At 41.4% G+C, this 143,546-nt stretch overlaps 5 protein-coding genes and 1 long non-coding RNA gene across 8 annotated transcripts; 5 read left to right on the forward strand and 1 right to left on the reverse strand.

The window, feature by feature from the left end:
* Positions 1–391: 391 nt before the first annotated feature.
* On the forward strand, positions 392–16,178 carry top1b (DNA topoisomerase Ib). The gene is made up of 21 exons (XM_004545969.3): positions 392–538; positions 851–875; positions 2,901–2,997; positions 3,547–3,679; positions 3,974–4,029; positions 4,911–5,015; positions 5,099–5,189; positions 5,293–5,378; positions 5,499–5,614; positions 5,701–5,822; positions 5,908–6,030; positions 6,105–6,292; positions 7,189–7,333; positions 7,478–7,621; positions 8,837–9,022; positions 9,578–9,646; positions 9,768–9,882; positions 11,577–11,704; positions 11,868–11,962; positions 12,206–12,355; positions 14,960–16,178. Exons 1-21 carry the CDS (start codon positions 506–508, stop codon positions 15,060–15,062), a joined length of 2,310 nt encoding a protein of 769 aa, XP_004546026.1. The 5' UTR covers positions 392–505; the 3' UTR covers positions 15,063–16,178.
* A 2,262-nt stretch (positions 16,179–18,440) lies between these two features.
* On the forward strand, positions 18,441–49,050 carry plcg1 (phospholipase C, gamma 1). Its single transcript, XM_004545970.6, has 33 exons — positions 18,441–18,709; positions 19,777–20,064; positions 28,412–28,564; positions 28,744–28,837; positions 28,936–28,983; positions 29,522–29,606; positions 29,766–29,849; positions 30,188–30,210; positions 30,299–30,368; positions 30,459–30,560; positions 32,173–32,291; positions 32,796–32,881; positions 33,297–33,417; positions 33,680–33,848; positions 33,946–34,068; positions 34,422–34,523; positions 34,697–34,884; positions 35,310–35,510; positions 35,602–35,721; positions 35,835–36,015; positions 36,167–36,244; positions 36,343–36,446; positions 36,666–36,759; positions 36,911–36,980; positions 38,165–38,328; positions 38,451–38,547; positions 38,657–38,881; positions 38,995–39,143; positions 39,773–39,887; positions 40,552–40,713; positions 44,200–44,288; positions 45,558–45,823; positions 45,932–49,050. Exons 2-33 carry the CDS (start codon positions 19,848–19,850, stop codon positions 45,966–45,968), a joined length of 3,936 nt encoding a protein of 1,311 aa, XP_004546027.1. The 5' UTR covers positions 18,441–18,709; positions 19,777–19,847; the 3' UTR covers positions 45,969–49,050.
* Positions 49,051–51,077: 2,027 nt separating this feature from the next.
* zhx3b (zinc fingers and homeoboxes 3b) lies at positions 51,078–65,248 on the reverse strand. 3 transcript variants are annotated; one of them, XM_004545973.6, is made up of 7 exons: positions 65,101–65,248; positions 58,118–59,031; positions 57,895–58,002; positions 56,251–57,819; positions 54,929–55,645; positions 52,823–53,108; positions 51,078–52,346 (listed from the first exon to the last, which is right to left on the reverse strand). In XM_004545973.6, exons 2-7 carry the CDS (start codon positions 58,856–58,858, stop codon positions 52,336–52,338), a joined length of 3,432 nt encoding a protein of 1,143 aa, XP_004546030.1. In that variant the 5' UTR covers positions 58,859–59,031; positions 65,101–65,248; the 3' UTR covers positions 51,078–52,335. The 3 variants fall into 3 exon arrangements, with proteins under 3 accessions (XP_004546030.1, XP_004546029.1, XP_076734949.1); XM_004545972.3 differs by lacking the exon at positions 65,101–65,248 and adding an exon at positions 64,802–65,091; XM_076878834.1 differs by lacking the exon at positions 65,101–65,248 and adding an exon at positions 59,185–59,398.
* A 4,538-nt stretch (positions 65,249–69,786) lies between these two features.
* On the forward strand, positions 69,787–76,265 carry rab5if (RAB5 interacting factor). Its single transcript, XM_004545971.6, has 4 exons — positions 69,787–70,106; positions 71,184–71,287; positions 71,408–71,537; positions 74,812–76,265. Exons 1-4 carry the CDS (start codon positions 69,999–70,001, stop codon positions 74,851–74,853), a joined length of 384 nt encoding a protein of 127 aa, XP_004546028.1. The 5' UTR covers positions 69,787–69,998; the 3' UTR covers positions 74,854–76,265.
* Positions 76,266–77,765: 1,500 nt separating this feature from the next.
* Positions 77,766–85,980, forward strand: dhx35 (DEAH-box helicase 35). The gene is made up of 21 exons (XM_004545974.6): positions 77,766–77,857; positions 78,255–78,382; positions 78,494–78,586; positions 78,922–78,999; positions 79,146–79,250; positions 79,653–79,714; positions 79,955–80,024; positions 80,154–80,213; positions 80,741–80,853; positions 80,960–81,056; positions 81,180–81,338; positions 81,578–81,788; positions 81,929–82,053; positions 82,289–82,343; positions 82,507–82,697; positions 82,809–82,886; positions 82,996–83,125; positions 83,261–83,342; positions 83,476–83,547; positions 83,700–83,811; positions 84,828–85,980. The coding sequence occupies exons 1-21, from the start codon at positions 77,818–77,820 to the stop codon at positions 84,864–84,866; spliced, it is 2,100 nt and encodes a 699-aa protein (XP_004546031.1). The 5' UTR covers positions 77,766–77,817; the 3' UTR covers positions 84,867–85,980.
* A 1,609-nt stretch (positions 85,981–87,589) lies between these two features.
* Positions 87,590–110,892, forward strand: LOC143414213 (uncharacterized). Its single transcript, XR_013094718.1, has 3 exons — positions 87,590–87,687; positions 88,839–88,944; positions 110,781–110,892. It is a non-coding gene; the product is annotated as an uncharacterized LOC143414213 (long non-coding RNA).
* Positions 110,893–143,546: the final 32,654 nt, after the last annotated feature.

The raw sequence follows: 143,546 nt of genomic DNA on the forward strand, positions 1-143,546 counted from the left end.
TGGCCACTGGACATGACATCAATTTTGGACTTAACATAACAAAGTGTGGGGTTTTTTGTTGTTGTTTTGGTTTGGTTTTTCCAATATGTACTATAGAAATATGCTATAAAATAACAACAAATGTTCACACTGAGCTAACATAACTTTTTTCCGTAAGTTTACACACATATTTATCAAATTGAAGCCCAACAGGAAAAGCTGTAAAAACTTGTGAAACAGCTAAAAGTTCAAAATCTTTGGGCTCCAACACAATTTCCAGTTTTCCGATCTTTTATGTCCAGTGTCCTCACCAACCCGGTAAAAATGGTGTTATGATAGCGGTTCAGGTAAGGACCATGCACAGCCTTCTTCCAGGTTGGGTTGCGCATGCGCAGTCGGTAAACATCGGGACTCCATTCCAGGCTGTCAGTGAGGGTTCCCCGAGCCTCGCATCCTGTGCGGCTGCATCCTTTAACAGCTGTCTACTCTTAACTTTACCTGCGTAACAAACAAAAACAACTTGACCATGAGCGGAGACCACGGACGCGGAGACTCCCAGGTAGCTTTTGGCCGATAATTAGTGTCTTCTGTACAGTTTTGGATCAATTCTCTCAGCAATAACAGACATAACACAAGTATTAACCATCAGGATATGAAATGAGCGCAAATTAACGTTAGCTGTCGCTGCAAGTTAGGCTGCTCTGTTTATTTTAGGAGAAAACTTTTACATTTTTGTGCTCTCTCGGGTCTTTGTGGTGCAGAAATACGCACATTCCTAGGCTCAGCGTATATTCCTATTGAAACTTGAATAAGCGAGCTTACCGGCGTTTTTAAAATTGAAATATTAAAAACATTTTTTCACAATTTTCAGGTCAATTCCGGATCTAAAGGAAGCGGTAGGACCTCTAATGAGGATTTTCTTGTTCATTCTGACTCTTGATTTCCAGCTGGAATCTGTCTACTGTTAGTTTTTTTAAAGGACAGAAATGGCGTCCCAGAGACTAAGTCCCTTCTCCTCCACTCTCTTGCGGCTATTGTTCAAAAAGAGGGTCTGAAATGCACCCTTGCCAGTCTCGTTTTTTTAATCTGACGGGGTATTCCGAAAGGGCCTGGCGTCGTGTAAATTTTGCATGCTTTAGACTGGCGATACGTGCGTGGAATCGCAGCGAATTTTGGAGCCGAAAGTGGCCGAATTGGGGCTGAGGACTTAGTCTCTGCGCCATTTTCTTTTTCTGTATGAAGCAGGCAGGGCGCCGAGCACAGAGCCAACTGTCTGCCGTGATATGGAGGCGAGAGCTGGGAGCTTATCGCCTCTCCCTGCCCCTATCTCACCACCACCTGTGCTCTGCCTCCATCCTTCCTTAAGAGATATTTATCTGCACTGTTAACGAGGAATACTCACACCAAACTTCAAGCCCTCTCACACACTGAAAAAAGTTGCACGGCATTATTAAAAACATCCACATTTTTTTTATTTTTTTGGCACAAATTATACTTAAATTACACTTAAGTTGGGAGCAGCCTTTTTTGTTTAAATGCTTTATTTGATGCAAAGCAAAGCTGTCTGAGGGAAATTAGTTTCTTATTAAAATGTGGTATATATTACAAAAGCTGATTATGTGGTTATTAAACTGCCATGACAACAGAGAGTCACAAGGTGATGATCAGACTGTTTCAGGTCTACCTTTGGGGGGATTTTACTCAGCAGGAAGCATTTTAATATTAGGAGAACATGCAGAATCATTACGGGCTAGTCGTTTGGCTGGCAGCAGGAGTGTATGAAAACAAAATTGATCTATGTGGAAAATACCCGTGGAGGAATGATGTTTTGCTGGGTGGGTATGAAACATACTTAGCCCCCCCCCCCCCCAGTCCTCACCAGCCAAGTTCTTCTTTTGGAGATTTGTGTCTCTTATTGTCTCATTGCAATTATCTCTGCATGCATTAAGAGATTTTTGTTTTGTGTGTTTGCATGTTTGTTGACAAAGTGTTTCTCCGAGATTTGGAACCAGAAGTAAGGGAACGGATGTTTGTTGCACAGTTCGTCCTTAAGATGTCACTTCTCAGTAGATTTGTTGCAGCTTTACCAAGGCATGTACATTCAGCTGCCGCTTTATTAGGTACACTTTGCGCAGGCTGTGGCCTGCCTTCAGAGCTACTTTAATTTCTAGTGGTATAGATTCAACGACGTGCTGGAAACGTTCCTCAGAGAGTTTGGCCCATGTCGACATGATGGCATCATAGATGCTGGAGATTTGTAAGTTGCATATCCATCCAGCCATGCATCCCATAGTGTGCTCTTTTGACTTGTGATCTGGTGATTGTGGTGAGCCTGTGCAAATTTTAGCCTGTTCTTAGCTGACAGGAGTGGCACCCAGTGTGGTCTTCTGCTGCTGAGAGATGCTCTTCTGCACATTTTGGTTGTAACAATTGGTTATTTGACTTACTGTTCCTTTCCTATAGGCACTTTGGCCATTCTACTCTGATCTGTGGCATCAACAAGACGATTTCTCCCAGATAACTGCCGCTCTCTGTAAATATTTTTGGACCATTCTCTGTAAACCTAGAGATGGTTGTATGGGAAGATCCCAGTAAATCAGCAGTTTCTGAAATGTCTGGGATATCTGGCACCATCAACCACACCACATCAAAAATCACTTCACCTTTCCTCACCTTTTTGATGCTGCCTGAATACATAATAAATGCTTTCATGTGAATGGCTGATTGGATATTTGCATTAACAAGCAATTGAATAAGTGTACCTAATAAAGTGTTGGTAAGTGAATGTTGCCTTGGAGGTGACACATCCTGACAAATCATGCAAATTTCAAACAGCTAATTGTGAAAGAATCATTTAAAAAGTTTTTGTTCTGATATCTTTAAATGCTTCTCAACAAGTTGATTTCTCCCTTGTACTGTAGACACACACAAACATAAAGACAAGCACAAAGACAAGGAACACAGACACAAAGATCACAAAAAAGACAAGGAGCGAGAGAAATTCAAGCACAGCAACAGGTAAGATGTCTGTTTCTTTGTCTCAGTTATTTGGTGATCTGCTAAACATCATTCACACCTGCCTTTATGTTTGGCTGTTCCCTTACTCTCTTGAAATAATCGGTTTTCAGAGTTAAGTCTTTGTAATGGTATGTATTCACTTTTGCGGTGTTATGGGAACATTTTAAATGAGGAGGATCCTGACAAAATCCAAATTTCATTTTGTCAGTATCAAACACAGTAATATGAAAGACTCAATAAGTGACTGCTGATTTAACTAAAATAAATACAGCAACGTCAAATTAAGTTTCTTAATGAAATCTTTCAATCTTGGAACCATTGTGGATTTGTTATGGTTTCTTTTTGTGTGTCATAAGTAGCTGTCATTACTTTGTCCGTTATTGTTGACAGCCCGCGTCTCTGTCTTTGTGTGATTAAAAACGATAAGCGTACGTTGCCGGTGGTTGTTTTTTTGGTTTTTTTTGTGATGGCATCTTCTGTGTCTGCACATCCAGACCTCGTCTGACCTTTTACGCTTGATCTCTGCCTTTTGTGTCTTCTGTGTTCTAGTGAGCATAAGGAGCACTCTGAGAAGAAACACAGAGACAAAGACAAAGAGCGACTGAAGCACAGCGACAGCAGCTCAGACAAACACAGACAAAAACACAAAGACAGGGACAAAGACAAGAGGAGAGAAGAGAAGGTTTGTTTATGGGTCGTCGGTATGCTTTTAAATGAAAAGCTTTATATGTGTTTGGAGTAAAGATTGTGAGTCGTTATTTTTTGTGACAAATTGTTTTTGGTCCTGTTTTTTTTAACGTTTCTAAAATCCTCCAGAGAGATTGGCCTCATTAGAAACAAACACTGACAAGCAACCAGAGCCCCTCTGGTTTTCAGTTAACTCTGACTATATGCTAAAGTTTAAAATTAGTTTTTAAAGTTGGCAAAGGTGTGGCATACGTTTTAACATGGTTTTCTATATTTTCTCATTTCTCAGATTCAATCATCTCATTTAGAGAAGCCTAAAAGGGAGAAGGAAAATGGATATGTGAGGTAAACATGATCGCTTTGTTGCAGCTACAGACTCTGCACAAGTCCTGAAGCACATTTCATTTCTTTATCTATTACTTCTAGTGGTAAAATGCTCTTGAACAACAGTTCTCCATTATATCCGAAGGTTTTTCAAAGTTTTACTTTGAACATTGGCTGATTTTTTGTTTTTGTTTTGTGTTTTTACTTATTTTCAGTCCAGTCCTTGTACCTGACCATTTTCAGAGGAATGTTTTTTTTGTTTGTTTTTTTAAGACACTTAACACTGATGTATGCATGATTCAAGCATAAAAATGGCACTTGCCAAAATTGATAAAATTATGAACACAGTAACGTGACAGATTTTGATTGAACCTGGAATATCATTTGAAAAGTGTCTGGCAAATCCTTTATTTTTCAGCTTGCTATTTATTCCAAAACACACTACTAATATAGTTGAAAGAAAAAAAATAGAAAATGCAGAAAGAAACACGGTCAGTCATGGATTAGCCAACATCCAACGAAGAGCTTTGAATGTCCTTCTAGAAGCCTGGAGAACGATTCCTGAAGATTTAAAGAAATTACAGGCTTGCCTAAGAGACTTTATAAATGTGGTCATACCAAATATTGACTTTCATTTTAGAATTGCACAAACTCTGTTTTTGACTTATAGTCTGCAGTGTCATTTGTGCCTGCACGTTTCAGTCCATCACTGCACCCATTTCCTGTTTTTCTAGCAAAATAACAAGAAATGACAGATGGCTAAAGACCTTTGCAGTTATCATGCAGTAAAAGTACTCATGAATCAGCCGTTATTTGCTTTTAAAATAATTATACTAAAGAGCAGTTATTGCTTTGTTGTCATTTACTAAAATGCTGTTCAATGTCTTTGACGTGCCAATTAGAGACAGGAGCCCTGCTGGCATTAAGAGTGAACCTGAGGAAGACAATGGCTTCTACCCCTCACCCCAACACAACAAGAGCTCCAGACAAGAGTATGATGATGAAGAGTAGGTGTCATTCAAATGAATCCAATACGCTTGTAGTTGCAGTTCAGCTTTGGTTGTTCATGTAGTGGTGTAATTTTCTACAGATATGAATACAAGCCCAAAAAAGTCAAGTTGGAACACGACAAAAAGGCCAAAAAGAGGAAACATGAGTACGACGAAGACGAGGAAGATGAGGTTTATTACATGTTAATACACTGTAATGACAAAAATATTTTCCGGGTTGGGGCATCTGCTGTGTATCTCCTTGTAGATCTATTTAATTGAATCCATTTTTTAGGGTATAAAGCACAAAAAGAAGATAAAAGACAAAAAAGGAACAGACGGGAAGAAAGTGAAAAAAGAAGAAGAAGAGAAGTGGAAATGGTGAGTTAATTATAGACACAAATTGATCTTTTCCTCAGGAAATTACAAACCACTTATTTAGATAAAGTGCAGTTTTTTCTCTCTCATCGGTTGTGTTGTGTTGTTGTTTGTCATGATTAGGTGGGAGGAGGAAAGATATACCGACGGCTCCAAATGGCGCTTCCTGGAACATAAAGGGCCAGTGTTTGCGCCTCCATACGAACCCTTGCCAGGCAAAGTTAAATTTTACTATGGTGGTGAGTCAGTTTGTATTAAAGAAAACTTATTTTTGTGTACTTATTATTATCTTTTATTAAAATAATGTAATTTCCTGTATTTGTAGGTAAGCCTATGAAGCTGAGTGCTCCTGCTGAAGAGGTTGCAACATTTTTTGCCAAAATGTTGGATCATGAGTATACCACGAAGGACATCTTTAGGAAGAACTTCTTTAAAGACTGGAGGAAGGTGAGGAAAATGGACATGGCTCTGCAGATAGTGTGAATTTCCAAGTATTTAAATGGGGCTTCACATGTCTTCTGTTTTATTTTAGGAAATGACATCAGAGGAGAAGTCTGTGATTACTGACCTGAATAAATGTGACTTCAGTGAGATGAGCGAGTACTTCAAGGCCCAGTCAGAAGCTCGGAAACAGATGTCTAAAGAGGAGAAACAGGTATTGCAGTTAGGTGCACTCTTCCAACCTCGAGAACTCTGGGATTTCTCAATATATCTTCATACATCTTGTAGAAAATCAAAGAGGAAAATGAACGGCTCCTTCAGGAGTATGGTTTCTGCATCATGGACAACCACAAGGAGAGGATCGGAAATTTCCGCATCGAGCCGCCGGGCCTTTTCCGAGGACGGGGGGACCATCCAAAGATGGGCATGCTGAAGCGGCGCATCAGACCCGAAGACATCATTATTAACTGTAGCAAGTAGGAAATCTCTTTGTCACCGTTATCGCCACCTCAGCTGCCCTGATCTTTAACCGTTCCTGTTTCAGAGGCGAAGCATAGCAGAAACATAAAATCTGGACACAAGTTGTTGTTATCGTGTTTGGTTATGAGATTTACCACAAGGTGGCCCTGTAAAACCATTTTAGGTGAGGACATGTGAAAGATGATGAGACTGTTGTTGTTAAAGGGATAAAATAAGAGGATGTGTGCATGTGAAAGGATATAATAAGCAGCAACTGATGAGGCTTTGAGTATTGATGAAGTGTTTGGTCAGGAGGTCACAGGCATTTACCCCACACCGATCACCTTGTTTTACCACCTGTCTGCCTTGTTTTCTGTTAATCTGTGCTTCTGTCTTTTGATTTTGTGATTACCGTATTTATTTACAGACTGTGGAAATGATGTTGTTTTTGCTTTGGAGGCGGGATGTGTGGGAGAGTTTATGGGAAAGCTAAATTGTAGCGGTCAGTTGCCATCAAAGAAAAAACACTGGGTAAAAGATTGTACGTGCTGCCTGTCGCATATACAGTATGGCAGATGTATCACTGACACACACATGCGCTTCTGGCACCATGTCAAAGGTGGTCTTCCTGTCAGTGTAAACTGTATCTGTGCAAACAATAACACAAGCCAGGGAGGACATGTTCACCCCCGCATACTGGAAGGTGGGATTTTATGTTCTCTTTGCACTATTGTCTCATAGCTGTGGTGTTTACACTGCAGAAAAAAGATCAGTTATTTAATTTTTGGTACCTCTGAGGAACGCTTTTAAATCAGCACAAAGCTCCACCGTGGGAACAGCTCCAAACATAGATCAGTGGAAATGTGCCAGCATGTTTTGCACCTGTTTGGTAACTCTGGCTCTTTTTATGTAGGGACTCCAAGCACCCCAAACCTCCCCCAGGGACAAAATGGAAGGAGGTTCGACATGACAACAAAGTAACCTGGTTAGCATCTTGGACAGAGAACATCCAGGGCTCCATCAAGTACATCATGTTAAACCCGAGCTCCAGGATCAAGGTACCCGCGCTCTCGCCGCCTTTTCCCCCAGTAACCTTTTTTTTCTACCATTTTCCCAATGATGGGACGTACGTGTGTGTGTGTGTGTGTGTGTGTGTGTGTGTGTGTGTGTGTGTGTGTGTGTGTGTGTGTGTGTGTGTGCAGGGGGAGAAGGACTGGCAGAAATATGAAACTGCCCGGCGTTTAAAGAAGTGTGTGGATCGCATCCGTGCTCAGTACAGAGAGGACTGGAAGTCAAAAGAGATGAGGATCAGACAGAGAGCTGTGGCGCTGTACTTCATAGACAAGGTAAATAAGAATACAATAAAATTATGGTGACTGCACCAAGTGATAAAATAGATAAAGTAGATTATAGACAAGAACGTACAGCAGCTTTGATTTAAGTAGTAGAAGTAGAACTAGTGGAAGTAGTAGGTTGAAAAGGGAAATCGCTGTAAAGTGACGTGAACTATTGTAGATAATTCAGCTGAATTTTCACATCTCGTGCATTCCCTATGCCTCCAAGCACTACGTTCTCATTTCCGTCCATCATCCCTTTAATGTGTTGTCCTCCACAGCTGTCAGTCACTCACCAGTTCCTATTCCGAGCTGAACATATTCCAGGCCACCATAAGGCCATTGCTGACTCCTCGTCTCATCTCTCACTCCAGACATCCAGGGCCGTGGGCCCACGTGCAGAGGCAGTCCTGATGTCTGTGCTTGAGATATAAACCCCACCAAATTAGAATGAATTTCCTTCCAACTTCAATCTACTTTTCACTTTTTCAACATTGCTTCTTTGGCTAGTTCCCTATCATACGTCATATCATCTCCATCTATAAAAATCCCAGCAATTAAATCTTATCTTAGACGGCTTCCCCTCTTCTTCCTCCCTCTTTGGCTGGGGTCAGTGTCACTACTGGTAGCATGAGGCAACACCTGCACCCTACAGAGGTTTCACAGGTAGTCCAGCTCCTCCAGGATGGCACATCAATACGTGTCATTACCAGAAGGTTTGCTGACCGTAGAAAGTCCTTAACCCATCAGTAGGACCAGTATCTGCTCCTTTGTGCAAGGGGCAGGGTGAGCTGGGCTCTGTGCTCACTGCATGAAACTGTGGAGCCTGATTGGCATTTGCCATAGAAGACCAGCATCTTTGTGGTTTTTGGGATGTCTTTAAATTCAGCCCTCTGTAGGCTGAAAATGTTAATTTCCATCAAACAATGTGGTATCCTTTCATTTCTAACACATTACCCAGTCTGTGTCAGCAAATGACATTTACTGTCACACAAATCATAGGTCCTTCTTTAGTTCCACTGGTAAACTAAGTCTAAGATTTCTTAACAAGTCATGCTGTTCAGAGTCACATGGGTGACATGGAGTTTATCCCAACTGTCACTGGGCCGGGGGCGGGTTACATGCCGAACAGCTCAGCAGTTCATCACAGGGCCTACATAAATCCTGACCAAATGTTCTGCTCTGAAGTTTTGCTTATGTTTGTGATGTTTGGTGTTTTTCTCATAGCTGGCTCTGAGGGCAGGTAACGAAAAGGAGGAAGGCGAGACGGCGGACACCGTTGGCTGCTGCTCGCTGCGAGTGGAACACATCAAACTGTACCCCAAGCTGGACGACCAGGAGTACGTTGTGGAGTTTGACTTTTTAGGAAAAGACTCCATCCGCTACTACAACAAAATACCCGTGGAGAAGAGGGTAAGGAAGGAAATGAGAAGGGGAGGAGTTAATGAGGGAAGAAAGAGGTGCTGTGGCAGATATTGGTTGTGTAATGACAGATGTGGAATTTAGTGTTGATGAGATAAAAATGTTCTAATCTATGGAGGATGTTTGTACAGGCAGGTGATCAGAAAGAAATAGTTTTCCGTCAGCTCTGCCTCACAGGGTGGTCTGTTTCCTGCCATTAACAGAGTGTACAAACGACACACACACACACACACACACACACACACACACACACACACACACACACACACACACACACACGCGCGCGTTTTTAATTGCAAATTCTTCAGCACGTCTGGGTCCTGTCTGTTTGGCTGCATTTCCTCTGAAGTACCGGTTAAAAAGCACTCACACAAAGCACACTAACCTGCAGTCTATAAACCACCTGCACTTGTCATCATGGGCACAAATAAACCCACACCCTCTGCTGGTAACAATGTGTCAGTGCATCCATGGCCACAGTTTTAAGAGTTAAATGTAAGTGACTGATTTGAGGCTGAGTACATCTTCGTTCTTGTTTCCTGTCAGGTCTTTAAAAACCTCCAGTTGTTCCTGGAAAACAAACAGCCTGAAGACGACCTCTTTGACAGACTGAATGTGAGAAACACACAAGAATACCTGCCTTCACGTTAACTGTTTACTTTAACTACTTTGTATAATTCTGATTCACCTGCCCTCCTTAACTGTTGTTCCCTCTTCTTTTCTGTGTTTCCTGCAGACATCTATTCTAAATAAGCACCTACAGGAGCTGATGGATGGACTTACAGCCAAAGTTTTCCGTACCTATAACGCCTCCATCACCCTGCAACAGCAGCTCAAGGAGCTGACCTGTTGTGAGTGAAAATGGTTTCATGTAGTCTTATAGCAACTCATTGTCATCATTAAATAAGTTAGTGCTAGTCTCAATTCATTAGGTACTCTTTGCTACTCGCAGGTTTGGCCTTCACAACTGCCTTAATTCTTCATGATATAGATTCAACAAGGTGCTGGAAACATTCCTCAGAGATTTTGGTCCACATTCATATGACGGCATCAGTTGTTGCAGATTTGTCAGCCACACATCCATAACTCAAATCTCCCATTCTACCTCATTCCAAAGTTTCTCTATTGGTTTGAGATCTGGTGACTGTGGAGGTTGTTTGAGTACAGTGAACTTCTTGTTATGTTCAAGAAACCAGACTGAGATGATCTGAGCTTTGTGACATGGTGTTTTATCCTGACAGGAGCGGGGTTAGATGGATTCAGCAACAATACTCAGGCAGGCTCAGCTGGTATTAAGGGGCCCGAAGTCTGCCAAGAAAGCATATCCCACAACATTACACCAGCAGCAGCAGTCTGAACTATTATAAGACAGGATGAATCAGTGTTTTCATGTACATCAAATTCTGACTCTACAGAATGAACTCAAATCTCATCAGATGAGCCAATCTTCTGTTGTGCAGTTTGGGTGAGCTCGTGCAAATTGTAGACTCATGTTCGTGTTCTTTGCTGACTGATGTGGCACCGGTGTCATCTTCTGCTGCTGTAGCCCGTCTTCTTCAGTGTTAAATGTGTTGTGCTTTTAGAGGTGCTCTTCTGCATACCTTGGGTATAACAATTGGTTCTTTAACTTTTACTGTTTCCTTCCTGTCAGCTCGAAGCATTCAGATTATTCTTCTCTGATTTCTGACATGAACAAGGCATTTTTTCCTAGAGAAGTGCTGCTCACTGGATATTTTTTCTTTTTTATACAGTTCTCTGTACCATTAGAGATAGTTGTATGGGAAAATCCCAGCAAATCAGCTGTTTCTCAGATACTCAGACCAGCCTGGCACCAACCAGCACGCCAGGTTCAAAGACATTTAAATCACTTTTCTTTCTCGTTCTGACGCTCACTTTGAACTTGACCGTATCTGCATTCCTAAATGTACTGAGCTGCTGCCATGGCTTATTAGATATTTGCAAGCAGCTGAACAAGTTTGCATAATAAAGTGACCTGGGAGTGTATGTGAAGCTGTAACTGGTGGCTTCTGTGCTGTGTTGTGACCAGTGACTGTAGAAGTGATTTTGTTTTCTACAGTCACTGTTTGTGACACCTGGACTCTGGAGTTTATATTCATGACAGTGCAGGTATTAAAGTATTGTTTCCACCATGTAAACAAAAGTACTGACTCCTGCTCCTCTCACACAGGTAACTTTAAGCCTGTACTTTTAAGCTGTATACCAGTCTACTTGTACTGTACAGACAGATGTCATTATACGCGTGTCTGTTCATTAAACCTGGGAGAGCAACAGCGCAGAGGAAAGGTGAAAAAGGAAGAAGGAATGACTAATAATAACTGTTCACATGAGCATTGTACACTTAATGCCTTTTTGGGCCTTTCCATTCAAAAATAACTACTTTATTACATTATGTGATAGAATTATAGTAACAGCAGGTTAGCAGCAATTTAGCAAATTGGCTAAACCCTTTACACAGCAAAGTTTGGGTCATTTTAAATTTAAATCATTCTAAACTTTTCCTCTTATGTTGTTTTTGGATCAACAGCTGATGACAGCATCCCAGCAAAGATCCTATCGTACAACCGAGCCAACCGGGCCGTGGCCATTCTTTGCAACCACCAGAGAGCTCCGCCCAAAACATTTGAGAAGTCCATGCAAAATCTTCAGAACAAGGTAAACGTCTGTGTTACGATTGTTTCTGGTTTTGTTATTCCTCCATTAGAATTTGTTCTCAGTAAACAGGCATTTTTTTTGTACCCATTAAAGGTAAAGCTATCCACTCTTTTGGTGGTGCAGCTTTTAGACTTCACTCTGTGTGCATTTGTTGTGATTGTAGATCGATGAGAAACAAAATCAACTATCAGCAGCCAGGAAGCAGCTGAAGGCTGCCAAAGCTGATCACAAGGCTTCCCATGATGACAAGAGCAAAAAGTAAGAAAACATTAGCACCGCTAATGAGTACAAGAGAGTTTGATCAATTACTTAATTACTTAAACATCTTTGCTCCTCAGCAACGAAGTTTAAATGGTGTCCAGGGCATTTAAAGTCTGTCGTTATAATTCCTCGTCTCTCTCTGTCTCCCCGCCTTCGTACACCCCCGTCTTTGTTTTCCTTTGCATCTTGTGTATCTGTCTTCTTCCTTCTCTCTGCCCTGTGTTTGTTTTTCTTTGTAAGGGCTGTGGAGATGAAGCGTAAAGCTGTACAGAGGATAGAGGAGCAGCTGATGAAACTCCAGGTGCAAGCCACAGACAGAGAGGAGAACAAACAAATTGCTCTGGGAACCTCCAAGCTTAATTACCTGGATCCACGCATCTCTGTGGCATGGTATTTATTGTGCACAGAAGACATTCTGTATCTGCGTTTATTAGCTGTTAATTATTATTTAATCAGAGCATCTTTTTTTTTTTTTTTGTTTGTTTGTTGTTTTATACTATGACTTTATGAGCAACCCCCCTACTGATAAATAGGCAGGCAGCCTCTGGGTGGGTGGGTATGTGCAGTCCATACCTACCCTTGGTGACAGAAAGGCAGGAAATGCTTTTGCATTGTAGGAAAAGGAGCAGCTCAAGCAAAAAAGCTAACTGCTGCAAAAGGAAAATAAGAGGAAGAAAAGCGTGTGAGCGTGAGGAACAATGGGGTTTGTTTCTGAAAGCTAGGGAGCGTCGCAAAACAGCCCTCCTTCCTCCATGTGGGAAGGCAATGAGGTGCTGTCTGTGGGTGAATGGAGGGACTTGGCCATAGAGAGGGGGAACATGGCGGTCCGCCCTCCTTAACCGATGCCCCACAGCTATTTATGGAGAACCTCCTCCTCAAGCACAATGGATACAGGAATCCTCCGTGATTTTCTTGGTTGTAGGGCGTAAGGGATGGGGATCCTAATAAAGGGTGGTGCATGGGAACATGGTGTAAACTATGGTATTTGTGAGTAATGGTATGGTGAAGGTACACTGGCTTAACGGCTAGGAAATTAAAATTTTAGCTAGTTAATCATGGTTTCTCTCATTTTATTATATCTCAGTAACAGCTTTAGCTTTTGGATGACTTAACCAGGAAAGTCTTTATTGAGTCTTTATCTACAAATTTCAAAATTAACTGTCAACAAAATGATAAATCTGAAGCAAGGACTCAGAAGTTGAGCACAAAGATCAAAAACTTTAAACATTAAAAGCAGCAGCAGCAATTAAACAGAAACTGACTTTCACTAATGTTAACTGAGGGTCCAAATAATACACAAGACCCTTGAGACCATAACATAAACAGTACCGCGCTGCAGAAGAAGTATAAATACTTAATATACATCGTAATATTTATTAAGTAATCTTTGTCAAAGCTGTCTAATCAAAAGTGTTTCATTCTGTCTTTATTCTTCTTCTACTCCATTCTTGCCACATTTTATGCTTTTAACTTTGCCCTCAACAGTCACATAAAGCTGTGTGAAGTGTGATTGTTAGTTTGTTAGAGTATTGGATCCACATGTTAAGGTTTAACCTTCAATTATAAACCGTAATTGTTTTTTATGTAAAAACTACAAAATCAGAAGCTGTGTGTTTGTTTTTATGTATTAGAAATAATATGAGAGCATAACGATTGACTGTCAAACTGTCCACTGTGTACCTTTCACCCCAACACAGCCGGGATAGACTCCAGCCTCCCTGCGACCCTGAATTGAATAAACAGATTTAAAAAAGGATGGATAAATATGTTTTATGTCCTGCCACAGGCAGCAGGCTTGTAAAATCTTGTGTGTCAATTAAGTACCTTTGTTCCAGACGTCTCAGATCACAATGATGTGAAAAAGAAAGCTTTCAAAAACTCGACCCCAACAACCGCTTTTAGCAGCAATAACTTAAAGTAATTGTTCTCTGTAAGACTCGTTCACATTGTTGTGAAGAAACTTTGTCACACATTTCTTTACAGCTTTAGTTTTGCTTTAGTTCATTGAGGTTTGTGGGCATCTGCACAGCTCTCTTAAGGGCCTACCACATTTCATTCGGCTCGAGGTCTGGACTTTGACTGGCCTGTTGCAACACCTCGACTCTTATTTTTTGTAGATTTGCTGCTGTGCTTGGAATTGCGATTGCCCATACTTGTGCTGAGCTTTAGCTGTTGGACAGATGGCCTGACATCTCCCTCAAGAATACTTGAGTTCCCAGGTCAAAACAAGCCCAAATCATCACCCCTCCACCACCGTGCTTGACAGTTGGTATAAGGTGTTTCTACTGATAAGTTTGTGGTAGAAAAAGAAGCCTACACGAGGGCCGTGTAACCAGAGTGAATCATTTTTTTACCATCACCAGTAGTTCAGTGTTCTGTGAATGTGTGCATAAAACCTTTCTTAGAAAACAGAAACTAATTTTCTGTTTGCAGCTGATTTGCTCTCTAATATTCTTCTTAGACTTTCCTGTTCAGTGAGTCACATGGACACTTTCATGCCACATTGTTTAGATTGCCTGCAAACCAAGGACAAACGGCCCAGTCAGTCTCCAAGCCAAAGACGATGTGATGTCCTACTGATATCCAACAAACTGCTGCAAATTTACCAGTACTGTAACAAAAAATAAAATCCAGTATTAGTATTGACGTGACAGCAGACTTTCACTGCATGCTTTTTGTGGCCAAGTTATAACAATATGTAGAGAATATATGAAAAATTAAGTCAAATCTCTTAATCTTGAAATCGTTCATATTGTGTTTTATTGTTTTTGTCAAATGAAACACTCAAAAAGCAAAAGAGAGAGCGAGGGGATCTGAAACCGTAATTATACAGAAGCGTAAGAAAACTGCAGTTAACGGAAGCTCGCAAGACCTGACAGCAGCCATCAGCTGAAACAAAACCACTCTTTTATCAACCTATTTGTCGAACTGCCACTGTTGCATTTCACACAGTATTTCTTTTTTCATTCTGTCTTGTCTTTCCTCCAATCCCAGGTGCAAGAAGTTCGGTATTCCCATTGAGAAAATCTACAACAAAACCCAGAGAGAGAAGTTCGCCTGGGCGATCGACATGGCCGATAAAGACTATGAGTTTTAAACCTATTTAATGTTTTACCTTTTATACCCATGCCTTTGATATGAAAATGGTTTGCAGGAGATGTCAAAATGTTTCCACTGTGTTGCTGCTGCAGGGCAGTGAAGGAGGAAGGTAAGCCTCTGCTCGAGAGCCGATCGCAGGTGAATAATTGTGCTGTACATAAGGATTAGCTATGTATAGGAAAATAACTCCTTAACCATTTGACCAAGCTGCCGAAGGGCATCTCTCTCTTACAAAACTACAGTATTGCGTATGTAGCTGCAGCTATCTGCCTGTGACCCAGCAGCGACGGACGCATTAGTATTATCTTTTGTGAGATAAAATGTATTGAAATTTGTAAGCCATCAGATTTATTGAGAAATAAATCTATATTGTCATAGAATAATGAATTAAACAAATGTTTGTATGGGAGACTGTGAGACGCAACACGAGAGAGAGGTGATGTGATGACTTTTCATTTGTGTAATTTTAGTGTGAAAGATGAAATGAAATGACAGACTGGTGACAGTGTGAAGATCAGAAAACCCCAGCACTATGCTCGCACAACTATTAGCGCACAGAATGTCGTCCTTTTTTCCATCACCTCTCTGAGTTTGCTGTTTCTTTCAGGGATGTACATATACTTTTGTCTGTTTTTTGTTTTGTTTTGTTCTTTTAGTGACTGATTCAGTATTTTTTAAAATGTGTGCTGTAAGCATTATAACAGAAGGCTTTTCATTGCTCAAATGCAACTTTTGCGTGTTCGTTTCCTCAGTTTTACGATGAACTCTGTGTAATATGGATCTTGGTTACTTGAAGCAGCTGAAAGGCAGTGTATGTACTGTATGCCAGAGCTAAAAAAAATAAAAAATAAATACAGGATAGCTCCTCCTGACAAAAGGGGGGTGGATTTTTGCCAAATAAGATCTCAAAAGTCTGTCATTGTAACGTGCTGTTTTTGTATTGCTCTGATAAAGCAGAACGTGTCTTTGAATTCATTTGCAAATGTGAATGGATATTCTAACTTTTGTCATTAATATTTCTTGCTATATGATCTTGTACCACACAATCGCAATCCTGGTTAGTTGAATGCTTGTTTTGAGCTTTGTAGGTTTCAGAATAAAACATCAGACTTGTCTTTTTCGTCTTTTTGTTGCCAGCTTTGATTAGTTTTCAAGTGGGCATTAAAAATAAGCTCATTGTCTGATTACACGTCTGTGTAATCATTGTCTGATTCCTGATGTGGAGGGAATCAACAGGAATCAGTCAACAACTTATGTTTTAAAATGTACAATTATAATGGAAAAAATAACTAAAAAAAAATAAAAGTTTATTTAAGGCTATGTTTAGGAGACACAGTAAGCTCTGTGTTCAGGAAAGGTCTGGGTCTTTAAGAGGCCGATACCATTCCGCTTCAACTGCTCGTTGTGCCGTTATTTGCAGTCAGAACAGCAGGGTCAAACCGGAAGTGCCATGATTGACTACAAATTAAGTGCATGTCTTTGTCAAAACGTTTGCCCTCAAAAAGAGTTTTGCAGATGTTGGATTTAGAACGCAAATCAGGTAACGATGCTTTACCTCGCAGCAATTAGCAGCCATATACACATATTTTAGCTGAATATTGTAATACAGGGCTACTGACTGACTTTTAGAGATGGCAAATCAGGTCAAAACAACAACCCTTAGTCCTTGGGTTTATAAAACATGGACATTAAAGGCAGCGGGAGAAATTTAATGTCACAATTCTGTTGAGCAAATACAAAAAATATCGGGGTGTTGATAATACTGTACACTGAAGAATAATTAGGGAAACAGGCGTCAGTGGTTTCTTTGAAGGACATAAATCAGTCTGATTAAGTTATCTACCTGAAATGTAAGTGACCTTAAAGTGTAGTTATTGGTTTTATTTAGTCACTTTTTCCCACTAATAAGTGTGACTATCAGAGAAACAAACTGTCTGATGTCTCTGCTTCTCCACATCTACATACAAAGAAATCCAAGGTAAACAACAAGAAGAAAGAATGTTTCAAAATGATGCAGTAAGAAAAATTACAAGCATATAATTAGATGGTATCAGTAATAAATGGCTTGGATGTAAACTTAACATACAAGTGATAAATACCTGTTTAAAACTATAGACTGTATACAAAGATGGACATAACCACTATGACATCAACCTTGGCTTTGGAATTTTGGATTTTAACTAAAAAAAAATAAATTGCCCTACTGAAGTTTGTTATGAGGGCTGAAACTGTCCAAACAGACAGAAACTGTCCAAATTGTATTTTGCAAACGTTATTTTGTAAATATACTTTTTGTGTTGTGACGCTGAACATTTTACCATAAGAGTGTATGGAATCGGACTCCATTTAGGAGCCATCTTCAAGTGACAACTACTTGTTTTTTAATTTTAATTATGTTGCACCAATTCACAACATCAGCCACCTCATGTTGTTTTGTATAGGAGAGTAAAGGCCCTACAACATTAGAAACGCTCCCCAACAATCAGAGGCTCTCCCCTATGAGCCCTGTCATATCTTGAAAATATGACAGGGTCACCATTTCCTTCAAGGAACCTCAAGGAGCGGCAGTTTTTTCTGCTTCCTCATTCAACTGTGGATGTTGCTTCCTATTTAAAACCAGTATTACAACATGCTTCACCGTCACCACAGATGATAAAGCAACTGCATAAACAGAACACCAAAAGTACACACGCTCGCCAGCATGGTGATGCCTCTGTTTATTTGAAATAAAGCACAACTACTTTGATAATAAACATTGATAATGATAATAAACATGCATATGTTAAATGTGTGAAAGATATGTGAAGTGTTATGTATCTGTTTTTCATACAGCTGTTGTGAATAGGGCGACCAGATCGCTATAAAATAAATGCAGACTAAACACAGTTTGTGCGAAATGCTAGCTCATAAGGAGGTCGAGTTATTGTTGAGGTTTTCGCTATATTAATGTAGTCATTACTTTACAATACAAAGCACCTTGAGGTAACTGTTTTTGTGATCTGGCACTATATAAATAAAAGTGGATTGAACTGGCATTAGGATAACCTTTTTCTGACTATATTAAAAAGTTTTTGCAAAAGCCAGAAATGTGCATGAACCAGTCAAAATGTGTAACATTGTCTCAAGATGTAGGACAGTGGGGCAAGGAATAAAACAAAAAACAAAAACAAAAAACGAATAAATTAAACTCGCTGTCCCACATAAAGAGGGACATCAGGTCGCCCTAATTAAGAAACGGGCGCGTTACACGAAATTAATCTTTTTTAAAACTACATTCTCAACCTCTTTACGCGACGCGATTACTTCTTTTATTGTGAAAAGCCGCGACGGAAGCCTCGTGACAGACTCCGGGTCACTTGACGTGCCAGAGAGGGCCTGCGCTGGCTTGATCCGAGAGCAGACAAACTTGCGTAGTCTTACCACGGGCTTCGGTGTCTGTCTGCCTCTCTCTCTCTATGGACGGCCAGAGGCGAGAAGAGGAAACGGGAATTGTTGTTGTCCGGACCGCAGCGCCTTATGAGAGCCCGGCGATGATTTAATCACGGAAAACCTGAGTGTGGGTGGGAAAAAAAAGAAGGAGAAAAGACGCGAGGAGAGAGGAGCAGCCAGCCGTTGGAGATGTGCGGTCGGGCCGAGATTGCGGCGGTAGGTAGTTCCAGCACGGCAGCCCCTCTCCGACGTGTTGTTTTCCCAGTTAATTTTTCTTCGCACGGAAAAGGAAAAGGAGGAGTAGGAATGAATAGAACAGCTACTGCTACCTCAGCCCCCTGTTTTTTTTTACGGGTCTAGCAGGGTATGTTTGTTGTTTTCGCCCAGCGAAATGCTAGCACACACCGGCCCCGTTTCCACGCCGTGAAAATAGCCAGACGGTTCTTGTTACAGCGTTAACCCCACTCTTCTGCCATTCGCCACCAGTTGTATTCCTAAAACTGTTTTCACAGGAAACTTTTTTTCCTGTAGGGAGTTACAGGCCTGTTGGTCTTTTTCTTTTTTTAATTGAAAAAGCAGTCTAAATAACATTAAACCCCGTTTCTCCTTTCTGTTGTATTTATCTACATCAACATGATTTCTCGTTGCACGATGGGTTTCTGATGCAGCTCTCATTTATTCACACCACTCTTAATGATACATAATGCACTCTGATGGGATTGAAAGGTTGTAGCCTAATCGTTGCTCTCAGTACTTGTACCCTTAAGTTAATAAGGTCAAAGGTATGTTTTGAAATATATTCTTTGCCCACATTTTTTGTTTAGCTTGTAAGTACGGAAGATAACGTAAAATATCTAGGAGATATATATATATATATATATATATATATATATATATATATATATATATATATATATATATATATATATATATATATATTATTTGTGTGTGTATGACATGACATGAGTCATTTGTGGTTTCGGGGCTGAACATTAAAGAAGAGTTTTTAGAAATATAATTTTATAAATGGTCATTATAAAGCATTATTACTGCCTACGTTCATATTTGACATGTATCTCAACATATGGGTAGCAGTGTCTTACAGTGTGCATTTATTTATAAAGATTGGATGATAGAAACATTTACACTTCATGCAATATCGTTTAAAGCATGGCTCTTGACAGCATCAAACTCTTTGGTGCCTGCATGCAGCACTGACACACATGAAGTCCCAGAGGAATTGTTGTTTCACGGGCTTCCCCTCCCTTCTTCTCCTCCTGTAGGTATCCCTGTCTAAGCCTGTACTGAGCAGATTGTTCTGAGAGGAAACGGATAACAAACAGGGGAAGTGAACATGGCTGGGACCTCTGGCTTCTTTTCCAATGGACCTGTGCCGTGGATGGACAACGCCACAGAGATGAACAACCTGTACCGAGACCTGGAGCTGGGGACAGTACTGACACTATTTTATTCTAAGAAGTCCCAGCGGCCAGAGAGAAGGACATTTCAAGTAAAGCTGGAGACCAGGACTATTATCTGGACTCGGGGCACGGATAAAATAGAGGGCGAGAGTGAGTATTCTGTCAGTGCAAACATGCTCATACAAATATCAGCGCTCCTGATGACTGGTAAATTTGTAAGGTATATGTGCCAGAACTGGTTGGTTGGCATACAGTCAGAAATATGATGGGTGCAGCGTTTTTTTTTAAGATGCTTGAATGCCTCACAAAAGACTTGCACGATGGGCCGACATGATGGTATTGTGAACAGTTGGATAGTGTTGTCAGTTAGGATGTGATGTCACATCTAAAAGCCCCAAATAATTGAATTCATACAGCAAAGACGCAGTGAAATCTCCACTGATTCCACTGATCAATAAGAGACTGGTAGTGCAGTGATATTGTAGATGTGGGATTTTTTTTTTTTTTTTTTATACATTACAGCTAAAAGTGCTTTAAGCGTCAAGTAACTAGTCGCTATTGGTGTAAGATATTTTAGTTGATGTCTACATTGGAACCCAAGGCAACTGATTAACCTTTAAAGATGCCAAAACCTTTGTGTTGTGAAAAATGTAAGTTGTACTGCCAGGATTAAAAATTAAAGTTACTGAGCAAATACATGAGTAGTTTAAGAGGTTGGTTGGTTTTACAAGGTTTTTACACTAAAGACAGTTTGGAGAAACTGGGATCAGTACGGTAGAAGTAAAACTGAACCGGCTGCTTTTTAAGCGCATAAATCAATCTGATAGCTAAAGTTGTATGATAGAAAGAAAACATGCAACCCCGCCTGTGTGTCGTAATATCAGTGTTTAAAGTGCTTCTTTACTGAACCACAGGTTGCTTAAATGTTCAGTTGTTTGGGATTATTTTCTTGCAATATAATATATTTATTTCTCTTGGAAAAAGCAGGTATGAATATCAGAGGAAGAAGAAATTAAATCACGTGTCAGGTACAAATAGTTGTAGGGTCGACGCAGAGAAGAAACACTGCTTCCTTGCGCTCTTTTGTTCCTTTTTAATAGGAATATTCTGTATAGTACCAGGAAGCTGGCATTCAGGTTAATCTTCAACAAAGCAGCGTGTCTAACTGAGGACGCACAGGCCTTTAGTGAGTCGTAATGTCATCTGTCTCTTGGGTAGCAGGATGCCTTGTGCACAGCTGCACTCTGCTCCGGATGCAACAAAAAGAGCACACACACACATACACACACAAAGGAGGGTAGGCTTAGTGGTGTTCTTTTCTTTTTTTGTTTTGATGTTTTTTTGTTTTGTTTTGTTTTTTTGGTAAAATCAGTATCATCTTCTTAGTGAAGGGTTTCATACGCCCATGAGCTCATAGCTGCCATTTGATACTCCTGGAGAGGTGAAATTGGCCTGAGCTGCTCATTAATGTTCAGAAATAGAATACCAGGGTTTTTACTGGAAGTGTGTAATCGTTCAGGAACGATTTGGCCCCGTGTATTTACCCCTTATCAATGGCAATGAAAGAATGATGTCCATTAACTGTGGAAACGGCAGTCTCGTATGCTTCTAAATATAAAGTGCTGAGAAGTGGACCCATTTGTTCCATCCTCTCTTAAAGTGTATTTTGTGCATTTTTTTTCACCACTCCACGTGATTTGCCTTTCAGTTTTTGCCCCGTGTTTCCAATCAGATAATTGGCTGCACTCATTTGTGGCTCGCACACTTGTATATTACTCTACAGCACACTATGATGTATGTGCGGCTTGACATAGCAGGATGTGGTCTTGCAGAATGATTGTCAGTAGACATACGTGCCTTCTGAGCGTGTCATAAATATGCAGCTTGGATACCTGGGCTTCACAGTCTGTCTTTTTAAGTGAAAAAGTTTGCTCCAGTTCTGTTAGTCACTACATGAGTGTACAGTTTGTTTTCAAAGAGACTGCTGCAACACGTCCTGCACAGCATCCTCAGTAAAACTCAGCAGTATCATGCGAATCATTTTCTAACCCCCTCGTTTAGTGTGTGACAGATACCAGGTGACATGTACATGAATCGAAATCATGTTTGAGTCATTAGGCACCATCAACTCATTTTAATATCAGAGAGCTACGGAGATGGAAAGTGAGTTCGCTGGCAAGCTTTGATGAACTCTGAGCCGCTTCTAGAGTTTTATGAATGAATACTTTTATACTCTCAACCATTTATTTGAGTTTTGTGTCCTGGTTTGAAAAACCCCCAAAACAACTTAGTTCTTGTAACCTCATAGTCATACCCTGTTATGTTTACAAGCTCTGGTTGAAGAAACTGAAATACAATTGGCAAAAAAAGGCATAAAAGCACATTATTTAACAAAAATGAAGCCAAAATGCAGAAGCAGTGTGTGAAAGACTAATGCTGCCAATCAGATGCACTTATTTGGAATAGAAGAGAGTACGTCTTTATTGTCATTGTACATGTACATCGAAACTGTGAAGGAAATATAAATAGACAATAGGACAACAGTAATAAATAACAAAGCAAGATGAAGTCACTCATTAAAAGGGCAAATTGCAAAGGACTTGGTCCGTATATATAGTCTGTATGTAAGTAGCCTGAAAGATGAGGTGCTACGTAGACAATGGCTCACATTAGTGGGGTGGTGGGCAGGTGTATGTATGGAAGACATGGTGGTGGTGGCCTTAGCTGTTTGTGAGTCTGAAATTGATCATCAGTGAGTGTGAGCATCTCTGCAAAAGCAGATGTTTCAGGAATTTACTGCTCTGGGGAATTCAGGTGTGTTAACACAGTGGCAAAGAGAAAAGACATCAGGGAAGTATATGAGGCCATTTCCAAAAAAATTAAAGTCCATCAGTCTTTAAGTGTGGATCTCCTAACAAATTCATTGCAGACCTTGCAATCCTCAGAAAACTGCAAAAAACCTAAAAGCAACATCTCGGACTGTACAGGCCTCAGTTAGCATTTTAAGTGTTAAAGTTTGTGACAGTAAAAAAAGAACAAGATGGAACAAGTATGGCTTGTTTGGAAGCCTCTTCTTAATAAAAAGAACATGACAGCACCGCTTAGGCAAAAATGCATGTGAGCAAATCACAAGACTTCCGAGGCAATGTTATTTGAACAGGTAAGACCAGACTGGAGATGTTTGGTAATAATGCAAAGCACCACCACTAGTGAAAACTAAACACAGCATGTCAGCACAAACACCCCATACCAGTTGTCAAGCATGGTGGTGGAGAGGTGATGGGTTGGGTTTGTTTTGCAGCCACAGGAGCTGGGCACCTTGCAGTCATTGAGTCAACCATGAACCATAAGTATTCTAGAGTGAAGCCATCTGTCTACAGCTAAAGCTAGGCTGAAACTGGGTCATGCAACAAAGCAGCAAATCTACAACAGAATAGTGGACAAGGCAAAGTCCAGACATCAGCCTGAGTGATATGCTGTGGTGGGACCTTAAGAGCGCTGTGCATAAATGAATGCCTGCAACGCTGTAAAGAAGCGTGGGACGAAATACCTCCACAACAATATGAGAAACTCATGAAGGCATACAGAAAATAATTACTACAAGCTATTGCTGCTATAGGCAGCTCTATATGCATTTGAATCATGTGATGTAGTTAATTTCACAGTTTCTTACTGAATTGTGGTTTATTTATTTTGTTATTCATCTGAAGTTCTATTTACCTAATTGTAAGACCTGGTAAAGACTAAATAGTAATTTATTATGTCCTGATATGAAAAATCTTTAATGTCCTTCCTTTTTGCCGTGGCGTTGGGCAACATTAATTTGCTCATCTTCAAACACAGCGTCACAGGCTAGCTGCACTGTTTAGCAGGTTATATTTAATAACATACTGTAGAAATGTTTCTGTCATCCAGTTTATCTCTGGTTGAAGAAAACCACTGTGGGTAAATTTGTTGCATCTTGATAAGCCTGGTGTGGTGTTCATTAGAAGTTCTACATCCTTTCCACTTTTGCTCAGTTGAATGTTGAGAAAATCTTCTCTAAATCTGTAAGTGTATAGTTGGACATTAAGTTTTTATGTATATTATGGACAATAATGAACAGTTTATTGCAAACATTACAGAAAAGCCCCCCCAGATTTTTGGTTTAGAATATGTAAATGTGTGTGTGTCTCTATATATATCTATCTCACATCACAGCTCAGACACTGATAAAATTAAATATAAACATTACATATTTTATTAAACACTTCTCACATGTAGTGTGAACCACGCAAGGATAAATGGTCAGCAGTAAGCATGAAATTCAACTCGTGGGCAAAGTCTTGTAGAAATGCAAGCTGCAGTGTAATATTAATTCCAGGACAAATGCATATAAACTTGCTAAGTAATGACTGACGCATCGTAAGTTTGAATATGAGACTTTTTTCCCCTTTATAAACACTACATAATGATGCCGTGCTGCAACTGCTCCTAGGTTTGGGACAAAATCGATGCTGCAGTATACCACATCCGCTTCCTCCTATGGTGTTATCAATACACTAGCAACAGAATCAATTTTTTTTATTTAACCCTGTGAGGCCTCAGTCAGTACTCTGACCCCTAAGCCTATATTATCAGAGTATGTGATTTTATTTTTTATTGTTTCATTCTTTTTAACCTTTAAAAACTGACAAGCGTCTGTCCTTTAGTTTTTCTCCAAAGCTTACAGCAACGCTAAAATGGCTATGCGAATTAAACTTCTTGCGCATCCTGCCAATCTAAATGGATTCCTTAGCTAGAGCCACAATTTCTTGACTCTTCATGTTGACATTGAGCAAATAAAAGAGGTTAAAATGAATGTTGTTAACCGGCTTGCGTTGAGGAAGAAGCAGCTCGGAAAGCGACGATGGCAGACTGCAAGAGAATCGGAGAGCTAACTGAGTGAATTTACAGACTATTCAAAAGTTGAAAAATTGTGATAATACTCACTGACAATACAGTGCACTGAATACATGGATAACTCGAGTTTTTTGGTCTTTTAGGGATATTTTTCACAGATATTTGTTTTGCACTCTACTGGATATCACTGAACTGTTGCATTGTAATGACACGAGTTACTTTCTACATCTACTGTTGCATTGATCTGCTCAATCACAGAGGGGCAGTTCACATAAATGCAGAAACGGTCAAATTCATGGCATTTGAATAAGAGCTGTAATTCTAGATGAGCACAAGAAAAGAAGCCACATCTATTTTGATAGTAATTTATGTCTTTTAACAAAAATTCCTCAAATATGTTTATAGATTTTTCTACTGTAAACATTGTTGTTTGCTTAATATGACTGCTAACTCAATATCTTTGGGCTGTGGACTCTGATCGTGACAAAATTAGATATTGAAATTTGGACTCTGGGGAAACTAGGATGGGTATTTTCCACTGCTGCCCTGAGATTTTACACTGTCATCGGGGCAATAATTGGCAGATTCATCTACAATGAAAGGATTCATTGACAACCTTTTAATTTGAATGGTGCAGGAATGTGAGGCGTGTTCAGGTGTAGACAGGATTTAGAACTGTGTTGTCGTCGTTGTTGTTATGATACGTCGGTGAGCAGTTTTGACAATAATTCAAACCACATACTGTTTTAACACGCACCACGACATTGGACGAGTTCCTTTTCAGCAGCAGTACCAATAAATGTTCTCACCTGTAGCCTGGAAATCCTTTTTTGAGAATGAAGAAGTCTTTGGGTTGTTTATGTTAAGTTACATAACCAGCGGGTGGAATTAACTTGCATACACGTGTGAAAACTGTCGTCCTTCTGATGTGCTTTTTCCATACCTCCCGCAAAGGACGTGCATACACTGTAACACCTCAGACGTGATGTCATTTCTAACTGACCCACCTTTTTTTGTGTGTGTTTGTGTTACTCGTTTAGATCTGGCCGTAGTTTATATGTAAGAACATTTTCAACAAAATACTGAGACATTAGCCCTCAGGCAGCAACGCTGTTACTTAATCAGAAACTGCTTTCAGATTGATTGTCTGTATGAAAACGTTGTAAAGAGCAGGCTGTTGCTGGAAAACAAGCAGAACTCAACAGCAGACTCGTTCCATTTAGAGATTGTTGGAAAGGGGAACTGAACCCTTTTAGCGGCTTGTCAGATGTTTGTCAGAGGAAAAGTCTTCTGCTGAAGTTGATCCCATATGCTGTCAGTGAAGCTCACATGGATCAGCTGATGTGGAAGTGTGCAGTGAAACATTGTCACAACATAGGCCGCATAGTCACTTGGAAATGTTCAGGGGTTTTTTTTCTTGCTTTAGAATGGATGGTGCATATAAACACGATTGATCTGCTTAATAGTTAAAAAGATGAATCTGGGGCTTACCTCACAGATTTATTTCTGGCTATTTAAGGTTAAAAATATAAAATATGCAGTCCAGGTAATTTGTGGATGTGCCCCATATGCAAGAAAGATCCTACAGTGTCAAGTTCATATTGCATACCCATATGTTTTTATTTATTCTATAGTCATCTTTATATTTTCTCACTTAGAATATTTAGCAAAATAATTGCTTAATGGTCCTTTGCTGACATTGTGAACATGATTATCAGTCAAAACTCTTAAGTCTGCGTGGCCGAGTGTGACGTTTTCAGTTGCCATGAAATTCTAAGCGAATTGTGAACGTATTGACTTTTGACACCACCGTGGTTCAGTTGTAAACACTGCAAGAAGGTGTGCAATTTGAACCCATGCAGAGTTGAAAAATATGGGCTACCTGGGAAAAGGACACTGTCACAGAAGCGATTCTTAATCTCAAGATTTTGAGTCGCTGGTTGAATGCAGTTCAGTAATAATCATGCTTATGTCTTTACCCATCCAATCCAATATTTTAGGCTTTATAGCAACACTAAAGCTGACAGTTACTTTTGATTTGTTTTATTTGTGATATTCTTTCTTTTAATTTTCTTAGTAAATGTATGTGAAATGTCAGAAAGTTGGGCCTTCTTCCTATATTTTATTTTTGGTTCACAGTATTTTCAGTTGTATAAAAATGGAAAAGAAGAACATCCTGACATTGTGTGTGAAACAGTAGAAGTTTGACATTTTAGATGAAAAACAGAAATGTTCTTTTTGATCGTTTGCTTTTTCACAATATCATAACATTGGCTTATTTAAAGTAAAACAACAACAACAACAAACAAAAAGGAAATTGGGGGAAGGGGATAAACTTTACATTGGCCAAAGTTTAAACATCAGGCTGTCATATTTTTACTGACAATACTTTTGCTTGGGTATGAAAAATGTTGGAAGACAGGGCACAGCACAGAAGGAAGTGTGGTAGTGTTTTGCAGGATACCTCCTCTCATCTCTTTTGGTAAGGTTACACCTCTGGCTATCTCTTTCTTTCCTGCATCTGTCTGAGGCAAGCTCCAAATATTTTGACACAAATGACTAAAAGTGTTGTCTAACAGATCAGCCTGTCAGAAGTGCTTCAGTCTAAACGGAAGTCTGCTGGCCCGTGTGGCGGGTTAAGTAAACGGAGATATGATATATGATTAGAGCACAGTTTGGTGAAATTCTGTGAGAAGACATTTTTATGCTTGAGAAAAGAACATGCACATGCTCACCTATACGCAAGCACAGATGTGGTGTGTAGGCGACAAAGGCACAGGATGTGTGGTTCAGGGGCAGGAAGAGGAGCAGGAGCTGAAAGAAGTGTGTGTCTGTGTGTGTGTGTGTGTGTGCTTAGTAAGAGAGTCCCTGCTGTAGGTCTTGAACTGCAGTTAATGTAACACTGATAGGAACCCGCTGTGCTACTTTGCAGCCCACACACTTGTAAAGTTTCTCAATGATTGTTTATGGAGTTGAGATAAAATTATATCTGGTCTTTTTTTTTTTTTTCCTCATTTGTCATGTCTACAGATAAACCGTGAAGCCGTTGTGTGAAAACGTTAGCATGATCATATATTGTTTAAATGTTTAAACACGCACACTTAACAGCCTGCACTTACGAGCACAGGTAGGTACATACTGTGATATATTTGTCATGTATATTTATATTTGAAATCTCAATCATTTAGACCTGACCAGTAGCTTCTAAAAAAAACAACCCAAACAACAACAAAAAAACTGCCCTCTCCCCATTGCTTACTAATTGGTGGTTTTTGATCTATACTTGAATGTGGTTTGGGTCACCGCCTCAGCTTCATTGTTTTATGTGGTCAGAGGGGCTGCAGGTACTTGCACAATGTTTTTATTTTTTGTATGTTAGACTGTTAGGGTTAGTACTGAAGTGTTTCATGTTTCCTACATGAAATGGAATTAGAAAACAAGGAGAGCTTGGAGCTAAGTCTGCAGTTTTGTGCCAGATACTGTTATTTTGATTATTAACATATCATTGCATATAAGTTTTGCGCACCATATTCACACCAGAATATTACCGTGTCATGTGTTGGGAACCTGCAGCTTTGTGTTTTGCTAACTATTACATATCTGTCTGTATCTACAGTTGATATTCGAGAAATCAAGGAGATCCGTTCTGGACAGAAATCTCGGGACTTTGATCGCTATGTGGAGGACTCTGCAGCACGGCTCGATCAGGCCCACTGCTTTGTTATTCTGTACGGCACAGAGTTTCGCCTTAAATCACTCAGCCTGGCAGGTATGCTCAGAGAAGGACTGCTTACACATTGACAAGAAGTAGCCTGTTACCATTGTACCTCAATAAGATCATTAGTACCATTGATAAATCAAATCTTCACATTTTGTTTGTTGATAGGCTTCTTGTATTTTTAGCCTGTGACAGAATTGAGTTATTTAGGTCAGCTGTTTTTGCTACAGCAACATCTGATGAAGAGATGACCATGTGGGTGCAAGGGTTAACCTCGCTTGTGACTGACACATTGAAGTCTCCAACACCTCTTCAGATCGAGCGGTAAATCTGAACTCAAAGTTTGTGTAAATAGACGGCATTATCTGTTTTCTGTATGCAAGAAATCGCTTAAGTCTTTCTTTCTTTTCCTTAATTTTAAGGTGGTTACGTAAGCAGTTCTACGCAGTCGATCGCAACAGAGAAGACAGGTAACTAAACTCGGTCAAAGGATATCAGCTGCAGAGTTAATCAGATCGCCCTCACAAGAAATGGATGTTATAAGATGTAACTCAATTGTTTGCTACACCAGTTGTGTGCCCTTTCATCTAAGAGCACATAGACTTGCTGCAACTGGCTGGTAGGTGTCTTTGAGAGAGCTCAGTTGAGGTGTAGTAAGGGAACTAACCCCTCAGCCGCACACCAACAACTCTTCCTGCAGCAGGAAACAGACTGCAGAGAATGGAGAGGAGATGTACAGAGATGTTTGTCTGTTACATCCCTGACAGGCCTTTGTTACTGTGTGTGCGCCGTGTATTGTCGTTTCTGGCCAAAATTCCAAGCTGTGTAGCAGAAGTGAAGCCCAAACCACTCAACAGAACATGCAGGGTGTCTGTTTACAAGGTTTCAGCCCATCTGTAAACTCAAAATGGCATTTCTGCCTCACAATAGTATCTACAAGTAGAAGTGTTTGCACATGTTGCACATGCTTATCCGTGTTTGTTTTATTTTTCAACAAAACGTGTTTAGGATATCCTGTAAGGATCTGAAGAGCATGCTGAGCCAGGTCAACTACAGGGTGCCCAACATGAGGTTCCTCCGAGAGAAACTTCCGGTAACCTCTTGCTGCTTACTTTTCTTATCACAAACCTCCTTCCCACTCCATCTCCCCGCCAACTTCCCTTTCACGATGATGTTGTTTGAGGCTAAAGATTTATGATTTGCCGTTAACAGTCATTTCAGTTTTCTTTCTGATTCTCTGCTTCTTTTATAGGACTCGGAGATGAGGAATGGAGACGTGTCCTTCAGCCAGTTTGCGCAGCTTTATCGTAGTCTCATGTTTGATGCCCAGAAAAACGTAAGTGCAGTCTTTTTATGTATCCACAGATAGTCCCTGTGCTTTCATCCCCCTAGCACCCCATCTGATGCTCTGCCAAGGCTCACTTCATCTCCCATCTGTCCGTCCTCAAATGGCTTCAAGATCAATATGCACCAGCTAAAAACCCACCAAACCTCTCTGGTGGAAGCCATTAGGACACACAAACACACACACACAGATAAGAAGGCAGGCAAGCAGGGGTCAGATAAAATGGATAACCTCAGTGCCCTCCCCCACCTCACAGGATGTCTAACACTGAAAGTGCAGCGCTTTGATTAATTACTTTAACTGTTTTTTGTCTCTTTACTATCTTTTAGATGGAAATCCCATTTCTTCAAAGGTAGGCATACAAAACGCACACACATACAGTGATGTTTTCTCTTGCATCACGGTTGTTTGCTGAAATTAACCAGTACTTTTTCTATCAGGTTCATTGATAGACCAGAACAGAGGATTTCCCTGGAGGACTTCAAGAGCTTCCTCTTGGAGTCTCAAAAGGTATTCTCTCGGTTGTTGGACATTTACATACTTTATTGCCGATTTGTTTTCTTTCCATGCTCTAATGCATGTTTGTGTTTGCTGTTGCAGGAGATGTGGGCCACAGATAACAACAAAGTGCAAGAGTTTATGTTCGGCTACCTGAAAGACCCCCTGAGGGAAGTGGAGCAGCCTTATTTCCAGCAAGACGAGGTATGCGCACCTCGATGCCTCACTCTTTCTTTTCCCCCCTTTTCTCACTTGTGTTCTTGTGTTTTTTTTCTGGGTCTTCGCTCACTAACGGAAAAATGTACCATGTTTTCATAGGTTATGTTTTCCGATTTCCCCCCTGTGTTGTTAGTGTGGGAGGGAGATGCTCAGAAATTAACATGACTGGCCATGATCTTGGCCCTGAAGCACCTCCTCCTACACAGATATAAAAGGTTATTGAGTATAGTGCGGCATGACAGTTCTGCAGAAAGCGAAGGATGATTTTTGTGGTCACCGTAAATCATGAATAAAAGAGGAAAGTGGGACAAGCGAGCCTGCAGAGGATGTTAGGTCACTGGTGCCCAGGCCTTGATTATGTGCAAAGAAAAGCCCATGAATAGTTAAAAAAAATAGATACTTTATTTTAAATATTATCACTACATGGAAATTATTATAGTTGAAGTTTAATGGGAATCTGATATGTACAAATCCTACTCTAATGTGATGTTTTTGTTTGCTGATTATGGAATCCAATGTCATTATGTGTTTAATACACAAGTTAAATCTAAGAATCTGGATTAAGCAATTATGACAATAATTATGACATTTTGAACCCCACATGTTCCCCAGATGTTCCATCTCAGTTTTTCTTAGTTTTTGTAATTTATTCATGTTGGCAGTTGTGCATGGTCAGTGATTTAACAGTGTTTTTTTTTTTTTTTTAGAAGCATTCATATTATTTTGACATGAAACATTTATCTTAGTACTTTATCTTGTAATTTCCTACTTGTTAGCATGTGTACAAGTTGACTGCCCTGTGGTTTAGAGCAGCGGTCCCCAACCCCCGGGCCTCGGACCGGTACCGGTCCGTGAGTCGTTTGGTACCGGGCCGCGAGAGTAGAGGCTCAGGTGTGAAATGTATAGTTTTCAGGGTTTTTTGTTATCGTTTTTATCGTTAACTCGGTTTTCCTGGGTCTTTTCACGTGTGTTATGAATAAATCTTCTTTGTTTTCGGTACCGGTACTACTTTTATTTTGTTGTATTTATCCGCGACACCTTAAAGGCCGGTCCGTGAAAATATTGTCGGGCATAAACCGGTCCGTGGCGCAAAAAAGGTTGGAGACCGTTGGTTTAGAGCATTTGTGTTGTTTAAGCATTAGGAAATGTGCCAGAAAAATGTATATTTGCAAGGTGTACCTGCTTACAGGATAGATGGGATCATGCAGTGAAATGTTTAGGTTTTGTATTTGTTTTGTTTTTTTACTTTATATCTTGGAATTTAGAATTATATTGAAACCAAGATAGACCTTTTCACCAGTAACATAAAAATAACAATAATTTTGGTGGAAACACAAACTCAACAGTTCTCACAGTCCAAAGGCTGGATCAGAACTTGGCAGTTCGCCTCTCCTTGGGGGCTCTAGTGCATGCCTGTGCATACAAACAGGTGTTGAGCCACTTCTTAAATGCCTTAAGCAACGGTGCCCTGATTCCTGAGTATTTAGGTCAGATGTTTTTAAGAATCTGATCATTATCATTTCAGTGCCACGTCGGTATATTGCTAGGGTCTGCAATTCTTCCCACTTTTCACTGCTCCTCATTCTCTCTTGTGTAGTTCCTCACATACCTGTTCTCCAAAGAGAACACCATCTGGGATTCCTCCCTGGACCAAGTGTGTCCTGAGAATATGAACAACCCCCTGTCTCACTACTGGATCTCCTCTTCGCACAACACGTAAGCATGAAGGGCATTTATGCATGTGTCTGGTTTGCCTGCTTTAATTGGGCCCTGGGAATGCTGGAGTTCTTGAAACCTCTGCCCAAAAAGAGGTCTTTTGAACTGGCTTCACACATCAGATAAAAGCGTATTATTTAACAATCTCTTTCCCGAATGAGATCCAGGCGTTTATTTTGCAGGAAAATGTATTTTTCCTCCCATTGAAAAGTGTGTGAAAGTCGGCGCAAGTAATTCTGTACTAAATGTGAAACAATGCTCATTGGAGCAACGGAATGAAAGTTTCCCATGTTGCTTTGATTAGGCTTGAATTGACTGACTGAATGAGTAAGAAGTATTTATCCGGTCAACAGAGGAGAACGAGCCCTTTTGATATGACTGTATTGATTTATTTATGTAATCACCATAAAAAGTGTGTTCGTGTGTTAAGACACTCCCTGACATGTTAATCCTGTGTGGCTGTGTGTTTTGTGTACGTACTTGACAATGTGTGCTTATTTTTAGCTACCTGACAGGAGACCAGTTTTCCAGTGAATCGTCCTTGGAGGCATACGCACGCTGTCTGAGGATGGGCTGTCGCTGTATTGAATGTAGGAACACACACACACACACACACACACACACACACACACACACACTGGAAGGTGTACGGTTTACCCACGAGTAGTAAATCACCACTGCTTGACTTTTAACCAACTAATTAACTTTTACCCACTTTCTTATCCTTCACAGCTCGACTTTTAAGCCCAGCTAATACACCCTTAACCAGGTCCTCACATGCAAATACTTATGCAACCGTTCCCGATATTGCTTTTCAGCAAACCCTTGTCAGGCAGGTTTCTATAAATAAGACTTGTTTGTTGTAGATCTTGTTTGCCTTGAAACATACAGATCCTGCAATTGTCTCGTCACTCACACACATCTGTTGTTTTTCTTTATCCTTAAAGGATAAAAGATAAAATGATGTTACATGCATGTGTCTATGTTTTTTTTTTTTTTCTTCAGTGGACTGCTGGGATGGCCCTGAGGGAATGCCAGTCATCTACCATGGGCACACCCTTACAACCAAAATCAAGTTTTCTGATGTCTTGACCACCATCAAAGAGCACGCCTTTGTCACATCTGAGTGAGTGTGCATGACAACGCGCTATTCTTGTTTTGTTTTGTTTTCTTCTCTTTTTATGACTGTCAGTGGGGATGTGGTGATTAACAAGCTAAGAGATGGTGACGATAAAGAGATGACGGGCACACACTAATGTAGAAACACTGTAGGCAGGCCACAGTGACATCACTGTGAGAAAATAAAAGTCACATCAGAACAAAGTTAAACAAGGGGTTTCCTTGGATTTGCCACTCCTCTGAGGTTGAATCGGTGGTCCCTTTTACAGATATCCCATCATCCTGTCCATAGAGGACCACTGTAGTATTGTGCAGCAGAGGAATATGGCCACTCACTTTAAGAAGGTGTTTGGAGACATGCTTCTAACCAAGGCAGTGGATATCGCAGCAGATGGGCTGCCCTCACCCAATCAGCTCAAGAGGAAGATCCTCATCAAGGTCAGAGCCTCTTGGAGTCATGAGAAATCTTTTGATTTTTGGGGGGTGGGGATTAGTAACCTTACTCTGTCTGTCCTTCTCCTCTTATCTGATGCAGCATAAGAAGCTCGCAGAAGGCAGTGCCTATGAGGAGGTGTCCACCACCACTCCCTACTCAGAGAATGATATCAGCAACTCCATTAAAAATGGCATCCTGTACCTGGAAGATCCCATTAACCATGTAAGCATGTTCAGTGTATAAATAGTTTTTGAATCCTGCACGAGAAAGAATTTTTGGGCAGAAATGGTCAGAAAAGAAAAACTAGCTTCTGTAGCACATATGCTTTATGTGGTGTTTATCAGTAAAAACATGAAAAATCAAGTTAAGACAAATTATGTTGCAGTCTTCCTTTATCATCTCTTACACTTACAATTATATCTCAGACATGCTTTATCAGCATTTTTTCCTTGGGATATCAAGTTCTTATTCTGTATCATCTTGTGCCACTTTGCACTGTAACACATGGATCTTGTAAATATTTGATCCAGCTATTTGAACTAACAATCTGTCTCATTTCTCTCCCTTCATCCCAGGAGTGGTACCCTCATTTTTTTGTTCTGACCAGCAGTAAGATCTACTACTCAGAAGAGACCTCCAGTAACCCGGGAAACGATGATGAGGAGGAGCACAGAGAGGTTAGTAGGTCTGACCTGCTGCTGAAGTACAGAAATTATTTTTGAGCGTGAACATTTGTTCGCATTGTTCGGAATTTGATGCAATTTTAATATTTAGAGGTCTGTGGGAGGCTCTTATTTAGAGATAAAGTATGTAGATACACATAAAGTGAACACATCTTGAATCTTCCCAGGTGTCCTATGGTATGGATCAACATGTGACAGAGAAATGGTTTCATGGAAAGCTTGGTGCTGGGCGGGATGGACGGCAGATAGCCGAGAGGCTGCTGTCTGAGTACTGCCTGGAGACTGGAGCTCCTGATGGCTCCTTCCTAGTTCGGGAGAGCGAGACTTTTGTCGGAGACTACACCTTGTCTTTCTGGTAAGTACACATATTTTGTATTTAAAAAAACATCTATTGGATTTCAGGGTGGAAACGGTAATTTAGGGGAAATCACTTTTAAGTATAGGAAACTTTAACTTGTATGTAGAAAACTAGCACGTGCCACTAAAATATAACCAAATTTAAGTGTCGCACTGGCAGATCAGTCACAGTGTGGCGTGTGATCTGTCTGATATTATGAGCTCTTTGTGAAAGGAGGGCAGGACAGATCAGTCTCTGTTATTTACCTGCAAGCTATGGGAACAATGTAGAGATGGTATCACAAGGCAGTTTGTTAAAGATGAACAAGAGTTCACGTGTTCTTAACTTGTTTATCAAACTGGAAGAAAAACTGACCTTTCATTGTATCTCTCTCTATCTCTCTCTCTCTCTCTCTCTCTCCATGCCTCCCATCTCTGCAACAGGCGCTCGGGGCGGGTGCAGCACTGTCGCATCCACTCTCGTCAGGAGGCAGGCAGCCCAAAGTTCTACCTGACTGACAACCTGGTATTTGACACGCTCTTTGCTCTGATTACCCACTACCAGCAGGTGGCGCTGCGCTGTAACGAATTTGAGATGAAGCTGACTGAGCCGGTACCTCAGACCAATGCTCACGAGAGCAAAGAGTGAGTACACATATGCATTTTCAAAGATTACTGAGAAAGTGCTGAATTTATTACGTGATGTGCATCATATTTTTGTTTTTGTTTGTCGCAGGTGGTACCACGCCAACCTCTCCAGGAGCCATGCAGAGAACATGTTGATGAGGGTTCCTCGCGATGGGGCTTTTCTAGTCAGGAAAAGGGCAGAGCCCAACTCCTTTGCCATTTCATTCAGGTAACTTAGTTGCCAGTTTAAATCTTAGATGATCAGCATATTGAGTGTACATGCACATAAATGCCTTGTATCATTGTTATTTAGCAGAGTTCTCTCTTTGGGTTTCTTCACAGAGCCGAGGGTAAAATAAAGCACTGTCGTGTGCAGCAGGAGGGTCAGACCGTGGTGCTGGGCACCTCAGAGTTTGACAGCCTTGTAGATCTTATTAGCTACTATGAGAAGCACCCTTTGTACCGTAAAATGAAACTACGCTATCCCATCAACGAGGACACACTGGAGAAGATAGGCACTGCTGTAAGTACCACATTATACAGTCTACAAAGGAAACGTCTGGCCAGTGAAAAATGCTGTATTGTTTCATGGCATTATGCTAGTTTCATTCTGTGGTGAAATCACCACCAGCCTAGCAAAAAGAAAAACAAACTCATAATGTATTGCCCAATAGGAGCCAGACTACGGGTCACTGTATGAGGGAAGGAATCCAGGCTTTTATGTGGAGGCTAATCAAATGCCAACATTTAAGGTAAGAGTGCAGGATGGAGAAATCGACAGTTAGCTGAGATCTGCAACATCAACACTTGGACATGTAAACATGACGTAACCTTGTGTGCTGTCTTTCAGTGCACGGTGCGAGCCATGTATGAGTATAAAGCCCAGAGAGACGATGAGCTTTCCTTCACTAAGAATGCTATCATCTCTAATGTGGAAAAACAGGAAGGGGGATGGTAAGTGAGTGGCATCAAATCCATTCAGGAAGTAGCTCTTAATTATTAATTTAGACTGCAAATACGTGCTTAGCATTAGAGAACTACGGTAAATTAGTGAATGACACATTTAAAATTCTCTTAGCTGTCCTGGGATCATTTTCTAAATATGAAAGGCTTCTAAATATTTACAAACCACATCCCTTGTCTCTTTACCCCTCCCGCCTCTTCTTCTTTCAGGTGGAAGGGTGACTGTGGAGGAAAGAAGCAGATGTGGTTTCCGGCAAACTACGTGGAGGAGATCAGTCCGTCAGCAGCCGAGCCTGATAGAACTGTGAGGATCAAACCCTTAAAACAAGATGCTTACTCAAGCACATTTTTTTGTATTTATTTAAAGAGAAATGAGTACACCTGCTCCCACCACAGTGAGGTCATTCATGTCTTCATTTACAAAGATACATATGTGCTCTGTTTTCTGTCAACAGGAGATGACAGAAAACAGTCCTCTTGGAGATATGCTGAGAGGAAGTCTTGATGTGTCTGCCTGTCAGATTAGTAAGTAGCACCTTCGCTTCCTGTAGCAAGTCACCTTGAGAGCAGTAAACCCCTACTAACTGCTTTTAAAAATAAATTTAATTGTAGGACACAGTCATCACTAGGGCTGGGCAAAATGATTATTTTCCTAATCGATGAATCTACCGATTAATTTTTCAATCCGATTCTGTTTTGATTTGATTTGATTATCGATTATTTCCGCATTATTTGACTTGTATAGCAATTTCACATTTACTAATTTATGTATCTCAATGAAAACACAAATTTCTTCATTTCAACACCTTTTAATAAAAAAATTGCAAAATAAAGTTGTAGTAGTACAATCTTATATTAGAGATAGCATTTAACAAGAAATGAAATGTGCAAAGTGCATAGCCGTCGTGCTTCCTTTTCTGTTAAAATATCCCCATACTGTAGAACTGCGTGTTCGGGTGGAATGATTTAAGTCGACTGCGGCTGCCTCACTCGTGTTGCCGCTACTCACTGCCGCCATGTCTGTTTTGAAAGTGACGACGCGTCGGCGTAATCGATTACGTCGACACGTCGCCCCGGCCCTAGTCATCACTCTCTTTATTGTTATTTTTCTCCATTATCAGCCTCTTAGTTTAATAAGTCTTCTCTGTTTTTATTATTACTGTTGCTTTTCTCTCCGATTTGCATTTGATATGTTATTGACATCCTGCAGCCTTGTCAGTACACCCCTATTAGGTCTGGCACATGCTGCCTTGCATTGTTAACCTGAGTCCGTTTGTCCATCTGGGTGGCTCGTTGGCACCATCTAGTGGTAGTATGAAAGATGAGCTAAAAATGCTCAGAAAGTAATTGCATTCATTTACAAAAACATGAATGTTTTAATTAAAAAAAAACCCAACTATATTCTAAAAGGGATTATTTGGTTTTATATAATCCTTTCATTCTTTAAAAATAACTCCTTGCTGAATGTTATCACTTATTGTCTAATACTGGATGATACAGATGGTTTACAATAATTGCTATGGATTTGTCATCTTGGGCTCTTCTCAGGTGGTTCTTCTCCACCATGTTTTCTTCCTTTGCTTATGGTCTGTTAGTCTAGTATGTCCATGATTTCAGCACCAGCCTCATTTATTTACTTTTTTAAAACCGTCATTACTTCCATTTATTGGTTCCCTTTTTCTAACTTTTTTCTTTTTTTTTCTCTTCAGATGTTCGTACCGAAGGGAAAGGCAGCAGGCCTTATGTTTTCACCCTGACACAGAATACCCCTGTGCGGATAGGCATACCGCTCGACATCGCTGCAAACACGCAAGAAGAGCTCAAGGAATGGGTGTTCAAGATCCGTGAGGTCACCTTGACCTCAGAGGCCAAGGTAAATATACAGAAATAATATGCTTCACATGAAATGCACTCACACTTTGGGTTTAAGCTGAGCAGTGATGTGCCTCACTGTTGGTACTACTATATTTATACTTGTGCCATGTCTGTGGCCAGATAGAAGAGGGGAAGATGATGGAAAGGAGGAAGAAGATTGCACTGGAATTATCTGACCTTGTCATCTACTGTAGGCCTGTGCCATTTGATGAAGAAAGTAAGAACTATGTGCACTCACTCACCTGCACACATAATAAAAAGAAAAACACCAAATGCAGATGGGGTCACATTTCTCTTTTGTCGTCGCTTTTTTTTTTTTTTTTTAGAGATTGGCACAGAGCGAGCCTGTTTCCGGGACATGTCATCCTTCCCTGAAACCAAGGCAGAGAAATACGTCAACAAAATCAAGGGGAAGAAGTTCCTGCAGTACAATCGGCTGCAGCTGTCCAGGATCTACCCCAGAGGCCAGAGATTGGACTCTTCTAACTATGACCCGCTCCCCATGTGGCTCTGCGGATCTCAGCTGGTAGCACTTAACTTCCAGACAGGAGGTATCTTCTCTTCCCTTCTGAGAGCAAAGCTGGAAGACAGACAGTACATTTCATTTGTTTACGTGTTTTTTACATTTTTTTCCTTCTATTCCTTCCTCTTTCCCTCCCTGCAGACAAGCCCATGCAGATGAACCAGGCCCTGTTCATGCTGAACGGAAGAAGTGGCTACGTCCTTCAGCCGCCCATCATGAGGGACGACAACTTTGATCCCTTTGACAGACAAACACTACGGGGTGTGGAGCAAGTCAGTCTAGAGATTGAGGTACAGTAGACTGAGGACTGGATTTTTCTGCTTTCGGGTGTGATGCAGTTGTGCAGAAACGAGTCTGCCCTTCATCTCTTTGGGATAAATGAAGCGGGTGGTGGTTATGGAGACAGACAAGGTGAAACTGACAGGTGGTGTTTTGTTAACAGTGTGATTGTAGTTGCCCACTGGAGCAGCAGCAGTGATTGTAACACAGCTCGGAGAGGTAACCGAGGTACTTTACAAAACCTAGCAACCAATTGCTGCAATTTACATGTAAATACATTCCCCTTTAGTTGCAGATGTAATAATATTTTTTGATTAAAGGTAACTCACTTTTCATAAATTATGAATAAACATTCATGAACTTGTTTAGAAATCAAGTCAGGAAGCTCATTGTTGTTTCTTCACTGTGAGACTCACTGACTGCTTCCAATGGTGTACTGCAAACACTGCTCATAGTCATGCTTTTAATTACACATGTTTAAAGGAGGAGTTCAACCTGTAGTTCAAACACTCAGTTAGCAATTGAGCAGAAAAACACATTATAAGATGTCACTGATGGAAAAGCATTGTGTGTTTGTGTGTAGCAACATGTTAATGTAAACAAAAATTCCAAAGACGTAATCGCTTTTTGTCCTCTGAAGGTCTTGGGCTCCCGGCATCTGCCCAAGCATGGACGTGGCATCGTTTGCCCTCTGATTGAGATCGAGGTGTGCGGAGCGGAGTACGACAGCGCCAAGCAAAAAACAGACTCTGAAGGTGAAGCTGCTCTTATTTAAACACGAGTTCCTCTGCCAGTAAAGACAGGCCCTGCCAAAACTGGGGAGGAAGAAAAAAAAAAAAGCAGTTGCTGTTTACTGGATATATTTTCCTCGTGTAATTTCCTGTATGGTCTGAGGAAAAACAGGAAGTTATACAAACAACTGTGCCATGTGTGGGAATACAAAGGGAAAACATTGAAACTCGCACAGCTCTCATCAGGTCGTTATGACAGAAGAAACACTTTTTTTTTTTTTTTTTAATGTTTTGATGGTTTAATGCATAGATTTTGTTTGCTACATACTTTGATGTGGATACTGGGAAATTTTACTGCAACCTATACTTTATTCTCTAAAATTCCCATCAGTGAGTAAGGACAGGATTTACTTTAGTACAAATTTAAGAAATGTAATCTATACTTATAACGACTTTTTTTTCAGTATATTACTAAAAAGTGGTATATCGGCATAATGACATACTCTCTTTTTTTTTTTTTTTTGTCCTGGAAAGGGTTTTATTTCCGTGTAATGTAGAGGTGCAACCTTTATCTAGCAGCTAATTACAGAAGTCTTTATACTGCTGTTACAAGGGAAATATAATTGCACAAATGTTAGAGAATTGAGAATACACCCTTTACATTTTCAATATTTCTTTTCTTCTGTAGCTGATAATGGTCTCAATCCCACTTGGCCGAGAAAGACATTCCAGTTCACCGTGTGCAACTCTGCTTTTGCCTTTCTGCGTTTTGTGGTGTATGAGATCGACATGTTCAACGACCAAAACTTCCTGGCTCAGGCTACGTTCCCCATTCATGGGCTAAAGACAGGTACGCCTTCAACATGTCTGTAAATAGTTTTTACATGTTTTGTTGCTGACTTTAAGTATCTCGGGGTCTTGTTTGAGGTGAGGGGTGAGTAGAGCGGGGGATTGAGTGTAAAAGTGAGTTTTACCAGTCGATCTACATTTATCTGCTCACTTACAGGCATGAGCTTTGGTAGTGACCAATGCAAGCACTGGAAATTAGCTTCTTCTATACAGGGAGTGCAGAATTATTAGGCAAATGAGTATTTTGTCCACATCATCCTCTTCATGCATGTTGTCTTACTCCAAGCTGTATAGGCTCGAAAGCCTACTACCAATTAAGCATATTAGGTGATGTGCATCTCTGTAATCAGAAGGGGTGTGGTCCAATGACATCAACACCCTATATCAGGTGTGCATAATCCGGGCTCTAGACTAACTTTTTGCCATGGGCGTGCCGGCACGCCTAACTTTAAAAAGTTAGGCGTGCCGGCACAAAAGTTAGGCGCACACAAATTTTATAATAATTGATATAATATAATGTGTTTTTCTGGATACACTGTGCTTTTTCAGCATTCAAAGATTGATGACACCGTGTCAGAGCACTGGCTATGAATTTCAGAAGGATCAGGCCTTAACAGAAAAGTTAGCAATAGTTCTTTTCCTATTACAGCTACATCCACTTCTGTCGTGCCTAGGCTGCTCACTAGGGCTGGGTATCATCACTGATTTCTATAATCCCTTCAATTCCGGTTTTCAAAGTCCCGATTCGATTCAACTTAGCCTCAGACAGTCAGAAATATTATAATTCTGATCATTTATCAGTACTGACTTCATCAGAATTGTGAGCATCACAGCAGATGCCTTTGTGTGAAACTGAGAATAAAACACAGAAAAACATGAAGGAGATTTTCCTGGTCTGGCTTTTTATAGCAGATAACCTTAAAAATATTCTACAATGTTCTGCATATAAAGTTTAAATTTCTTCAGTATTGAACAACAGAAAAAATAGGCTTTCTTGTCCGAGGTCATTTAAGTGAAAAAAAAGAAAAGAAAAAGACAGCAGCCGACAGCGCTGTAAACAACGGTAGACTGGTGGGCAATAAGCGAATGAATAAAACAGAAAACAGAGATTGGAGACGGGAAACTGTTCTTGAAGTACAGAGAGAGATAGAGAGAGAGCTAGCTGTGCATGAAGTGTGATTTTAATAGTCGTGGAAGCAAAACAGCAAAATTCATGATGACACTGACCAAATGTGAAGCGCAGTTTGCTGCTTCTTTTGCTGCTGGCTCGGTGAATTTTGGTTCAGCGCAAAAAGACGTAAACACAGCGCGGACCGGACGCATCAGGATCGCTAAGCTCCGACAGCGTGTCCGTCTACGGGCCGTCAGGTGAGAAAGCCGAGAAAGGCAAAGTTGATTCTGATGCGTCGGTCCATTCTGTGTTTACGTCTGTGTGTGGAGTGCGTGTACCTGCTCTCATCTGCTGTTTGGTTGTTGTTGAAATGGTTTTGTGAGCTTTAATCTGAGAATCTGGCGTTTATGACAAAACACAGTTATATTTAAAAGTCGATTCAGGATTTAATTAATTGATATCGCTTTATTCAAGCTACTCACCTCCATCTATCCACCTGCACTTTCAACTGGACCACGGCCAATCAGAGAGGTCCCGCCCCTTACTATCTCTGATTGGTTTAGTCCACGATAGGGGCATAATGTGTGTCTGTTGTTGACCACAGGGAAGGTTGCAGATTTTTTTTTTTTTTTTTTTTTTTTTTTTTTTTTTGCTACCCGAACAGTTGGTCGCACAGGTGCAACCAAATTAATTTTTTTTAGCCGCACCACTGAAAAATTTGGTCGCATTTGCGACCAAATTGGTCGCACTCTAGAGCCCTGATAATTATTAGGCAACGTCCTTTCCTTTGGCAAAATGGGTCAAAAGAAGGACTTGACAGGCTCAGAAAAGTCAAAAATAGTGAGATATCTTGCAGAGGGATGCAGCAGTCTCAAAATTGCAAAGCTTCTGAAGCGTGATCATCGAACAATCAAGCGTTTCATTCAAAATAGTCAACAGGGTCGCAAGAAGCGTGTGGAAAAACCAAGGCGCAAAATAACTGCCCATGAACTGAGAAAAGTCAAGCGTGCAGCTGCCAAGATGCCACTTGCCACCAGTTTGGCCATATTTCAGAGCTGCAACATCACTGGAGTGCCCAAAAGCACAAGGTGTGCAATACTCAGAGACATGGCCAAGGTAAGAAAGGCTGAAAGACGACCACCACTGAACAAGACACACAAGCTGAAACGTCAAGACTGGGCCAAGAAATATCTCAAGACTGGTTTTTCTAAGGTTTTATGGACTGATGAAATGAGAGTGAGTCTTGATGGGCCAGATGGATGGGCCCGTGGCTGGATTGGTAAAGGGCAGAGAGCTCCAGTCCGACTCAGACGCCAGCAAGGTGGAGGTGGAGTACTGGTTTGGGCTGGTATCATCAAAGATGAGCTTGTGGGGCCTTTTCGGGTTGAGGATGGAGTCAAGCTCAACTCCCAGTCCTACTGCCAGTTTCTGCAAGACACCTTCTTCAAGCAGTGGTACAGGAAGAAGTCTGCATCCTTCAAGAAAAACATGATTTTCATGCAGGACAATGCTCCATCACACGCGTCCAAGTACTCCACAGCGTGGCTGGCAAGAAAGGGTATAAAAGAAGAAAAACTAATGACATGGCCACCTTGTTCACCTGATCTGAACCCCATTGAGAACCTGTGGTCCATCATCAAATGTGAGATTTACAAGGAGGGAAAACAGTACACCTCTCTGAACAGTGTCTGGGAGGCTGTGGTTGCTGCTGCACACAATGTTGATGGTGAACAGATCAAAACACTGACAGAATCCATGGATGGCAGGCTTTTGAGTGTCCTTGCAAAGAAAGGTGGCTATATTGGTCGCTGATTTGTTTTTGTTTTGTTTTTGAATGTCAGAAATGTATATTTGTGAATGTGGAGATGTTATATTGGTTTCACTGGTAAAAATAAATAATTGAAATGGGTATATATTAGTTTTTTGTTAAGTTGCCTAATAATTATGCACAGTAATAGTCACCTGCACACACAGATATCCCCCTAAAATAGCTAAAACTAAAAACAAACTAAAAACTACTTCCAAAAACATTCAGCTTTGATATTAATGAGATTTTTGGGTTCATTGAGAACATGGTTGTTGTTCAATAATAAAATTATTCCTCAAAAATACAACTTGCCTAATAATTCTGCACTCCCTGTAGTGTGGCAGATATCTTCCATAGAGAAGGCCGCTACTCTTTCATATTCAAAGGAGCCAGCTGAGGAGTTTCACATATCTGACTAGTTAGGGTATCTCCCCAGAAGACCTGGAGGAGGTGGTGTGGGCCTCCCTGCTTAGACTGCCTCCCCAATTGGCAAAAAATGGATGGATGGATCTTTTTGCAGACCACTAATAAAAAATAAATAAATAAATCTTTTGCTTCTGTCTTTATAGGTTACCGGTCAGTACCTCTGACGAACAGCTACAACGAGGACCTGGAGTTAGCTTCTCTGTTAGTCCACATGGACATAACCAGAGGAAGGGTGAGCTCCACAATGTTTGTACTGTCAACAAACCACTCAAAAACATGCAGACACAACTTGAAGAAGGCCAAGCAGACATATTGCTGACAAATTAGTAATGAGTGCTGTGAAAGCCAGATCTTGATTTTTTTATTTTATTTATTTTCTGCTTTTTAAAAAATTTTAATTTTTTTTATGGAAGAACAAATAGTCAAATGAGCTTTACACAGATTTCGTTACCTTTGGATCGAGGTAAACGTACTCCTACCCTGTTTCATGACTTTATGTAAAGCTAGGTGAACATGTAGCTGTACAGTTACTGAACAAACATGAGAGTGCTTTTACTTTTTGCATCTAACCTAGGTTTTAATTTCCATCGTGTTTAATTTCCTGTATGTTAATAATACCACAGGACAGCCTCTTTTTTTGATTCTTACTTTAAAAGCAGGGGTGAGTGTACCTCATGTCTTAGTAGTGATAGTATACTGTACATGTTTCTGAATTACATGATTTGTATGAAAAACAATTAGCTACTAACTGGTGCAAAAATGTAAGGGCAGTGACATTAAAAGAAGAAGAAATGCATCACTATTTTAACACTTAAACCATGAGCCCCGACCCCATCACACCCTGTGTATACAAACATAACCCTTCGTTTAACTCAGCCCACCACCCCAGGCTGACTGAGCTTCGGGTGGGATCGCACAATTGAAATACGAGCAGCCACAAACAAAAAAACAAAAACAAACCACCAAATGTATAGTCACACATTAGCCGGCAGGTCTGCAATGAGATTCGTCAGATAGTGAATGGTGCAAAACACCCAAATGGGCCATAAAAGGCTTCCATGTATGAAAAAATATCTCCCTTGGGCCTCTCAGTACAGTGGACTGATGTTTCTGTGTACGAAAGGTGAACGCAATTATTTTTGTTTAAAGCTAATGCTTCATTAGCGGTCCCAGAATTTGCTATTAGTGGACATTGTTGCAGGGGACTCTACTGCTTTTATCTCGAGCATCAATATAAAGCACAGATTTGGAAAAATGAGTCCTTTTAAAAAACACTTCTGCTTGTCTGAGTTAAGTGCTTGTATGTTCTTTGTCTGTAGCTGCCTCCCTCAAATTATTTCTTAATCCCTCCCCAGCTTTTCTTCCCATTTACTTTTGCCTTTATAGTTCATCTTATGTTCTTGAATGACCTGACAAAATTATAAATGCAAGACTTTAAGCTCATCTTTGATTATACAGAGAACCACTAGTGTTTACTCCTTTGTTTTGTTTTTTATTTCAGGATGAAAACGGTGAGGTTCTCAGCCCATTCGCTGCAGTCGGGGCCTCATCAGTGTCGGCAACAGCTCAGTCAGTGCGGGAGCGTTTTGGGGAGCTGAGCTCAGTCTCCTCAACGTCGTCCAGCATGTCTCCTTTGCCTCAGTCTCCAGCCCAGGCCATGGCCTACAGAGGGAGGGAAGGCTCTTTTGAATCCCGCTACCAGTCCCCCATAGATGACTTCAGGGTGTCCCAGGAGACACTGCTGGACATGGACGCGCAAAACAGAAGGTGTGTGTGTGTGTGGTGTGTCTCTCTTTGTGGTGTTAGATGCCTGTCCAGAGTGTTTTGGACGTGTAGAAGATTACAGACATTATCCTGTCTTTGTCTTCACTTCAGGATCCCGCGGAGGACCAGAGTGGAGAACCGTGTCTAAGTCCAAGCCAATCAGGACGCATTTCTGTTGCAACCCCCCCTTCCTCCTCCCCATCCCCACCACCCAGTCGCCTCTCCCCCGTACCGATGATGTCACTGACTGCTGTGAACAGTTTCCATGGAAACGCCCACCACCGCTTTGGCCTACATTTCAGGCAGCTCTCTCTCCCTCCATTCGCCCAACCCCCCCCCCCCCCTCTCTCTCCCACACTGTCTTTCTGTCTCTGCCCCTCCCTGCCTGCTGCCCAGCCTCTCTTCACCACTTGCCAGACGAGAAGGTGAAGGGAGCATACTCGGACATTAGAGGGGCGAGGGGGGGTCACTAAGAGGAAGCTGACCGCTGTGGGCAAGAAGAAGAAACGACATTCACAGTAGAACAAAAAGCAAGACTGAAAAAGTTCCAGCTCTGGCCTGACTGTTTGTAATCTCTCGTGTTTTCAGTGTGCACAGCTGCTTAGTTTGAAGGCTAAGATGAAGAAAGGGGACAGTTATAGAAGGTATCAGTTTGAAACTGTTTCCAGTTAAGTTTCTTTGCTCTTCTCTATTTGGCGAATATGAATATATATATATATGTATATGTATATATACACATATATATTTATTCCTGCTGTGCTGTTGGCCAGAGAACAGCACCAGCTCACCTGCTCTCAAAGAGCTCCTGTCTCTATGTTTTTAATTATTATGATTATTTAAACCTTTAAACATTCATAATGTGATTTCTTTTTTTATGTACATGTGTAAAACATGAGGGCTCTCACTGCTTTAAAAAAAAATTCTCTTCTTTTGTTTTGGGGGGGTTTTTCGGGGTTTTTTTGCAGAGGAAATGGTGTGCCTCCAGCATATCTCCTACCCTAAACTTGGAGTGATATTAAATTTTTATTTTATGTTTTTTTTTTTTTTTCCTGTTTGTGTTTGGAGCAGTGAGAGAGCAGATCATATGTTATGCCTGCACATATACACACTTATTTCTAACCTACATTCCAGGAAAAACAAAAAGTGCACATCATTCCGTGTTTGCTGCGTTTCACACGCATTTACAAGCCAGTGTGACACATTGAGACATGTCCTGGGAATCCAACACCTCACTGTGTGATGAAGCAGGACCAGGGATAAACGTTAAGCCAAAAAAAAAAGGTCTTATTGTGAGAAATGTGCTTTTTATTTTTTTTTTCCTTCCACTTCTTACTTGTACTACCAATGTGTTACAGGCCATATTTACAGATGTCCTGTCACTCAGAGGGACGAGTCACAGGGCTGTGGGTTACAGCCAAAACATTATCCTGTTCACTCCCCTCAGCAGTGGTTATTATTTACAGTCGCAGTCAGACTTCATATGAGGGACATGAATGTGTGCCTCAAACTACTATAAAAATAATCTAATTAGATTAATTTACAGGGAACACTGTAAATGTTTTAAATTTGTCAGTGCGCCATGATTACTGTAATTATGATGATTGTAATAGTTACCCTTTTAACTATGCAGCCCTTTGTTGCCAGGATTTATGAAGCAGTGGATACTCCTTTGAACTCAGATTTCACGTCGTAAAACTATGTCTGGCCACTTTATTCTGAGCATTTTAATTTGTTCACATTATCTCTTGGCGTAATGGCCACAGATCGGGGACAGTTCATATTAAAGAAAGTGTGTTTTGATTACAACAAATATGTATTCAAATGGTTCTAAGAAAGTGTTTTACTGTAACCAAACAGTTTTAGATATTCTTTGTTTCTTGTTTTGTTTTGTTTTTTAGTTAAAAAGGAAATCTGTATTGACCAGCAGTGGTTGAGTGAGAAGGGTTGAGTTGCCAGTGTTGGGAATAAAGTAATCGTGCCATCTGGTACCCATCACTGGGCCACAGCGACATAAAGGACCGTTCGTGTTTGTGCTGTTGTGGTATTTTTGGGCAGCTTTGTCATAGCTACATGCTGCTTCCCAGAATCCAGTGAGGATTACACTGCCTAAGAGGTAATTAAATTGCCACTGCCCTTGGTTTTATTTGTAATGAAATGTGCAAACAAAACAAGAGGGAAAGAAATGGAGGCTTTGTGCAAAACACTGACTGATGGATCGAAGCGAATGCAGATGCTACATTTCATTATTGTGAACGTTTGTCCAGCTGGTGGATCAGGACCTCCCTTGTGCATTAAGTTCAGGGAGATGTTCTTTCCTGTGATTCTGGGGTAAGAGCAAGATTGACATGAACAGGCAGAGTTAAAGCTTGAATTTTTCTTTGTTTTTTTCTGTAGCTTAGTCATGGATGACAAAGGTAATCTGCGCCTTCATTGAACCCAGAAGGAGCACTTATGGTGTTATCTTTCTAGGTTTGTACTCGAAACAGTGTTTTCTTTGCTTGTACGTGGTGACTATATGATGTAAGCTCAATATTCTTGCTCAGTGTTCAGTCACTGGGGCACACCTAAGCCATATGCTATGATTAGAGGTAAAGGCAGGGTCAGGAGTGAATACTTGAGGTCTCAAAGAAAAAGACAAATGTTGCATTTGCACCCCCATACTAATCCCAAAGCTCCTCCGTGTAACATTTATTTCTCCGATGGATAAGAGCTCACCCTCCAATGCTGCATTGCTCTCATTGCTGAACTGTCTGCTAATGTCTGCTAATGTCTATGTGCCTCGATCTGTGTACACATCACATTGAAGCCACGTCTTTCACCTGCCCCGCTGGGCATAAATCACCTGCACAGCCATGGTACACCCACACAGGTGCTGTCACTTTGCTTCTCTGCACCGTGTGAGCCTCTGCAGACCACGTTTGACTGACATGCCCCCGACTGTACTGTTCACTTCTGTCGAGACAAAACGTACTCCCGCCAACCTGTAATGAGCTCTAATCTGCCAGAATAACCGAGAACACCTGTGTGGGTGCACAGAGCCCTTAACTGTAATTTGAGTTTTGCATTTTTGTTTTTCTCCAGTCTTGTCTGTTTAGTTAGTGACAGCTCCATTTACAACCGCCTTTCTGTAATGTGCCTAAATATGGAGAGGAAGAGTATTCATCTTAATTTTGCCTTTCATATGAAACATATTCAAGCCTGAAAAGTAAATAAAATACTTATTACTTATACATCTTTGTTAGCCTTTCTTTTTTTTAATGTGCTGGTGTGACTCAGTGAGGTTAATTCTTTTCAGTTCCAAGACCAAAATGTAACTGCAACAGGTGTCACTAACTACACTACGCCACAGGAAATCTGTACTTTAGTTTCAATATGAGAATGTGTGAACAGCAGCCTGAAAGTGACCAAAGTGTTGCTGTGCTGAAAGTTTATTATCAATACCTTAAACCCAACGATCTGAAGGCAATTCTACTGTAAAAGAAACATAAGTACATTATTGGAAAACAGGGCAAAAGGCCACGTTGTGGTAGATACACCAGGGGGGCGACCGTGGCTCAGGGGGTTGGGAATCGCATCTGTAACCGGAAGGTCGCCGATTCGATCCCTGGGCTCTCTGTTCTGGTCGTTGTGTCCTTGGGCAAGACACTTTACCCTACTTGCCTACTGGTGTTGGCCAGAGGGGCGATATGGCAGCCTCGCTTCTGTCAGTCTGCCCCAGGGCAGCTGTGGCTACAACTGTAGCTGCCTCCACCAGTGTGTGAATGTGAGAGTGAATGAATAGTGGTATTGTAAAGCGCTTTGGGTGCCTTGAAAAGCGCTATATAAATCCAATCCATTATTACTCGTATTGAGTTAGACTTGCGTTCTTGCTAAACTGGTGTAATTCTTTGTGGGAAAATTATTGGGTTGAGAGCTGGCGCCTGATTTCAGTACACTGAAGTCATTGTCATGTTCAAGAAGCTTTGTGATATGGCGCATTATCAGCCATCAGAAGCCATTGGAAGATCTGGGATAGACCGCAGCAATACTTGGGCTGTGGCACTGAACTTGGTAATAACGGACCCAAAGTGTGACAAGACTACATCCCTCACACCATTCATTACATCATCACTCCCAACCTGAACCTTTGATAAAAGGGAGGATGGAGTCATGTGCGTATTGTAGCCCCAGTTTCCTAATCTTAGCTCAGAGGATTGGCACCCAGTGTGGTCTTCTGCCGCCCAAAGATGCTCTTCCCCATACCCTCGTTGTAACAAGTGGTTACTTTTGTGGCTGTTGCCTCCCACTCAAAGCAGTCGAACCATTCTCCTCTGGCACCAAAAGGCATTTTCACCCAACTGCTGCTCTGGATATTCTTTTTCTGACCCTAGACATGGTTGTATGGAGAAAGAAAAAAAATCACAGTAAATCAGCAGTTTTTCATATACTCAGACTAGCCAGCGGGTGTCCACCCATATGGAAAAGATATATATAAATCTTATAAAGTTTGTATCTGTCTTGTGTGAAACTTGTATGAAAAGCATACAAGAGTGAAAACACATAAGATCCCTTGAAAAATTATATAATGAAAGTTGTATGTTTTGTATACTTACTAAAACAATGTATGAAAGTAATGAGAAAGTGGCCACTTTCAGGAGTAAATCATGTAATCCTTATATGATTTACTCCTGAAAGTGGCCACTTTCATGAGTAATCACATATAAGTTTTTACTATTTCTTTTCCATATGGGCAACTCCAGTCCTCAAGAGCTACGGTCCTGGAGCTTTTAGATGCATCCCTACTAAGACACACCTGAATCAAATAAATGGATTGTTTATCGGGCCTTTGCCAAACGTGATGGCATGCTGAAGAGGTAATCCAACCATTTGATTCAACTGTGTTGGAGTAGGGATGCATCTAAAAGCTGCAGGACAGTAGCTCTTGAGGACTGGAGTTGGACACCCCTAAACTAGCCCATACAACACACTACTTTTAAAGTCACTTAAAGTCAGTTTGAACCCAAGCATGTCATCTTGACCATGTTTACATTGACTGATTGAAGATTTGTGTTAATGAGCAATTACAACAGTACCTAAAAAAAAGTGGCTGAGTGTTTGCAACAAAGCTAGCTCGACAGGGACTTAAAATTACTTATGAGGTAAATCTTTCATCATAAGGCCTCAGTGTTCTTATTTGAGGTTTAGTCCTCTTAATTTGCCTCAGTGCTGTAAGCCATGTAGAAAACTTTACTTATGAACAGACACACTGAGCCACAGCTTTCTGACATTGCTTTTATTCTGAAATGCCATCTGTAAAAATTATACATCAAGCCTATGGAACTCTGGTAGTTCACAGTTTGTTTACAGTGTGATTTATTTCATAACAAAGTCTCATAAAAACAAATATACGTACATATCCGATAGGTAAAGAAGCACTTGATGCTACAACACAAACCGTATGTCATGTAGTCTAATATACTGTGTCACTTGTTTGTTTGTTTGTTTGTTTTAGACCCTAAAGGGTGCTTGCCCTCTTTGGATGAAACAATCCCCGATGTCGTCCCACGCTGAGCAATTTCATGTTAAATGAAAAGTATGTACAGATACAAAAAGTGTGAACAAAAACATGTTCCAAAATAACCTCGGGTTGAATGAGCGTCAGTGCTGCTTTTCACATTTGTTGCTGTGAACAGGGCAGCTAGCACATTTCTAAAATAAACTGCAAGCATGAAGTCAGAGTTTGTGATGCAGGAAAAAAAAAAGCAGCATGAAGACGGCACAATGGGAAAATAAGGTTGATTTGATTTACGATTAAGGCCTAGGCAAGCACCCTGCAGCAAAACTGCAGTTTTTCGTACCCCAAAAAAAACAAACAATGAACAGTCTCAACGCTTCACTGAATCGTGTCTCAGCTTAGTCGATAAGAGTCCAAACCCAACCCCCACCTGATCAACATCTGCCAAGTTTGCAGTCTCAAACACACTTTTTTCTCCCTCTTCTTCTGCTTCCACACATCCACCCCTCTCTTTTTTTCCTTCCCACCCCTTCCTTTACCCCCATCACAGCAGGCAGTTGGAAAAAACATGGCAGCAAAACGCTGTCAGCCTGAACGCCTACACTGCCACCTCCACTCCTGCACCTCAGTGTCTACTTTCTCCTGAAGGGAAAATGGCGGAGGGGAGAATAGTGGAGAGTTGTAGTGGAGATCTAGACAAAACTGGAGAAGGAGAGAAGGGAGTGGGCGGCTGGGTGGGTGGATTTTGGCGGGGGCGGGGGGGCTGCTATAGCGTCCATCTCATGTAGGCGGTTTGGGGGATGTGGGGTGTCATGCCCACCTCGAGGGGTGTAAGCGGTAAGGAGAGACAGAGAGAGGGAGAGATGGGTGGGGGGGGAGTAAGGAGGGGTGGGTGGAGGTGGCTCCAAGATCCATTTCCTTCCAGTGATCTTGTTACAAACGCATCTGCCGTCTTTTAGTCAGGCTCCCGGAACAAAGACCACCTGCGATGTCAACTCCATCCTCGCACAAAAAGGCCTCTTCAATCAGTTCCTGTTGCAATTAAAAAAAGAAGAAGAAAGAATTTAAAAAAAAAAGCGGAAAAAGAAATTAAAAATCTGTCACCCTGACAACACGCTCCAGAAAACACGTCTGAATTTCCTTCATTGCTACACAGTGTGCTGGAGTTACACACGCACTGGTTTGAAACACAAACCTGCCACAGCATGCCTCATTACTCATAATTATGATGAATGTGTGTGTTTGTATATTCTATCTTAGCGCTTCTGTATCACCTGAGTGACGATCATAAACATTTAGGTGTGTTTAATTATCACCTTTTAACACCTAAACCCTGCCACGAATAAAATTAATTGTTACGGAGGCGCAAATAATATTTTCATAATGAAACACCTTCTGCTTCTGCTTTTAGAAGTTCTGCAGCTTTTCTTTAGGTGTTTAATTGCTCAAATCAGGATATTTGGTCAGACCCTGCAGGGAGAGCTTACGCTCACGCTGATGAAGATTACCTTTAGTAGCATTCACAGTCTCGTCAGCGTTTGCGTCCTCTGCTTCTGATGCGACACTGCACACCGATGCCTCCGTTTTCTCCTCCATCCCACCTCCTGCCTGCGACTCCGGAGGGGAGGATCCTGTTGTAGGTGGCTCTGCAGCCACACCCGGTGCAACCGGTCGCGTTCCTGTTGTATGAGCAGCGGCACTGGCGGCGGCAGTTTGTTGCAAAGACGCCTTAGTGGTAAACCAGTGTCGCACCAAGTCTGTTGTCAAACTGCTACTCTGAGCAAGTTCCTGCAACTGTGCATACAGAAGGGGAATCAAGAGGAAGGTTCACGGTTATTTGAGGTGCAAAGTGGACACTTAGATGACACATTTCACCTTTTCATACTCATACCTGTTTGCAACCCAGTTCTTTTAGAATTTAGACAGTTTTCCTTTAATGACATGTTATTGAAAATACCCTCAATATATTGCAATAATATTACATCTTACACTAGTCTAAAACGTCTTATTTGATTTTCAATGAACTCTAAAGTTTTAATATCATTTTTATATCATAGTTGCATATACATGTACATATTTAGTTCATATTTATTTAGGAATCAATGAAAATCTGAAGACAGATGCTGATGCTAAATGGCAACAATTATATTAAGGCCAAAAAAAAAAAAAAAAAAGGATCAAATTTGAAGATTTTTTGCAATTTGAAAATGTTCATCAAAGATCCTGATGTTCACAGGAGCCTGCAGCTCAGTTTACGTGACTCGTGAACACAAGTGTAAATTTGAACAAAAATGTTATGTTGTAATAATGAAACTCTTCAAGTAGCACTGCTTGCTTCTGTTCACACAATGCCATTTTTTTCATCTCTTTCACTTTTTTGTCAAAGCTCTTTAAAGCTACTTACAGAGATGGAGAGAGCAACACGATCAAATTTTAGCCACATGTGCAAAAATAAAAAAATAAAAAATAAAAAACTGGTGCACTTGTAGCTATGACTTTGTTTTAGTTCCTCCTGACACCAAGAACGAGTTCTGAGAGAGATCGAGAGGTCTCACTCCTGTCCAGACAGGACATGAAGAATGCATTAAAAAAATGAATGAATAAATAAATTTTTATTGCAATTTAGAAACAGGCTGGATTAGTTGTTCACTAAAACGTACGTGGATTGAAATCGATTTGCAAATGCTACTAGGTGACACACTGACAGATTAATAGAAAGGAATGCATGTGTCAGAGTGGCTTCAGAGACATTTACATATATTTACTTATAAAATAAGATATAATCCACACACTGCTTTGTTGGTGAACTGTATCCAGAATTACATCACATGATACCGTTGTATCCTGCATTTCCTTTTCTTGGTTTGGAATAAATGCATTTTACTTCATGTAAAAGTAAAATGACCACGAAACAAATAAACAAAAGCATCAATTAGCCAACATGTTTTTTTCTTCTAAAAAGCACAAGCTCGAGCCCTCCTGAGGTATGACCCCAGTTCTACCAATCAAATTCCAACAGACCCTTGAATGCATCCAACATTTTCACTGTTTGCAACCCAAAACCTTCCTTATGACCTCACAACATCTCCAATCAAGCACATAATCCCATATCCACTTCCTGGATTATATACAGGAGTGTATAGAAAAATGAGTGGGGTTAATTTTGTTTGAAGTGTGTTGCCAGAAAAACATGTAAATTAAAATATATAAAGCAATACTTTTGCCTTCGCAGGTCAACACTGAAAGAATTGATGGGAAAATAACACTTTAATCATGAGTAAACCACACACACCAACCAGAGGAGATGATTTGCTAAAATAGCGAATGCCCCTAACATTGATATAACAGGAAGTGAGTCAGGGTTTTTCTATCACATATGAGGTTTCAGTTATTTACACCTAAAATCCCCAAAATATCTATCTAATGCAACAGAAGCATTTTGAAAGTGGAACTCTAAAAGCCTAGTGTGACTTTCAGGAGTGACATGCCTGTATAATTAGAGGATATGCTGTCAGCTTTTATAAAAGCAATAGTACAGAGAAATCGTTTGATTCTCAGGTTCCTGTGTTTCTCAGCTACTGAGCTATAAAAAAAATGTTTGGTGCTGTTGATACCTGTGAGTCTTCCAGCCTTCCGTGGACGTCAAGGTGAGCCTGGAGGACGTGCACATTCCCCTTCTGTAGGTCTTCCTCCAGAGCCATGTTCTGGTACGACTCCAGCCACTTCAGCTGCCCATTCTTCTGCACATAACGGCAATCTCCGAACCAGCGCACCACTTCAGGCCTGGGCAGCCCAGTGCTTGAGATGAGTTCATCGTACTGAGTGGCGCTGGGCCACTGGGTCCGAGCGTAAACTTGTTTCAGCAGATGCAGCTGGTCCGCTGTCTTCTTACCTCGGACGCCTGTGGGTTTGGGGGAGTGAGCTGGTTTGGGTGTTGGCGTGGAGGTCTGCGATGTTTTGGGGGTGGCAGATGAGGCAGGACCCAGGGAGGATGCGGCCGTACTATCCAGCCCTTCGCTCTCAGTTTTCCCATTGGCCTCTGTCACCTTCAGCATCTTCAGATTTATTTTAATAGGGTTGACTTTTGGTTCCCCTGAACTTTCATCTCTCTGCCTCTCTTCTCCATCAACCCCGATATCCTCACCCTCCTCCTCCTCTCGCATTGCCCGCTCAGCCTCCTCTTTCTTTTTCTCAGCTGCCACTCTCTTCCTCCTCTCAGCAAACCAGCCGTGGATTTCTCTTCTGGTCATCTTGGTCTCAGACCGCAGTCTATCCACTTCCTCGCCTGATGGGTCTGAGTTCTGGGAAAAGCTGCCCTCTAGGGCTTTAACCTAACATAATAAACGCAAGTTAATTATTAGTATCGTCTTTTTTTCAATGAAGACAAAGAACTGGCATGTGTGAGATATTTGATTAATGATTTTGTTATTCAAGTTAAAAATAAAACTAGCATCTGTAACAGTTCAGACAGAGTGAGATATTTAAAGACATCATCTTTGTAGTTTAAAAAACAAAACAAAACTCTGAATACCTCATTTTACAATTTTTCAAGCCTTCCAAGACCAAAAACTAATTCACTTATTCATCTTATAAGCTGTGCATGGAAAGAAAATAAAACATATCCTCTTTTAGGTTTGAACTTTACTGTTTACATTTCACTTGCACATTCAAGATTGTTGTGGTAGTAGCAGCTAATGTAGATGAAGTCTACACCCCCGGAGACACACTATTTATCTAATTTTGTGCAGCTCCATCTGGAGCCACAAAAGTAAACTCTTACAAATAGAAAGCTGATCTCCCCTGCATTTATAAACAGACTTTGATGTGGAAATCCACAGAACTGAGTAATCACGACAAAAAACAGTGAGGAAACCTGGCCACCTGCTAAGCTTATTACACTTATATTACACAGGAAGCTGGCGTAGTAAGGCCTCACCTGGTGGGGTTCTCTCTCCTTGTAGCGGATGGCTGTGAAATCAGGTGACGGTGGCCTGGGGAGTCGGCGGGAAGGTGTGGTGGGAGAGGTGGGTGTCTGTGATGATGCAGATGGGCTCAGGGGTGCAGCGCTGTGTTGGGGAGTTTTCGCACCAGAGTTGTTGCTACTTTCTGACAGATCGATGGGGTTGGCACTGCCAGCGGCGCTTGTTCCTGGCGTACTCGGACTGCTGCCCGTTCCGGGTGTGGTGGCGGGTTTAGTCTGCGGTCCTGAGCCGGCACGTGTACCTTTCAGGTTGCGAAAGTGGTAGCGCCGGTCACTAAACCACTTGCGAACTTCTCGCACTGTGAGCCCCGTCAACGCAATGAGCCGGTCCACCTCCTCCTGGTCGGGAAACTGGCACACCTGAAAACTGTCCTTTAGGGCATTGAGCTGCTCCTGAGACTTTTTGCCTTTGTAAAAGCTGGGATCCAGGAAGGGGTTGACGGGCGTCCTGGATCCCAGCGTGCTGCTCGAAGCAGATGCAGGGGATGGGGAAGAAGACTTGGAGGCAGGGGAAGAAGCCTCCTCCATCTTCATGGGTGGGGAGTCACTGGCAGAGGGGTCGACGTCATCTGCGCTTGTCTCACTATTTTTGCTGCTGCTCCCATTAGCATCTTTGCTCTTCGGTAAACTGTTGCCATTGACGGTTTTGATGTCTGTGATGTTTTTGCTTTCTGTGGTTACTTTGTTGTCACTCTGCAGCACGCTGGTGTTGTTGGCATTGCTGACATCTGTGTTCTTGGCATTTACATGCCCAGTTGCATCACCGTTGCCCTTATCGCTGGAGTCAACATTACCGCTGCTGTCTTTACCATTGACACTGCTCGCCTTAGCATTACTATGACTACTGCTTCCCAAGCTGAGGTTGATCACGCTAGTTTGACTGCTGCTAAGAGCACTGCTAGTGCCCCCTCCCCCACTCCTACTACTATTACAGCTGCTAATGATATTCGTTCCTGTGCTGCTGCTTCCCACTGACCCCACCACCATGCTCACGCCTTTGTCTGCCACCAGGGCCGCTGCAGGTCGGGCCTGCATCATAGGCCGCGCTGCTGCCTGGGGCTTAGGTGTGACAGCTAGGGCAACAGGAGTACTGTTAACCTGGATACCGTTTGTCATGACCGGCTGTGTGACGATTACCCCTCCTTGGCCAACGAGAGACCCCTGCAGGATGTGAGGGATCCCTGTGGCCCCAAGCGATGCAGGCAGGACTGTGATGGTTTGCTGGGCTGGGCTGTGGTGACTCTGTGGCTGGTTGTGAGAGTTGGAAGGTGCCGTTTGAATTATGGTGTTGAACATCTTCCTCCTGGCCTCCTCTATCTCTTCAGGAGACCAGCTGATGCCTTGCTTCAGTCTCTGGGCTGTGAACCAGATCTTGATCTGCTCTTCTGGGAACTTTGTGACCACAGTCAGGTAGCAGAGCTCAGCTTTCGTGGGGTACGGAAATTTGCTGAAGGAGGTCTTCAGGAAGGAAGAGGAATCCATGGAGGCACTGTAGGTAGGGATGCTGCTCAAAGGAATCATTACCTGAGAGAGAAAGGTTGAATATCAGCCACTGATTTTACATTTAAAAATTCATAAGATTTGGATAGAAAGAATTACCTTTGGGAGATTTTCTGAGGAGGAAGTTGAGGAACTGGAGGAAATATTTGAGGAGGCGGTGACTGGCGCAGAATGATGAAGGTTTCTGTTTTGAACTACTGAAACCACCTGGAAAAAAAAAACATTCAAGAATCAGAACAAGTGACTCCAATAAAAATTTTTTTTTTTTTTAAACATGTTTTATCTAAAAAAAACCCCAGGAGAAATAAAAACTGACATTTACCTGTGTGATTGGTGTCTTTAACATGGGTAATGCTCCTGAGCCATTCACTATCTGGATTGCTGAAGGAAGTGTGACCTTAGTTGTTCCATTGTGGACAATCGTAGGAACATGGGCGACTGTTACTGAGGCAGTTTCTTTTCTCTCAGTCTCTCTAGATGCAGAGATAGTGTGTGGGTCTGAGGACGCCTCATCGGAGACTGGGTGAGACACCACAATCCGTTTAGGCTCCGATTTGCCCTTCAGCATCCGCATAATTGGGGTTTTAGTGATAGAAATCTCACTGTCCTTCCCGCTCTCTGGCCCAGCCACCAGATGTTGCTCCACCACCAGCCTCCTGTCTCTCTTTCTCAGCCGCAGAGTGGTGTTCAATGTGCTGGGGTGAACCCTGGCGTTGTGCAATGCTAGGCCCTCAAACTTGGGTGCTGAAACCCCACAGCTGACACAAAAGAAGCTGGGGTCAGCACGGAAGTCTGGGTGCCCGGAGTAGACGTGATCCAAAAATAAGTTAAGGTCATGCGTTTCGAAATTACAAGGCTTACATGTGTAACTGCCTGCACCATCTTTGACTGCATCCCCCGCCTCTGGTTTGGAAGACTCTCCAGGGTCTAAGGGGCTCTGTGTGTCACTGCCAGAAACCCTTGGCTGACGGAGAGCAGGAGAGTCCTGCTCAACCTCCTCTAAGGGGCGAATAATCTTGCTAGGTATCATACAGGGAGTGGACGACTTCCTTTTGCTGGCCATGGTGTGAAAAAAAAATGGGGCTGGGGGTGGGAGGAGTGGTCAAATGGCTGAGAGTGAGGTGTGAAAAAGAATATGGGTTTCTCGTTGACTATAGACCAGGCATGGGGGAAGGGGGGTGGCGGGTCTTGTCCGTGGGTCCACTTGTGGTTATCACTTGAGTTTTTCGGGAAATCCTGCAAAAAGAGAGTGAAACACTGATTAGTTTGTCAATCACCAGCCAACAGTTTAGTCAAGTGGTTTGGTGAGTTACAAACACACAAAAGAGAGAAAATTTACATTTTAAGTGCAAATGAGTTGGGCGACTGAGAGCAAATGAAATATCTTACTCAGCGCAGCAAAACCCAGGTCCATCTCAGCAGAGGAAAACACATCATTGCTGACACCGTTTCCAGGTAAAATGCCAACAGCACAGGTAATAAAGGACACCTCGTGGAAAGATTGAGCTCGAGCGCTTTAAAATCCACAGATCTTGCTGCTCAAAACCTCTGATCAGAGAAACCCAGGGCTGTCTCTCTTATGAAGGCCTACACACAAGCTCACTCTGCATCTTCACTGATGGCTTGTAGAGAGAGCTCCTGTCCTACCCCCTTCTTTCCCCTCCCCCCACACAACTCGGTCTCACTTCCCCTCTTTCAGACACACCCCCAACAGAGAGGGCACATTCTGGTTTTTTTTTTAATCCAGGGCCTCTGTAGTTTAACTGAATATCTTTATTTAAATTCCTACAGCAATATAGTGCACGTAACATCTGGGCAGTTGAGCAGTTCAGATGAACAGATGTTCTGCGGAAAAATGGCTCCATCCTAACAATGGTACACACTGTACAGACAGGAATCACACCTATATAAGAATTCAAATCTTAAAACCTTCACAACACCTCTTAGATTCTTTGTCTCCATTAAGAAAAAAAAAGCTTCGTCTTTTCCCTCTCCTTCCTTCCTTTGCACAGAGAGGTAGTGATGCAGTACTAGAGGACAGCTCTAGGGCAATTACTCTCCCAGTCACTCTGCCCTGACATGACACCTCATGCGCAGAGCAGCAAAAGCTCAACAAAGTTCAGCGGCTTAGAGAAACACAACAGGAAAATGCTTAAAATCTCACCCAGTCCAGCCCAGATACTTCACAAACACATCCAGTTTTCACATTTCAGCGCTCAAAAGCTTAAACCCTTTCGTGCATGCAAGCAGAACAACTCCATGCTCATATTAAACTTGGCTGGGGGGTGAGGGGGTGGTATACCTTCAGATGCTTAGCCTCATTGTGCACGAGGCTGTTCACTTATGACAAGGTGAGCAGCAAGCTCGATGTCTCCATTCGACAAATCCGCTAATGATGAATGTCCTCTTTCTAAAGTGCCCACAGACACATTAGCAGATCTTCGATTTGCCATAGAAAAGATCACAGTACACTAATTCAAAACCCAGTTAACTATTGCAGGACGAGGGCTCCAACTGTGACCGAGCACAGGTATGCAGAGTTGACTCTCCTGCACTCAGAAGCCTATGACAACCCAGACAGAGGCGGCAAAAGCAAGTTAAAGTTCCCATCATCTGCTGTCTGCCTTAGTACTGCTAATAGTAAAATGTTTTCTGAGCAGTCTCTGAAAACATTGCTGGACTCAAAACAAATAGTATCTTCTTTGTTTATTGTATTTTATTTTTTTGAACAGTAAGACTGCTCCCCTCTCTTTGGATCTGAATGTGAGGGGTTAACAGGCAAATTAAGTTTGCTACTGTGGAAGGAACGTGATGCCCCTTGTCCCCCACCCCGCGTGCACCAACTTGGGCTGTTGTGCACCCCTTCGACTCCCCCTGCCATTGGGTTCTGCATCAGGGGGCACCACTCTGCCAAGGCTGGCTGGTCACATGACCGACACAAAGGCTTATGGGTGGGCAGTCTCAACCATCAATCACGTGGTTCTGCTGGGTGCGGATGGCAGGCGAGAGGAGAGGGACAGCGAATGGGAAAGGACGGTGGGGGATGGGCGAGTCGGTATGGGGTGAGGAGAGTTGTTAACTATCGTTGAGGAAGCACTGAGGTGTTTCAGTGAGGAATTTTCCTACCCGATACCCCCCTCCAACTAGCCTGCCCAACCCTGCCTTCCCCCGCGCTTCAAAGCCCCCTTCTAGCTCCAAACTACAATCACAGTCCTTCCCTCTCCTCCCTCCCTGCTGCACTGCAAAAGCCCAGAACATTCAGCCAGCGGACATAACCTGGAGTCCTGCTTCAGCGCCTGCATGTGGCGTGCACACCCGGGCAGTCAGCAGGCATGTGCAAAATAATCACTAACACTAAGACACCCAGCAAAACACAATGTCAGAGCTGCTAAGTATGTAATCCTATTTCCACGACTGATCAAAAGCTGCAAACACTGACTGACAGACAGCAACTACCAACTTTACACATCACACTGTGATGGGCCTGTGAAAAATCAAAAACCACATCTGTGCGAACACAACTCCAGATAAGCCCTGGGCCTCAGCGAATGCGAAAGCAACCAGCAGAGACGCAGAGGCCTCTCTCACTCTCTTTCACACACACATACAGCCGCACACAGATGAGCATCAAAACAGCACAAGCCCGAGCTATAATTGGCGAGTCGAAATGGGCAGCTCATGCCAGGATCAGATGAGCTCTCTGTTGACTCATGGGTGTGAGCGCATCAGCTGAAAACTTTTCATTTGAATGCCGCACATGCGTTGACTGACCATGCAGGGGACCGTGGGTTCGTGTCTGTTATATGTGTGTGTCAGCATTTGCATGTGTTGGTTTCCTGTGAGATTGAGAGTAAAGGGGGTGGGGGGTAGGAGTGGGGTGCGTGTGAGCTCTTGGTGAGTGTGTGTATGTGTGTGTGTGGCGTGTGGGGGAGGCTGGCTAAATGCCTCTGTGTGAGGCTTGTTTATCGAGGTAGTCAGGCTGCAATTTTTCCTGTGTGTGAGAGTCAGAGAGCTCTCCCAGTGACACACAAAGACATTATTTTTGACCTCACGGTTCATAACCTGTATTATTCTTAATGTCATCATTGGCTCAACAAGGCGTGACCTCCTTTCATCCGGTGGCCTGACTCTCCTCTAGGCTGGGGATGGATCCTCTGAGCACAGACCAATAATAGCTCTCTCTCGCACGCACACCTTTGTATAGCTTCACACAAACTAAACTAGTCATCTCGTCACCTCGCTGAGAATGCAGGTGTAACACTGATGTGTGCGTGTAACAAATGTTCTCCCAGTAGGATGACGAAAAGGTGTACAGCACAGGCAGCTTTCTCTTAGTTTCCTCGCTCTTCCTCGTCTTCTTCACCCTCACTCCCCCTCCCTTTCTCCAACAGCCTCTGCACCCTCTGCTTCCCCTCCCTCCGCTTCCTCCTCTCAGAGCAAGTTTGGCCCAGGGAGACAGGTCGGCAGCGCCACTGGTGTGTTACTGTCCCCATGGCAACCACCTCCTACCCCCTCTTTCTCTCTCCTACCAGCTCATTTCTCTGAAGTACACGCATGTGGGTAAACACGCACACGTCTCCTATGCCATCCAGTCTCTGGCTCTAGTGGGGCTTGTTTGTTCCACACGCCCCTGTCAGTGGTATTTGGAGAGTCCCTGCCCTGCTCCTATTTCAGTGCCTCCCTCACGCAGTGTTCATGTCTCCCTGGTAGGTGTGGTCGCCGTCGCCAAGGCACACTACTCTCCAAAGCTGATGGCGTCTCTTCCTGTTAACTCAGTGTCTGTGAGTCTTGGTTCAGGCATCTGCCCGGGCTACTGCTCTGGGGGCTCCTGTGTTTCAGCCTACAGGGCCCTAAAGTCACGCAGGGCTCCTGTAGTCACTGTAGGCAATGCAGCCATGAGCGCATAAACAGGCCTGGCCTATCTGCCAGATGCTATCCTTTCAGGAGATGACAACCTCTCGCCCCTGTGCGTTTTCCCCAAGCCCACCCTCAAAAAAATAAATAAAAATCCTACGCTGTTTTGTTCTGCCTCAAAACAAACAAACAAAAAACGACTTAAGCTGCTAACCTTCTCTCATCAATCATTTTCAGGGTCTTGTTCGCTCATACACCCCTGCTCTCGAACAACCCACCATTAGAAATGCTCACAGGTTCTCTGCAGCCCAACTTCTTTCCACTCCCTCTTCGGCTCGCACACAATGCAGGCAACAATCAGAGCGCCTCTGAGCCTCAGTGACAGCGCAGTGTCATTTTCATGTGATCCTGAGTCTCAGGTCAAGGGAGCGTGTGGCTGTGTGGGTTGTGCACGGCCGCATTGCTGTGGCCGCTGCCGGTGCATGCGTTAAAATTGGGTTGCTGAGAGGGGAGGGAGAGAAAAATGGCGGAGCACCATGCCTCTGTGCTGTCCAACCTAAAATGGCTGACATCACAAGCTGTTAACCAACCAAGCAGAGCCAAGAGGCTGCTGCCGCTGCTGACCCAGACCTGAATGCTGTGGCTGTGCGAGTGGCTTACTCTGCTCTTCCCCAACAACGTGAAAAGGCTCTTCAGTAGCAGATGACTCCTGTTTTTGATTTTTTTTGTGTGGCCATACTTGGTAGAGATCTGTAAATAAACTGTCTTACATGGGTCTGCAGGCACAGATGTGATGGGAAGTCATTACCTACAGACTGACACCCTCCAAGAATTGTTCAGCTTTATTAAATCATCAGCACAACATTTAATACTTAACAAGGGTTGCCAGTAAAGCATTTAAAAAGTTGTCTAAAATATGCAAAGGCACCATGGATTTTAAATAAGCGACGTACTGATTAATCCTTCCACACAAAGCCACTCAACCTGTGTCAGCTACTAACCTAAATCTGAGGAAGAGAAAGGGAGGAGAAAGGAGGGAGGGAAACAGGGCCCAGGAGGTGGAGGTGGTAGTGATGATGATGGCAGAAGAGGAGGGGGGTAGAGTGTACTATTGACTGAAATCTACAGCCATCAGCACACCAGCACAAAGAAATACAGCAAGATAGTAACAACAATAACAATACTAATCATCACCTACAGCTCCCCTCACAGCTGATCCACGTGTGATCTGAGCAGCAGTGTGGAAAACCTGGCCCGTTTCTAAAAGTGTAAAAAGGTGAGCTGGATTAAGCTAAGTGTCCGTGCCTGGGACTCACGTGGACATCAGACACAAATTAGCGGTGTGGGAAATCTTTGCTCTAATCCCTGCAGTCAAACTCACTCATGACAACAGTGAAATAACAAATAAGACAAGTGGCTGCTAGAGAACAACAACAACAAACTCAGCTGGTGGAAGAAAAGAAAAAGGTGTGATTTTCATTTAAAACCAAGGTCCACACACATAGATTTTTCAAGCTAAATTAAAAAAAAAATTTAAATAGATGGTTCATATATGATGGAAGTGACTGGGACTTTTAAAAATGACTCCCAAACTTCATTCATAGCACGGATTGACGGATTGGAAGAAATTTTGGAAATTCAGCGCATTGTTTACAGGACATATTACAGGATTTTTTCCGGGTAAGCGGGTGGGGGCTACAGTGCACCCTGACAACATCTAATTGGCGCTAATTTGGTGATTAATCGGCGATATTCCGCGAAAATAGGAGGTACAATAAGAGTCTGCGCTGCAATGTTTCGGTCCCTGAGCGCAGCAGCGTCAGATATTTCCGAAAAATGATGCGTGTTCATCTTCCGCTCAAGTTAGGCGGAGTGAGCCCCAACTTAAAGGGCTTGTCTGCATTATAGGTTTGAACACTACGACCAATTCATACCGGAGAGAGAGGAAAAAAGGTAAGCCGTGCCCCCCTCCAAGCTTTTAAAAAAACTACTCTCTCTACCACCCCCCCAGGTTGGCTGTCGCCATTTTAAGCAGGCGACATGCAGCTGGCCAGCGCCGCTGAGCCACAAGCCCGTAAAGGTAAGACAGCTCGCGCACAAGTTTAGGAAAGGTGAACACTTAAGTAAATGCGTATCAGTGAAGCACACTCACCTCGCTTCGTCGGAGCTCAGCGTATGCATCGCAGGTATTAAAAAGTTTACACTGGTGCGGGTTCAGTGGAGCCAGACACGGACGGGGTCGGCTTTGGGCTTCTCTGATGGTAACTTATAGGTGTAAGGACCCCTCTGACAATCGGCCGCTGATAATAATAAACGTGACTGGAGCCGGACCGGTCCCCCCTCCCTCTCACAACAACAACGGCCCCTCTCTTATTTTTTTGCGCTTGTTTATTTCGAGTGGCTCTGTGTTACAGCAGGCAGTGAAAGGGGAGGAAAATACGACGGACGTACCGAGGGAAGAGGCAGACACGTGACGCCGACGTCACTGACGGTGGAATTGGCGTGAGAGCTCGAGCTCCGCCGAGCACAGAGTATGAAGTGACTCACGTATCCCGTACTGACTTTGACCCCCTACGCCCCCTTCCTCACCCAGCAACACCATCACCCCACCCCACCCCATCCCATCCTATCTACACAGGTGGGGGGTCCGTGTTTGAGGTTTTGAAAGGGTCACAGCACCGTTAACCGTGCACGGTAACGGTTACAACACATCACACCTGTCCCCCCCCCCCCCCTCTCCTCTCCCCTCCCAGGTGGGCTAGCCGCTCTTAAAGAGATAGAGCCAAACGGGTGCGTGGCAAAAGGTTAATAAAGACGCACAATAAATATGAATCTGCTCTTAAAGCTCCATTCAAACATATTAAACACCCACTACAGTTAGATGTGTTTTAGTCCACGTGACCTTTTAGCTGTAATTACGCAAATCTCAGTTTACATAGCCTGCAATTTATGGATTTCACTGAGCGGGCAGTTATCTGTGCTGTGAGAGTGGCGAGCTTTGAAGCTGAGTGGACAAATATTTAAATTTGCCGGGTGACCACTCAAATGACAGTTTATTAAGTACAGGTGAGGTAAAAGCTAATTTCTTTTCGTCAGGCTGCTGTATAGTCTTCCTTTGTTCACAACAATGACTATAATAATAATGACTTTGACTTTGCCACCAGCTTTGACTTTAACAATAAAGTTTAATAATAATAACTCTTTATAGCTTTAAAAAAAAGAGTCCAAATAAACAAAAGTATATAAATTAACAGAAAGGCTAGAAATTAAAGGCTTTGGTGAAGTGATGAGGTGCTGCAAAGCATACTGAAGGCTCTGTTCCCATAGGTTTGGAGGTTGGTGCAAGGGATTGAAAACATTTGTTATATAAAAGGACAGAGACCAGCATATCCTCTACATTGGTGTTACAATTCAACTGCAACATAAACCACATCCTCAGCTGGCCCAGCACTTGAGGCAACTTTAAAAGAATTTAGTTTTGCTGCCTGTTGCATTGTAACGGGTATTTTGTTAAACCTGAGAGCTTTCCATGCACGTTGGTGAACTCGCATCACAAATCCCTAAACTGACTAAAGTAGAAAGACAACCAAAACCCAGCAAAGTCAGAAATGCTCACAAAATGGACCACAGTGCAAAGCCAGTCGGCAAAAAGCAGCTGCATGGGAGCATCACTTTAAAGACATTCGTGTAAACTCATTTGTAGCTGATAAAGCAGATAAAACACATCATATAGTATTCTAGTGTTACTGATTTTCCATTGGGCCCTGTTTGTTATATGTATGTTCAGTAAGCTTCAAATTAAACACGATGTCACATCCCCCACATCTTTCTGAATGAGTCACTGCTCAGTGGGTCAACTTAAAAGAGTCAAAGTGAAATTCTCTTAATGGTTTTCAATAGTGCAACAAATAAACTGTAGCTAACATTAGAGACCCATTAATAATATATTGGAGTCACTAGTCAGACACATTAATCAATTATTTTGCCAAACTGCTTTATTTGTAGTGACTACATTAGTTGTTCAGCTGACATACGTATAGAGGAGATGTTTAGGAGAGAGGGCAGTGCACTTGTTGACCACATTGTTTAACACAATCTTGGAGTGTGAGAGGATGCCGGAGTGCGTGAGAAGACGTGTGATGAGACAGATTTTCAAGAATAAGGGTGATGTGCAGAGCTGTAGTAACTACAGAGCTGATGAGCCACAACATGAAGAAATGGTAAAGAGTTGCTGAAGCTAGGTTAAGAAGGTGATCAGTGAGCAGCAGTATGGTTTCATTCTGAGAAAGAGCTCCACAGGTACAATGCTTGCTTTGAGAGTGCTGATGGGGAAGTACAGAGAAAGTCAGAAGGAGCTGCACCACTTTTGTGGATGTAGACAAAACATAAGATAGGGTGCTGAGAGAGGGGCTGTGGTACTGAATGAGGGAGTCAGAACTGGCTGAGAAATACGTGAGGATGGTGCAGCACACGTATGGGGACAGTGAGACACTGCTATAATGTTCACAGACAACATTGTGATCTGTAGCGAGAGTAAGGAGCAGGTGGAGGAGAGCCTGGAGAGGTGGAGGTATGCTCTGGAAAAAAGAGGAATGAAATTCAAACAAGATAGAATACTTGTGCTAATGAGATAAAGGTGGGTGTAACAGTAATGATGCAAGGATCAGAGGTAGTGAAAGTGAAGGAGTTTAAATACAACCACCCAAACTAATACACAGTGCACAGGAGAGGTGAAGAAGAGAGTGCAGGCAGGGTGGAGTGGGTGGAGACAAGACTAGGGGTGATTTGTGACAGAAGGTTTGCAGCAAGAGTGAAAGAGAAGGTTTATAGTATGTTAGTGAGACCTGCTTTGGTGTAGGTTTGAAGATAGTGGCACTGACAACAAGGCAGGAAGAAGAGATGGAGGTGGGGGTGAGAAGGGAATGGGGTTGGACATGATGAATATGTCAGAGGGACAGCTCAGGTTGAGCTGTTCGGAGACAAAGTTGGAGAAGGCTTGGACATTTCCTGATTAGAAAGAGTGGATATAGGATGCAGGATGTGGAGTTCCAGGCTCGAAGAAAAGAGTAAGACCACAAAGATGTGTGGGTGTTGCCTAAGGACGGTAGAGATAGGGTGAAATGCAGGCAAAAGGAGCAGCCAAAAGAACAAGAAGAGGAATAAACTATTTTACACTGATTAATTTATTAATCGAATAAGTCAGTTTAGGTTAAACAATCACGATTACTGTAGTTATCATGGTATACGTTGGGGTTGCTATGAGATATGACTTGAACTCAATGGGGTGAAGCTCAATCAAAACAAATGAAGCCCTCTGCTGGACAGTATAGAGAAGTACCTCTATGACTGTCAGAGCAGCCAGTGAGAGAAGTAAGCAAGCATCCATTCATCAATTTGTCAGCTAAAAAACTCATATTACATCAGTTATTACAGTTAAGTCACACGTCTGTGAAGGTTCTCAGTCATCCAGGTCATCGTAGTCAAAGGAGCTTGCAAAGAAAAGCGTCTGGACTTCTTTATGCACAGGAGAACTAAAGAAGTCCAGACGCTTTTCTTTGCAAGCTCGTTAAGTCACACATTATTTCTGTGATTTCATTTTTTAATCAAAACATATAAATCTTGCAGCTTGCTTGTGGTAAATGCTATTTTAGGAAATCTCTGCATAGGCTATATATAACTATAGATCCCAAACTTTTTATTTAATGACCATTTTTTATGATGTATTATTTATATAACAAGCTGGTGCTAGAGAAGAAAAAAATCCAGGATTTCACATGAAAAAAAAAGGCCAAAAACCCCCTCTTGTAATTATTTTGATACCTTGGAGAAGTCCTGACACAGCATGCAGGGAAACACCTTTCTCTGTTTTTATACATGCTCACATCCACTGAAGCGCTTTTGATGTTTTCTCACCACAAGACATGCAGAACACTGTCCTTATTACTATCCCTTAGTTTTGCAATATACTTCAGAGCTGCCACAGTTCTTCAGCAAACAAGAAAAAGCAGCGGTCTCACAGACCAAATGAAAGGTTGGCTTATTGAGATCAACAGATCAGTTGATTAGTCATTAGGTGCCGCTCCATGAGCTAACATGTGCTATTTGTGGAAGTCTCTGATGTGGAGATCTCTGAATAATCATAGGATTAAAGAAAATAACCATGGAACCTTTTTTATGCAGCTTACATAAAAATACACCTTTTTGGTCTTCATAGCTGCATGCCAGTAATTTATATACTCTGAATTTTTTGACTTTTTGTCAACATTACAACAGTGATTTTCAAGGAGGCGTATTTGTACTCTGGGGGTACTTCTGCAGTTTCAAAGATCCATCCACCCATTTTCTTCTGCGTATCTGAAGTATCCTACACAGGGTATTCCAGCTACAATTTTCCATTCCTCCTGGTGGCTTCCAAGGCTTTCCCAGGTCAGACGAGGACTATAATCTCTCTGGGGTGATCGTGACTCAAGAGTTGGCAGTTCATCTTGTAATCGGAAGGTTGCTGGTCGCCCAGCTCCGACACTTCACCTGTTGCCTACTGGTGGTGGTCAGAGGGCCCGGTGGTGCCAGTGTCCAGCAGCCTCGCCTCTGTCAGTGCGCCCCAAGGCAGCTGTGGCTACAATGGAGCTTGCCATCACCAGTGTGTGAATGACTGAATGTAGTGTAAAGCGCTTTGGGGTCCTTAGGGACTAAGTAAAGTGCTATACAAATACAGGCCATTTACCATTTAGATTTCTTTTCTGATTTACTTTGAAAATAAAAATGACTAAACCAAGTCACTAAAACCAGATCTCAAAAACCAAAGGAGATAATAAATAAATGGTTGAAAGAATCAGCCCAGAATAATAGCTTAAGTTAGTTAATACTTCTTGTGCTCCAACGTCTAATCAGTGAGACTTTTACTTGGATAAACAAAAGGTAATAATAAGATAATTACATATACAGTTCTGGATAGCTTATCAATATAGATGGCAGATTTAACTGTAATAGAAATGGAGAAGCTGACTAAATATAATAGATGCCAATATATGTGTCAGTTTCTGAGTTTCACCATCAGAGGTCGCTGTGGAATTTATAGCGATTCTGAGGAATAGCGGCGCAGAAACGTCGCACTCTCTGATTGGCCGTCGCTGGCTGGGTTCAAACGATATTACGCATGCTCAGACTCCCTTTTACGGTTAGCTTCTGAAACCTGTCAGCTCAGCGAAGCGTAGATTTTCTTAATACCTTCAAATATTTCCCAGCACTTTCTGCCTCCGGTCGGAGAAGAATAGTGAAATCTACCTGTAGGTGTCACCGAGCTTGGAGTGTAACTTTTCCACGTGTGTCGCTGAAAGAAAGCGCAAAGAATGACGAGCATTTCAAAGCGGAAAGAAGAAAGTCATCTAGTGAATGGAGGTGTAAAGCAGTCCACATGGAGCAAAGCCTTCAACAGTAACGCTGTTTGGGAAGAGAAGGTCAGTCAGTTTGTCCTTTTTTGTTATGTTAGTGCTCTTGTTGTTAGTCGCCTCAAAGTTGTGAAAGCGTGTAATGTGGCAGTCATGGAGGTATGGCTGCGAAGGATTAATCTGGGCTAGCTGTCAGATCTAAAGGGAGTAGAGTTAATCGTCTTGGTGATTTAGCCCTACTTTCAGATATTGCTCTTGTTTGTGGTTATTCATAACGAATTTCATTGCCTAATAAATATTGTAAGCCTTTCAAAGTCTGACTGATATATTGGTTGGTCGATAATATCACTGACATGCCCCTATAAGAGAATTTATTTATACCACTAAAATGTATTCATTTTAGTGGTATACTCAGTACTGGATGCAGAACATGTAGCTGAGTGTGTCAACATACAGTGCTGTATAGACAAAGGTAACCCGAGTAAATACAAAATGCAGGTTTTAAAAGATGAGTTCATTTATTAAAGTGGAAAAAATAATCCCCCCCCCCCGGCTACATACCTAATAAGAATCTTGACAGTCTGGAAAGGTTTACAAAGCCATTTATAAGGCTTCGGGATGCCAGTGGACCACAGTGAGAGCCGTTATCCACAAATGGAGAGAACCTGTGGTGGCCCAGTGGTGAGCTTTCCCAGGAGTGCCGGACACAACTATTCCAAGAGTGCTTTGTCGACTCATCCAGGTGGACACAAAAGAACCCAGAACAACATCTAAAGAGCTTCTGGCCTCGCTTGCCTCACTTAAGCACAATGTTCATGATTCCGCAACAAAAGACTGGTCAAAAATTGCATCTATTGGAGAGCTGCTGATTAAAAAGAACACAAAGGCTTGTCTCACATCTGCCAAAAAGCATCGTGATGATCTTCATGACTTGTGGGAAAATATTCTCTGAACTGATTAGACAAAAGTTGATTTTTTTTTTTTCTTTTTCCCCACAAAATCTGTTACAACTGGCATAAAACTGACAGGGCATTTCTTATAAACATCATACCAACAGTCAAACATGGTGGTGGTGGTGGTGTGATGGTCTTGGGCTGTTTTGCTGTTTTAGGACCTGTTAAATAAAATGTTTGTTTTATTCCACAGGACGAGTTCTTAGATGTGATTTATTGGCTCCGACAAATTATTGCAATTGTCCTTGGTGTGATGTGGGGTGTAGCACCACTAAAAGGGTTTCTGGGAATAGCCATGTAAGTATTGTGTACAGCTTGTCTAAACCTTACATCTTTCACTGACCCTTTACATATCCTGTTGTACCAAAGGAAACACTGAAAAGCTAACATCTTTGTGTGTTTGTGTGCGCTTTTTAGATTCTGCATTATCAATGCTGGCGTCCTGTATGTATACTTCAGCAGCTTTCAGCAGATCGATGAGGAAGAGTATGGGGGCACGTGGGAACTCACCAAAGAAGGCTTCATGACATCTTTTGCCCTGTTTCTGGTGGGTTTAGTAATGTCTTTCAAAATGTATAAACTGTTGAAGTATAACAAAACTTCTTAGACTTTCAAAATAGGCTATTTTGGTTCCTGGTGTACATGCATGTAAATTCATGTTAAATGTCACATTGGGTTAAGCAAGGGTAGCACATTTGTAGTATGTTAGCAGTTCAAGGATGGCCCATTTACCTCTAGAGAGCTGTGTCAGTGGAGGCAGTGTACAAAGTATGTGCTGCTGTTGATCCGTCAGCCAGCCACAGAAATTCATGAAATTCAAACATACAAAGAGCTGAAGTGAAACGGAGTGTTAAAAGCAATGAAAAGCATCCACTGTCTGGGCTTTTCGTGCCGTTTTTATTGATCTTTAAAATTTTTTTTGTGTTTCTTCCATTCCCAATGAACGTGACACTAAAATGCAAAACTGTTACAAATAGGATGAAAGATTAAATCTTTAGTGCAGTGGCACTTTGGTGTCGCTGGAATTTGTTGAAATGCATTATTGTAAATAAGTGTTCATCAAGCAATTACACTAACAGTGCCTGCAGTTAATGACTTTATCTTATATGATTAATATGTAGCTTGCAAAGACGAGCAATAAATATGTATTCATTAGTGAATAGTTTGATGTTCTTTGTCATCTTGCTATAAACAGTGATATGATAAATATAATAAAAATTAGGGCTGCTCAATTAATCGAATTTTAATCACGATTACGATCTGGGCTTTCAACGATCATTAAAAATGACTGAGCCGATTATTAGCCCCTCCCTCATTTATCCGCGACACCTTAAAGGCCGGTCCGTGAAAATATTGTCGGGCATAAACCGGTCCGTGGCGCAAAAAAGGTTGGGGACCGCTGATTAAGAGGACCCGAGGGAAGCTCGGAAAGCTAAGCAGAAGTTATTTGGAGAGTGACTGCCGTTGGTTGAAAAGAGAGTTTAAAAAAAAAAAAACTTCAGTGGTGTTGCACACTATTTTATATTATTTTTTTAAAGTCATTGTTAACCCTTTAAAGCCGGTCAGAGCAGCACGCTCCGTTTTGCGTAACTATTGTTAAATCCCTGTAGAACCTGAACCGTGTAAGCTAGCGCAATAATTTGTTTTGCATATGAAACCGGAGGAGTTGTACTTACATCTGATGCCATCAGCTTGTCCTCGGTCACAGTTTCGTTCCACATATAGCTTTGCAAAAATTGCATAAAAAGCGCTTGCAGGAACAAAAACATAATATTCCAGAAACACGTTTTGCCGTTCCTATCAGCTGTTCGTAACACTTCCCACAGTGAAATGAGGCACATGCTGTTTTCTTTGCAAATTTGCATCATAGGATTGTTTTTTGTTTTTCCTGCAGTATATAAAAATTGCTGTATCTCCAAAATAAAACTATGAAGACACTCAAAATAAATTTCCTGTGGTGGGAAACTATTTTTTGCAACTTTATTGTATTTAAAGTTTTGAGGGATAAACCTCTTAAATTTCTCCAAGTAGAAATATATGTAAACAAAACAAAAACGATTTTCAATTTTTTTTGTAGTTTATTGCACTTTTTTGCAATTTATGTAATTACTATGGACTTAATGCATACATATTATTAAAATATGGGCTATAACAGTTGTATTGATGTATAGCAACTTGAAATGCTCCCACAAATGGCACTACAGCATGTAAAAAAAAAAAATAATATAAGCTCTGGTGGACTTGGTTCTATAGTAGGTCTTAAAGGGTTAAATAAATATCGTCAAATAATCGTGATCTCAATTTCAGTGAAAATAATCGTGATTATCATTTTTGCCATAATCGAGCAGCCCTAATAAAAATAATATTTTGTTATATTTATTCTAATTTAAAACATTATAAATGAACATGTGTGTTTTTATACACGAGGAAGGCGACAGGCTTTTTCCACAGGCCTGTAGGGTGGATTTTTGCTACTACACATAATTATGTTAAATTCTTTTTAGTTTATTGCTTCTCAAACACAGATGAACACACAGAAGTACTTTTTCAATTCTAGACTGCCCAGGAGAAAGGAAACCTCTGAGTGAAATGCAGTGAAACTTTAAAAGTTTACAGTTGGTTGATTTTTAGATGAGGACCAGATGTTAAACTGCTACTACCAAAAACACCGTCACCTTAAACCTCCATATTCTCTTTTTTTCCTCCCCCTTTTTCCCCCCCCCTCCCCTGAGTTTTTATTTCATTTACAGATTTTGGTGATCCATCAAATTTCAGCTCTTTGTCTAAAGCTTTTTAATTGTTTTCTTCTTATAGTATTTGATATTAATTTTCACCCTACTCTCTGACATGTTAGTTGATCAAATAAAAACAAACAAACAAAAACCTTCCAAATGCCAAGGAAGAAAATCCAGGGAAATATGTGCTCCTTAATAGGAATGGGGTTTTTTTTGTTTTTTTTTTCTCTAAATGCATTGTGAGATGTAGTTAAGGTGGTTTTGTAGATGTTTTTTCTGTTTTTGAAGAGCAAAACCCCCAAACAAACAAAGAAAAAATACCACCTCATTGAACTAGGTCCTTTTTAGATTAAATATCTGGCACTGTGGCTCTGAGTACAGACACTCAGGAGTGTAGCTTGATGTTGATGGTTGTTTGAATTCTCTAAAATATTTGCCTGTCCGACATCTGACAGCAGATTCATACGTGTGTGTAGAAACCACAGTTTTGCAGGCAGGGCAATGATGTGCTATTTATAGTTTCTCATATGCTAAGCACATGACATTCTTTCAAATGGTCCAAATCAGGTGACTGCATCACAAATATAATAGTTTCAATATGGAAACAAAGATTCTCATCCAACTTCATTGTGATATTCCCCCAGATATGCAGTAAATCCAAACATGTTTACAAATAGCAAGTTTCTGTTAAAATTCAATCCAAATTTGTGATGGTTATGTTTTAATTCTGTGTATTAAGCTTCACAGCCCAGCAGGAAGTTTGTTTTGGAAAAAAAGAGAGAATATGTGCTGAGAACCATTACCAGAAAATTTTGGTTTGTTGCCAAAGTGCTTGCTCATAGGGGGTCATGTGATTGCTGGGTTTTTCTCTGTATGTATTATTGTAGGGTCTACCTTACAACATAAATACATGTTCTTGTGAGAGATGAATATGATACAGTGTGAAGGTACCAAAAGTTCTGTATTACATCAGTGTTTTTAAGGCTATCTGATGGTTTTCTTCAGCTCAGTTTGAAATTTGTCAGGTCTGAGGCCCACGCTTTGATTGTCAGTGTAATCACATCTTTTTCTCTCTCTCTTGATCAGGTGGTGTGGATAATCTTTTACACAGCTCTACATTTTGACTGAGGAGGAATCTGTAAGACACTAAAAACATTGAACATTTCTGCTAAAGTAAATTGTCAAGATACAAGAACTCAGTGGTATGGGATTATCAGTGCTACTACATAAAGTATGGCTTCTCAGTGTGCAGTGCATCATGGGAATTGTCTTTGGAAGATCCAGGAAGAACACCGCAATGAAAATGTTCAAATGCTGTCTTTTTTTTTTTTTTTTTTTTGAGTTTCTATTGAAGGCATATTTGATTCATTCATTTCCTTCAACACTTGTCTGTTAAAACACTAAAGGCACAGGAAACCATTTGGTTGAATCGGTATAAATTTTTATAAACAGTAGCTTGATGAGCGACATGAACATCGATTTCGGGGTGAAGCGGAAACGAATAGCGAGCATGGCCACTGTTCTCGCGGGTTATTGCTCACAGGCTGGCCAGTCAGGTGACAGGTGCAGGACAGTAAAAACAGCGTGTCATCATTTAGTCGAGAGGGTTCAATCAGTCCACGGTTGAATGTTAAATGTCTCCTTTTATTTCAGGGACAAAAATCCACCATACTGGATGAACAGAAGTACTAGTAAAAGATTCAATCTGTGGCTTCACTGTTAATCCCCCAATCTACCTTATGTATATTTGTCTCTTTCTTTTTTTTTTTTAAGATCTTAGCTGCCTTAAAGTACAGCATATTACAGCTTACTGTTATGGTTACCAGCTACAGTATATGTATGTCTGTATTTTGAAGGCTGGAGTTATGTTTTCTTGTGAAATAGAACTCCACCCCCCCCCCCCTCAAGTGGATATAAACCTTCAATTTCTTAGTATTTCTAAAGATCTGCTGTCAAATTTAACGAATGTGAAAATTGTAGCTGGAGTCTAACTTTTAATATTGAAATAAATGCTGGTTGTAAGAGCGTGTATTGGCTAATATCCTATCTCAGTGTCACTAGTGTCAATGTGCTGCAGGAACAGATAACTATCAAATTTATCTCTCCATACATGTTCCTCAGTGGAAAAAGTGAGGAAACTTGCATGTTGTGGTCATATGCAATTAACAGATTTAAGTCAAACCTGATCTGTTAGAATTATTTTAATTTAATGTCTTTGATCTGGAAGCTACGTATGAGAAAGTCTTAGTTCTTGTGTTGAAATTAATTTAAACTTGTCTGTAAAATGTCTGCATTGTCCCCTTTCTTAAATCCAGCTTGTATTATGCAGATTTATTTGTATTTATGCCTTGTTTGATTAAACATTTTTCAGTATTTTATCATGAAGAACTTCAAAAAAAAAAAAAAAGCAGTTCATGCAAAGTTAATACAATGGTACTGTTATATTAGATATGCAGCTGGTGTTTGAAAGGTTTGTATTTTCTGATCAAAATTTTGGGAATCATTAAACATGGGCTTTATTTGGCCTCCATTTTCAAAGAGGTGGTCTCTTGTTTATTGAATCTAAATTTAAAAAGTGATTGAATGAAAACTGAAACTGTCATTGGAAGAATATTTGTGAGTGTTTACTGTGACTGTTTTGTATGTATAGTTGCGAGAGGTAATGGCCACAAATTTTTATTTACCTGCGGTGTCTGCAGGAGGTCGAACAGCAGGTAGGCAGGGTGGGAGCAGTCTTTTACAATGTTTGGGCTCTGTGTAACGGTAGCGTGTGTTTAATGTTAAAGAGGCCGCCAGTGATTTTTTTTTTTTTTTTTGATTTATTAATTTTTGGGCCGGTCTGGGGGTGACCTTCTGTAGAGCTACTGAGCAGTCAGCATCTCACACTGTGAGGCACCATGTTAACACACGGTCTATTGTGGAGTGGTAAAAGGTCACCAGCAGCTTTTCCTTGATCATTCCCAGACAGTGCAAATGTTGCTATGCCACAGTGTTGATTTCAAATTCAAATTTTATTTGTCATGTACACAGTCATACACAGTACGATATGCAGTGAATTTCTTAGACAACTGCTCGTGACCTAAAAAGAAAAGGCTATGAATAAGATAGGAAATAAATATGAAAATTAAAAAGGGTAAATTTAACTAGGAAGGAATAAGATAAAATATATAAATTAAAGTTAAAAAATAAAATAACTGCACAACAAAATACACAGTACACAGTATAGAACTATATAAGAATGTATGAAGAAATATAAATATATATATACACAATAACAGCAGCTGTACAAGTATTAACTGGAAATGAAGAATATAATGACCAGTGTTGTGCAATTCACATTATTTAGTGTCTTGTGCGGTGCAAATATGCCCTTGAGGCCTTGAGTTCCCCACCCCGGACATACATTAATAAATAAAAAGACTAGAACTAACACTGAAACTAATAAAAACTAAACTAAAGCTAAAAAATTTCAAAAAGTAAACTGAACAACTGAGCTTTATATCACACGCCCTACGATGTCACAATGATACCATAAAGTTTCACAAAATCACACGCTGCATGAATTCTGTGTTAACCTGCTGTCTGCATCATCAGTTCTGCTCCAATCATATGGCTAGGAAAAAACTTTAGTTTCTATTGGATCATCTCCGAACTTTACATGAGCACTTTCTTTGTTTGAGCTTTTAAAACAATATCTCAATACAATATTATATGACTTCACAATGACACAAAGTGACACTAGATTTCCAAGTTAACAATGGTGGCATCAGCATAAAAAGCACAAAGTTTTTAAACAACCCTTCCCGTTTAGGGGGTTCATCTTGTTGAACCCGTGCCATGAAGGCGGGTCAGAAGCCAAAAGGGCTCCAAATTGGTGCTACCGAGATGTACCTAATAAAATGTCCAGTGTGCGTATATATTGAAATGTAGTATTTATGACGTATGTAATTAACAGCTTGAAAAGTCAGCGTAAACTTCCCCTTGCACCTGTTTTTGAACGAGCTGACATCGTTCATAAAAACGAAGGAAACAGAGCTTGTGACGTCATCCCCCGGCTATGCAAAGGGGGGGATATGTGACGTAGAAGCCAAGATGGCGGCTCCCCTCTCCACGATGAAATTTTGGAAGCCGGGTAAGTAGGAATAAAAGAGGATAGATTAGCTTGTTGGTGGTTTGTTTGGGTTTGTATTTGTTAGCGTGAGCTGCTAACGTCGACCAGCGAGTCTCGGTGCGGCTGCAGCGGCGTTCACGGCAGCTGCGTGATTTCTGCAGCCGGCGCAGATCAGCTCGGTTTAACTGCGCGGAATCAAACTATAACCTTCCAGAGGAAAACAGACACACGCACTGTGGAGCAGGGTACAATAACACACATGATGGAGTTTGTGTGCGCCGAAACCTTTCTTTTATCGCTCTGCCATGACATGTTCATTGCACCAAATCAAATCCTCCTAAGTCCCTTTTTCCTCAGCCTGCCTGCGTTTAAATAAAATATCTTATCTTCTCCTCCTTCACCATCTGCTCTGCTTCAGGCTCTGAGGCACCGGGGATCTCAGAGGAGCGGGAGCTGAACTCAGAGACCACCGGCTCCCCCATCATCTTCAACCCCCACACCGCACTCTCCATAGAGAAGCAGCGACAGAAACTCCCCGTTTTTAAGGTTTTTAAACCGCTTTTGCACCTGCTCTAATGTTACAGGGTTATTTTGTGATCCCCTGTGCTTGTTGTTTAATTGTTCATTAAGTGCTTCTCGTTACTGCTGCCCCTCCAGCACAGAAACAACATCTTGTACTTGGTTGAGAGCTTCCAGACTGTAATCATAGTTGGTGAGACTGGATGTGGGAAGACGACACAGATACCTCAGGTTAGTGTGATTTACTCCATGCAACATTTATGGCATAAAAGATGAATGACAAAAAACCGTTTTCTTGCATTTATGATAGCAGTCAGGGAAAAAAAAGGGGGGGTGGTGGGGTACCTTCAAAGTCATGCTGCAGTGACTCACACCTTTTCATGTGGATTAACTCCCACAGCGGTTTAACATGACCTTGTTTTTTGGTGCTTTTTGGAGCCTCTTTTGAAAGCAAGTGTTTGGACCACATCAGCTAGAATGTAATTTATGCACAGTCCACTTTTCATGCTTTGTACTTCCCTCCTTTTTTGGATCTACCTTCTCTTTTTTCATGTGATTTTCATCAGTACCTGCTGGAGGCTGGCTGGGCAGCGGAGGGGAAGGTGATTGGAGTGACACAGCCTCGACGTGTGGCTGCTATCTCTGTAAGAACCCCACTGATCTCCTCTTATTGCGCGGCTCCTTCGCTGTTTGCCAATGTCATTCCCTTCACAGCAGTTCAGCTCACACCGAAGGTCACACACATTCCTTAAACTCTGTATTTTCGCCCCTCTTTGTTTCCTGCTGATAGGTAGCTAACCGTGTGGCAGAGGAGAGAGGGGCCCTGCTGGGCCATGAGGTGGGCTACACTATTAGATTCGATGACTGTTCTGATCCCCACGCTACGAGGATCAAGGTATTTGCTTGTCAGTTGTGTTTGTGGCCTCAGCGATAAGCGTTTTACATGTGTGGTTGTAGGAAAGCCCAGTTCTGTTTGTGTGGGGGGGAAAAAATGTTTTAGAGGTCGTATTTGAGAAAAACAACTCAGACTTATCATCGGATGTGAATTGTGAATGTTTCTCAATATTTTAAGAGGCTAATTGGGGATCAGCCTCAGCAATACTGATATTTGGGGGGAAGTCCTAACACTAATATGTCATTATTTGGGGGAAAATATCTCATAATCTAAAGATAAGAAACCTTGTTTTCAGGAAAGTGTGTGGCTGTGATCACTGGATCTTTGTAACCCATGGGCAGAAATTTCATTGAATCTCTCTGTAAATGTCCTTCAGTGCTTAACTGCACCTGTGTGCTTCAGTTTCTAACAGATGGCATGCTGGTGCGAGAGATGATGTCTGATCCACTTCTGAAAAAGTACAGGTACATGATTGCAATAGAGCCATTAAGCAGTCCCTTTTCTCTGCATGGCAAATACGTTACTAGGGAGGCCGCATGTACAAAACCAGGACACAGAGTTGTCATGATGCTGGCCTGTGATCTTCACACTGAGATATCTGCTAAAAATCCTAACTCTTACATGTAAAGTTGTTTTTGTTATAAAGTATTAATTAATGTTTACTTTTTTGCAACTAATGTTCTTCATTGTACCCTCACCCAAAGTGTGTTGATGCTAGACGAGGCGCATGAGAGGACCCTCTATACAGACATAGCGATTGGTCTGCTAAAGAAGGTAATGCCCGCTGAAACGAATCTAAATTTTACGTTAATGTCACTCATTAATTTACAGCTGTTTAAGTAGGAGAGAAAGTTGTGGCTCATTCCTCTGACTTTCATCCGTTTCTCTCCGATTTTTCGGCAGATTCAGAAGAAGCGACGAGACCTGAGGCTGATTGTGGCCTCTGCCACTCTTGATGCCAAGGTGACTGAATCATTAAGATGAGCAGATTTGCTTGATTAGACAGAAAAGATAAACAAAAGACCGACAGAGGGAAAGCTGATGTCAGGTCAGATCACGTTGTACTGACATCTGCGATACCCTGATGATAGAAAGACACAATCAGGCCACGATTGTGCTAAGCATTACCCGAGTCAGCTGAAATGTCATATCAGATGTGTTCTGTACGTTCAGTTTAAAAAGGCTTTTATCTACACCTGCCATGTTTTTCAGCTAAACGGCGCTGGAAGTTGTGAACTTTCTCAAATGTCAGAGTGAGGGCACCAACTGTTTCTTTGGTTTGGTTAAAGTGAATCACACATTAAATTCAGTTTTAAATGTTTAATGTGTTAAATCTTTGCCAAGCCTGCCAGCTGTGGAAGCAGTGTAGTTGGCTTCTTTAATGTTAATGCAATTATAATGCCTCCATTCAAACGTGAGACAAATCAACTAGTGGTTAAATGCTGTATTAATGTCCATTTTATTAATTGAAATACGAATATTATGTGAAGAAATTCCACGACTTCTTCAACCTGAATGAGTCCGGCGATCCGAGCAAAGACACCTGTGGAATTCTGACAGTAGAGGGACGCTCTTACCCGGTGGATATCTTCTACACCGTCAGGTAGGCAACACACAGAATCCAAACTGAGCAAATAGTCTGTTATTTTTGCATATTCCTTTTTGTTGTTGTTGTTGTTTTTCCTGAGGTATGTTTGGTTTGCTTTCAGTCCTGTCCCAGATTATGTGAAAGCTACGGTGGAGACTGTGCTCAAGATTCACGAGACTGAGGATGATGGAGATGTCCTGGCTTTTCTCACTGGGCAGGTTAGCAGCCATATCATTTACTGACCTAGCTTTTATTCGACATCAGTGTGAAAACAGTAAAAACCAAATCATCCCATATACCAGGTTTCTTAATGGTTTCGATTGTTTTCTTTTTCACCTTAGGAGGAGGTGGAGAAGGTGGTGTCCCTGCTGCAGGATCAGGCCAGGACTCTGTCACGGTACGGCATGAAGAAGCACCTGAGAATTTTGCCCATGTATTCTGGTCTTCCTTACGCCGATCAGATGAAGGTCTTTGAGCGGGTGCCCTCTTCTGTTCGCAAGGTAAAAATCTTGTTTTTGTGTGTTTATATGGACAATCCAAGATGCAAGTCAGGCTGGATAATCATATCAACATTTTTAGTTAATGGATGAAATAACTGCCATTTTTGGCATATATTAACAATCTTTTACTGTTATGATGAATTTCTTGTAATGATAGAAATGGTACAGACTGGTGACGTATGAGCCAGCACAAGCAAATAAACCTTTATTAACACAATATCATTTAATTTTTCTTCCAGGTTGTGGTGGCCACTAATATAGCTGAGACCTCCATCACTATAAATGGAATTGTATTTGTTATTGACTGTGCGTTTGTGAAGCTGCGAGCCTATAATCCTTGCACTGCCATTGAATCGCTGGTGGTCACGCCCATCTCCAAGGCTTCAGCCAGTCAGAGGGCGGGGAGAGCTGGACGCAACCGACCTGGGAAATGCTTTCGACTGTACACGGGTATGTGTGAACCTCCAGCCATATGATACACGCAATGAACATATTTTTATTTACATTTTTGTTCATTATAACTCCCTTTCCCTGTCTTTTCTTGTCTGCATGTCTCCCTGTCCACTTTATCGCTGCTGTTCCTTTGTCAGAGGAGGACTTTGAGAAACTGCCGGCTTCCACTGTGCCAGAGATGCAGCGCTCCAATTTGGCCCCTGTCATCCTGCAGCTCAAAGCGTTGGGCATTGACAACGTGCTGCGGTTCAGCTTTCTCTCTGTGAGTGGCTCGCTTTGAATCCACAGAGTAGCTGTGATGTGTTCAGCCACTGTGAAAGGAATCGTAGTTTATATTTTTATTAGAAAGAGAAATGTGCATAGCAACTATAAAATGAATGCAGTTTGTGTTTTTAAAGATGTCATGGCCTCCTAAGAGTGCTAATTACCACTCCATTGTGTCGTTTAGAGTAAATATTGTGCTTAAAATTGCCTTTATTTTTATTATGATTTATTAGCCTCCTCCAGCTCAGACTATGGTTCAGGCACTGGAGCTTCTCTACGCTCTGGGAGGTAAGAAACAAGGTCCTTAAAAATTATGTGAAATAGTGGAAAAGCAAAGTTTGTCCTTCAACTATAGGACTAGCTTTCAAAATCCTGCACTCACAAGCTTCTTCGAGGTAAAATGTCCTCGTGCAAAATGCAGACTCGTCGCTAATTTTGTGTCTCTTGGCAGGTTTGGATCATTACGGCCGTTTGACTGATCCCATGGGTGTGCGGATGGCAGAGTTTCCCCTCAGCCCCATGTTTGCTAAGATGCTCCTAGAGTCGGGAAACTTTGGGTGCTCCAAAGAGATTGTTACCATAGCAGCAATGATGCAGATTCAGAATATATTTGTCGTGCCACCCAATCAGAAGAAAGCTGCTGTAAGTGGAAACCGGCCCTCAGACGGAGCATGTTGTATTTTTAGCAGAAATGCTAAGTCAGCAAAATAATTATCCTATTTATTTATTTATTTTTGTTATCTCTGCCTGCAGGCCCGCGAGCACAGGAAGTTTGCAGTCGCAGAAGGAGACCACCTCACCATGCTGAATGTGTATGAAGCATTCATTAAGGTATAGTTGTGAGCGCACGTATGCACATTCCTCAGACTGTGACCACGAACTTTGCCAAAGCCTGGAGTAAAGTCAACTCTGACCTTGTGTTTTTACTTCTTTCCGGCAGCACCAGAAGAGCTCCCAGTGGTGTCAGGAGCATTTTCTCAACTACAAGGGTCTGCTGCGAGCTGTGACTGTACGAGAGCAGCTCCGGCGCCTCATGAACAAGTTTAAAGTGCCGCGAACATCCAGTGAAGGTATGCGTTTTCTTTCTGGGCTTGTACCAGCCGAGTACACACATTCAGTCCAAGACACATTCTGACTTGTTAGGCACGAAGTCTCCTGTTTTTAAGCTGTTTCACCGTAATCTTCTTGATGTGTGTCTCGCACAGGTGATCCAGATGTGATCTTGAAGTGCATTGTCTCTGGATTTTTTGCTAATGCAGCTCGCATTCACCATTCTGGTTCCTACCGGTAAGGACAAACGTCTGTCACTTTATTAGATGTCTCAGTTTTCCCACCTGAGGGGTTTTAACAGTTTTCATGTTTTGTTTTGTTTTTTACAAAAACCACTTGGTGCACTCCGTCATTCTTTTTCCTTTGCCAGGACTTTACGAGACGATCGTGAGCTTCACATCCACCCAAACTCTGTGCTGTACGGAGAGAAACCTCCAAAGTGGTCAGTGTTCATTCTTTGAGCTGCTGAAGTGTCAGTAATGATCTTAAGGCTTTGCAGAGAACTGAAATGCCTAACTGTTTCTAAAAGCATCTTTTATTTGGACATGTTTGAGAGAAACATGCTGTAAACATTTCTGTGTTGCATTCTTTCAGGGTTGTCTTCAATGAAGTGGTGCAGACATCAAAATACTACATGCGTGACGTGACTGCTGTTGAGTCGTCTTGGCTGGTTGAGTTGGCCCCTCACTTTTACAAGCAAGCCAAGGTATGTCAAACAATTAAAGCTGACCAGCTTATTATTTGTTATTAATCTCAAATATATATTGTGCAATAATTGTTGTGTTTTGTTTTTAATCTCAGTTCCAAAAGAGTTGCGATGCTGTGTAAAAATGTAAATAAAAATGATGCGCAAATCTCGCAAACCCATATTTTATTCACAAGAGAACATAGGAAGTATCAAATGTTTAAACAGTGGCTCATTTTGAATTTGTTGGCAGTAACGTGTCTCAAAAAACTGGGATGGCGTAACAAAAAGCTGGAAAAGTAAGGGGGTATTGAAAAGAAATGGCTGGTGGAATATTTTGCAAGTAATTAAGTGAACTGGGACTGCGCCTACAGATTGTAGAGTTTCAGAATAATGGTCTTCAACATAAAATTGCAAATAATTTGATTCATCATCATCCATAGAACAAACGATTCTGTAGAACACAACTGTTAATCTTGACGTAGCATTTTCAGTGGGAGAAACAGTTAGTCTCTCATCTAAGTGACTTCTATTCAATTCAGTTCTATTCAATTTTATTTGTACAGCGCCAAATCACAACAACAGGCAGTTTATATTGTAAGATAGATCCTACAATCATATGACTCCCCTATGACAATCATATTACTCAACAATCCATCCAAAGTCCATCAGCTGGTCTCCTCAGCTCATAGATGGTTACATACTGTTAAAAGCAGCGGGGATGCCACGCAGTGGTAAATGTGGGCTCTTTCTAACTTTTCTCAGACATGTTGGTGCTATGACATTCAAAACAACCCTTTTTTTTCTTAAGAAAAAAACTTTTTATTTTTATTTCTACGTTCCATCTGATTTGAAGAAAGATGTGAAAATCACTGCATTTTGTTTTTATTTACATTTTACATAGTTTAACAACTTATTTGGAATTTGGGGTTGTATGGAGACAGTCTGTGAACAAGCTCACAGCTTCTGTATTTTTTGATTTTGTTTTATTATTATTATTATTATTATTATTATTTTTATTTTTTTGTGTCTTTTAGCATGGCTCGCTGGCCAGCAAGAGATCCAGGGTCCTCTAAATCTCCTCATCACTTCACCACGATAAAAGAGGAAGAATAATTTACCACTGTGCCCCTTCTCCATTTCACTGTATATAAAGATGTAATATATATATGTATATTTATTGTCCACCTGCACAACCCCATCTACACTATGTGGCCATGCTACACTGGGATTCAGCGGTATAATTTAAATGTTGATGTAAACATTTAAACTTGCTCCATTTGAGTGTGTCTCGGTTTTGGCTGTGCTGTAGTGTATATTCAGTCTATGAGAGTAAATGCTAATGAATGTGAAATGAGTCTAGGCTGTGCCTGACCCAGTGTCCATTCTGGGACGGTCATGTAGTTCATTCATATATATGTGTGTGTATATATATAATCATAGCAGGCTCAGGTCCAGGGAAGGGCTTCGGTGCCACAGGCCTGTCCACACCTGGTCCCAGGCTGCATTTTTTTTTTAAAGTGCTATATTTTGTTTCCTGTTGCCGATGGATGATAGACCCTGGTCTGTGAGGGCGTGTCCTTTAAGAGCATGGTTTTTGTTTGTTTGTAGTTATTTTGCTTTCCCCACAAACTGGGTGCCTTTTATGTTTAAATTAGTTTACTTAACCTCAGATTTAATTTTGATGTCTTATAAATTTCTTTTCCTTCATACAGAATGTAGTGGTATATATTTCCAACACATCTACAGCATACCAAAACTCATGATTTTGTTCAGTCAACCTGAGATCCTCCAATAATGATACTGTGAAGGGATAGCATTACTTTTGGATCCTCGTTTTACACTCTTACCGCTCGACTACAGTATAGCTCAGACATAGTGGCCTTGTCACCACTTTGTGCCAGTTTATTTTGACAGTGTGTTTTGCATTTCATTTTGAAATGTAATTGTAGATGTAAGGGGGGGGAAAATTACACCCAAACATTGTAAACAAAAAGCTGTGAAACTAAAACAAATGAAGTGCCATTTGTTCCTGTGATGACGTAAAGTGCATCCAAAGCCTCAAAAGACACTGTAGCAAACATCTGACTTCTTCTTATGGTTTCATGGTTTTAACAAGTTCATTTGTTTGTTTTTGTGTCCATGAGTATTGTCTAAGCAGCTGTTTAGTAAAAGGGTTTTTACATTCCACATGTATGGATTCATGAGTTTGTCTTTTTGTTTTCCTTCAGAGGTGTTTGGCCCTGAAAGCTTCAGTGAGCTGTATAATAAAGGTTTTGATATTATACTCTGCTGGCATCAAACCAGTACAGTTACTCCTGCCACCAAATTTTACATCTACATGCCTGTTTTTTCTTCTTCTTTTTTTAGGTTATAACTGTAGATGCAAACAAAACACCAAACAGTAGGTAGGCAAACAAATTCAAATTAGATGACTACGATTAAAAGTATCTCTGCATGCTAAGTTGTGCTCTGATGTAGACCTGTACATTTAAGATCACCTCGTAGACTTGTTGCAGATGAAAATATTTGAGGTGACTTGTTCTCTCTCATTTTGTGCAGACACTGAGTATGTATGCAGCCAAAGCAGTAATCTGTAGACCCGTGTAACAGCTTACCTCTGAGATACAACCTGCCACCTGCCATCTCTTCCTCCCATCATCAAATAAAGCCTTACTGTCATACACTAAAGTGCTGAGTGTCATTTGCTGTGCTCACTTAACTCTTTAAAGCCAAGTGCATTATATTTGATATATAATTTTTTTTGAGACTTTTACATCATCAGCATATTGGGTTTTTTTATTTTTTTTGTCCCTTCCCGAAAAACCAAAATAAATGTCACATTAAATTTATAAGGAATAAATTACCCCCAAAATAGCCTGATGTAGCATATATGTAAATTAATGTCTTTATATAGACTTTTAAATTTCAACAGAAGTTTCAATAAATACTATTTTCAGAAAATTTGAATTTTATAAATTATTTAATGTTTCAGGCTTTAGAAGGTTAACTGGTGTTCTTGCAGTACATGTGTCCGCCGGGGGGTGTCACCATTGCACCGCAAACAGTGCCGCCGAGGCACAATTATTCAGAAGCTCATCAGTAAGTGCAGAGGCATTTATCAGTGTCTGTATGTGTATTTGTTCCGCTTGTGGTACGTGCGTGTGCTGTAAGCGGCTGCTTTTGCTGTGACAACTTGCTTTGTGGATCATTTGGAGGTGCGGTCTGATGAGCGCCTGGGCCCTAGCTGCAGTAATCTGTGTACACAATCGGAAATGTAGACACTGCATGAGTATATTTAAGCGCATTTGGCACAGATGTAAGTTTTGTTTAACTGAGACTTTTCTGTTTGGTTTATTTATTTATTTTTTAAATGCTCTTTTTTTCTTTAAGCTTTCCTCCAACTTCTAGGAGTGTGCAGCAAATGCTCTTTGGGCCACATGTTACTAGATACTACAAAACAATCCAAACAGCATGTCGCAACCTTATTTTTTGATATATGTGTTGCATACAAAATTTTACAATACACACAAACAACAAACCAATCAAACAAAAATAACAAAACTCTTTGGAGTTCCTAGTGAGGGTGGAAAGGTCCAGGGGTTCAAATAATGTGAATTATTTGAAGAACAAACTTCTAACACCAATAATTGTATGTCTTTTGAAAGCTACTTGGAACAAGAGGGATATGGGTTTAAGGTAGCCAGGTCTCGCATACAAAGGCTAGCTGAATGGCAGGTGAGCGTTTTACAGGTGCTTCAGTGTACGGCACACACCTGACATGCAGGCTGAGCAGCAGGCGCCATCTTTACGTGCATTTCTACCAAACTCACTGCATCAATTATCTACTGAATATCTACTGAGTGCTTCCCCAGACTGTGCCCCAACACAGACAAGGTATAAAGTTAAGATGTTGTGTACAGCATGGACGCTTTATTGCTCATTGAACTATTTTGCCTTTAAGCTGTTAGCTAGTAATGTAGCTGGCTAGATTTATGGCAATGCTTACATAAAGTGATGCTTTTAGTCTGATGCTGCTGATGTTAACTGACGGATTTAAGATGAGACGATAATGTTAACTTTCAGGCGGTAGCTTGTGCCAGGGCAAACTTTATGAAGGAGTCCTAATTAAACAAACAATAACAAGAGTCCCAAAATTACAGGCCTGGGGAGTAAAAGTTTCTTTTCTTTTTTACCTTTCTGTGAGTTCGGTTGGGGTTGAAAGCCTGATTTTTTGCTTAAAGTCTTGAGGCTAACCTGTGCTGCACATTTATTATTAGTTAATGCAGGTGGTTGTGGTTTGATAACAAAATGAAGCATGCTGAGAAAGAGTTGGAGTTTACAGTAGAAATGAAAGCAAGGAAGAAAGCTTACATACTTGCTGTAGCAGCCAGTAGCCAGCCTAAATAAAGAGGGGGGGTTGGTGCAGACACATATCTTTCCATGGTGTAGATAATCACAATAAGACAATATTTTAAATGAGAATTTCAAATAATGCATATGATGTCTCAGTCTCCACAGAGATGGCCAGCATTTACACTGCACATGTCTTTTTAAAGCGAATACTTTCTCAGTCTATAAATGGATCAATTTTACCTTAGTTATATAACGCCAGTGCACAACAACAGTCATTTCAAGCCACTTTACATTGTAAGGTTAAATTCCCTAGTATAAGAGGGATTTAATATGATTTATTAATCATTGTTAGAAGCTGGAAGAAAGGCCAGAATTTTAGCCCTTAGTTGACCATTCGACCAAATATTTCCATAAATTACTGCAACTGTATAATTTCCATTACCTCCTGTTATTCATTTTTTAAAATTCAGATTGCTTTTATTTGTTTTTCTTGCCTCTGTTAACCCACCTGTGCTCTTTCATAGCCATTTCTGTTGTTATCTAGTGATGCCAGGTTATGTGGTCATTTGAGTGTCTTTTAAAACACTAAATGCACTGCAATGCAATGCACCTATAACATAGTTTGCTCAGTCGCATTGTCACAAAGGCACTGCTGATGCATCTTATGCATTTGGTGTGCTCTTTGTTTTAAGGATCTTCGGTGGTACGGCGCATTAAGCTATGGTGTTTCTGTCTCACTGTCAGCTGACGGGAATGATGAATTTCTCAACCTGACATCTTCGTGGAGGACAAAAACAAGTAAGAGATGAAAGGCTACATTACTACACGTGTTTTTCAGTTCCACTCAGTTGCCCATTAGTGTTGTATAACCACATACATGTTAGCTGACAGCCGGAGGTATCAGTGATTAATAGCATGCATGTGACTCGGACGAGGCAGCAGTTTTGAACAGGTTGTGCGTATGTGGTTGAGCGTTCCTCGCCATATTTCAGCACTGTCAAAAAATCATTGACATGTTCCATCCAATTCAAAGAATGTTTAACTGTTTTAAAGCGCTTGATGGGAAAGCAAGCCATGTGTGACTTGTAATTACCCCCTGTTCAAAGTTTAGACGTGTTTTGAAAGAAAACATTGTGGTTAATATTTCCCCACTTAATTGGTAATGAGTGCTTTTTTACAGCTTTTGCAAGATTTTGTTTGTCAGAGGGGTTCGCAGTGTACTAAGATTAGGTTTATGATTAGAAATGTGATGATGTTACTATTTTACCTGTTTACTGTGTGGCTTGACCAAAAATTGGGAAATACATTCTTGTTTGTTATTTGAGTCTGTTAAGATTTTTCTCAGTAAATGTTCTTAAACATTAACAATTTCATGATACTTACACAGTTAAAAAGTTTAATCCGCTTAGAGGTTGATGCTCATTGCTGTCATTACCTTGATAATAAGGCTATTTAAAAAAGGGAACGCTTCTATAGTTGGTGCATTTAAAAAGAGTGCAACATAAGATGGTAATTAGTGTACTTGTGCAGAGAGATAGGAATTTTTGCAATCACGTGCAAAATCTTGAAGAATAATCTGTTAAACTACTAGCACCTATTTTATCTGACCATATTCATTAGAAGAAATAACATGTTCTGGGATATATGTATGCGATTATCTCTCTGAATATTTTTTATAGCATCAGAGGCTTTATTTCCAAGCAGCTGTATGCATGGGCGAAAAAAAGAAGCCTTCAAGCACAGGAGGAATTTTTACATTTGGGAGGGAGGATGCAATCAGTAGCGTGGGACTTGCAGAGGCCTCCTCGGGTGACAAATTGAAAGTGTCTCGGTCTAGTTTATAGCCCTGATCAGGTCAAACGAAAAATATTGGAGGTCTGGGTGAGGAGACAGGCCCGCCTGGTGCAGATAAATGGACTGATCATTTCTTATTGAGAAACAATTCCTAAAAGGTAGTTTACTGTGTGACTGGCGAAGCGGCGAGCGGAGAGCAGAACACGCACCCACTGCTCCCTCCCTGACCCTTCCTCCACTGCCGGAATTAAATGGATAGAGAGAACGCGTGTTTCTGATGGCACTCCTCCGCCAGAGAGACACTCCATTTGTTATGAAGTAGGGGTTCTGATGAAGTGCAGGGAGCTCCTTTTTCTTTTTTCCTCCTTTTTTCATCCTTCCTTTCTCAGGCACTACAAGGCCGGCCTTCAGTCTGCTTCACATGAAATGGATGGAAGGAGCCGATTGAATTTTACACTCCCCTGGTCATGATTAATGTGTTTGGTGAGGACTGTCTTGGCAGTGAAACGGCTTTACCACTAGCTGGTGCTCAAGCTCCTTCATGGCTGTAGTCTGATAAGTTTGCACAGTGGTACTGTAGGGGTGGGGGGAGGCTGTTAAAGCGGGGCAGTTTTGTTGAAGAAACTGGTCTTCACATAGCCAGCAACCCTTTTAACTCATCTCCCCTTGTGTTAATAGAAAATCTCTTGCCTACGCTCGCTTGTTATTACTTCACGGTCAGTTTCTCAGTGTGCTCTCTAACCCGTGTTACTTGGCAGGCCATGCTATAAATGCCAGTTTATCACTTAACCTTCTGTGAAAAGGTGGGGGGAACTAATGAAAGATGCCAGGTGATGTTAGCAGACACCTTAACAGATGCTGTAAGCTTACTTATTCAAACTTCATGCATGGATGTGAAATGGGACCACTTTTTTTTACAGTGCAACATTTGACTTTGAACATTTCTTTAGCTTGTAATGGTAACAGCCAAGGTTCAAATTAAATTGTTAATTTTATGTTATGCATATTCAATTCCAAAGCAAGTAGAGCCCTAATTTAAAGGCACAAACTTCATGACACACCCAAAGCAGTATTTCCCGAGCACACGCATCCTCTGGATGTTTTCAAGCACACCTGTTTTTTTTGGCTCAAGAAGTTGAGTATGAGGCATCGTGATAGTTCAACAAACGATAAGAAGCATCTCCTTGGAAATTGCCTGAAAAGTACAAAGCGACACAACAACAACTCATCAGAAAGTTTTTCAGCATCATCTGGTCTGATTTATGTGGTATTTGCACATGACTGTCCACTGTGAGATAAAACACAGTGGGTAGTAGTTAATTATGGCACTGCACTTCTCAAATCAGAGGATGCAGATTTAACACTATACTCTGCATCAACAAAAGTACTGGGACAGCGGCACATTACAGGAGCTGCTCAGCCATGGAAACCCATGGCTGAGCTAGTTAGTTTTAATATTACTCTTATTATTCTTTCTGGGTCACAAAATAAACGTTTAACATATTTTCAGGCGAGAATGTAGCTGTGTAAACTTCAAATATCTGCTCAGTTTATCAAGACTACATATTTTCAAAAGCGCTCCGACGTTTTCGGAGACGTCTGTTACCCACTAGCTTGTTAGCTAGCCGGGGGCAAGGCTCACTAGAGGTTAAACATATATAAGTCACTTAGATAACTTAAAAATGTTATCGTTTGGCTTTTTTCAGTATTTTATTTGTTCCTGAGTAAATTGGTTTGGCTGAGATTAAAGTTATAGTTTTTACACAGCTGAATAAACATCAAGCAGACAGCTGATTATCAGAAGTGTGAGATGCTCCAGAATATACTCCGGTGTCCTGTTATATTTTAGATAGCAAGGAGCAGACGGCTGAGTTTATTAAACTTCACCGAAACAATCTGCAAACTTCATTAAAATTTAATAAACTATCATCTTGTCTTTATTTTTAGTTAGCACATACCTTAAACACTTAAAGCTGTAAGCTAATGATAGTTATATAAGAGCAGATGCTGCTGGTGCAATAAGCTGTACGTTTTTGTGTTCAATGGATGATCTGATTAGTCGACTAATCGCAAAAATAATCGGTGACTAGTCGACTATCAAAATAATCGTTTGTGGCACTGTTTTTTCCCAGCTAGAAGGTCCTGAATTGTAATCCATTACCTGGCCGGGGCCTTTCTATGTGGAGTTTGCATGTTTTCCCTGTGTCTTTGTGGGTTTTCTACAAGGTACTCCAACTTCCTCCCACAGTCCAAAAACATGCAGTTTGTGGGTTTAGGTTATCCTGAATTGGCCATAAGTGTGAGTGTGACCGGTTGTCTGTCTCTCTGTGTTGGCCCTGTGACAGGCTAGCGACCTGGACAGGGTCTACCCTGCCTCTTGCCCTGTGGGCAGCTGGGAGAGACTCAAGTGGCTCTGGGACCTTGAATTGGATAAGCTGAAGAAAGTGGATGGATTTATTTTGTTAGAAATCACCAAAGCACCTGCAGATTAATGTGAGATGGGGATTAGCTTCTGGTTAAAGTCCAAGACACATTTTGCACCAAAATGCCACTTTGCGCCTCCTACCTGTTTTCACCTTCGCTTCAAAGCTGTCCACGGTGTGGTTGGCATCCAACTGCTACACAGTTATTTTAAGTTCATGATGTTACCAAATTGGTGGTGTTCTGCTTGCACTGTTTATTGCATTTTAAATATCACCTTGAATAATAAAGAGATCATTCATCCTGTTTGTGTATCTAATGATTGTGTATCCAAAATCTGTGATCACATATCCAACCCTGTATTTGAGTAACATGAATTTTGTAATTTTCAAAAGTCATTATGTTTGTAAGTCCAATCAACCTCAGCTTATTTCTCTTTTGTTATAAGGAACAGTTTGTAAATGTGTAAAGTAGTAAACAACTCAGGTAATCACAAGAATGTGTTTTTACAGGACACAAACTTTAAATAAACATAGTTTTACTAAGATAAGATTATTTTATTATCCTTTGAATTAGAAAATGAACCCAGAATTATAATCTGGAGACAACAAGATAGATATCTTCAAAGTATCTGGTGATAAGAGACCCATATTTAATGGCATTAATGGCAGCAAGGCTGGAAGGAGTGGACTGGATTTACAGAAGTGCCTTAGATGAGAGATCAATAAAGAGGTAACTGAGTGGATAAGCCAGACTAAGCAGGAATAGGAGCAGGTTTAATTTTGCATAAATAATGTACAGTGTGAGAAGAGAGAGGGCAATAGAGGTTGGACAGCCAGATTGTGGGTCAGTCCTCCATTTTTATGATATGTCTCCTCCAGTATTCAGGTGCAGTTTATTTCATTTTATCTTGTTTGTTCATCAGTGCTGTTCATCTGTTTCTGAATTAATTTCACCTTCTGCTGTACACACATGTAATCTGTTTATAGAGTTATAGCCAATAGAAACCCAGTAAGTGGATTTTATGTTGCCCTACTGGAACTCCCAGAGATTTCTCCTCCATCGTCCAAGCCCTGCTTCGATCATCAGGACTTCAGTGGATGATGGATGGAGCTGTCTCCCTCCAGGTTGTCTTAGCATCTGTTGCATGGTGCTCACTGTATCCTGCATGGTTAATGCTTGCATGCACACAGATAGACCTCTACCACTGTTTGTGTGTGGGCCGTTTGGTGGGTAATGATGTAAAATGAGAAACACAAACCTACCTTTCAGCACCACATAGAAATGGTTTGAAATTACTGTGATCTTACATAATGATATAATGATGTACGCTTTTACAAGCTCTCTAAAGGAGATGATCCACCCTCTTGAACCTCAGCTAACTCTTAACAAAATGGGTTTCTGTGGCTGAAATAGTCTAAAGGTGGTTAGCTGACCAGTTTCAACTAAAGGTATGGAGGTTGGGGGGAGAAGATAACTGAAGATAAAAACAATAGGAGAGTGACGAAGGAAGGGATGGCTGAATGAGGGAGAAATCAATAGGAAATCAGTGTTTGGGGAAGGCCTGTCGTTTATCAGGTGACACAGTTAAACAGCGTTAAGGCACTAAAAGTGAAAAATAAGGGCCATCCCCATGCTGGTATTGATCACAGCGGAATGGGGCGGCAGAAGGCCGAAGCCACTAATAAAATAAGACGTATCTGAGTGGGAATCAGCCAGGGATCGATGGGCTTGGTGATCAAGGCCAAAAACATCTTCACTGGGATTTAAGCTCGTTCTGCTCTCTTGTGCCCCCGTTATACACCTCAGTGTGAGCAAAGGATGATGTGATAGAAGCGGTGGGGTCACTAAGAGGCTCTTCAGACGGGGCTCACCTATTCAGTAAGAAATTGTAGTACAGAGTGGAGTGAAGGTGTCGATTATTTGAGACAACTAGACAGAAGAAGGGAGAGAACGTCTCTCTTGACCTCACCAAACGCTATGTAGAAGGTAGATGTAGCCAGCAGGATGTCGCTGGCTTTGATACCTGGTTTAACTCTATCTGATGAGACACACGTCTTTATTTTTAATGATTAATTTTAATTACCTACAAGTGTACATCAAGATCTTAAGAATGATCCGACAGGATACATTTCAACACAACCTGGACTATTCAACTTAGCCCTTTCTATGGACTGTAAATCATTTATCCCTGTTTAAACTGTTTAATTTACACAGATTTAAAAAATAGCTAACCCTAATATGTGTTTCAAAGTATCGTGAATATTAAAAAATAATTTGTCATTCTGGGATCATTGAGTAATAGCAGACTTGTTTTTAATCAAACACAAAAAGAGCCAACACACAAAGCTTTATATACTTCACAAAGATTACTTTTTAGGTTTGCCTCATCAGCTCTTATTGGTGCTCTGCTGTCAATAACAATGACAATCCTGCAACATCTTTCATTCTCTTCTTGTCTTTATCTTCATCACCCTCATTTCAAAGCAGCTGTGTTGGTGTCATCATGCCAGAGGTTTTGTCTCAAAATGGGGCCATAACAAAGAGGAAAAAAAAAGAAAAAATCAGTTGTTGTGGCTGTTTAACATCTGGGTGTGAACATTTAGCAAGTGCAGCAAAGCCTGGAAAAGGAGGGTTTTTAGTATTATTACAGTTTCTTACTTTGGCACACTTTGGCATTAGAGGGGTGTTGCAAATAGAGAGAACAGCGCTATATGGAACATAGTTTCTTACTCCCTCTTTTTCATGCTCTTGGTCTTCAATTTTTGCAGACCAAGGATCATCTGGAGAGGATAGGGTAGCAAAGATGCAGTTAAGTTGAAGCCCATGGAAGCCTTTGTGTCTGTTTAGTTCTTCATAAGCAGACACTAGTGAATCCAAGTGTTCCAAATGTGAATGAGGACCACATGTTTTTATGTTCTGAACCCCGTTTGCTTTCTCTACTCAGTATAACGTCTGGCACATTAAAATGTGTAGAAACTATTGGCCAGCTGCTCTGTTCACTGCTCAAAATGAAGTCTTTTAGTATTTTCTTGTACATGCAGCTGTGGTATTCACGTTATTTATAATGCAGAAAGAAATTTCCTGTGATGGGGATAAATTCCAATAATAATTTAGAGTCACCAGGGGGTATGACAAAAGTTTTGTGAGGTTACATGAGCTGTAAAAGACTTAAGAAAGCCAAGCTGCTGAATGAACAGTGACCACTATCAGTGTTAGTGAGGAACACATTTTTCTTCTCCTCTTTCAGCTCTATGTTTAACAAATCCTACAAGTGAGAGGCAACCAGAGGAGCGCAGTGTGACAAATAGCAGCAGATCATGCAGAAAATGTGCAATGCTAAACATCGGTTACTACACATGGGAGAAAATGTGTGTTTGTGCAGTGTTTGCTGTCCAAGGAGTTCTGGTAGCAAAGTGGGGGAAAAAAAAAACAGGATCGCTCTCACAGCTGGGGACTTGGAATTGAATACATGGCTTCATTTTCACAGCTTAAAAAAATTATGTTGAGGAGGGCAGAAAATCTTGCTGGGGTTTTGAGTTTCTTTTGATGTGTCCTGATGACGATTATGAAATCCAATAAAAACTAATTAGGAAATTAGGAGGTAGATCAATAAGGTTTGCTCTGGTGGAGCATGCTGTGTGCATGTGTACGTGTGCGCATGTGTGTGTGTGTGCGTGGCGGTCATTTTTTGTCGACCCCCTTCTGCCCAGTAAGTGTGTTGCAGCTCTGACCTGGCCAAAGCAATTGTTACTGATACTCCTCTGTGGATTCAGCCTGCCCTACGCTCATATGGCTGTAATTTATATTTTGTTGACTGCCGGTTTCTTCGGCCGTGTGTAATCAGATTCTGTGAGTTCTCATTTTTGCTAATTCCACCCTTCTAATGTTACAACTAATGTACCCTGAAACCTCTTTATTGCGCTTTATTGCTCCAGCATTGCTTTACTTACTCAATTTATTTATTTAGAGTTGGTTTGACCACCCACAAAAACAAGTGACGTAGTGGTGGTGCATTGACAGGAATGTGATGGAGAGTTGTATGAGGTTTCTGTCTTGCCCTTGCCTTGACAGATGAATCGGTGTGTTCGGGTTTTGTATAGAAAACAATTTGATCTTGAATTTTACACTTTCAACACTTTGAAAAAAGTTTAACAGTCATGAAATGAATCTGTTTATAGGATAGCCTTCCAAACTAACCATCATTTGAGAAGAGTAACCAAGACCATGAATACAACTCAGTTTGAATTGTGAATGGAGTTGAGGTGTGCAGTGGCGTTGGAGCGGGGGTTTAGTTTTGGGGTATGTGGTTAGCTGTGTAGGTTCAACTCATAGGCCTGTAGGAAAATAAATGAGTTGCCAGGCCAGGGCAAGATGGTCACAGGGTGTATTGGACAGTACCAGCTCCTTTCTGCTTCCCTCTCTGACACCCCAGTCCTCTCCTTGGCCCTACTTGCCGCCCACCTTTCAGTATGGAAACAGGCCCTTATTTAGCGGCCGGACTCGTCCGTGTCCGCGGCTGGCTATTTGTCCTTGTCTAATTATGGCTGCTGGCTGCTGCCCGCGTGCACATGACTAATGGAGGGGCTGGGAACGGGGAGGGGGTGAGGCTGGGTGCAGGGAGGAGGCAGTGGGGGAAGAGGAAGCAGTGGACGAGCAGACCGGCCGCTGGTGATTTGTGGATCAGGCACTCTGTCATTGCCCTGGACCCATTTGTCTTCAAGAGCAGTCGGGAAGAAGAGGGGTGGAGATGGAGGGGATGGTGAGGGTGAGGGGGCGGTGTTGGTGGTGGGGCTCCAGGGCAGAAAATGGTTTACAATGACTCCCATTTTCAAGCACTTTCATCCTTGGCCGTAGCAGTCTGCATGGTTTGCCAGGAGATGGGATGGAATGGGCGGCTGACGTGATGTAGGATATGACAGAAACCTTGACAACTCACTGCTGCTATTTCTTTTTAGGGGTTTAGCTTGATGGCCACCCTCCCTCTCCCCTGAGAGCAAGCCTTATCTGTTTTCTCCCTGTCATGTGGCGAGAGCAGAGGCTCTGTGGATTCAATCCTCTGCTGCCTGCACTCAAACTTAGAAACTAGCTGTACCACAACATGCCTGACTATGCACACACATTGCGCACACCATAGGCCTTGTCTTACATATTTTTTAAGATGATCCTGAGATGATCCAGAGAAATTAAATAGTGCTTTTTAAAATTCCTATTTGGTGGTAATTAGGTATGTTTGTAGTAAAGTAATTTTTAGGTGGATTTTGTACCAGGCTCTCATTCTCTGCTGGCTTTTTTTTTTTTTTTTTTTTACCACATTTCCCTCCAGTTATGTGGAGGTAGCTGAAGGCACCTGCGTCCCTTTCCTCCTGGAGTCCTTATTATCCCGAGCTTAGGTTTCTTCTGCTGCTCAGACAAGAAAGAGCAGCAGCAGGGCAGGAACTACTAACTCTGTATTGATTTTATACAGTTTTTTATCTGCCCCCCTTTTGCTTTTTCTCCTGGTCTTTTTAAGTAAATAAACACAAGATTTGTCATGTTTGTCCAGGGAGAAGAGGGGGTCGATGGAGGGGATAGGGGTGGTGGAGAGGAGCCAGGTCCAAGCCTCGCACTAGGTCAGCCATGATTAATTCTGCCATCTCATGGATGGAGGCATTCGGGTAAGATTGTTGAAGGGTGCCTGTGGAGCCTCTCTCTGACCTCCCTTGCTCCTGTCCCTCCCCTAACGCTCCTGGGCAGCCCTGGTCCTAAATCACCGACTGTCAGTGTGTTGGCAGAACAATGGTGCAGGGTCTTCTGTTCCATCTCAGGCTCCAGCCGACTGGACACGGTTTCCTCCATCGTTAGTGTGAGTTCGTAGCCTCTCTGGTCCTTCCTGGCCCCTGAGCCCCACAGGACCCACAGGAGGAAAGGGCTTAAGCTTTGCCTGGCTGTCTGATATGTTATTGGGCCTGCAGACTGCTGGTGTGGTTCTATATGCAGATTATTGTAGTGTAGTCATGAAGTCTGATTTAGAGTGTTTTATTTATCTGCTTGTATAAGTACTTTTTGAAAACTTTTTGACTGGTCATCAGTAAGCAGTTAGAAATTGTGTCAAGGTGACTTTGGGCTCTTAGAAACCAATATAGTTTCTTTCTTCTTCTTTTTTTAACAGGCTAAAGGTTAATTTGCAGTTGCATTCTTAAACGCATGAATTGAATTATATCTGTTACTTTTAACCTTTTCCCTCAGTTGTTTTCTCAGACTTTTTGATTTGTCCTCCTCGATTTACTGTTTAAAGTCAAGAGTCTCGGGTCAATCTATCAAATCTTCTAACTGAGGGTCGATCAATATGTCAGCAGCCCAGCACACCCTCAGCAGTTATGATGATGTCCGTGGTCCTGCGCTTGGCTCGGCTGCTGTTACTGCCGCTACAGCGCGCTGAGCAGGGGATCGAACCCAGCCTGTCAGGGGGCCTGACGGAAAGCATGAATCACCATTACTGGAGCTGCTGTTTGCTTCCCCAGTGGAGAAGTGCAAACTCTGATGCACTGCAAGGAGTGTACTGTTCTTGACCACACACACTCACACACAGACAGATTGTTTGTACCAAGAATAGTATTCATATACAGGAATCTAAAGGAGAATTAAACAGGAAACACCCCCCCCCCCCCCCCCCCCCTCCCCCACACACACACACACACACACAAAACAAAATGTGCACACTTTATCACGCAATTAAGTGTCAGTTGGTATTTGACCCATTAGCTCCTGGAACCTGATCCAGCCTGCTCACCACCTCTGGACTTGTTATCCTGGTGTGAGCTCAGTTCAGTGGGCCTGGAAGGGTTCCGGTTACCCCTCTAATCTCATTGAAATGCTTTAGCCACGGCCAGCGGATGCCTGCATGTCCGACAAACAGCCCTCACACTAATAGCACCATGCTTTGTGTTTATGGTTTACGTGTGTATGTTCAGGCACACACATATAACAATATGGATCTGTTACTTAATAGTGAGCACAGGACGGGAGAGTATGATGTTGAAAAATTATTTGTGTGCGTGTGTATGGATACACAGCATGTTTGTGTGTAGAAATAATATTCTAGTTTACAGGATGCAATTCCTCTTAATATGCCCATCCTAATGTAATTTGGCGTCTATGGAGTGTCTGTGAGCCGGGCCGGGCTGGTGTGTATTTCTGCTGACTGCTCCTATTTTGTGTTTATATGGATGAGTGGCTCTCTGGGAGAGCATTATGCATCCTTTTCAGCATTTAAAGATTATGTGCACGTTGGCGGCAGAAGCATTATACAAACAAGGAAATATGTCTTTGATTAAAATATCTTTTATCTCTTTATTGATTAAAAGGCTTAGTTTGATAATAGAATTCTCTGCCCCTCCCCCCTGGGCTCTTCGTTTCATTTTTGTGCTCTCAGTTTTATCAGTTACCCCTCTGTGGTTGTGAAAAAAAAGATATATTTAATTTTAAGTTTTTCAACAAACCAAATCAAGTTGTCAGCCAGTCAAATTGAAAGGTCAGTTTTTGACCTCTGTTACAGGATAATTATCACTTTGTGAATTAATTGTCTGTTTTGCAAATTTATGTGTTTCATTTTATCTATGCAATTAAAAAAACAACTGTGCCACCCCAGGAGCCAGGGATGGGACCAAAAGCACTTTACTTGTTGTCAAATGCAGTGAAAAAGTATTTGCCCCCTTCCTGATTTCTTAGTTTTTGCATATTCGTTACACTTACATGTTTTAGATCATCAGTGATATTTTAATATTAGACAAAGATCAATCAAGTTGATATAAAATGCAGTTTTTAAATGCTGATTTCATTCTGAAAAGATTCATATGTGTCTTTCATTGTCCTGCTGCATAATCTAGGTGTGCTCAACTGATGGCCCGACATTCTCCTGCAGGATTTTTTGGTAGAGAGCAGAATTTATGATTCAATTAATTCTACTGGTATGATGTTCTTTTTATGAAATGTTTTGATGGTTTTATGCCACGTGTAATGGGACTTATAAAAAGTTCAGGTTTTGTCTTGTGACTCTTGTGAAGCCTGGAGAACTATTCATGAAAACTATTACAAGAGAAACAAGAAAGTGCAACCAAGTTTTGCTACTATAGTTTTGCTGAAGAATAAAGGTGGTCACACAGAATATTGACAGAGTGTGGTTCAAGACTGTTGTACAGTGCTGTAGTCATATTTCAGATATATATTTCATTCATTCTGACTCAGTAAATCCAACTTCCTAACACATTTTGTCTGCTTCCAGTTGTAGTGATACATTAATTATTTACTAATGGACTTAGTTGCTCAAATTGATTTCTTCCACTAGCATATGCACCTTGTAAGTGGAAAAAAGTTGTTAAAAAAAGCCCACTTGATTTCCTGGGAAAGGTCACACGTGGCAGCTGAGCTGACAGACACATTGACACAAACACAGGGAACATCTTGTCTACAATGGCTGTATATTCTCCAGCTCTGTTAGCGGTTGACATCAGGGTCACATCATCTGTCTGTACCTCATTAGTCAGGTCAGGAAAGGCTGAGAGCTCAGATCATGTCTTTAAGACCCAGCATGTTTACCTGTGTCCCTGTGAACACCGTACTGTCAAGTTTCTTGTCTTTGTGCCGAAGAGCGCCAGCAGAGTCAAAACGCGATTCAGTTGTGTGTGTTTGGGTGTGTGTGTGTGTGAGACTGTCTTGCGTGCTTGATGGGAAGAGACTGAGCTGAGGCTGAATGAGAACAGATGGAGATGTGCTCTTTAATTAACCCTGCGGAATCACAGGGCTGAAAACAGGCCTCGGTCCGTGAATAACATCCAGCACATCCAGGGTGTTGTAAGGTGCAGTGTTAGTGTATATGACTTGTGTGTGTGCGTATGGAGTCTTCTATGGAGTAGCCGGAGCATCGACCCATTCCCCCATCCCCCTTCCCTAGAGCGGGGCGTTTTATTTCTCATTAGCGGGCAGCAAACTGCTGGGGGATGAAATTTGCTAACAGGAATTAAAAGTGCATTAACACATCTGAGAGATTCATTTCTGCTAATAGTTTTATTAGTGCTCTGACCTTTCAGTTCATTAGAGGACTGCTGGAGAAGGGAGGGGTGGAGAGGGGAAGAAAAGGGTGGATAAGAGGGTCTTAGGGCTCATTGTACTTGGGTAGACCTTTGGAAGTAGATTCAATCACAAAACGACCATAATGGTGGCAAATTACTGGACTTGGAGATCTTCTTTTGATTTGTTGGCTGTAATTGCCTATTTAAAGACATTTATACTGTTGCCTTTCACGTTCCCTTTGAAAAAAGTGTGGTCCTTTGTCACCTTTCATGAGATTATGATGGTTCAAAAGTGTCCCCCCCCCCCCCCCCCCCCCCCCCCCCCCCAAGCACCAGCTCTAAGATACTGCCTGCTCAGTCTCGGTGGCCTGGTGCTCACCTCCCTCCAGTCAATTACCAGGATTTAACACAATGTTTTTCAGGTCTGTTAGCGCTTGAGTGTATCACTTATCCAGCCGGTTAATTGTTTATGAACTGTGCCCTCCCCTTCTCTGAAATGAAGTGAGGGAACCAAGAAGGGAGCAGTGTGACAAGAATGGCATTTGTCTGAGAGGAATAGGTCAGAGTAATCAACAGTGCTGTGAATATAAAGTTGACCAATCAAGTAAAACAGTCGCTAACAGCGTCCCCTCTATTTGTCATAGATAGGGCGATAATGTTTGAATTTACCTCGCCAAGGAAAGCAGCTAAGAGGAAATTAATGTTGTTTTCTTTCTGTTTTATTGGAAAGCAAGTGAGGCAAGTTACAGTGCAATTTGCTTCTCCCTGTTCTCTATAATTAGCACCTTACAGAAATGAAATAACATTGACGAGAAGGTCAATAATCCTGATCTATAGTGAAATTAATCCTGCTATCGACACAACAAGCAAACAATACAATTAAGAGCAGAGGGAGGAGAGAGTGCGGAAAAGAAGAAAGAAGGAAAGGAGCAGGTCTGAGGAATAGGATGTTTTTATCTCCTGGGTTCACTGTGCAGAAATCCTGTGAAGGTTTCTAATTAATTCATCCATTGTTAATGAAGGCAAAGCAAGGAACCAGAGATTATACACAAGGAGAGGAAGGAACACAATTAGTGATACCAGCTTAATGATTGCTTTTTTAACTTGCTGTTGTTTTTCCTCTTGTACTTAGTTGACTTGCTGGGGTGCTTTTATTGCATATTTTCAAATCAGCGTAACCTCTGCCACGTGCCACCACGATGAAAGGCGTCTAGAGAAGTGGTAAGGTAAAGTTCAGTGTCATGTGAAATTCACTAATGTTTTAACAGCCTATGCCATTAAAAACCACCAATTGATTATTGTTTTTAAATACTGCACAGACTTGTGGAGACGAGCTGAGCTGCATGTCTGCAGGCATTATCAAGGATCCTTGTTTAGTTATTATTGCTATAAGCTTGTTAAACAGCATGAAGCACCAAATTATATTCTCTCTGTATGTTGGTGCTTAATTGTCTCATGTTATATCCAGATGCGAAAGAAAGCTTTAATGATTTTTTCCGTTTTGTGCCCTCTGATTGCCCAACTTCCCTTCCGAACAGTCTAATATTTAATCCACCCTGGTTTCAGATTCAGAAGACTTTATTTATCCCCAAGGGGCAATTAAGAGACTGACCTTGTCGACCATACATACAATACACAAACATCACATTGGGGAGACAGGTCAGGCTAGGTAGCTGGCCGGTCAGCTGCACGAGCAGCGACCTGGAACCGAACAATGGAAAAATGCACAACATCAGGAAGGACAAGGAGAAAAAAGAACTCCCCCCAGACTGAGCTCCAACAGGGAGATCAGTTTGAACAGAAAAAAAACACCTCAGCGCATAGCACATGAAAACTCTTAATCCACCATAGAAACACATGACAAGCAACAGGGATGGGTAAAAGGTGAGAGACAGCCAGTGTAGACAGCGCATCCGGGCCTGCAGCATATGCGCCGGTCCCCTTTGATCCACTGGTGTCCTTTTATTGTGCAGTACTTGCTCAATCAATTCTTAAAACTTAATTTCAACATTGCTTTTGAATTAATCAAGTACACGTTTTTGTTTCCTCAGTCATGTGTCGTCTGCCCATTTTCAACATTATCTGTTTGGTGCACAAAGTATTTCAGTGTTTATTGGCTAAATATAGGCAATCACTGTGTCCTAGTGTAAACAGGAGTCCATTATTTAGAGCGTCTGAGCTTGGATTCTAATTTAGAGGTTTCTTCAGTCATCATAAGCACACGGTTAGCAAAGCCTATTAGTCTGAACTCTGTCCTGCCTTAAAGACAATGTTTCACGACCTCCTCTGTACCTTTAATGATAGGTTTTGACACCTCAGGGTATATTAATAAAGACGTGATTTAACGACCATTAGAATAGTTTCCAGATTTTTCCGAGGCTAGCTGCATCGACAGGCACCCTCATTGACTTCCGACAGCTGACTATTTTTCCTATGATCGGGTCTGGAATATGATAGAAATCCTACGTTTGTGAGAAGGGCTTCAAGGGTTACCACTAGTAGGATTTCAAGGGGTTAAAAGACACCTTTTATAATATTGTTTAATTAGCCATGTGCCGTACTACTCATCTTCCTGTTCTCACCGATCCGTTAGCACACAGTAGACGTCTCAGATTCACAAGCAGCATTCCTCACACAGTCTGCAAAAAAACCTTACCGGGAAGCCCTGCCCTGTCAGCCCCCAGCAGATCATCCAGTGCCACTGATGGAAGGGACCTGGTGCTGTTTCCAGCTGAATAGTTTTATCTGGCGTTGGCCTGGCCTGGGGATCTGGAGAGGAGCACAGGGCAAGCATGGTGGGCTGCCCGAACGATGGTGCATCTGCGCGTCAGAGGGTGAAGAAGGATTGCCTTTCAAGAATTACGAGCCATTAAATCAGAGCCTGGAAATCTCAAGGTTCCCCAAGACTGCTGCACAAGGAATCTGGGCTCGAGAAATATTGTTTATGGTTTAAAAGGCCTGGCGATGGATTTATAAAAGAAACATTCATCATTGCAGGAAAACGGAACAAAACATTCCGGAAATAAATACTCACTCTATAGGTATACTTGTCACCCAGACAGCACAATAACAAGTGAATTGGGAAGGAGATCCTTCATTTGCTGGCAGTTGGCCCCCAAAACATGCTCTGTATGTGTGTGTCTGTGAGGGGGGGACTGTGTATGTGTGGTCACACAGTGATTGGTTTGAATGTGAGAATATCTTAATGATGAAGCATATCAGTATTTTTCATCAAGTCCCCCTTGTGCTTAATTTGCATATGAAAGACGAATACTTCACTGTTATAAATGGGTTATGTAAACCACAAAGTTTTATAAGGATTTGTACTGTGAATTTTTTATATACTCAGTGTAAAGAATCAACCTTTATTTTTTTTTAACATTTCCCACTTGAACTGTCTATTTAGGTAAGACCTCCACTAGACATAATTAATGTTATTGATTGTCTCTGGCTAATCCGTCCCTGGAAAAGAAAAATATGGCTTTAGTGAAGTAGCACTTAACAGGAAGGTGATGGGTTTTTGTGCAGTGGTGTGACCTTGAGACAGTATGAGAAATCTATGCTTTGGTCTCAGTGCTGTCTAGTGCCCTGAACAGGAGGTGCATTTAAGGTTTTCGGTAAAATTTAATTTGTAATACTTGTTTAATAACGCATCAGATGATCTAGTCCTCCCTCTTTTAGGGGTTTTCTATTTGAGCTATAGCTCATACAAAGTGTTTAAATGACCCAATAATCTACAGTCTGTGAAATACACTGGGGCTCTACAGCACAAACATCGCAAGCAACTTATATGTGAAAGGCGGGAGCAACTTCATTCATTGGGTTGATGGTTAAAATGACTAACAACAGGTTTTATCTTAGTAATCATTTAATAATTTAACTTCATGACAGGCCAAAATTAAGCAGATTTTAATTATTTAAAATTATTTACATTTTTTTAACATAAAGTATGGGTGTACTATTTGTGCCCCAAATAAACGTCTCTCAGCTTTGTAATCAATGGGAGGTCATGTGATCGATCATGACTTTAGGTATTTTCAGTACACTGGAAATTAAAGTGTGGAACATTATACGTTGTCTGTATTTACACTATGCAATATATTGAGCACCTTTGCAAACATATTTCTTTGACGCTGTATGTGAAGCTGTTCAACTTTGAGGTTATAGCTAGAAGTGTGAAGTGGACTTAATCTCCTCAAGGCCTACAAATTTTAGCTGGATTGTCTGGTTGTTAGCATTTTAAAATTTACTCTTGAATTTCAAAATTTACTCTGGAAACTTTTAAAAGTCAACAAATTAGATTAAATCAGGTTTGGAGGGATCACACTAAATTTCTGATTAAAATAATGGATTCAGAATGGATAAAACTTTTCGAAGCCTTCACTATGTTTCTTATTTGGTCAGAGGTTTTTTAGTGCATCTTATTTTCACAAATAACTGAGCAAAAATATACAGATTAAGATAATATTTTATAAAATGTTCCCAATTTCACAGACAATGTTTTTCTGATTAATTGTATGAAAGAAGAAACTTAAAAGGTCCTTAAATATGCTTGATTAAAAATTATTTAGTATTTTAAAGCTGTAAATTTTACATATTTAAAAAAAAACAATGCTTAAATCGCACTTGTCACTTTCTTTGCACGAGGGTTGCCATCTTCAAATCTCTGTTTCCACAAAGATAGCCCCCACCACTCTCCCAGTCATTATAAAGGTGTTGCTGTTGTGATTGGTTGGCTTTACACACTTGTCCTCTGTGCAAACATGTTCAAAGATCCCCCGAGGGATAGCGTGATCTGTGTCTGGGCTTTCTTGAAGCTATTGATTGATGAATCTGTAAGATTATGTGTATTGACTGATATTGATAAAAGAGGATTTGACCAGCGCCATGCTCTTTCACATAACTTATTCTCTTGGGAATTTGTGATTGGGAGACAGTCTTTACGTATTGAAAATGAGAGCGGGGAAAGAAAACGAGCTAAAGAACAGATGGCAGTGATGAAGTGGTATTACTGGAAAAAGAAATGTGGGAGAATTCGCCATTTGATCTAGCCATGTAAGTGTGTGGTGTAATATTCCCTTACAATCACATTGGTGTGGCGATAAGTATATAAAAGCTTATGTAAATGTGAAAGCATTACGTACACATATACGTCTGTGTTTTTCTTACCCAGGAATACTATGTGCTGACAGTTGGTGGGTAGACATGTATACATGTGTGCCTGAGTGTGTCTGCGTGTTGATGGATGGGCCGGCAGGGCAAGGCCGCGGATAAGAGTGCAAACAAACTGGGTAATAAATGAGAGCGACAGAGCAGCAGTGATGGGGCCCACTCCCAAGCTCCTGATGCATGCCGACCAGCACTGGCAGCCATTTGTATTAGAAAAATGAGGAAGCTGTCACAGGGATGAAGAGACAGTGTTCATCCTAAAGTGAAAAAAGGTCTCTCTCTCTTTCTCCCTGTGTTCCGTTTTCGCTTCCTTTGCCTCGTCTTGATTTCACACACACGCAAACACATTTGTACTGTGGATTTGAGCTCAGCAGGGGAGTAATCAGGGCGAGGTAGGGTGCTAATGTAGGCCATAATGAGTTGAGCTCTCAGTGACACATCACACACCACTAGCTCTGTTAACACAGTGGTGGGAAGCACAGTGGTAGAGCTGCTAGTACCACACAGACACACATGCAGACACAAATGCAGGTGTAACTGCGAGCCTGGTGACACCTGGGACAATAACTTCAGAACAAAACCAATATAAGGGAAAGAAATAAAGGAGTGGAGGATCACAGATGCGTTGTAGTGGATAATGCTGAAATAGGTGGCAGAGGTGACTAGTATGTTTCTGAAGCTGCACTATTATTTCCATAATTTGAGTACTGTAATAACTGTAACTAAGTAGTATTATAGAGCACCGTTTGGACCATGCACACTATTAGAATCATGACCATACAATAGAATATAGTTACACAACTGATAAATTCAAACAAACTTTGTTGCTTTGGAAATTGGACTTGCTAAAGGTCAGTTTTAGCGCTTTAAAGCTTGCAGTGGAGCCTTCTTGGAGCATGGTAAGCTTCTCAGAGAAGAAGTGGAGTCAGGAAAACCACGTTTCAGGACAAACTCTGTGTGCGTCTATTCGTGTTTGCAGTTGGTTTGTTATTTGCGTTTGTGCTAAATCTGGGTGCACAATCCTTCACGGCTGTGACGGCCAGTGTTCTCTGTGCCACCCAGACACCATAAGTACAGCCTGGCACCACAATGAGGGCAGGCTGCATGCGCTTGCCTTATTTATTTATTTGAGTCTTCATATGTGTGTGTGTGTATGTGTATTTCAGTGCATCCCAGCATACGGGTACAGCTGGGGGGATGAAGAATTTGGGCCTGCACCTGCATGGGGATAATTAATGTGGATGGAGTGGTACCAACATAAATCAGTGCCTCTTGCAGCCTCAACAGGACTTTTCTGTTTAGGGTCAAAATCTTCTCACGCTGCACTGGATTAATCACGCCCGCAAGCGAAGACGAGGTGGTACGGATGCAAACTGTATTTTGTGTGTGTGTGTTAGCGAGTCTGTCTTTTTTGTGTGTCTCTTCATGAAGGAGGAGAAGCTGTAGGGCTATTTTTTCCCCTCTACACCTTCATCCTCAGCATTGTAATCTCTTAGAGGACAAACAAACAGCAGAATGTCATAATTTTCACAGCTGTATAATTAGCCCCACCCTCCTCTCTACAGTGATGAATAGGTGAACCTTTTGTTTGCATTTGTCATGCAGCGGTGGCATTGTCACAGATGTGAGATGCAGAGGTGCAGGAGGTCAATGCATGCGGGGATGGGTGTGGATGCCGGCTCGTGATGAGATGTTTCTCATTCCGCTCTGCACATATATTTGGACTCTCTAGTCAAGACATCCTGGTGTTTTACAGATCAGAGCTTATCTGTGCCTCTTCCTGCTATCACTGACAGCAGCCCTGCTGTTCTAGTCCGCAGCAGATCTACATCCTACTCTGTCCACTCCTATCTCCTGGACTGATAGCCTCTGATTGATCTCATCACCTCCCTCATCTATTATTCATGCCACCTTTCATGTCCTGATGGAGGAAGGGCAAAAAGTGGAAAGGAGATACTACCTGTTTGCTGGCATGTCTGTTTCAGACGAAGAAGCCTACACACAATTAGTTAAAAAAGTTGATTTTTCCCCCCTTTTGTCTTCACTTCTAACTCTATTCCCGAACATGTGTTCATAGATCTGCCCTACTGGACTGATCAGTATAATGGAATGGAATAGCTTTGAGATTGACGCCCCATGGGGGTACACAGAGATGGGCACTGGGACAGAGAGACGTGTACTTACGGCTGTTTGGGAAGGAAATTAATGGTGCATTTTTTGTTTTTATAATGTGATTTAATGATGCAATTCGTCTAATAAAAAGAACATTTTTTAACATTCACACGTTCATTTACGCATTCCCTCCTTCACAGAGGGGAAACCCAGTGGGCCACTACAAACATCTCACTCCTCTCACCCACTCAGAGCGCTGCAGGCCTTTATATTGCATGGTGATGGATGATTTCAGTTTGGCATTTTTCACCACCGCGCACCATCCAAATACTCCCCCCCTCCTCATTTGAGTGCATAAAGAGGCCATCCTATATTCACAAAGCCGACATCTAATGCATATTGAGTGTGTTTTGTAAAGGATCATTTGATTGTCTTGTAAATGAAGCTTTGCCTCTCAGCTGCTAATTTAGCCACATTCCATCTCATTAGAGAGGAGAAGGAGAACAAACAACAAAGGCATTCGCCGAGAAATGAACCCTTCTTTGACTTCAAGCTGCCATCGCGGCTGCTGTAGTGCCAACAGTTTGAATAATCTTGCGCTAACAGAAGAAGCAGGAGGGCTACAGTGAAACCTCAGAGTGACTGGCTCCTTCTCTACTTTTGCTCTTACTCCATTTACCCCTCCAACTTTCCACCCTGGACCTCTGTCTGTTTAGAGGATGTGCAAGTGTATCTGGTTTCCTGAAGCATTTAGCACCTTAGCCACAAAACCCGGACAGGAAGCCCACTCTATTCACAATGTATCAATTGCTCTGAACAACACTCCTCTTACCTCCACCTCCCTTCAATCTGCAGCTGGCTCAGCAGACACTTCTCACATACCTTCACGTGCAGCGACTCGAGCTCAAATTTGCAGTAGCGCAAAAGGATTTTTTTCTCTCTCCTGTAATGTTAACAACGGTGCATATACAGTAACCAAACCAAACTTCATCAGCATTAACACCTCGAGCTAAATGGACAAGTATTCCTGTGTTCACACAAACACACTCGGGGAGAATCTGACCTTGGCAGCAGTTAGTCCGGGAGTTCATCCTCCGGCCAAGCTGGCAAGTCAAATGCTTCTGGCAGCCAAGACAGTGGCCTCAGCCACTGCAAGGCTGCTGTCATCTGTTATGCAGCATGATACACAGTGGGACGGTTGCAGATAATGAGCAGAGAGGAGACAAATAAAGTTTTAAACTATAAGAAGGGTCTGATTTTTTTCTTTAAATTGTTGTATGTGTGAGTAAAAATGCAGGTGTGTGGGCAGGGCCATTTCTTGCACGCTAGCAAAAGTGTGTGCACATGATGTATACATATAGAAGTGTGCACGTGCATACGTGTGTGTGACGGAGCAGAAATAAGCGCCTGAGGTGATGCCTTTCAAAGGCACTTTAGAAATTAAAGCAGTGCCACTGTTCTGTAATGGGGCTTAAATGATCCAGAAAACACAAGATATATTGAGCATTTAATGAAACACACAGCACACTCCTTAATTATGCTCACCGCTTCACCAAATTGTCTGCCAAACCTGCGTTTATGCCTTGCATATACATACAAAAACACAGGCGGGTTTTTTTCATGCATTTATTTGCATTTGGGGAAAAAAATTCTTTGATTTTAATTGTTGTTTTCTTAAGCGTATTTCCCTTTGGATATATACATTTAAAGATATGCACAGATTCTGGTTTAGAAGAAGTTTGATAGTCAGCCCTGATTATAAAATTTGGAAGAAATTAATTTTGTAGCAAAGAAATTCACTGAATAACTTGTTTATGAGTGGCCTTTTGAAGTCATTTAGGGTGGCACACGACCTACTTTAATCTTAAAATCTACCTTCTCTATGGGTTCTGGTGTAAAGAGCAGAGAAGCAGTCACTCTGTTCCTCATTGTCTGCGAATGTCCTTTGTGGTTTGGCCATACATTAATAATGTAAAGGTAATGATCTCTAGACTAAAGGCCCTGTCCTGTCTTGTCTCCCCCTCTCTCCCTCCCTCCTCCTTCGCTCGCTCTCTCTCTCTCTGTGACCCTTCCCCCGTTTGTCTGTAGACCAGCCAGAGGAAGGACGTTGTAGCGGGCCGGCCAGAAGGGGCAGCGACTGTTAGTTGTAGAGGGTGAGTCACAGAAACGGAGGAATTCCTGTGCTGTTGGAACATCGAGGGCATGGTTTTGCCTCATTGATTACTTGAGGAAAAGTGGAAGGAAGCAAAGAATCATTCTGAGAAAACATCTCTTCTCATCCTCTCCCCTCGCCCTTTTCCTTTGCTTCTAAAGTTTGGTCTTACAGGATGATGGATGAGGAGCTTGCACTGTGGCCTCCGATGTCCTCTCGTCTTCCTCCCTCCTTATCCTCCTCCTCTTCCTCCTTCAGACACACGCTGACTTCAATGCACAGTGTTAGCCAATGATGGATGGAGAGATGGCAGTGTGGCAGTAATAGAACAGCTCTGTTGCTCATTGATTTGTTTTCATTTCCATGTCTTTATGTCTTTTGCACATCTAAATATCGATGTACATAATGAGAAAAATCAAAATTTTCTCACAGAAGGCTTCTAGAAGTTTTATTTTCTGAACAAAAATGTTTATAACACTCTGATGGATTATTATTAATATCTTCAGGGATGTTTGTTGCAAGTTTATATTTTACCTACATATGGTTAACACAGAGAGTACACAAAGTATTAACTCTGTTCTGGTTTTAAAAAATGTCAGACAATGCAGGAGTGATGGACAGAAGGCTGTTTATGCAACATTACATATTATTAATCATCTTCACATTTTCGGAATTGGGGGGGGGGGGGTGTGCAAAGATGAGGAGGAGGAGAGGGGATGATGAGGAGGGGGAGGACGAAGAAAGAGGAGGAAGAGGAGGGGAGTGGAGGCAAAGGAGGAGGGTTAGAAAGCCACAAATAACTACCATCAATCATCAAGCAGTCAACATTTTCACATGTTAGGATTGGCTCTCATTGGCAGCAGCCAGAGATCCGTTTGTGTGTGCGTGTGTGTTTGCTCTGTCTTGCCCAGCCTAGACTTCTCTCCCTATCTCACTGTCTTCACCTTTCCTTAAACTGACGGCACGAACAACAACTGTTGAGAAATCACCCTCGTCAGCAGGAAGCTGGCAGGTGCGTTAACTCCCCTAGTACCAAATTAGGATGTGCAAGATTGCAGAAACGCCTCGGCTCTCATATCTCCCTTTTTAATCACTAACATTTAGACGAGTCTGGATGGAAACGCACATTAGGCTTTAGCCAAGGATTTTCTTTGGATGCCGAGCCAGGTCTCAGATCGCACTCAGCCCTCCAAAATCTAAGTGGGATCTTTGCCTTCTAGCCTGAGAGAAAGATCTTAGGTCAGGCTTCAACTTGGGTGTTGTAAAACTACTCATTTATTCAAATGTTACTGCCCAAAAAGAAGTTGGGCTGTGTTAAAGTGCATGTTAAAAATCATTCCAATCTGACCTCTTAGGATTAAATACAGGGAAAATGAGTTTAAAGGTTTGTTCATTCACATATCTAAAATGATATTGTGTGGGCCAGTCACAGCTCTGCTCTTAGACAGTGGCGATCTGAGTAGTTTTTCTTTTATAATTAATTTTGTTCTTAGTTTTTAGAAAATAAATGTCTTATTATAATAATGCTTATGCTTAATCCTTATGTTGCTGCACTTTGGCTCGCAGAATTTGATGGTTGTTATGAACACCGTCATCAAAAACGCATTTTGTTGAGATTGTGGATTATGGAAAAGTGACACTAGGGGGTGCTCTAGGTTTGTCAAGCCAACTGTTGAGGCTTCACGCTGCTTACAGTTGGAGCTGTATGTTCAGAATGTTGGTGTGCATGCAGATGTGAAAGGACTGGCTGTCCAGTCCTGTCACACCACATCCTTCCACAAGACATATTTATGATTAACCCTGTGTCCCTGTGTATGTCCGCGAACGGTCAGAGGTTAAGCTTCTAAGTTACAAATTATTGTGTGAGAAAAGAGTTAATAGATGACGGCTTTTCCAGGAGTTGGTCCGCAGCTTCATATTTAGTTACCTAATACCACTGAATATGAATAAAACTTGCTGAGTGGACAAAGAGTGAGTGCTCTAATTGGGTATTTGAAAGATATACTGTTAGTCTTGTTTATGCATTTTCCGAATTGGAAGGACTCGCTAATTCTGTCCTTAATTATGTACTTTTTGCCCTTTCTTTTTTTTTGTGCACATACACTCACGCACTAATTCACGACGTTTGAGATGTGTCTTCTCAGTTTCAGTACAGTGAAGTACTAAAACAAGTAAGTGTGTGTGTGTGTGTGTGTGTGTGTATCTCTTCAAACCTATAAACTCAGTAATTCAATCATGCGGCCTTTAGGGGAAATGCTCTATGATTAAGCTGTCCTTATAGAAGCACAACATTGCGGCCCCATTGTTTCAACGCAGTATTTCTTTTTGCGTATTTTTCCAGCTTTGTGGCATCTCGTGCACTGTCTTTCATTTGTACTGACACAGTATGAACCCTTTCATTGACCTCCAGCTCTATTGTTGTGGGACTCACTTGTCTGTGGCTGAAAAAAATATAATCCTGGCATGATTGTAAATTAGATACATATTTTTTGAAAGACATAGCTACAATATGGAAACTTATTAAAATCAGTTTCTGCAGTGTTTCGAGGTTTTGGTTAACTGCATTTGAATGTTTGCCTGTGTTTGTGGCCAGACAGTGTGGCTGAAGGATACAGCACCCTGGGCAAAATGTTTGTGTCACACTCTTTAAGTTTGCGCTGCTTCAAGAAGCACAAAAAAAAAGAAGATTTTTAGCATGTGTTTGTCTTACATTGTTGAAGCCATTTCCCCAATACAATTTATTCCACTATAAATCATTTGTCTTGTTTGCCATGGTTTTGCTTTTGTGACGAAACACTGGAAAAAATTCCAGAACCAGAAATGAATGAAAATGTCTCATGTGTGTTTCAGATTTTGATTTGTATTGTTAATGTGTTTATTTTCTGCTTTTATGCAGATCCTTAAAAAACACTCTATACATGCAGAAGTTTTATAGTATTTAAACACAACCTCATTTTTTTTTACTTGATAATTTCCTACCTCTCACTGTCAGATGAGAAATTGTTTAATCATTGAAAAAGCCATCCCAGGCCCTCCAGATGTGTGGCGACGAGAAAGCGTTAGGAGCGACAGCACTGATGTTCAAGCTCCAGATGAGAGAGACAAGTAATCCTAAACATGGATGTGGAGAAAAACGGCATGCATCTGTTCATTGTCATCTTGTAGGGATGTTGACTGATGATGCACCTGATCCTCTCCTCTCCTCTTCCAGTTACTTTCAGACTCCGACAGACCTCCCCACCCCTATGCTGAAAACGGGGGAAAATCACAGAAATACACAGCCAGATTATTCACGGTACGCCATTATTGAATATGTGACTAACACACTGAGAATCGCTCTGGTAAATCAGATTAAAAAATGAATTATTTATAAGGACATGGAAAGCCGGTCCGACAGGGTGCAGAGACTGGAAGAATACACCAACAATATATCCCAAATAACATTACAACTTTGATCATGACACATACTGTAGTTATTCATTTTTATAATGTTCACAAATGTTCCCCTTTTATTCTGATATTGAAATATAGCTCATGGTAAAATTACATGGTAAAAGTGGTTTATTATTTTTGTTCGAATAATATTACCTCTGCTTTCACCGCCTCACCCACACGCGCGGTCTAAAAGACAGTTTGATATATTTTCACGGATGCTATAAAGCCAGATATCAAATCAGTTAAAACCCACTTTTGTTGCTATTTTCGTGTCACCTCTCTCTGGTGCATGAATCGTATAGTGCATCACACTATGATACACATATAGGGAAAGACTGAATCCCTTATTGATAACTCGCAAAACATCAGGCGGGTTGTTTTTCTACTTTACGGTTTCATTGTTTCGTACACTAAATCAAAGCTCTGTTGTTAAGGATGTAAATTTATAAGGTAGGATTTTTGATGATCTGACAAAATTTTAAGAAGAAACAAACAGTGTGACAAAGAGACGAAGATGAAGCTTTTTCTGTGTTAAAGTGTCAGAGCTATTTTAAGAGGAATACAGTGCAGTGTTATTTTTTTGTAACTTCCCTAATACACAGGCCAGGGTGGATGTGGTTTTTAGCACCTCGCTTCATGTGCTTTAAACAGCTCGTCTCTCTTTGGAGTTCTTTTCATTTTTAATTAATCTAAAAGCCTTCTTGTTGTTCCTCTCCAGGAGTTTGAATTTCTGTTGGAAGTGTCTGCTGGTTGTTTCAATTTCGCTCACCCCTTAAACCACCTTCTGTGGCTGAGTGAGCGCTTACACCGTCACCAGGAGAGACGCTTCACCCTTTTCCTGTCCGTGTTTTTCCCCAAACAGTTTTGGCTTCAGTGGTAGATTCGGTCGGTGTTTCCATCTCAGTCTCTCTGTTGCTCTCTTTCTGTGCTTTGACAAGCAGCCAATGTGCTGACACCGGGAAGCGTTTAAGCGTGCAGCGATGTGCCAGAGTCGTCCTTGTCTAAGTGATTACTCTTTTATCTGATCCTTAGCTCTGATGTTACGGTCAAATATTTTTCCACTCACTTAGCTCTTTTTTTCCTTTTCTCTCTCGATCCCATTTTCTTTATTCCTCCTCCTACAACTCCAAGTCACACATACTGTATACATATACATATACACCTGGACTCCAGTGGCAGGTGTGGTGCTTGAGTCCCGCAGGCTGCCACAGGTGAATGTGGGTGAAGAAGGTTATGTCAACACCTCTAGCCCCCTTGACACCCGTCTCTCCACTCTCTTATGGGTCAAACCACACATTTGGCAGGAGGCAGGGGATTGCCAGGGAGTTTCCACTTTGAACAGAGATGAGGTATAGAAATAATTCACATCTGGAAATAACCCTCTCCTCTGTTTCCTTAAGACTTCGCCACTTCCCTTTTGCCTTTTTGACCTTTTCTAGCTAACATAGGTGTCAGTAGTTTCACATTTACTACTCCCTGAGATCATCATCTCCACATTGTGGGAATTTAAGAGTTGACATGCTAATTTTTTCCTTTTGCTTCAACCTAGCATTAAACAGTGACTGTTAATAGAATAGTGACACCATCAATGTTTGGATTTCTTGTTTAGAAGTTTTTTTTATTTTATTTTTTAACCTATGCAGGTTTATCTGCCACCAGCTACCAAACCTCAGAAAAGTAGGGCTCGATTGCACAACCAAAACAGGAAGACAACAGCACTGATTTATGTTTTTACATTGCTCATGTAAAAAGACAATGAGACGGCACAATGAAACTTTACCTGAGCAAAGGAGAACACTCGTTATCAGAGGAAGGCAAAACAGGATGAAGAGGGAAGTGGATAGAAGCAAAACATAAAACAACAGAAGCTTCGGATTTAAACGAGATATTCATATCAGTAAGTAACATAACCTTCCTTTTTATTCTAATACAACATCAGTGCTTTAAAATTGGCATTAAAAAAAATCTAGTTATTTATCCTACTGTGATCACAGATTTCTTTATTTTATAAAATGTCTTAATTATTTTTGGAGCTTCCAGTTATTTTCACTAGTTGTGCTACTCTTTTCATTCACTGAACAATCTGGATGTTGTTGGTTTTGAATGGAAATGGATGCCCCCGATGGCATCGGGAGCATGCTGAAAGCCACATGGGTATAATGTTTGCAACAAAGCTCAAAGCTAATATTCATATCCATAGGTGTGTGATAAGAGTGGGAGGAAGAGGGGAAAGATGGGAAGGATGAAGGAGTAGTCGCATCAGCAGAAAGTTGTTGTTCTGTGGCCCGGAGACTCTATTTAAAGTGGGGTCTAGGGGTAGCGGGTGCTAAGGAGGGGGAAATTTGGAGATAGTCTTGGAGTGTGGAGTGGTCCGCAGCCTGGAGAAAGGTAGGTGGGATGAAGGAGAGAGTATGGGTGGTGGGAAGTTAGGAGAACCCTGGGCCGAACCCCTCTTTTGTTTTGAGTTCAGATTGAGGTTGGAGTGTTTGTGTGCATTTGGTGACGATCTACGAGGGTACCTTGCTGCGTGGGCGCGAAATGTGTGTGAGTATGCCCTCGCTTGTGTGTCTGTGTGTGTCTGAGGTATTAATCTTCTTTGTCAGTGGAGCCCAGATGCAGGGCCCTTCTAGCAGCACAAGCCCGGACTCAGCAGTCTGCACTGGGCTCTGGGAAGTAGGCATGGGGTGTAAGGCGGGGGGGATGGGGGGAAGGATGTGGATGCTGCTGGCTGTGTTACTAGAGTGGGTTGCTCTGATGAAGAGGGCAAAGGGGACAACACACAGCAGATTAGCTAATGATATTAGCCAGAGTAGACCCTCAGGTAAAACCCAGTGGTCGCAATTAGTGAAGTCTCTCCAAGGTTGCCCTGTGGCCCCTTACACACACCTATACACACACACAGACACACACACAGACACACACACACGCGAGTGATCACTTGCATTAAATACTGACGCAACTCTTGCTCCACATTAGATTATAAACCCCTATTCCCTCTATCATATTCCGTTGCACCTCCGCAATCTACCCTTTAGCCCGCTCCATCTTCTCTCCATTAACATCACTCATGAGCCCCCTTCACTGTTTGCCCACTGTGAGAACAGACGAACTAACATGTTTGCTCTGCAGGAAACGAACGCTCACAATCACTCAATGGGAGCGAAACTGGGACTGCGAGCGAGCCGACTGACTCTGTTCACGAGTATGCTGATACGCACAGTTGCTCAAACAAACGCACACATGCACTACTACTACCACACACACACACACACACACATACAGGCTAAAAAACCTCAAAGCAGGGGGTATGGAGATTGACGTAACAAGCTGATAAACCTCTTTCTCCCGTTAAGTTGCCAGGACAGCACTGAGAGGAAAGGTGTTGGTATCTGTTGGTGATGAAAGATATTAATGTACTAACAAAACAAAGTTGATTTCATCCATAGGGAATGCTGAGAACAACACATACTGATGATCATGCTTGTGATCAATCACAAACTCATTTAAAAAAATAACTCAATGGATTCAACTTACTACACCGAGAAGTAGATCAGCTTTAAGCCACTAATAAGTAAGGATTGCACGACAGCATATGCAGAGTTCATTTATGAGATCAAGCAGCTGATTAGTCAACTGATAAAACAAATCAAATCAAATTAGATAAATATTCATTACAGCTTCTCAAATGGGAGATTTTGTGGCCTTTTAAAATATTTTTCATTCTTCCACAAAAACAGTACAATTTCAGGTTGCATTAGAAGAGTGGTTCTCAAACTTTTTCCAGTTTTCCTACTCCAAGAAAAATTTCTGCCTGAAGCACCACAATTTTTAATCAATAAAAAGAGGCCAATTTAAATTTTAGTAAAAAGAAAAATGACCATTATGGAATTAACAGTTTCTATTTTTTTCTGTTAAAAAGCGAGACCTGCAAAAACACAGCATTAGCTTTTGGGATATCATAGTAGATATTTTCACTTTTACCCCTCAGCCGTGAAAGGCTGATGGGGTATTGTCACCGTGCCGGGTGGGCTAGCAGTGTGGACACCCAACTTTGTGAAAGTGCTAACTTGAGAACGAGACTGACTGACTTTTCACTTTCCTCTATTTATAATACTTGTATATATATATGTATATATATATATGTATATATATATATATATATATATATATATATATATATATATATACGTATATATATATATATATATGTGTGTGTGTGTGTGTGTGTGTGTGTGTGTGTGTGTGTGTGTGTTTATTATATCATTAGTAATATTTGTGATTATTGTCCAGGTAATTTTCTATTTATTTTGTTATTTTCTGTAGCCATTGACATTCATTAAATGTACAGGGTGGGCCATTTATATGGATACACCGTAATAACATGGGAATGGTTGGTGATATTAAAGTCCTGTTTGTGGCACATTAGTATATGTGAGGGGGCAAACTCCTCAAGATGGGTGGTGACCATGGTGGCCATTTGGAAGTCGGCCATCTTGGATACAACTTTTGTTTTTTCAATAGGAAGAGGGCCATGTGACACATCAAACTTATTGGTAATGTCACAAGAAAAACAATGGTGTGCTTGGTTTCAACGTAACTTTGTTCTTTCATGAGTTATTTACAAGTTTCTCTTTCTTCACAGCCATTGACATGTCGAAGAGGTTAACACGCGAGGAGCAGTTCAAAATTGTGGTCTATTGGTCTGACACTAACCCACATTGGATGGATCCCTCCAAGACTGTTGGAACAACAAAAGTGATGGTTTGGTGTGGGGTACAACGATAGTGGGTCCATTCTTCATCAATGGAAACCTCAAGGCCACTGGATATTTGAAATTGCTACATGATGATGTGTTTCCCTCTTTATACACTGAAGCTGACACGTTCCCTGAGTTTTTCCAGCAAGATGGTGCACCACCACATTATGGGTGCCAGGTCCGAGCATTCCTAGATGAACAGTTTCCTGGAAAGTGGATTGGTCGTCGTGGGCCAGTTGAATGGCCCCCAAGGTCTCCCGATCTGACCCCCTTAGACTTTTATCTTTGGGGTCATCTGAAGGCAATTGTCTATGGTGTGAAGATACGAGATGTGCAGCACCTGAAACTACGGATACTGGACGCCTGTGCTGGCATTTCTCCTGCGGTGTTGCTATCAGTGTGTGAAGAGTGGGAGAAGAGGGTTGCATTGACAATCCAACACAACTGGCAGCACATTGAACACATTTTATAAGTCGTCAGAAACTTGTAAATAACTCATGAAAGAATAAAGTTACGTTGAAACCAAGCACACCATTGTTTTTCTTGTGACATTACCAATAAGTTTGATGTGTCACATGGCCCTCTTCCTATTGAAAAAACAAAAGTTGTATCCAAGATGGCCGACTTCTAAATGGCCACCATGGTCACCACCCATCTTGAGGAGTTTGCCCCCTCACAAATACTAATGTGCCACAGACAGGACTTTAATATCACCAACCATTACCATGTTATTACGGTGTATCCATATAAATGGCCCACCCTGTACATTCACTGACCACCTTATTCTGAAGGCAGAAGAGGATTTGACCTCTTTCGTCTTCAGAACTGCCTTCATTCTTTGTTACATAGATTTAAACAGATGTTTGAAAACATTTCTCAGATATTTTGATCCATACTGACATTTTAGCATCATATAGTTTTTGGGGATTTGTTGGCTGCATGTTAATGATGTGTGCCTTGTATTTCACCACATACAACAGATGCTCTGTCAGGTTAAGTTCTGGTGACTGTGGAGATCATTTAAGTACATTGCACTCAATGTCATGTTCACTAAACCAGCTTGAGATGATTAGAGCTTTATGACTTGGAGATATCCTTGCATCCAAGTATTGTGGCAGGAATTGAGACCCAAAAGATCAGCTAATTTCTTTTCAATCCTATTTTGTCCAATTTTGGTGAGCCTCAGTTTCTTGTTTTTCGTTGACAGGAGTGGCATCAGTGTGGTCTGTGGTCTTATGGTGCTGTTACCCATCTTCTTGATGGTTTGGCATATTGTGTGTTCATAGATGCTCTTCTGCATACTTTGGTTGTAACGAGTTGTTATTTGAGCTACTTTTGCCTTCCTTATCAGATCTCTAACATCAACAAAGCATTTTTGTCCACAGAAATGATGCTCATTGGATACTTTCTCTCTTTTGGACCATTCTCTGAAAAAATCCCAGTAGATCAGTAGTGTCTAAAATACTCAGACCAGCCTGTCTGTCACCAACAACCATGAACATTCAAAGTCACTTAAATCACCGTTATCCCAATTCTGGTGCTTGGTTCGAACTTCAGGAGGTTCAAAGTCTTGACCATGTTTTTACCATGGCTGATCAGGTATTTGTCTTAATGAACAATTGAACAGGTGTATGCAATAAAATGTATTATTATTTAATACATTCATTTATTTAATGCCTTATTTATTAAGAGTCAAGTTCAGCATTATTGTAACTGAATTGTAATTACTGAATTTAGTACAGTAACAACGTCCCGTTACTGCACTACTGAAAGATTTAATGTGATTATAGTAAGATGTTACTTTGGAATATGTTACACCCCACACTGCCTGCATGCGACCGCAAAGTTCATCCCTGGTAGCCACTGTTGATTGACTAACCACTCTGATTGGCTGACTCTTGCAAACAAAAACTGTAAACAGAACGTAATAATAATAATGGATTGCATTTATATAGCGCTTTTCGAGAACCTCAAACTGTACAATATCATTATTCATTCACTCTCACACCACGTAGGTGGTGCTGCTGTGCTCACAGGCAGAGTTGTACGCAAAGGTTGATCAAACACAGGGAAAAGAGAAGAAAAAACTTTGGCCATGCTTAATATGGGCATCATACAGTATATATAATCGATAGAATAAGTAGAACCAGGGCAGGTGATAGGCAGGTGGGGCCAAGGCTCAAAAGACAAAGTCTAGGGATTCAGCTTTAATTTTCATTCTTGCTGTTTTTATTTTGTTGGATTTTTTTTCTAAGACTTTTTATTAAATGTCTTTTTCTTCCCTACCTGTCCTGACTACATTACTGCTTCTAAAACATCCTGTTTAAAACTTTCTGGTGCCATCCAACAACTTCTTCCCCTCACACAGCGTCAGAATAAATACACACAATGATGATGTCTTCATATACCTCGATGTAAAACCACAATCAGTGTGAAACCTGCCAATGCACAGCAGCACTTTAGATTTCTTTTGACTGACATGATGAGCTGCTTGTCATCTTTCTTTTCAGCTGAGCAGATCTTCTCTTGCAGTTTATCATATCTGAAATAAATCTTTCCTCAAATTGACAAACACACTGCTCTTGCGCAGTGGGAAGTGTTACTTTTCCCCCCTCTACATCTCTGTAAAGTGGTGATCACCACTCAGAATTACATACACAACCTGGCTTTCCTGTGACAAAGTGATGAATTGTAAGAGCTTAGAAAACATCTCTTTTGCCCTGACTCTTTCTGTCTCTCGCTGGCTCAGAGAAGCGTTTTTCTGTTGTCCCTTGCTGGTATTTTTCTCACAGCGTCTTAATTTTCTCTCATTTGTCTGTCTGTCTTTTTTACAGAGAAAGACAAACTGTCCTGCGAAAGGGGTAACCTTATTTTCACTTTAATAATAAGGTTAAATTACTGGTCTTTACAGTGTGTACGCGTGTGTAAATGTGTGCTTTTACTGCTTCCCTTGGCTTGTCAGCTGTGTCTCTATTTTTTATATGACCTTCTTTCTTATAATGCCACTTATCTTATCCAAAAGACCATCAGGCTGGGCGATTAATTAAGGTGCTGTATCCCTCCAAGTGATGGCTTCCTCTTCCTTCTTCTCTTGCTTCTGTCCCTCCCTCACTTGCTCCGTCTGCAGGAGATTAAACCGAGACCAGCTCTACTTTTCTTTCTCCTTCTGTCCATCATAGTGAAAAATTACCTTTTAGTCTTCTCCTTAATCGCGCTGGCCGCAGAGCAATCAGACAGGAAATAATGGCTCGGCGTCTGGCTGTGCAGGCCCTCGACTACAATGCTTCAAGACTGGACTGAGGTGAGAATGGGGAAACCTCATATTAATGACTCCTTGTAAGTGTCATCTTTCTAGAAATACAGATAGTGTAAAACTATCGTGCTGTCAAACCTTGGTGGAAATACATTTATAAATGTTGGACTGCTTCTCAGAGCACTCTCTCGAGTCAATTTTCTTCTGCTTTTACCCTCCAGATCTACATCCCACCTTCCTCATTTGTCATTTATTCTCTTCTCTGAGAGCATTTGTCCAGAGTTTGTATGACTTAAAAGAGAATTGAAAATTTGGACCCGCTCTGAGCTCAAAGCTAAAAGCAATATTTATTTTTTAAAGTTTTGATCTCCGCAAAAAAACTTCAAACTACAAGCAAGATGTTTCCTTTCTCATTCGCTAAAAACTTCTTCCTTCTTCATCAGGAGCCATTTCTGCTGCCCGATCATCTCTACTTTTTCTTCTCGGCTCTTTCAGTTTGATTCAGTGTGAATTAATTGTTCCTCATATGGGAGACGGCACACGATTAGTCTCAATCCTGATAATGGCGTGTGGCTTGGCCGCGGGGAATACACTGCCAATTTGCTCACAGCGCATCTGCCAAATGATTGGTGTTTACACGCCACATCCCCCGAGGAGTGTTTGTCACAACGCCACTTCTTACATCTCAATAACGCACACACTCCCGAGGCAGATGTCATGAAAGACGCACACCAGCTCACTTGCATCTGCACTGACACAATCTCAAGCAGGTAACACGTGCTGGACTGCATTTATTGCACTGACTTTTGGGCTTATACATATTTTTTCCCCTAATTTTCTTAATTCGTACATGACACAATCCTCTCTCTCGAACAGTTTAACTCCACACCCCCACCTGCCTGCTCGCCTAAACCTTTCCTCCTTCCTTCATATCTCCTCCCTAACACAGTGCTTCTTCTCTGCTGTCCCATTAATCACCCCTCTCTAATTAACAGGCCCACTGTTCCCAGTCTTCCCACTGCTCCCACTCCACACCTGGCCCAGCCCTGCTGCCCAGCAGGCATGCAGCTCACGCCAACCCTCAAACGCATATATGCACACGGTACAAACTGGAGCGCAGCTGGCAACTGACCACCACTGAATTGGGCTTTAGTAAGCAAAATTGGTGTATAATACAATAAGAATTGAATAATGCTGCTTAACATTAAAGTTTTGTTTTAAATATTGTTGTAAAATGTAAAAGACGAGGTAAAATTCCTTTGCTGGACACTTTCTACCCGTTGCCTGCTTGTCTTTCTCGCCCATTCATTCATGATGTTATCAGTCCTATCTTCCTTATAATAACTCAGCTGTTCACCCCTTTCCTCACCTCCTCCCCTTTCATTTTTACAACAGACCTCACACACACCGTCTTTGACTCACATCCGATTTCCTCCTCCTTTCCCACCTTCTCCCTGTCCGCCCCCTGTTAGCCAGGGTGGCCCGGCATTGCAGTAATGCCATCTGCCAGCGCAGCATGCCCACAGCCACGTGTCCATGCACACTTGCCCACAGACTTACACGAACACACGCACACAAATACAAGCTTGGCAAGGACACCTTCCAGCGCAGGATACACCAGTATCCACGCTTCCGCCACCATATCACCATAGTCCCACGCATTGTGTAACACACACACACGCGCACACTAGCACAGCTCTGTTGAGTCACACGCTTCATCCGTCTCCCAACAGGGGGAGCCGGGGAGCATCTGCTGGAGCTAAGACGGGAGTCAGACCGGCTGCACTTACAGTAAGAGAGCAGATCATTGCAGCAGGCACATAGTGCCTAATCATAGACAAACAGAAGAGAGATGACCACATGGGTGTGTGTTCCACACCGACTACAAATGAAGTAAAATAAAGGAACGCAAACTAGCAATTACATGCAAATGCACATTTTTGAGGTAGCAGTCTATGGGAAATTTTTGCGGCCTCCTAAAACATTACATTACCGTGTGCTGCAAAAGTGCTTCAGATGTTTGGTAGCTTAAAAAAAAGGTACATAGATAGAGAAATATGAGGGCAAAAACAGTGTTGTCATACTTGGGAATGTGTGGATAGAGACAAATATGCTTTCATTTCACATGATTAAGTCTAGCTAGAAAGAAGTTTGTTATTGTTGTTTGACGAGTTTTTTTTTTTTTTTTTGTATTTATATGTGTGCTCACAAATATAAATGGGTGAAGATATGTCATGTCATAGCATGACAATGAAAAGCACCGTGCAAAAAGACACGTAAGGAAGTATTGCTACATGTTTCCCCTCTGATTATTTATTTAATTCAATAATTTATTTAAATCTTCTCTTGTTGACATTGAACAAGACAGAAGCAGAATTCACGGGAAACGCAGCAATTAGCAAATGAGCTCTAGGATGTGTTGCTGCTCGAGCTGCGTTTTGGTGCCGCATCGGGCTGCTGGGGGTGGCGGAATGAGTGTGTGCGCGTCTCGGGGGGGTGAGGGTGGTATAGTGTGTACTTACAGTGTGTGTGAGTGTGGTGCGCTCCCAGGTGCGAGTGGGGGTCTGCGGCAGTATATTTATTAGCGGCTGTCAGGGAGGTGACACTTTGATGAATGGTGCAGAGTAATCAGGGCTGGGCTGTGACAGGCTGCACTCACAGCCTTCTACCTGCCAAACAACCCAATCACATGCGCTCATATGCACACTTGCATGCGCTTACCCCCCAAACACACACACACACACACACACACACACACACACACACACACACACACACACACACACACATATATATCCAAATGCATTTAATTCAGCACACAAATGTTGCTGTATATGCACGTGTTCAAACACAACCTTCCATAAATATCCCCTCGCCGCCACCAGATGAACTAAGTCATCAGCGTCCCCTCATCGGCTGCTCTTTTAACAGCTCTTGCTCAGTCCTTTCATGTGACTCTTTCGCATTACAGTCATCTCCGCTGTGACACTGCGGTTTGAAGGAGGACATTTTTCAGGAGATAATTGAAAAGGATAAATTAGGTCGAGATAGTTTGAGTGGAAAAGACAAAGAGACAGAGCAATTTGGGGGGAAAATTTGCAGAGCTTTGTTGTTTTTTAATTGCCGGTGAGAGACAAGGTAGCCTTAATTAGTCCTTGTCTATCTCCTGTTGTACTGGACGGTCATATTTCTGTGACTTTTGGCTAATTAGTCAACTGCTGCAGACGTAACACCTACTTTCCCCCTATAGGATGAGAAATATCCTCCAGTGGTGAGTGGGAGAATTTAGGTTTGGTAAATTACCCAAGTTTTCCATTTTTGTTCAGCAGAACTGCAGTTGTCTTTTTTTTCTTCTTTCATCCGTTCAGTTCTATCTGTGTTCTTCCATCATTTAAAAAATGTCCAAACAACTGAGAAATTAAGCAACTGCTATGTGCTGTCCTTGGAAAGAAACCGCAGCAAATACAACTGAAACACTAAATGGAAATCATTACTTCTCAGCAAGTTTTTAATGCATCCAAACCAGCAAGTAATGAGAGGTTGTAATCAAATAATTTCACTGAGGTTTGGGTTTCCAAACAGTTTTCCACTGATTCTATCGACAAACCACAGTCTGGCCCTAAAGAGAGGAGACCAGAGGTGTGTGTGTGTGTGTGTGTGCGTGTGTGTGTGTGTGTGTGTGCGTGTGTGTGTGTGTGTGTGTGTGTGTGTGTGTGTGTGTGTGTGTGTGTGTGTGTGTGGTGGGGAGGAAAGAAGAGAAGAGAGGGAGACAGATGAGAGAATGAAAAGACAAAATGAGAAAAGACAGAGAGAAGAGAAAAAGAGATATGGGATAGGAGAATATATGAGCCAAGAAAGGAGGACTCGTGTACGTTTCTGAGTTTCTCTCTCACTGTCTTTTAACAGGCTACGGGATGGGAGCCGCTCACACATATACTCACTTCATATGAGTCTGTATGTGCACCTTCTGTAAAACCTCAGAAAGAGGATGATCCTCACTTGATAGCACAGGAGCCGTCCACTCCTACTCCTCCCTTTTTCCTCTCTGTCCCAAAATTGCATTTTGCCACTGCCAATAGGGTGAGATCATTTTACCCCATTTCCAATGCTAGTGTAATTTTCTTGCTAGAACACTGATCAGCATATAAGCATTATTATTTAAACCCATTTATGGATTTAACAAATAGCACGAAATTATATGTTCGGCTGGACATTTTCTGTCTGTGGTTTTAGGCTGAATTGAGAGGTGATTTTGAATATTGCTAAAGAAGAAATATGACCATTTTTAAAGTTATTACAGTTTATATTAGATCATCAACTGCTTCAATGAGTGAATAAACATTTGCACAAAATTAAATGAGCTTACTAATTAATGACAGAATGAATGAATGGACTGAAAGGATTCTCCCTTTCTCTCAGTAGAGGATTCACTGCAAGGTTGAGTGAGCATTGACGGAGTAACACTTATTCTCTCTGTCAACCAATGGAAATCAATTGGGTGGTAATTGCAGTATTTGACCCCTCTCCTGTCTCCACCACATCCCATCTTCTCTCTGTCCATACATCCTCCACACTCTGACCATAACGACGGGTCTGAGACCGTCAATTCATTTTATACACTGGGCATTTCCCCTACCAACTAGATTAATGCGATATATTTAATCGGGCATGATAAAATCTGTGAGGCAAAAAAAAAGACAAACAGGAAAAGGAGGATGAGGGGGAGTGTGGACAAAGTTAACAAATTCGGGGAAAGGGAGTGGTGAATTAAGACTGGGAAGAGTTTACAGAAGCTTCTTATTGCAGTCTGTGTTTTCGTGCGTGCGCTTTCCTTTATGTGTTTAGGTTAGAGATGGCTGGTCAGATGGGTAATGAGTGACCCTTCCTCCCTGGCATGGTTCTGCCGTCACACCAATATTAATCTTCCCACATCACCCCCTCTTCTGAACCGACAGCAAGCCTCTCGGGACTGTGCGCACAGACACACACACAGGCATTGATGCATAAACGAGGTGGCAATGATGAATGGAGATGTTCCTATGATCTGTTTAATAAGTGTTAGGCAGGGCACTCTCAGAGCAATGGGGAAAAAGATGGCTTATATACATATCTGCAAATGGAGCCAAAATCGACTGCATTTTACTACATTTGCAGTGATCACCAACAGAAAGCAGCGCTCATGATGCACAGGGAGTTATTATGTGGAAAGAATTTTGTATTTGTTGCGGCTGACTCAGTCCATTGAGGAAAATATATATTTGATAAATAAACAGTTTCTTTACTTGGGTAATATTTAGGTAATTTTCTTGGGTTTTTTTCTTTTTCTTCATTGTGGTCAAATAGCACCTTTTGTCACATGAAAATATGATTATTGTTGCATTTTGGACTTTGGACGACAGACAGAACAAGAGATTTAAAAACATCACCTTTTTACCATTTCACACGCCGAAACATTAATCAATATTGATGATTAGCAGTTGCATATGTATGTATTAAAGTACTGCATTACTGTGTCAACTAGCATGGATCAACCATGACAAAAATTGGCCCCACCTGTTGAATCTGTGCATGTGTTTGCATGATAGCTGCTGGGAGGGGTTGAAGGTGCCAGAGCTGTGAACATTAAGAGTCAAACTGACAGTCTGTCAGGATTACCCAGGCAGAGCTGACATCTCAAACAACCAGCAAATATCCACATACTGCAGATGTTAAATTAATCATGCCAAGCGCTGATTTCAGTCTGAGTTCATGAATGCAGTACAGTCAACACATATGTCATGTAAACACTTTTATGTCATAAAAATATTAACATTATCATTTAAATGATAACAGGTCAATTGAAAGTGACAAGATTGAATCTTCAAAAATGAGTGTTGGGTTAACTGTTGCTGTAGCTCAGTCTATTTTAAAGTGTAGCAGTCAGGCTGCTGGGTGCATGCAGATGTACTGGTTCTAGAGAACTTCAAGAGCTCCAATCTCTTTTATGTGCTCACTAATCTAATCTATTTAGTAGTTTGTTTAGTAGTTTGCATTTGCATGTCTTTATCTTCTTATCTGTTTGAGTTCCCTCCTTTTCTCTAGCTCTGAGCTTAGACTTCACCTCTCAGAAGACCCTTGGTTTTATTTTTCTCTCTCTCTGTTAAGAGCCTGGTCATGGAAGCTTGGGTTCTGTGTTGGCTGACAGCTGCTGCTGCGTGCCTTTTTTTTCCTCTCCCTCCCTCTCTTCCCCCTCTTCTTCTCTCTTTTAAACACGCGTCCTCATTTCTAAACTATCTATCATGCTGGCAGGGCCAGTGGGGCCTTTAAACTGTGGGATTGGCACTTTCTCAGCTGCTGAGCTGGAAAAGGGGGCTGCTTGCAGACTGAGACACAAGCAGTAGGCCAGCCCGCTGCAGGCGGGAGGAACAGGAGGTCTGTGCGAATGCAGGTGGACTGACGGTACACCTTCGTTCCTTGAGTTTGCGTATGTGTTGAGGTGCATGTACCTGTGAAGCTTTTGTGCTAAAAGAGCTCCTGCTGTGATCCAAAACACTCCTTATTTTAAGGCTGTTGAGTTTGAGATTTTGCTAATGCTGCTAGAAAACCCTCACTCTCAAACAAATAATAAAAAAAAAAGTTCAGTGGAGTAAAGAGTCGTTTTAGGAAATTAATTGGAAAGGAAGTTGATGGTTTTGAGATGGGACTGTGAAACAGAGTGTGCGTATTCCACGCGGGTCGTCTGCAACGAGTTGACAAACTCCGTCTCACTCGGGAGTGAGAGGTGTCTGAAAAGATGGGAACTGCTGACAACATCTGTGTGTATTTGTGCGTGTGCATTGAGATGCCACGTTTGACAAACATGAAGAAATAACAATGAGGTGCTGTCAGCAGGTCTTGTCCCTGCCAGGGGGTTGGAAGCGAGCACGACGTGTGATTTTCTCAGACTAGCAGAGAACCCGCGATGACGCCTCATACCGATGTGCACATGCGAACGGGCTCAAACATGACACATGCATGTCTGCACACACACTTGCACACACACACTCTCCAGGGCACTGCTGTTGGATCTTTACCAGTGCTGGCACTATCCCCAGTAGGGCAGAAACAAACACACACGCACACACACACACACACACACACTCACTTATAGTATGTCCTTATGCTAAAGGACCATGTGCCAGTTTTAACGCTTTACATGAGGTCTGTTTCTCACCCACACATCTTGCCCTTGAATTTCTCTGTATGCTTTTCCTCTTGAGATCTGACGCAACTGTTCCAGCACCACACGATATTCCCAGGGCTCTCTGCATCTTCTGGTGCCAGAACAGTCACACTATCACCTCATCATGACAAGCAGAGGTGTGAGGGGATGCAACAGTAAGTCCAGGAAGAACACATATGTCCATCCTTTCAGTCTTACTCTCACAGTCAACAGTTAGCAGTCTGTGCCTCTTGGCTCTCGCTGCTTTGTCTCACAGTCAGGCTATTTGACAGTAAAAATAAGTGACGCAGCCACTTTAAGCATGACAAATAGGTACTTAACAAGGTGATGACTGGAGAAAATATTGAATCACTTTGGAATACATGGGAAAAGTCATGAATTTATTCAATCCTATTTGCCACTGTTAGTTTGCCAGAAGTTCTGACTATTCCTTTAGAGGTCCACTCCTTTTTTATTGTTATTTTATAGTTTAGCTATAATAAGTGGAGACATATTAAACAAAACTAGGTGACATTTTGGTCTTAGGTGCTAAAACTAAAATCCAGACTTTTGAAGTTGAGTTGCACAATTTTAAGCCAAGTGTATTTTCATGCCTATGATGTTTACAGAAGAGAAGTCTATTTATTTCTCAGTGAGTAAGATTTAAAACATTATTGTCACACTGATTGCACTTACAAAGTAGTTTTTTTAAAAAAAAATTTTGTTGTCTATTTCTCTTAAGCTTCATTCTGTTTGTACTTTGGGGTCTGGAAAAGACTTGCTTGCATAGACACCGACCCTTTCTGGTCCGTCAGTAGAGGGCGATCTATCCTCAGTGGTGCAACCACTGTGTGTGCCTGTGTGTGTGTGTTTGTGTCTCATCATTTAGTTCATTTACCAGCACACTGGTTGTTTCCGTGTGCTCTAATTACACTAAGGCAAACAGACTACCTCTTTCTTTGTCTGCTTCTTGCTGCTCTCTATGTATCATTCTTTCTTTCTCCAAATGATATATTTAAGAAGAATATGCGAGTGATCTGTTGGGTTATGTGATTGTTTGGGCATGATTGTGGCCTTTGTGTATATATGTTGAGCACCTCCTTCAAGTGCTTCTCCGGAAATTTACCAAGTAAACAATAACTGGAGGTTCATAAAATCACATAATGTCTGCAGCTGTATTTGAAGAACTGCAGTTCATTTAATTGACTTTTGATGTTTTTATGAGTGAATTATCCTTTTACATAAATAAAATCACATTATTTAGAGAGCTGGATAAGATGTTCTCTTTAGCTGTGATATATACAGGAGATTTCTTAGTATAAACAGTGTTTCTATTGTGTGTTTTTATCATGGAGTTGCAAGCACATGTTTTAATGACTTCACTGGGAAATAACCTTTTGGGATCATAGGATTATTTAAAAATGTAGACAGTCAAGGTGATACATTTGGCTCATTTTCAGTTTTCAGTTTCTGTATTACCCTCATTGGAGTTCTTATTAAATCAACACCTTGTTTTATTAATAATTGGCACTGGCTTAAAGGGCAGAAAGTTTTTTTTCTGTATTCTTTTTAAAATCAGGCACGCACAACTTTTCTTATCTTTTCAGTACTCTCTGTGATAAGTTTTAATATCCTATCCTATCGCATTTTTTCTTAAAGCAGATAGCTTTTTAGTCTTTATTTGGATAGGACAGTGGATTCCCTTTTGGATGGGTCAGGAAGTGCATCCAGCGTAAAACTCAAATCAAAGATGTGGCGCAACCAGCTGTGGCGACCCCTTGTGGGTAGGCAAAAATAGCTTTACTATTTGGATAGGAAGAGTCAAGTGAAAAAGACAAAAACACAATAAACGACCTCAGGATGGATTTCAGCCGAGGCCTCTGCATTATGGTTACAGCATATAAGTCAACTGCTCATCCCAGGTAGCCAACAAACCCTGTTACCGTCCCTTTAAAGCCAGGTTGTTTTTAATCCAACTTGTAGCAACTTCACTATAGTTGAAGTGAAAGTTATTTATTGTGCATTCATCTTTTTATTTCTCTCCTCAGTTATACCGCTTGTATGTAATCTAGTGTTGCCATGTCTTTGGCCATGAAACACTTGGTGTGATGATAAAGAAAAGGTTGTGTTTGTGGGTATTCGTGCCACATGTTATGTTTATGGATATCAAGTTGCCAGAGAACTGGGTTATACTTGTTGTGCAGTCCTTTATAACAGACGAACTGTGCGTGACTTGGCATGAGTCACCCCTTCCCCATAGTTCACTAGATTTCACTCATCATGACTCTGAATCATACGTCTGTATATTCAAAGCATGTTTTTCTGCTCACTCAGACGTCAGGCATCAGTTGTTAGTCTCAAACTGTGATAACATTACCACTATTGTGATCACACCAAACCTTTATTGTGCCTTTATGGTAATGTATTAACTAGCCCCTATGAGACCCCAGGCACTGATATTATTATTATTATAATTTTGGCAAACTGACATATTTGAAAATGCATGTCTAGAGCTTGTACACTAAATCAGCACTTTGCTATATATATAAAGGCTTGCATATATTCTTGAGAATGTTGCACACGTGTGTGTGTGTGTGTGTATTTACGTAGAAAGTTCTGATGCGTCTGTGTGGGTGCATGTTCGGCATGAGGGAGAGGTGAGATAAGAGTCTGCTGGAAGCATGTTCAGATTGCCTTCAATTAGTGCGGTTCAGGAGAGATGAGGGGAACAATGGGATATAGATTGGCACTCCACTGGACAAGAGACAGCGGAAGATGGAGAGTGTGTGAAGGTGGGAAAGTGAGGTTAATGACAGTCTACTCACAGACAGATAATCTCTCTCTCTCCCTCTCTTCTCTTTGGGTATAATCAGATTCTTTTCTCTATCTTCTCCATGTAGTCTTGGTAATTATTATAACAATTAGCTGCCTTCCCTCTGCCACTGTGAACTGTCCACTGATGCTGGGACTACAGGTTTTGTGACCATAGGGCATAGCCAGGCTAACGATGTGGGCCTAAAAGGTTCAACTACTCCTTCAACATTGTGACAAACACTATATTTACAAGAAACCAGAACTGTTTACTGTGAACTGTGAAAGTTTAAGTGCCTGAATTTTACCAACTGAATAAAGTTCAGGGGTGGAAAAGACTTAAACTTCTACACTCAGTGAGTTTCAGTTTTTGTCTCACTTTAGATGCATTCATTATTTAAAAAGCACCTTTCTGTGAGATTTGTTACGTGCTTGTGAACATGTATAAAGCCCAACACCTTGCATGTATTCATGATCAAGAATTTGATGCCCTCCAAACAGCAGGAGAGAACAGGTTTCTCATTTCTGTGATATTTGAGAAGTCAGATTGAGGGCTTAAGCTTTCTTTACCGGATGGACGGCAGATCGGTTGAAAATATAGAGAATAAAATCGGATAAATGGCAGTTGCTTTGAAGATGAACCCTGTCGGGTGTTTTTTATCCTGTGGTTTTCCCCTGTTGCTACCATGATGTTGATATTTGTTGTTCTTAGTGAAACCTGAGACTTTTCATGTAGCTTTTGAAAAAATATTCAAGATAGAGAGACTAACCTAATAACCTGAAATCCTGTGTAAAAATTTATAGTTACAGCAGTAGGCCTCACATGCTTGTACTTGTTCTGTGCAAAAAATAGTTTGAGTGTGAACACACAGTGAGACAAAAATGATCATTAAAACCTCTTATACTAAGACAGAGGCCTGGTGCTGTAGGCGTGACGTGTGTACATGTCCCAGCACAGGAGCCAGCATAAATTCATGGCAGTGCACCAGTAAAGATGCTGTAGGTTTGACATGTCAACAATTTCACCTTTTAGATTTATATCCTGCAAAACTAAAAAGTGTAAATTAGGAGTCATTAAAACATTTTTAAAGAAAGATATTGGTTAAATGTTGCCGTTTATTGTTTGCCAAGTAGATGGAGGTCTTCTACTCTTTGGCTTGAAGATGCAGTAATGAACCTTTGACAGCTTTCTTGGGTATGGGACACTGTGGCGGGGCGTGATTGTGGATGCCGTGCAGGTGCCTCTGCCTTCCCTGCACGGCACCGCCGACTTAAATATTGTGCTGGGTCGTGTGGTTGGGGTTGTTGTGGTAATGTTGAGCTGGCAGCGGGAGAGCTGCGGCTCTGTGTGCATTGTTAACAGCAACCTTGCGTGCTAATAAAGAATGCTGCAAAGCATGTTGATGTCACTGGGTCTGCCGTGGTCATTCACTTATGTTGCCATTTTCTTCCATGTATCCAGTTAAGGGTTGCATGGAGGACTGGAGGCTATCCCAGCTGTTAAAAGGCCTGGACAGCTTACCAGTTTATCCCAGGGCTAATGCAGCACCTACACCCAATTTAAAATTGCCTGTTAACCTAAACCCCTGCATGTTTTTGGACTGTGAGAGAAAGCCAGAGGACCCAGAAAGAACCCACGCAAGCATAGGGAGAACATGCAAATTCCACAAAGCAGGTGGATTCAAACCCAGGACCCTCTGGCTGTGAGACTCCTGTGCTGCCACAATCACAAAACAACTTTGAGCACGTGGACCAGCTGGTTGATGCGGAACATCTGCTTAACCTCATCACTGGGTTTAAACAACCGCATCTGGTGCCTGTTGATATTATTACCTTTTACAACGACATTGAATTCATAACTATAGGAATACATTTTACATGTAAAGACTGCCAACAGCCATACAAATTTTCTTCCTTCAAACAAGTTCTTCAGAACAAGTGCTTAAAGTGAAGGAATCAGTTTGATTCCCGAATTATAGGAGTAAGTGAAAATCTCTCTCTTCTGTGTGTTTGTGTCCAGTGCTGGAGTGTGTAACCAGGCCTGCTAAGCTGAAGCCCAGTGCTGTCAATCACACGGGGTGGTGGGGGAAGAGGGGGGCTGGTATGCAGACACTACTGGCTGTCAACAGACCATAGGAAAATGGATGCCTGAGAAAGCCATAACTATGATAAATTTACTCCTTCAATTCTCGGAGTAACCCCTCCTCTCTCCCTCTCTTTCTGTCTCTCTCACTAACACATTCCTATAGACATGCATGCATTTCACATACAATGCCCCCTCCCCTCACTCCCCCAAAGCTCCATATACCACCTCTGCTAGGCCCCCACCTTTTCACCAGCAGTCTGCGAACGTGTGACTAATGTATGCGGTAAAGCTGCTCGCTACCATGCCGCTCACAAGCCCACCACCACGCCGATCGGCCCATCCATCTTTGCGTCTGCGTCTGAGGCGGCATTCAAATAAATTTGTCACTGTACGCTTATGAAATATTGATGGTGGGAGAGAAGGAGATGGAGAGGGAAAGTTTTGCTTAGGGACAGATCAAAAGGTTTGGGCCAGTGAAGGGAGGAAGAGCCCAGTGTGAACAGGAGGGTTGTGATTTTTTTAGCAAAGGCCAGATGGAGCTTAAATAAAGACACAAAGTCTCAGTGCTGCTGGGAGACGACAGCAGGGTTCATATGCTTCAAAACTTTAGGCAGTAATGAAGACACAAGCCAAAGCATTTATTGTGAATATAGACCTCAAAATGAAATGGGTAATCTGAAAGGTTCATGCAAATGACAAAGAAACATATTTATCTTTGTGGTAATGCCTTCAGTTTTTTTTACTATCCCCTGAGATTTATTTTTCTACCTCATTACAGTAGAAATACAAAGAGTTCTCAAAAGCAGGGCTGCAAGCTAAAATATGACCTTTACTTTTTTACTTTTATTAACCTGTTGATTTTCAAACTTATTCAGTACTGCAGTTTAGTCTTTGAATTCTTTCTCCAAGTACATGATCATCTACATGATCATCCTGCTAGTCTTCAGAGATTTCTGAATGACACACATTTGGGCTGAAAACGAGGATAAAGCACACAGATAGAAAAAATTGTGGCGGTGATAGTTCACACAACATTTGAGATGTGGGAAAAACCTGAATAAACAAAAAAAATATAGTGTAATATTTGCTGCCCTACCATTTTAGGATTTTTCTTTACTCAACGTCTCGTCTTTACTTTTTAAAATTTCATTCATCACTCGTTGCAAATACCAAGACCAATAGATCGCTAGTACCGGCCAATATAAATGAGTCTAAGTGAGTCTTTTTTTCTGACAAAACTCAAATAAATTCATGAGGAGAGCCAAACCTAGCCTCAGGGGGTCACAAGCTAGTGTAATCTAGTGCTGCTCGGATAATAAACGTTTGGTGTCAAGAAGAGGATCGGATGTAAAATCTGTGCAAAATCAAACATACAAACCCATCCATTGGAGCGACACCTTGGGAAATAAGGGAACATCCAAAATTACCTCCAGTTTGAATTTTCATGTGTTATTATGTGACACATAGAAGTAAATACAGCTGATAGGAGCACTGTGCTCGAGCCAAAATATGTGGCAAAAGAGTTTTCTTGTAAATAAAGATACTGAAGTGTTGTAAATTGGTTGAATGTATTTCCTGCCTTATTAATAGTATGGAATACATATTGCAACAATTATAAATATTGATTACCTAGAAAACAAATTGTGATAATATTTTTAACCATATCAATGAGCTCTATGCTACAGAATTAGGACTGAGGCAATCTGCCCTGCTGGGGTAGATTACCACTTTAAATAATCTTTTAATGAGGTAGATAGATGTCAGTACGACAGAAAGCTTCAAACCTCCACTAGTAACAAAAACAGACTGTTCTGTTAAACCAAAAAAAGTGCAGAAACTAAAAAAAGTGCTTTGTCAAACTCAGGACGCCGTATTCCAAAGAGGGCGGAGACTCAGGAGAACAAGCTGCATGTAACTTGTTCCAGCACAAAACAACCCGAGTCCAGATGTCCATTTTGTGTGCAGTTGTGGGTACTGGCAAGTTTGTGGGTGTTTGTGTGATACATACCAGAGCACAAAGGTCCCAAACATCTCAGATGAGCAGAGGAATGATAGGAATTCTGGTAGTGAACTAATGCACTTTCATAATGGTCATCTTTCCAAGACTTCTCCTCAGGTGTAAGTTACACAAGCGTAAAAGAGCAGCAGGGTACAGCCTGTAATGCTTCCAGTAATATGCGCGTGGAGGTAAGAGGTAAGGCTTATTGACTGATTATGTGTGGTTATTGTTAAGTATGATAAGCCTTCCATTGTGTGGTGTTGATAGAAAGAGGAGAAAGAGGAGTCTGTCAACAATAATGACTCATCTTTAGATACATTCCTTCTTTCTCTGGCCTCCGGGAAGCACATGATCCTTCTTACTCCCTCCTACTAAAACCTACAGTATCTTTTGGACCCACCATCACTCCCTCCCTTGCCAGCCTTCTTGCTGTTTTCCATCTGTCCGTCTTTCTCTCTGTCCCTGGGCCTATCAGCATGATGAGTCACAGGACTGTCCGTGTCAGGGGCTAAATGTTTAGTCCTCTGTTTTCAGCTCTCCGAGTACAAATGCACGGCAAAGAGAGATCCAAACTGGTTAAACATGATGATGCCAGAACTTTCCACCCTCATTGCAAGCACTCTTGTGCTGTATTTGGTCAGAGATAAACACAGTGTCAACAACACAGGGGAGACATGTTGTGCTTACTCTGAATTTGATGATCCTCAAGGCCACATGAAGAGATAAGGGGAATCAAGTGACATTTAGCGGGAAATGAGGGTAGAGTTATCTGTCAAACATCTGCTCCACAATATTAAAGACAAGTTTGTGTTTGTGAGTCTTAAAAAAAACCAGATGGATGATTAAGATTCTGGTCAAATGGCTTTGTGGTTCATGCAAGGTTTATTTTCTGCATGGGTGCTAAAAAATGTCAAATTTGGCTGTAATCAACATTTCTATGATGCCAGTGTATCAAACAAAAATATAAACAGGGTCACTTTGAGTGATAAACTACAGAGAATTAGAACCTAAAGTGGAAGGTCCTGTGCTGAGTTTCTGTTGATAGTCTTTCGTTCACTGTCACTTTTCTCATGGGCACAGCATATAGCTAGTTTCACTAAAAAGCTCTGAAACACCACTGAACACCTCCTGCTCAGCACTAAATGGCATACGGATCCTGCAAGTGACTAACTGCTGAAAACAGTTGAGAATTTAGCAGCTAAAGAGTCAGCTATTTCCCTCGGGTTTAGTGAAGACTTTAACTTATCTCGACATTACCCAAAGGAGCTGTATGTGACAACACAAATGTCTGAATCAGTCTGCTTGGACGTTAAACAGACTTTACTCTGCCAGCTTGCTACTATGACATCTCCATAATGTCCCTCTGAGCCCAAGTTTTTGTGAATCGAGCAAGTTTTTGTCCAGAGAATTTACAGCGAGTGAGTGAATCTCATGTGTCTTGCCTCTTGAACACTAAAAATGCACCACTTATTTCTAATAAGTGAAGAACACATCTGACAGGGGCTATCCTGTGTCATTCTTTGACGCTGTCTGGGGTTCATGTGATAAAATGATGAGGTTCACCAGGAACATGTAATGTGTAGAAAGTTTGAGATCTTTTCCTTATCTGGCTTTTATAGAGATATTCAGCCTGGATTGATAGGTTCACACAGAGGTGGTTATCAAATTCATGAGAACTCACACAGGCCTAGAGGCCGATCAGTAACCCCTGGAAACCTCTGGTCTCTTAAGCAAAATGTCATTTGGCAAATGATTGGAAGAGGTTGCTGGGTATTGCTGGGTTTAAACCAGTTGCTGCAATGCACCAAAAACCTCCTTGTAATTGCTCTGGTTGCTAACAGATTGTTGTGGTTGCCAGTGGTGGTTGCAGATGCCTCCCTTTTACTGTCCAAGCTGTCATGAAAATTGGAAAAGGTGCAGCACAAACAGGAAATGGAGGATGTTTGCCTGTAAAAGTACACGTTACACTTTTTGAAATATGTTTGATTTAGTGGCAAGCTCACACTCTTCAGTTTTACTACTCCAGTAATTCATTGCTGCAGACCAAAGCATTTGCAGGGAGGTTTTAAGTGAAGTACTGTGTGCTTCTTTTTGACCAATTTCACACTAAGCTATCACTCACCAGTCATCTGGAGAATACACAATTTTTTCTCACAACTATTGGATGTCACTGACCTGCATCTATGGGGCTTGGCAATCAATTTAACAGCGACTCTAGCAACCAGTTGCAACTGGAATACATATTTTTTTCTTGTAGTCGGTAGTTGCCAGAAGGTTAATGATAGGCCTCTAGGCCTGTGTGTAAGTTAAGTTGGTATTATTTGACCAATCACATACATTGGATGAGTCTGCTGGCAGCAGGACAACATGCTTTACAAATAAAGTGAAAACTACAATATTAGAGAATATGAAGAACTTAAACATACAATTCAAGCTAAAAGAAATATATTTGCTGCAGCTAATGCAGCTGTGTGTGCGATAAATGCAGTATGTGTGGGATGAAAAAATGGCTTATTAATGCTTGACTGTGGCTTGCAATGTAAATCACTTTAAGTGGTTAGTAATACTGGAACAATGCTGAATAAATATAGTCTATTTCAAGCCAGCAAGGAATGCTGGCAAAAATGGGATGCCTGTGTCAGTTAATAGACTTATCAGCATCACAACCCTGCCATTAATGCAGAGGAAGCCCTGACTATAATTACAAGTGTGCATTCTCTTATAACTTGCACATCCATTTATAAATGAATGTGTCTGATGTATTCCTGTGGTGCCTGAGACATTTTAGCCGTATTCTTTGTGGCACTGGTGGGGTAAACAAGAGACGGCATCTCTTTAAGTTAAATGTTCTGAAAAGAAGTAAAGAAGAAAGATAAACAGAATTCAAACCAACTAGTAGGCTGATTCGCAAATTTTATATAAGGTCAAAGACGTCTTATATTTACAGGTCCACAGGATTTTCCAAAACTGGTAATGCTCTTTTCCAGACAACTGATTGGCGAGTAGGTGTAGGTTTTGCATATCTTGACTTCTTATTGCAAACACATCCCGGTCTGGTGCAGAGCAGCTGTTCAGCATTAGTTACCATCCATCTATATGGATAAAAGTACTGAGCCACATACACTTTACACCTACAGAAGCTGCTTAGCCATTGAAGCTCAGGTCATGAAGCTCCTAGCGCACACTCTTTGTGCTGATGTTAATTTCTGAGGAGGTTCTTAACTCTGCAGTTACTGAGTCAGCAGAGCGTTGGCAACTTTTACACACTGTATGCCTCACCTGCAACCTAGCTCTGTAATTTTTGCATAGTCTGCAACTTCGTGGCTGAGTTGCTGTGGTTCTTGAACTCTTTGACTTTGCAATAATGCCACGTACAGTTCATGGAATATCCAGGAGGGAAGAAATTTCAGGAAGTCACTTGATGTAACGGTGGCATCCTATTACAGTACCATGTCCAAAGTCAGTGAGGTCTTTAGAACGACCCATGCTTTCAAACCTTTCTGTAAAGGGAGACTGCATGGCTAGCTGCTTTATTTTTATACACCCGTGGCATTGAAACTGAAAACACCTGAATTCAAAGATTAAGAAGTGTGGCCCAAAGCTGCAATATAGGCAATCATAGAGGTGATCGAGCTTTGATAGTTGCAACCCCTAGACTCTGGAATAACCTTCCACTTGATTTTCGTACTGCAGTTTCTATACATTATTTTCACTCATATCTTAATACTTTGTTTGCTTCTTTTTTTTTTTTTTTTTACCTTTGCTTTTGATTCAAGTTCAGTATGAGTCCATCAGGTTTTTTATTTTGTGGTGTCTTTTTGTTTTAGTTTGTTTTTGGTCAAATTTATTGTATTTGTTTGTTTTTAATTTAAATTTTATTGTTTTATTTTATCGATTTAAGATTTCATCTTGTTTCTTTTGAAAAAGCCATAGAAATAAAATAATAACAATACTTTTACTTTCCAGTACCAGTAACCAATACTTTTGTCCATATAGTGTACCTCAGTAAGAAGTGACCTACCTTCGTAACACTGGCCCAGTGTTAAATACCTGAACTTACCTTGCTAAAAACCTAAATCTTGCTTTGTAACTGCTGGATATTACAAATAATGTAAATAAATATTAAAAGTTCATTAACAAGTAAAATGTTTATTCATGTTAATGTTGGGCTCATGAATTGAGCTGCCTGTAGTCAGTAAAACAAAACAGAATAAAACAAATGTATACAAACAGTAGGGGTGCAACGATACACAAAATTCACGGTTCGGTTCGGTTCGATACTTTGGTGTCACGGTTCGATATTTTTTCGATACAAAAAAAATATTCATGCCTTTTTAATTTGTCATTTATTAAAATTATAAATATATATTTTAACTCAAAAGTACAGTTTTTAAATTTAACCCTAACCCTTGTGCGTGTTTTTTATTTTGACAGCGAATGCGCACCTGCGGACCACTTATGTGCAGCCCTGGTTATTTAGCTCGTCATATTGCAGCCACAGAAATTCTTTTGTCCATGAAACCATAAAGCTGCACTTTCTTTTTGCCTTATAGTCTGATTTGTCATAACTTCTCCGTTTTGTGGTAAGCTTTTCTTTGGCTGTCACTTCTTCACCCTGACCTGTCTTATTTGGCTCAGCAGAACTAAAATATATATCTGTCTGTGAAGGTTCTCAGTCATCCAGGTCATCGTAGTCAAATATAAATCCTGCTGCTTTTACACACGCACTCACATAAGCTCAGCAATTCTCTGCGCGATCAACCTCTCACATGTTTAAGCTTGCTGCGTGAGATTTCACTTGTCATGTTTGCATAGTAAGCTAACAATTAATAAGACGATGTCAGAGGAATTGGTGCACAAATTATCATCACTCACCAATCAGTGCTGTCGCTCTCTATACACAGTTCGCGCGATTACAAAGTGAAAGCAAAAAAACAAGCGCAAATTCAAACGCGATTGCAATATGTCACATATTGACAGTGGCTCACCGATGCCAGTGACATAATTACCCAGCTACATTTCTGAAAGAATGCAAAAGCATTGACATATATTTTTCCTTCCTACAATAGCCGGACGGGCAGGGAAGAGATAGATTTTGGTAGCCCGACTGAAAAAAATCGCTAGCGACGTTGGGCTAGCGATATTGCGAGCCCTGTATCTGATTGAGGAATCACTCATCTTTGGAAAAGAGAGTTTATTACAGAGAAATGTCTCTTTCCAAAATAAAAGCTATACTATCTGCTTCTTCTGGGCTATATTCTCAGCAGCATAAGGAGAATCCTGTGCTAACAGCTGTCTAAATGACTCGGCTAAAGTTAGTAGCATGCTTGCTTGTTTTTTTTCTGCTTCCACTTGTCTTTGCACTAGGATGATGTCGGTGTAAATGTGCAGTCATATTCGTTGTGTTCCCACTAGTGCTTTCAGGTTAATCTCGTTGAAATGACCTTAACGCCACAACACGGCAAATCTCCGTTAACGAGCTACCGCCGATCGCCCCGTGCATGGGGCTAGACGGCCAACACGTTAATGAGCTAACTAACACACTAGTTCCCAACCATGTAATTGAGCATTGCGTGGCACATCCAACATACTGTTTTACTTTAGTCCATGACTCGCTTACCTTCAAGGTCATACGTCACATGAAAACCAAAATAATTCCAAACGCCAGATCTGAATGAGGGTGGGGGAGGTCCATGTTGCAAGGAGAGCTTAACTTCTGTCTCGCTAGCTTGCCCTGCGCTCTTCCTTCTGGCGATGCTGTCTGTGTTGAGCGCTCAGTGAATCTGTGCTCGACTACTCCGCCTAGGCTGCACTGTCGAGCCTAGGCGGAGTAGTCGAACGCAGATTCACTGAGCGCTCAACACAGACAGCATCGTCAGAAGGAAAGTTGATAAAATAAATTACAAATTTTGTATTGTTCGATGCATATGCGTACCGAACCGAAAGCACTGTATCGAACGGTTCAATATCGATACGAATATCGTTGCACCCCTAACAAACAGGTACTACATACATTTTGAGCCATATTTAGTTTTTTGTTTTCAGTAATACAAGGGGAATCCTTTTCATCACTCATTCTGGACAAATTAGGCCACATTTCCATCCGATGAACAAGAAGTCTCACTGGTGAACTGGTTCAGTTTAAGCCTTCGTACACACTCGTCACTTTTGTTTTTTTCAGATGTTCAGCTTTGTGCCTCTGATCTAGCTCCACACCACTTACATATTTGATTATCAGGTATTATGACATGATTCTTTTATTCAAATATCTAAAGTCTGCTTTCCCAGTTTTTTTTTTTTTATCTCTGTTGTTGCATGTTTGGCTCTTTGGTGCACCTTCCTGTTTGTGCTTTGCTCTTTTTAAGTGATGTCATTCTGGGCGTTCACACAGTTGAATGGATTGGAGTCAGATGGTAACAGATGTGGATGTCTGTCTGGCTAATGTGTTCTATGTGTACATTTTTCACATATGTCTGTGAACGCATGCATCTGAATGTGAAGTGCATTTTATTCCATCTTGACCCCTGAGATGTATGTCTCAGTGTGTGTGTTTCTGGTCAAACAGCGAGACAGATGTATCGATACTTCGGACACTCATAGGTCATGACTCTCTATTATTTAGACAAAGGCTGTCTGTCACAACCTGTGTCTCGATCTTTCTTTTCACTTCTTATTTATCCCTTCTTCCCTTCCTATTTATCCATCTCTCCCTCCTCCCTCAGCTGACACACACGCAGACGTGCAGAGTCCTCCCTAAATCACTCTTTGACAGAAAGAGGGAAAGAATGGGGAGACGGAGAGAAAGAGAGAGATAAAGGGGGTAGATAGATAGAGAGGGGAAAAAGAGAGGGATGAGGGTTTGAGCGTACATGGAATGAACCTATCAATCCAGGGTGCCTATTATCCCGTGTGAAATGCCTCTTGCTAGCAGACGCCTAGTTAGTGTGCCTGTTCAAAATTAATAAAACGCCAGCCGAGTCTGGGCTGAGACTGCGACAGGCCGGGTTATTGATTAAGTCATGTCACAGGAATGGAAGGCTCTGCCATTAAAAGTACAAATTATGCAGCACGTTTAGCCATGCCTCTTATTCATGTAAGAGACAGGCAAGAGTCACTGGAAGAATGGAAGGCTGCTCCATTTCCTAACACTGTCCAATGCATCTCTCCCTCTATTGTTTGGGT

This window comes from Maylandia zebra, linkage group LG20 (genome assembly GCF_041146795.1).
Source record: "Maylandia zebra isolate NMK-2024a linkage group LG20, Mzebra_GT3a, whole genome shotgun sequence".
NCBI lineage: Eukaryota > Metazoa > Chordata > Actinopteri > Cichliformes > Cichlidae > Maylandia > Maylandia zebra.

What these genes read in the sequence shown, in the direction of transcription:
- top1b (XM_004545969.3), top strand. Translation starts at nt 506, where the DNA reads ATGAGCGGAGACCACGGACGCGGAGACTCCCAG. An exon ending in ACCTCTTTGACAGACTGAAT is followed by an intron (nt 9,647 to 9,767) that starts GTGAGAAACACA and finishes TGTTTCCTGCAG; the next exon opens with ACATCTATTCTAAATAAGCA. An exon ending in GCTCAAGGAGCTGACCTGTT is followed by an intron (nt 9,883 to 11,576) that starts GTGAGTGAAAAT and finishes TTGGATCAACAG; the next exon opens with CTGATGACAGCATCCCAGCA.
- plcg1 (XM_004545970.6), top strand. Translation starts at nt 19,848, where the DNA reads ATGGCTGGGACCTCTGGCTTCTTTTCCAATGGACCTGTGCCGTGGATG. An exon ending in GAAATCCCATTTCTTCAAAG is followed by an intron (nt 30,211 to 30,298) that starts GTAGGCATACAA and finishes TTTTTCTATCAG; the next exon opens with GTTCATTGATAGACCAGAAC. An exon ending in TGTGTCTGCCTGTCAGATTA is followed by an intron (nt 36,981 to 38,164) that starts GTAAGTAGCACC and finishes TTTTCTCTTCAG; the next exon opens with ATGTTCGTACCGAAGGGAAA.
- zhx3b (XM_004545973.6), bottom strand. Translation starts at nt 58,858, where the DNA reads ATGGCCAGCAAAAGGAAGTCGTCCACTCCCTGTATGATACCTAGCAAG. An exon ending in TAAAGACACCAATCACACAG is followed by an intron (nt 58,003 to 58,117) that starts GTAAATGTCAGT and finishes TTTTTTTTCCAG; the next exon opens with GTGGTTTCAGTAGTTCAAAA. An exon ending in CCTCAGAAAATCTCCCAAAG is followed by an intron (nt 57,820 to 57,894) that starts GTAATTCTTTCT and finishes TTTCTCTCTCAG; the next exon opens with GTAATGATTCCTTTGAGCAG.
- rab5if (XM_004545971.6), top strand. Translation starts at nt 69,999, where the DNA reads ATGACGAGCATTTCAAAGCGGAAAGAAGAAAGTCATCTAGTGAATGGA. An exon ending in ACGCTGTTTGGGAAGAGAAG is followed by an intron (nt 70,107 to 71,183) that starts GTCAGTCAGTTT and finishes TTTATTCCACAG; the next exon opens with GACGAGTTCTTAGATGTGAT. An exon ending in CATCTTTTGCCCTGTTTCTG is followed by an intron (nt 71,538 to 74,811) that starts GTGGGTTTAGTA and finishes TCTCTTGATCAG; the next exon opens with GTGGTGTGGATAATCTTTTA.
- dhx35 (XM_004545974.6), top strand. Translation starts at nt 77,818, where the DNA reads ATGGCGGCTCCCCTCTCCACGATGAAATTTTGGAAGCCGG. An exon ending in GCCGCGAACATCCAGTGAAG is followed by an intron (nt 83,126 to 83,260) that starts GTATGCGTTTTC and finishes TGTCTCGCACAG; the next exon opens with GTGATCCAGATGTGATCTTG. An exon ending in GGAGAGAAACCTCCAAAGTG is followed by an intron (nt 83,548 to 83,699) that starts GTCAGTGTTCAT and finishes GCATTCTTTCAG; the next exon opens with GGTTGTCTTCAATGAAGTGG.